The sequence below is a fragment of the Gouania willdenowi genome, chromosome 9, assembly GCF_900634775.1.
Source record: "Gouania willdenowi chromosome 9, fGouWil2.1, whole genome shotgun sequence".
In the NCBI taxonomy this organism is placed as follows: Eukaryota; Metazoa; Chordata; class Actinopteri; order Blenniiformes; family Gobiesocidae; genus Gouania; species Gouania willdenowi.
Window position 1 is genome coordinate 34,823,129 of NC_041052.1, and position 119,712 is coordinate 34,942,840.

Here is a 119,712-nt window from a genome sequence, read left to right on the forward strand (position 1 = left end):
CCCAACAAAATACATCACAATGTTTACAAACAATCAAAGGGTCTATTGAACATGGGTAATTTAAAAAGTAATTGTAACTGAAAAATGTAATTGACCCCAACCCTGAATGTCACTGAGAAAGATTCCACCACTACTACTGAGATATTTTAAATAGAAAAGGTGGATGAAATATCCAGTGTTTTGTTTGTATACGTGTGTCTTTGATACTGATCTCACTGTGTCTCTCTCTGAATGATGTGATGACAGTAGCTAGTGCTGATATTAAAATAATTGTGTTGCACTGTTGGTGTTTGACCTCTGATGCACCACCTTTAATGGGGCTGTCGACGTAGGACAGTGTGTATACTGTCGTAGCTGTAGTGTAAATTCTGTGTGTCTAACAGGTATTCCAGTGTGTGTGTGTGTGTGTGTTGTGTGTGCTGAAGAGATGGATGTGTGTTTGGGGCGTGGCTGTGTTTGCATAGTTAAATGATTTAGCACTGGACGTACTTTACATTCCGGTAAATTGGGTTTTTCTGTGCCGTAAAGTGCTGTTTTTGACTACTCTTTGTCATCACTGTAGCTGTGAACAATGACTAGATTACACGTGGTAATTTAGGACTATATTAAAAAAAACTATGACTCAGTGTTAGATGAAGACATGCAATTGTGTAATTAAATACCGGTATTAATCAGAAATCTTGGTTGAGTCATTTCATGGTAAATTTGAGTGTTTTCTTAGTTTCAAAGAGAGAACTGGACCTTTGCGTATAAAAAAGAACAATAGTAGATGATTTAGACGTGTGCGTTCACTACTGGTGTCATGAACAGTGACGTGTGAATATGTAATGTCTACAGAATGTTAATGTTTTGTAATTATTGTGTGGCTTAAAAGAAAAAGAAAATATGTATGTAAAGAAAATATATGAAGTATCATCTAATAGGAGACAATCTATGCCACAAAGATTATTTTGATTAAATTGTGTATTTATTTTCTTATTTAACTGTTGATGAGCCTGAATTCTGCTGGCCAGTGAGGGAGCATTATTTCAAAGGGAATGTAAAAAACAACAACATATATATATACAGTATATATATACATATCACAAAATATTTTCATGTTTCCAACAGGAAATGTGACTTGGTTTTCAGTTTCTATCTTGGTACATTCAGGTGAAATGCTGTTGATCTTATTCAAGGTGAAGATTATTCAGTCTACGAGTGTTTGTATTGTTATCGTGGTCACGTTTAAAAAGAAATGTTACCGTATGAGAATAATCTCTGTGAAATCATCATCTGAGGTTTAGCAGTCTGTCTCCAGGGTTGTGTTTTCTTCTTCAACCTGAAAATCAGAGCCGCACTGTCCAAATAAATAAATAAATAAATAAATTAGTCCTCAGAAATTGTTGTCTTGATTTTTTTTTTAGGTGCCTTTATTAATAATGTCATATTTGTGTTTTGGTCGGTTACAAGTCGAACAAAGTGAAAGAAGTGATGGGAAAACAAAGGTATATTGAAGATACACCTCTTACTCATTGTGTTAAACTCATTTTAGTTCAGGGGCCAAATGTGGAGCAGTTTGATCTCAAGAGGGCCACAGATTTTATGCAGGAAAATTAGTAATTTCAACATTTTCGTCCCCTGGTTTACACTTCTATGTATACACAAAATACAAAATAAGTTAGAAACTGTCAATATTGAAGCAATAAGTGACAGACATCAGTCCCAACAGGATCTTCACTTTAAATTTCTTAGATTTTGTGACCAATTTCTATTTCATTATGGGAAATGTTATGTCATAATTTGAGGAAAATTGAAGGATTTTGTCAGAATGTTGAGTTTTTTTCAACAGTTAACATTAAAATGACTGCAATAATGCAATATAAGCACCAGGAGTGTTGAGTTTTTATTTACACAATGATTCATGTTTTCTCTGTCATTTTTACGTTCTCCTGCGGCCCACATTGGATGCTCCAAAGGGCCGGATTGGCCCCTGGGCCATGAGTTTGACATGTGGTTGTAAGATGATAAAACTTTCTCCTATGTCTTCTGTCATGTACATACCTTTCTTTAATGTTCCCTGCAATCTGGCTAATGACCAATAGATTAATAATCGACCTTGTGCAGTTTCTCTGTATTTTAGCTCCTTTGACATGGTTGATTACAGTTATAAAACCAGGGATTCTCAAACCGAGGTCCGAGGACTCCCAGGGGTCCTTGAGCTGTAGCTTAAAGGCAGGGTTGGGGCCAAATATACCAGTAATTGTCTAATTGTTGATAATTACAATTATGCCTGAAGTATAACTAGTCGAAATTGGAATGATATGCTGCTGTTGTAATCGTAACTGAATTGTAATTGAATTCAGAGAAATAACTTTGTAATTGTAATTGGCAAAGAAATTCTATAATGTCATTTACAATGTAAATAATTGCAAAGCTGGGGAACCATGTTACAGTTTTATGGCTTACACATATGTAGCTAATAATTATTAAAATATGTTTCATATCAAGTTTACCTGTTATGTACCTTTATATGTATAGCACAATTTACCAACAATGTCATCTCAATGCGCTTATCAAAATATAAAATTCATAATAAGAAGAAAGAGAAAACCCAACAAGATCCACATGAACAAACATTTAGCGACCCAGTGGGACGAAACAACTCCCTTTTAACAGGAAGAAATCTGTTAGAACCAGGTTCAGAGGTGGGCCAGCCATCTGCGTCGACTGGTTGGGGTTAGTGGACAGAAGGACCAACATAACAGGATAGAGAGAGAGAACATCAGAGTGTCTCAGACTAATTGAGCCATGAACCACTGATCAGGAACTGCCATCATCAGCTTCACAACACCTGAAACAGAGCAGAGAGAGAAGGACGAGGAGAAGGCACTGACTGCAGAAAAACATGATACAGTATTATCAGTCAGCCTGCTTGGCCTTGGCCCTCACTCCCAGTGGCCTAGTCAATACTTATTATAAAGGTGACGAATCTCTAACTGTTTGTTGGTAAGCTAACAGCGACTCCAATATTTGTAAATGCAACCGTTCACAGACGAGCCCATGTCCGCTCTAGTGGTTAGGTTATGATTCAGTCCTGTTTATTGATTAGGAAACCAAGGGATGAGAAACAAATTAGATGATAGATAATATTTTTTTGTGTATTTTACAGCTGATTTAATACATGGGTCAAACTGAGCCATTATAAGAGAAGGAAGGTTATGTTTTATGGGCTTATTTATTAAAGGCTCAGTAATTGCTATTAATTGTAATTCAACTTTAGTAATTGTAAATTGCTTTCAGGGGAAAATAGTTTTAATTGTAATTGGGAAAAAAATGCTGGTCAATGTAGTCACAATTGAATTGTAATTGAACATGGATAATTGAAGATGTAATTGTAATTTTAAAATGTAATTGACCCCAACCCTCCCTGGGATGTAGTAAACATCTCATGTATGAACATAAAAAGGAAGAGACCAAATCTAGCACGATTAAAACAGAATTTATTTTCCACAAAGGCATCTGTATAAAATAAAATGTTGATCAAAATGTTCAATTATTTTTCTAAATAAAATAACACCAATGAATTCAATTAAAAATAATACAATTCACAGGCTCTAAGTATAGATACATTTATTAACTCTGAAACTGAGAAACTAACCAGCATTCAGTACTGTTTCTGCGCTATGTATTACGTTTAATCTGATTGGTTGGCTATGATGTGACGCATCTGATTGTTGTCTGGTTTCACTGTGTCCTTTGATCATTTTAGAACAAAAAAAAAAAGAATTTACTCTAACGGTTGGGTGTAGAAATCTCTTCTAAAACGTACTTAAGTACAAGTAAAATGATTGATTTAGAAATATACTTAAAAAAAAAAAAGTACACGTAAGCATAAAAGCAACATACTGTAATTACAGTAATGTGAGTATTTGTAATTCATGACTTTCACATCCTGCTGAGGGCAACAGCAGGTGCATCTTGCATCAGGCTTTGACTTGGTGAATAAAAAGTGGCCACTGTGCAAGTTCATTCTGACTCTGCAAAACTGATGCAACACTGCAACAGGATTGAGTTTCTAGCTTTAATGACACTAAACACAAAAGGCATAAATGTTGATGATTTACAGTGATTACACTAATGATTCTAAGGTTGGAGGCTTTAAATAAAAAAGGGTTTTATGTTCAAAAGCTGCTATTCAATAGCTCTTCTCATTATTACGACTAATAAAGTCAACTGCACTGTAAAATTATAACAAAAAACATCACAAGCTTCTACTTTAGTCACAGTGACACATGACACTTTAAGGGAAACCAGAAATTTACCAGTTATTCAGTCAAAGATGTGGGAATAGTTTGTGATTGAAAGGAAGTAAAAGGGGTTTTTCATCTGCTTTTAATTGTCAGATTCAGTATATTTTCACAGGTGTTTTGACTCCGCGGGCACGTTTTCTGACAAAATAAAAGACTGCTGACAGGACACACATACAGCATTGCACTCCCTTTAGTTACTGACCAGCTTTCAAACAAATAAAATTGCTTCTGCTTTGAAGTACAACCAGCCCTTGTAGATACGTACAATAAAAAGCCATTTGCAGCCAACAACAGTACTGTGTTCACAAATATAGCTTTTGATTATATTAAACGACAAAGCTAGTCACATGAAAGGGAGATATGAGCTTTCTAAGTGTACAATAATCAAGTTATATTGAGATATATCTCCAGCTTATGCCTTTGTTCCAGATGTACGTACGACCAAGTCAATAATTGTCTTATAAAAGGCACATGTGCAGATGTTCCAGTAGATAAGTTTCAGGTTTATATCAGACGGATTATATAAGCTCTAGTTTATAGCAAATCTTCAATTTGGTTTTCTAAAAACACTGTGTATGAATCTTAAAACTTATTAAAGGTAGTTGATGAATGACTGGTGTACAATGGACACTTGATGTGGTGAATGGCATCAATTATTTACAACTAAGACACGCGTGTCAAACTTATGGTACGGGGGCCAAATCTGGCCCTTCAGAGCATCTGATTCGGCCCTCAGGAGAAAGTGAAAATACAGAGAAAACATGAATCATTGAGTAAATTACCAAATAATTCAGTTGTAAATTAGTGCTGAAAGAACTCTTAAATTATTCAAAAGTCCTGCAATTTTATCTCCCCATATTAAATGAAAATTGGTATAAAATATATATATATATAAATATATATATATATATATATATATATATACATAAATATATATATATATATCAAAGTATCTGTCACTTATTGCAACAATATTGTTATTGCCTTTCATACTTTATGTCTGATTTATAACTAGAAGTGCAAACTTAATGTTGAAATTGTTCATTTTCCCGCCTAAAACCTGCAGCTTCGCTGGTGGTGAGTGCACGCCTTCAACCCAACCCCACCCCTTTGATGAATGGTAACGTCCTCCTCCTATGACGTCATCACGCTTAACTCCACAGAATAAATAGAAGAGCGTCACAGCGTGAAGCTCAGTCTAACCTTAGCGATAACGTCAGGCTTCACTACGACCTGAAAATAAATATTAATAATAAAAATAATACGGCAGCGTGTACTGTGGCAGTTGAAGATGATGAACGGACAGGTCAACGGCTTCCATAACGGTCTCATTGAGGAGGACTGCTTTCTGTTCACCTCCGAGTCGGTAGGAGAAGGACATCCCGGTAAGAGCTCACCACACACCGGCCTCACATCCCGTCTGATGCAACCTCTCCCCGCGTCTCTCCTGTGACCACTCTAGCGCCACTTTTAAACAAATAGCGGCTTAAACGTCACACATTGTTTTGTATTTGACAGAAGTGTAAAGGTTAAAGCCTGTTTTTGTGAAGTGAACACGGCGTTTTGTGTCAGAAATCCGCATGTTTAGCTAATGTTCGTAGGGCTAATCTGTGAGTTGCACGCGGTGTTATTAACGAACAGTAAACGATCCACCGTGTTAGTGACACAATCGCTCTCTCTTTCTCATATTAATGTGTTATATCACCATATAATGCATTGGTACTTTCTAGTAACCGGTTCTGGGTTTTACCGGTCCCTGTAGAACCGGGTTCAGGGGTAACTATAGCTAACACGTGCTGCAGTGTGTAGTGGCCATGAGGAGCGGGAAGTCAGTGTGGGTTAATGGGAGCAAGTCGCACCGACTTTCAGGGTTGGGGTTATCTATTACTGCCGATGGTTTTGCTGAGATACGCGGGCTTAATCCTCACCGCCACACGTGCACTGGGATCATAATGGTACCATAATGGCGCCTGCTGACCTTAACCAGAGCCACTCCCACCGCGCGAGCTCGTGCTGGGCTGAGCCACATTCAGGGTTTTAGAGCTGGAGGGATCTGAAGTTTCCACTGCATGTCAACAATGTAGTGTTGTGTATGTTCTTTTAATATTTGTCTAGTGCAGGGTGACCAATTTTAATAAAATAAAGAAACTCAAAACAGGGACAGTAATTTTACCAAAGAAGACGACAGATTTTCAAAATAAACCGTTTTATTTGTAATTAAAAAAGGTCAGAAATTACATTATTTTTTTCTTCCTTTTGGATAAAATGTATTATTGCAACGGCTGAACCAATTTTAAAGTGGCAATCAACATTTTAACAAACTTGTTTTTATTGTCATGTTGAAGGAGAAAGCAAACTAGTAATAGTGTCAATGTCATCGACCAATCAGCATCGAGTTACAAACCCGGAAGAGTTTTGAGCTTTTTAATTGGTTTATATTGCAAGCACAACTATGGCAACAAGGGATGCACCAAATAATTGGTACCCGAATATATTCGGCCGAATATTGCACACAAAAAAACCGCACACATTTGGCCTTGGGTGGAGTAAAAGCAAGGCCCTATAGTTAGTATGATGCAATCAAACAACGTGCAGTGATTTATGAATCAGAAAAGTGTTCGCGTTGCTGCAGAACCAGACCAGCAGCGGCTCCCCCTTCTGTCGTTTATCACCGCGTAAAAGTCGAGTCTGTTGTTAGCGCTGTGATCCGCTAATCCGTAAACATCCCCATCGTTTCCTCCTCAATTCACAAGCGATGTCGGGTATTTACTTGTATGGCAATAAAGTATAATGTATATTCTACATTAAACCGCAGTGTTTGTTTTAACTGCTTCGGCAACAAATTTTCATTTTGAAGTGAGGAAATAAATCAATTTCGTACCATAACATTAATAGAGTGATCCGCATGTACTGCTTTTTAATGTGTTGATGTATTCAAATGTATTTGTGTTTGTAAGGAACCTGTTTACACTAAGTTGATATTTTATTTTATTGATAGTTTTTTTTACTTATCGTGATGTTTGTCGTTATCGTGATAAACACCAGAAATTATCGGGATAATTTTTTTAGTCCATATCGCCCATCCCTAAAAGATGTACCATTTTTATTTTTTTATTCAAGAAAAAAAAATGCAATTTGAAAATTAGCAATGGTTATTATTTTACTTGCTCTGGGTATAACCTTCTTAACTTAAGTAAATTAAACAATAACATAAATTAGACCAATTTTTCCCATTTAAAGCAATGCAAGGTAAACAAAGTGGTCCGTAAGATTGTGAGCACTCACAATCATTCCTCACTGACACATTTATCTTAGCATTGACGTGTTTAAGTCAAGTTTTAGGAATCCTGCTGAGCCAATAAAGGGAGGTTCAAGATAAGTGGAGTAGAGCTGAAACATTGCATAAATGTTCCAACTAAATCAATCCAATTTTCATAATGATTCACCTTATAAAAACCAGCAGGACAAAAGTGCACTAACACTTTAAAAGCCCAATTAACAACAATAAAATGGTAAACAGGAAGTCACTGCTTTAAATGCGGTACGAGTCATTGCATTTAGTCTTCCTTATAGTTTGTATTGTTTTGATTATACTGCATTGAATTTATCAGTTTAAAGAATGCATGATTATCTTTTTCTCCTTCAGATAAGATCTGTGATCAGATCAGTGATGCCGTCCTGGATGCTCATCTGAAGCAGGACCCTGATGCCAAAGTTGCATGTGGTACGTTTCATGTCTTAATCATTTAACTTTTTATTAGTGAAGAAGTGCAATGAGGTAATATTATGACTTGTTTTGCAGAGACTGTTGCAAAGACGGGGATGATTCTGTTAGCTGGTGAAGTGACATCCAGGGCAACCGTCGATTACCAGAGGATTGTTCGGGACACCATCCGTCAGATCGGATACGATGACTCATCCAAAGGTGTGTTGTGTGGTTTTTCTATAATCTGCAGTAAGGGAGTAAGAAAAAATCGATTTGATGATCTATCAAGAAATTTCACTGCACGATTGTCGCATTGATTAAAAAAGATCTCCAAATTGATTTTACATTTAATTGTACTAGTAAAGGTGAAATTTATAATTATTAATATTGTGGTGTATTATATAGTATTAGGTAAGGCTGTGCAATTAATCAAAATTTGATTACAAAATAAAAAAAATTACATTATACATGCGTTTTATTTGCTAAATAAAACAAAGTTCCATGATTTAGGATATCAACAAAGAATAAAGCTTGGCACACATGAGAAAATGATTATTAATACTAACTTTGAGTTGTTTAATGCACATGCATGCCAGCTCCTAAGCCCCGCCCCTCGTAAAGCTAGCTTAGCCTGCAGGTCAACACCAGGAAAGTTGTTGTTAATGGTCTTGAAACATAACAGAAGAGACGCACTAGAAAGGCTTGGTAAACAAGCATTGGTTTGTTTGTTGTGTGCAAAAGTGAACATACTTGTTTTTAGTGTTTGAAGGATTTTATTAATGTTTAAAGAATATATTTTACATTTTGTGCAAAAAAAAATAACTTTTTGGTTGACGAATAGTCATGATTTCAATTATGACTATAATAATCGTGATTATGCATTTTTTCCTAGTTTTTGGATGTATCGTCAGATTCATGGCGATGCACACCCCTGCTCTGCAGTGATTCTTGTTTTTAATCTGCTGTTCCTTTCGCACAGGTTTTGACTTTAAGACATGCAATGTTCTCGTGGCCTTGGAACAGCAGTCACCTGACATCGCTCAGGGAGTTCATGTTGATCGCAATGAGGAGGACATCGGGGCTGGTGACCAGGTTGGAGAAATAAATCACACTGATGATTACCAAAGCAGAGATTTAGAGATGAAAATATTTGTTCAAATGTTGATTGACTGTGTCTTTACTCTACAGGGCTTAATGTTTGGCTATGCTACTGATGAAACTGAGGAGTGCATGCCTCTCACTATTGTTCTGGCCCATAAGTTGAACGCTAAGATGGCTGAACTTCGTCGTAATGGCACCCTTCCATGGCTGCGACCCGACTCTAAGACACAGGTACTATTTTAAAATGGGGCTTTTTTTCTCCTGTAGCTGTTCTTTAAGACACTTGTCCTTTGGATGTGAGCAGTGTAGCTTCTCTTTAGGTTTTAGTCAATTATAATTATCGCATAATTGATCATTACTGTTATGACATCATTGAAAATATCTGTTACTGTTGTAATCGTAATTAAGTTTAGATTATTGACTTTGTAAATAATTGGCATGGAAATTCTATAAAAACAATTAGACTTTAATTAAAAGTAAACCTGTGGAACCATGTTACAGTTTTATGGCTTAGACACATGCAGTTAATAATTATTTAAACATGTTTTGTTGAGGATCATTTTATCATTTAAAGAAAACGGCTCATACACCCACACCAAAAATATTAGAATCAATATTGTCATTGATAAGGAAGCTTAATAAGGTAACCAAGAGATGAGAAACAAATTGTGATAGATAATATTTTTTAATGTATTTACAGCTGATTAAAGACATGGGTCAAACTGACCTGTCATCATAAGAGATACTAACACAAGTGGGGTTATGTTTTATGGGCTTTTTTTTATTAAAGGCTCAGTGATTGTCATTAATTGTAATTGAAATTTAGTAACTTGAATTTCAGGGATAAAATATTTAAAATTTTAATTGTAATTGGGAAAAAATGCCGGTCACCCTATCCATAGTTGTGTTGTAATTGAACACATAATTGTAATTTTCTCAACCCGACTTCTGTTCCAGGTGACTGTTCAGTACCGTCAGGACCACGGTGCTATGCTCCCTGTGCGAGTGCACACCATCGTCATCTCTGTGCAGCACGATGAGGACGTCTGCCTGCATGAGATGAGAGACGCCCTGAAGGAGAAGGTGATTAAGGCAGTTGTTCCCTGCATGTACCTGGACGATGACACCATTTACCACCTGCAGCCCAGCGGGCGCTTCGTCATCGGAGGCCCCCAGGTACCCATCCGCTATCCACCGTCATTCACAGGAGCCCATTAAATGTGCAGGGTAATTACCATGCTGTTCTGTTCCTCTGGTTTACAGGGCGACGCTGGCCTCACTGGACGCAAAATAATTGTGGACACCTACGGAGGCTGGGGGGCCCATGGAGGGGGGGCCTTTTCAGGGAAAGATTACACCAAGGTGGACCGATCTGCTGCTTACGCTGCACGCTGGGTGGCTAAGTCTCTAGTGAAGGCAGAACTCTGCAGGAGAGTGTTGGTGCAGGTGAGCATTAGTTTTAGCCCGCTACAGACACGTTTTAGCCCGCTACAGCTGCTCATTAGCTTTAGCCCGCTACAGCTGCTCATTAGCTTTAGTTGGCTACAGGCGCACATTAGCTCACTACAGAAGGATGTCTAGTGCAGGGTTTTTCAATCATTGTGCGTGCAGCAGCACACTTGTGTGCCATGAGTCAGGTATGCCAATGAAAATTATTACATTTCACCTAATTGGTCAAAAACATTTTCATAATGGCAACATTTACATGAGAGCTTTAATTCAGAATAAAAGTTAAATCCTCTTTAAATTGACCTTGTTAACACTTTATTTGGAATTAAACTTAAATTCGAATTAAGTAATAAATGCTGATCCTAGTGGCTTGTGTAATGATTTTTCCTTGTGTACCTTATCAGGTGGCCTATGCCATTGGCGTTTCCCATCCACTATCCATTTCCATCTTCCACTACGGGACGTCTAACAAGAGTGAGCGAGAGCTGCTCGCCATCGTGAAGAAGAACTTTGACCTCCGCCCTGGAGTCATTGTCAGGTAAAGTATAAACTTAGATTTCCCCTGTGCATTGGTATCGGGTGTTTCCATTTTATAATATTTTTTTTCATTTATTAGGGCTGGGCAATATGAATAAAAGTTATATCTGTATTTTTGCCACACAGGCACATTTTTAACAAACAGCTGCACAATATGTGCTACTTAAGGGACAGCATGTGCGAGTGAGTTCTGTAGTGTGGCTTGTTTAGGGAAAGTTCTGGGTTAGGACGCACTCAGAAATCCATCTAACAATGCTTTTAATGCTGTCCCGAGAAGTAGTGAAAGGAGAAACTTCTAAAATGAGTAATTTAATACAAAATGAGCTATGAAAAAAATAAATAGGCAATATTGTAATTTTTTATATCGCCAAAATGGAAAAACTCAATTAGAATCAAAAGTTTTATTAGCCAAGTACATTTTAAAAACAGTACAATGAATTTAACTTGGTGTGAAGAACAACAAACCAGAAACAATAATAATAAATACAAAGCATATCTTGATATTTTGCCCAGGCCTGCTGTTTATTTAATTATTCTAGAATCTGTTGCCAAACCTGTAATGAAGCATAAGCAAAAAAGCCAAGCTAGCTTCAGCTTGTTTTTTTTTTTTTTTTTAGTTAATTTATTATTTTTGGGGGGATAAGTGGTTTTTATTGTTAAGCTGCTGCATCCTGTGCTTTTTTTGGGGCGAGTATATGGATCTCTATGAAAAAGTGTGAAGAAGACAGATTTCCTTCCTGGTTTCTCTCCATTGGCCAATGGGAACTTTATCTGTGAGAGTAAGCATGTGTTTATCTGGAAGTGGGCGTGGCTGCTGCTAAACATGTTGATTATGTATTCCAGGGAGCTGGATCTGAAGAAACCCATTTATCAGAGGACCGCGGCCTACGGCCACTTTGGGCGGGACTCCTTCCCATGGGAGGTGCCCAAAAAGCTGAAATACTAAAATGTGTAAAGCTTTTCCCCCCCCAGGCCTGCTGGTGTATACTACAGAGAAGCCTCCAGGTTTCCGGGGGTGAAATGCCTCTCTCTCTCTCTCTTTCCTTTCCTCTCTCAAATTTTGACACATGGCTCCTTTCTTCACTACTCCCTACACATGTTGTCTGGTTGTAGTATCTTGCTGGGCCTTAGGGGGCGTGTCTGTTTGATGTCCCCTCCCCTCATGGATGATATACGAATGCACTCCTTAGAATCCAGTCTCCTATGAGGTGCTCCTGCTTCTTTGTGTTTCATAACAGTTTCGTTGTCTCGTGCTGTTGCATCAAGTCAGTACAGCTCTGCTCTTCATGGCTATAGTATGTAATACTGTTATTTACACTCCTCTTCAATCACTGGTGCTAAACATAAGGGATCCATGTGAGACATAAACAGGTTAGGTCCATCGCTGAGGGCATGGCTTTTCCTAATTTGTACCCAGTGCTCTTCGTCAGCAGCTTCTTCCCCGCACCTCTATGGAGGATGTTAGGATGGCACAGTTGAAATGAAAGGCATGTTGCCATTTCTGCTAGAATGTTATGCATTTCAGGCTCTATGGCGAGGAAAACCAATTAGTCGAAGCTGTCACATGAGCGCACCGCTTCGGATGTTCCTGCAGACCTTTGCTGTTTTCTGACGTAATACAGAAAAGTCAGAAGCTGCTACACGTGCTCAGGTCTGCAGAGAAACTAGTTAAACATAATGATGATGTTGGAAATATTTATGAATTGAAACTTGAGATATAAATTAAATATGGAGCCATCACTGTTTTTCATTTTAATAAATGGTTTGAAGTGAAGGCTCTTAAACGTCAGAGTATTGATGTCAGGTGTCGTTACAGAGAAGCCTGGCTGTATTTACTCTACAGGAGTGTTTACTTTACCACAGAGTCAAACCTTTTACATTATTTATTTTGTTCTCTGAAACTCAGTGTAGCTACAGAGAAGCTGAGCTTTCAGACGGCAGCTTTTAAAGGTGACCTGGTTATGAACTTTGAGTTCTTTTTGGGCTCGATCACTTTAAATGTTTGGCTCGAGGTTCTTAAGTGTTGTACAGAAAAACTTTGGCCTTCCTCGAGTCTAACCGGCGACTGTAAATGATGATTTTACAATCCTTATTTTTTTATTTTTTTAGGTGGGTTAATTTTGACTAAATCCTGACTTAAAAAGTGAGTCCACTACCTTTGGCTCCAAGCGTCACACACGAGGGCCACATTTGGTTGGTGTGGTACAGAGAAACCAGCCGCGTTTACATGGCCGTCGTGTGTGGGGGGGTTTGGGTGTCAAAGTCGTGGTTCAGTTCCCCTTCACCTAGAGGGGTCGTCCCATTGGCTACAGGAAGTGTACGAGTGCCTTTTCCAATTTAGCATTTCCCTCCCCCCTCCCCCTCCCCCACCCCCCCAGACAATGTATTTTAAACTTCAAAGAATCACGTAGCTCATTCTGTCCTGTTTGCTTCACATCCACTGAGTAGTGTTATGCTCTGTAATAAACCACTACTCCTTATAACCGTGTCTGCATTTATTTTACATATTTAATACATTTAATGGACATTTAACTGAACTGGCTGATAAATGTCCCTAGAAAAATGCTTTGGACCGAGGCAAAATAACATCTGTATGATGTTACTTTTTCATAGTTGACATATTTTGAACATTTAACTCAAATTTTTTTGTTAAAAAATGCATGTTTCATGTAACTGTGAAATGTTAACATAAAAAGTCTGTGTAAAGCTAAATGTTGAGAAATTATGCAGAGTGAGCAAAGCTTTGCTATAATTTCTAAACGTTTAGTTTTGCACTTGGTGACCAATTTAACATTTAGATTTATTTTTCAGATTTATCTTTAACAGTGAGCCAAATTGAATTATGTTTTCTGTGTGGAGTTTGCATGTTCTCCCCGTGCTGCGTGTTTGGGTACTCCGGCTTCCTCCCACAATCCAAAAACAAGACTGTAAGGTTGATTGGAGTCTCTAAATTGCCCATAGGAGTGAATGGTTGTCTGTGTTGCCCTGTGATAAACTGGCGCCCTGTTCAGGGTGTACCCCCGCCCAGCGCCCTATGAGAGCCGGAGATTGGCACCGGCAGACCCCCGCGACCCTGTTAAATGGGAATAAGCGGGTATGAAGATGGATGGGTGGATGGATAAAAGTTAGTGACTTTAATTTCAAAAATAAACTGTCATCATATTTTACAGTTATATCAAGCAGCAGAAATGTTTGTTCTTCAATGTTTTATGTATATATTTTTTGCATTATTTGGAAAAAAGCAACTCAAATGTACTTGTTGAAAGCTTGCATTTATTATGTGTGAATCACCGAAAAAGGTAACTTAAATGTTATGGTAGACCTATAGCATTTTTGCTTCGGACTGGTTCAGTCTTGTTATATATTTTTAATTTGATTTAGGTTAAAATATTTTTTTGTTAGACTGAAACTAAATGTTCAAATTTTGTCGGCCATAAAACAGTGACATTGTTTAGTGTACAGCAGGGAACAGAAACAAACTAGAATGTGGTATTATTGAATTATTAATGATGGCGATTAAAAAAATATAGCATTCACCAACTTCAGACTTAACCATATATCCAGTGCTGGTCATATAATTAGAATATCATGAAAAAGTTGATTATTTCAGTAATTCTGTTCAAAAAGTGAAACTCGTATATTATATTCATTACATGCAGTCTTATTAAATTCAAATGTTTATTTCTTTTAACTTTGATGATTAAAACTGACAACTAATGAAAATCCCAAATTCAGTATCTAAGAAACCTAGAACATTACTTAAGACCGATACAAAAAAAGATTTCTAGAAATTCTTATATAAAATAAGTGAGAATTGTGTCTTACACAAACCTGTTGTTCTTTAAGAAGCTCTTCTATCTTCCACTCGTTAGCTGTGTTATTTTCACCTGTTTGAACTAGTTATCTGTATAAAAGACACCTGTGCACACCTTCAAACCTCCAACCTACACCATTAAGACCAGAGAGCTGTCTAAGGACACGACTGGGAGGAGCCAATTTACAATAGACAGCTTTAATTATAGAGGGATTTCATAGTGCGTCATCAAACCTGAAGTCGCCATATTGGAGATACTCAGAAGGTAAACAAAGCGCACACACGCAAGGAAATGGTGAACTATTGCCGTGTTTTTGGCTGAATGAATCGGTCAGACCATGAAAAACATTTGGAGTTTTATAAACTGCCAAAAGTTAGAACTAATCGGGGAGAAAAAAAAGTCAGAAGTTATCAGAGGAAAAGAGGCGCTTGTGGTTAGCGAGGCTAAACCAGTATCTACGAGGCAAAAATCTGGACAACATACAAATTTGTTCCGCCCATTGTCAGGAAGCTGAATTGTTTATAGCAGCGGCTCTTTACTAATTCTCTAGTGAGATGATAAGAATATAATTCATATCAAGCTACTGCATGTGGCATTATTGACTTAATATAATCACATTTAATAGCCTGCTACTCACCATCAATAAACTGTCACTTTTCCAAATATCATGCCCTTTCCTGTGGACCAGTTCCTTCCCCGTTTGCCTTTGCATCTATCAATGACATTACATTATAATGTACATTGTAAAGCTGATATCTGGAGTTTCTGAGAAATCTATGTTTATGTATGATTCTTTTGAAATGCAAAAAAAAAATACCCAACTAGTCTTTTACTGTGGTCTACTGCTGGTGGTCATTCATATACATTAATGTATATAAGTCCCGCCTTCGTCCTATAGACCCCTATACAAATGGAAACAAGCGCCGTGATCGCCCAGCCAATAGGCTTTGACTTCCTGTTTTTGAGACTGTCAATCAAAGTGAATGCGGATCTATGCACAGAAACAATTTATAATAATAGCATAATTTATAACTGGAAGTGCAAAGTTGTGCACATTAATGTTGAAATTCTTGATTTTCCCGCCTAAAACCAGTGGCCCACTTGTGATTGAACTGCTCTGTATTTGGCCCTTGAACTAAAATTAGTTTGACACCCCTGTGATGGAGGGTCAGAGTTGTCTATTAAAAAGGTACAGGGAACAAATCTATAAATGATCAGTGAGGATTAAACATAGATCTATGAAAGGGCTTAATTCTGAAGTGTAGAATGGATTTGGAGAATGTTTTCTAACCTGCACTACTTTTATACAAAGAAACCTTTGTTTCTCTGTTCCACTGAAAAAAGGGAGAAAACGACACCAGTGAACCTGCTCTTTACTGAAACTACCATGTCCCGTCCTCTAAAACATTATTTGACTGGATATTTGGTGTTTCATTTCATCAGTGAAACCTTTAACCTCGGAGCATCTTTGTGACTAAAAGTGACATTTTAGGTGTTTTCATTTGTTTGCCTCTTAATATTCCGGTCATTTTTAAGGCTAGTTGTATGAAATTTTGCCATTATTGTTTTTACATTTTTATTTGTCCTGTGTATAGAAAATGAGATATATTATGCATCATACTGACACTTTGTAACCTCGTGACCAAATTTGCCCCATTGGCTCCCATTATAATATATATACATATATTTTTCATATACTGTAACCATGACATATCATAATACTTTATCAATTATACCTAATAGATCAAAGTCTCTACTTTCAAAATAAAGGGGAAATATGTTTCAGGTGTAATGACCCACTACTAACCAGAGACCATTGCATTGGGAAATGTCAGTGAAGGCCTGAATTTCTTATCTTGCAAATTATGCTTTATTTTCTTTTTTAAAACTGTCCTTGTGCCAAAAAAAAAAAAATGCATTAAATTAAATTCTGCTATCAATTAATGGCACGGTTTAGTCTGTAATATTTTCATGAAAATGATTCCACTTTGGACCTAATTTATGGAAATACTGCATATTTTGTGTTTTTCCTGTTGAAAGAAATAGAAGTTCTCATGATAAAACAAACATAGAAAGGGTTTGAAAATTATAATACATTTTATATCTATGGATAGGTCTGAAGTAGTTGAAAAAATTAAGGTGGAAGTAAAAAAAAATTAAAAATGAATGGAGTACATTTTATTTCACTTTTGAGTCTGACCGTTTGTGTACACAAGGTGAAGACGTGTATGTAAATTTAAAGGAGTGCACAAGAATTAAGAAGCTGCAGAGGCATTTTCCTGAAAGTTCACATTATTTGATCAAAAATAATTTTAAACCAAGCTGCCATTTATGGACTAAAAAGTGTACCAGAAAAGTAATATTGTTAACACTCACAGGAATTTCTTAAAACTTTGCAACAATAGATGAGATTATGAGAAAATATACAAAAAACAGTAAAGTTTTGTACTACTAATACTGTGTTTGGGGTCAATCCCATATTAGTGGAAAGAATCTGACGTACAACATTCCAGTTTATTGTGGGACCAACACATTTGTATTCCTCTGGTCTGGTTTAGAAATGATCATACATATTTCATATTATACAAATAGCTAAGAGAGATAATGCAGTGATTAACATTTTACATGTGACACAATAAGACAGAAATACAACCAGGCACAAAGTACCGTATACATACAAATACAGTACTTAGACCAGAGTTGAGCCTAAACACAAGTAGACCTGGATGAATAAACACAATATACACAATACTAACAATGAGGTTATTAACATCATGGTAGAATATCCAAAATTTATGCAGCGATATTTTACATATAACCTTTTGGCCCTTTTACAGCGCCTGGAAACAAAAACTTCACCTGTTGTTTTAGCTAATTTATTTTTAAATATTTGGTGGATTTTTAGTTTTGTCTTTCATAAGCTCTTACTCTGTGACTGTACTTTTTATTGGTTTCCATGTTACTTGTCAAATATTCTGTGCTATTTGTTTTGTTTAAAGAACAATTTTTTTAGTATTATTTTGACACTGTATACTTGTGCTGCTGCCAGGACACACTTGTAAAATAAATTATTAATCTCAATGTGGTTCTCCTGACTAAATAAAGGCTAATGAAAATAACATCACTATTCATTTTCTATTGGATAAAGATGATTATGTAAATATTGCATTAAAGTTGTGTTCTTAACATGTAATGCATCTATAAAACAGACTGTCCAACAACAAAGGGGTTTTCTTTTAAGTTTTATACAGTATAGAAACATACAAGAATCTTGGTTGTAAAAAAAAAAAACTTAATGGGTAAAGTAGGATTATGATTATCTCACAGAATGACTTTCTAAGTCAGGGATGTCCAGCTCATTTTAGTTCAGGGGCCAAATACGGAGCAGTTTGATCTGAAGTGGGCCACAGATTTCATACGAGAAAACAAGTGAATTCAACATTATTATGCCCTAGTTTGCACTACTACGTATACATGAAATACAAAATATATAGGAACTTGACAATATCCAAGCAATAAGTGATAAATATCAGTCCCAACAAGATATTGACTTTAAAATATTAAATTTACTAGATTTTGTGACCAATTTCTCTTTTATCAAGAAAAATCAATATATATTTTCTTATACCTTTTCTGACTCTGGGCCATAGAAACCATACAAACATACAAAGAAACAGAAATTATGTAATAATTTGAGGAAATTTGACTTATTCTGTAATAATTTTGAATTTTTCAACTGTTCATTATTAAAAATATCTACAATCATGCTACTGTATATAAGCACTGAGAAAACACAGCACCTGCAAATATTGTTGAGTTTCATTTAAAAAAGAGTTCATGTTTTCCCTGTCATTTTTACGTTCTCCTGCGGGCCGAACTGGATTCTCCAAAGGGCCAGATTTGGCCCCCGGGCCATGAGTTTGACATGTCTTGTAAGTGGTGATGGAAGAGCAGGAAGTTTCACAAGCCTGTCTTTCAACAGAACAATAAAATCCACACACACACACACACACCTACAAAGTAATCACAGTTAAAAGTGTGCAATTGCTATGTTTGGACGAGTTGGTACCACAGTGGGAGGACAACATGTTATAAAAAGGGAATATAAAGATGAGTTCTCAGTGACTTCATGAACTTTATAATTAAGAGTAAATAATTCTGTAATGATGCCTTTGAATTCACACACAGACAGATTTAATTCCTGGTCCAGAAGCCCCTCCTCCTTCCTGTGAGACCAATGTATTAGGCATAATTTTTTTTCATTATTCTTTTTTTGTTTGGGAATGTACAGTGGCTGAGTAACAGTAAGACAGTGTCTCTGACAGTAAAAATAATCAATGTTATTTTATCAATATTAATGTTAATATTGACCATAGATGGTCAATATTAACATTAGGGAAAAAAAGAGTAAATATAAAAATTATATATATATACATACACATAAGATATATATATATATATGTGTATATACAGTATATAAAAACTCAAACCTTTCTTATTTATATTCAAACTTATCTTCTTTGATATACAGTATATATTCAGACTTTTCTTATAGATATTCACTTTTCATTCATTCCAAATATTCCCAGAGTCAATAAATATGTATTTAATTTCCTAAATGGCTTGCCACAATATATATGTATTATAAATTAATTATCAAGTACATGTGAGTAACTGTGGTGTAGTACATTGGGTTACATGAATGTGGTAAAGGGACAACAGTGCACATTTGGAATGATAACTTGAAGGAATGAATAATACTAATAAATAACTAATTAAATAAAGAGGGGTCCAGTGGGTACTGACAGCATGCAGGAGAGTCCAGATCATGGGCAATGGCTTTAATTTAATACACACACACTTGTATGAATATAGGCACCAGCAGACGCCTGCAACCCTGAAAAAAGGAGGAAGGGGGTCAGAAAGTGAAGAAATATGTAATAAGACAAGTTGAGACACTTCACACCAGTTAAGCTTCTTTAAGGGTTACTGCAGTGCACACTGTCACAATAGGCCAACGAAAAGGCCTGCAGGCAGTGCAGGCACATGTTTCTCTGTCAAAGTAAATAAGGTTGTGCAACACTAATATTTAAAGTACGTGAGTAAAATGTGTTTAGGATAAAAACTGGTTGAGAAAAAGGATTTTTTTTTTTTTTTTTTTTTTTTTAGTGTATGACAACTTGCTTTTTCTACCATTAAAATAAATAAATAAAAAATGTTTTGTGAAAGTTAGGTAATATTTCAGCCTTTAATGACAGTTATAAATCACTGTTGTTCCTGTTTAAAGTTCAGAATTTATTGTGAAAATTTCCCTGAAGCTGCATGATCTTTAGATTGTCCTGTATGGGGTGTGGAATGTAAAAACTTTTTCATAGCCGACATATTTTGAACATTTTGGTCACTTTCCTCACATTTAGCTAATTTTTCTTTCATTTGAGACAGAAATTCATGTAAAACAGCATGTTCTATATCATTGTTAAAGATGTGTACAGATGAAAAATAAATCTAAATGTAGATATTAAATGTAAATGTTAAATTTAAATGGAAACGTGAACAGTGAATCTAAATGTTAGATGGAAATCTAAATGTTAGATTTATATCTAAAAGTTAAATCTAAATGTTAAATCGGTCGCCAAGTGTAAAGCTAAATGTTAAAAAATTACGCAAAGTGGGCAGGTCAGCGCCTGTTGATCACGAGACCCCGCCCACACTCCATACACCCCACCACTCACTGAACTATACTTGGTGACCGATTTAACATTTCGATTTAGATATGACATTTCAATTTAGATTTAACGTTTAGATTTACCATATAGATTTAGATTTAACATTTGGATTTAACATTTACATTTAGATTGAACATTTTGATTTATGTTTAACATTTAGATTTAACTTACAATTAGATTTAACATTTACATTTAGATATATTTATCATGTTTAAACATTTTTAACAATGAAATAGAACATGCTGTTTTACATGAATTTCTTTTTCAAATGAAATAAAAATGAGCTACAAGTTCAAAATATGTGGGCTATGAAAAAGTGACACTATAGTCCTACACATACACAATTGTTATTGATGGCGGCATCAATAACAATTGATCTAGGGAGCTCTGGGGGGCTCAGCTGGTGCGCCTGGGGGCCGGCGGGGCGACTTGCAGCATCCCCGCTGGCTCTGGGCCTGTCGGCGGGCAAACGCTGGCTGCCCGTTTGGCGCGATTTTGGCTGTCTGCTGGGCGTGGGCCTTGTCTCCTCTGCTTTGGTCTCAGGCGGGGGGCTCTCTAGGCCCTCCCCTTGGTGGGTTGGTTGCAGGGTGTTGGTGGGGGTGGGGGGGTATAGGTTGGTGAGGGGCCTTGGGGTTGGGGGTTGGTCGGTGACGGGCTGAGCTGGGTCCTCGGCTTCTTGGGGCTTTCTCGGGTGTGTATGTGGGGGGTGGTGGCTGCCTTTTGGCTTGGAATCTTGGGGGCATCTAGGGGGGCTGCTCGGTCGTAGGGGGTGTCCTGGGGCTTCTTGGCCCCTGCTGTTTCTGCTGGCGTGGCTGCATCTTCAGGCCCGGGTCGGCGCTTGGGTTTGCAGTAGCGGTTCTTGCACATACATTGGTCTACGATGCACTGACATGCCTTGGGCCAAATACAGTACCTGTTTTAGGTATTACCACTCACTCCTTCCCTCTGTCCACAGCCACCACCATTACAGCTAAGCTTCACACTTCTCACCAGACTGGCTTGATTACACAACACAATAAACACAATATGCACAACAACAACTTCACATCTCGCTTTCAAATAAACAACTCTTCCCCACCATTTCCATTTCCTACCTTGAGTCTCTCCTCCCTGTTCCCTTCCCCCTCACCTAGGTGTACCACTCTTTTTATATACTCCCTATAATAAAGTGTTTCTTGCACTTCCTTAAGGAGGGCTGGTGACGGTCACAGTTATGCAATAAAATACATTTATTTAATTAATCAACATGCATTGCTGTCTTAAAAAGATGGCACTTCTTGTAGTGTTGACCTTTGAAAGCATGTGCAGCCAAAAAAAGAACTTGTTTTGGTCATATTTTATACTTGGCTGCTTTGCTGAACTTTAAAAACAGACTTTTGCCACAAACTAATGACTAATGAACTCATTCATATACTATCCATCATTAACTAATTATTAATGACCACGTGTTGATGGGGAAGCTGAATTACATGTTGTCACTGCTGTTGTTTCATAGAGTAGAATTGATTTCAATGGACACCATCAAAGTTCACAACTATAAATACAGCAGCGATGCATTTCCACTACCACACTGGCTTGGTCCAAGTGGTCATATAGCTATATTTAACTAGATGTGTGTGTCACACTTACACAGCCTTGAATGGACTCGACCACCTGCCACTGTGGTCGTGGCTAGCAGCTCTCACAGCAGCTGAAGGGGTTAATGGACAGATCAGATCAGAGCATGTGCTGAAGAAGCATTCAATGAATGACGTCCTCACTGCTGCTGTAGATCATCTGCACAACGTCTTAGTCCACAGGTGTCAAACTCATTTTAGTTCAGGGGCCAAATATGGAGCAGTTTAATCTAAAAGATTTCATGCGGAAAAACGAGTAATTTCAACATTATTGTGCCCTAGTTTACGCACCTACGTAGACATAAAATACAAAATATGTAAGAATCGGACAATATCCAATCAATAAGTATATATTGTGTGTGTAATAAATTAAAATATCCTAGATTTTGTGACCAATTTCTATTTAATTAAGGGAAATGTTTCACTGTTTCTCCTACATTGTTCTTTTCTCTTTTGTATTATTCTGTTTTATATTGCATTGCACTGTTTTATCATTCTGTTCTTTTATTAAGTGTCCTTGGGTGGCCTGACAGGTGCTTTTAAATCAAATGATATATTATTATTATTATTGTTATTATTAATAGTAATAATAATAATAATAAAAATTATGTTACAATTTGAGGAAAATTGATTGATTTTGTAAGAATTTAGAGTTTTTCAATAATTCATCATTAAAAAGGACTGCAATCATGTGATATAAGCACGAGAAAAACTGTGAGCTTTTGCAAATATTGTTGAGTTTCATTTACACAATGATTTTTGTTTTTTCTGTCATTTTTACTTTCTACTTCTGCGGGATGAATTGGATGCTCCAAAGGGCCGGATTTGGCCCCCGGGCCATGAGTTGGATTGTGGATTGTTTTTTTTTAAATGACAAGAGGACATTTTTCTCAACAAAGATCTCAGCACACGCGAGACCAAACATAGCGAGATATTGACAGACAGTGTTTGATTGTCAGACCAAACATTAAGGCAGAGTTGATTTGATGTTCTCCTGCTCTCAGCAACATGGGGTAGAAACAGAAACAGCTGCTGATCAGAGGTCACATCGGAGAGGCTGATGCAATACCACATGAAATAATACCCATGCAAAACACACGCTATGATGAAAGTTGGTCTCTTTCTTGGAAGCGTGCGATCACTTTGAACTGACTTGGTTTCAGCACAGACTTTACTGTGAGATATGTGATGAGGTCATCAGCACTTTTCTATTTGTATAGTGCATTTCATTGCAGTACTTTTCCATTTAGTCCAACCCACGTTTGCAATATGGGCAACAAAATGTTCTGATCCACAGTGTCAAATGCAGCACTTAGATCCACTAGAATGAGAACAGATACTATTCTTTGATCAGTGTTCAATCAATGTAATTGATCACTTTAATCAGAGCTGTTTCTGTGCTGTGATGCCGAACGAAAGCCTGACTGAAATTGATCAAATATTCTCTTGAAGGTTAAGAATTGACTCAGCTGGTTGAAGACCACCTTCTCAATGATCTTGGCCATGAATGGAAAGTTGCTGATTGGTCTATAGTTAGCGAGTATAGAGGCATCCAGTGTTCTCTTTTTTAACAGCGGTTTTACAGCAGCTACTTTCGGGGATTTTGGTACAGTTACTGACTGGAATGAGCAGTTAATTATCTGACACAAATCAGTGACAATTGACTTTACAAGAGTTTTAAAGAAGTTTGAGGGTATCGTGTCAAGGAAACACATTGATGGATTCAGCTGCTGAACAGTTTCCTCTATTGGTTTTGGGTTCACTGTAATAAACTAACATTGTAGTTGACTCATTCCTCAGTGGTTGAAGCTGTTCAAGCGTTTTGTTAATTTTCCAGTTTGTGCTAATGTTTGACTTTATTGATCGTCTTTTTCATTGAAATATACACCAAATGTATTGCATTTTCTAGTTGACAGTAATTCAAGTACAGAAAAGAAATGTCTGAGAGTTGTTGATGTTTTTAGCAATAATTTCAGAAAAGTATTGCTGCCTCACCTTGAACAAGCCATCACTGAATTTACGCAGGCTCATTTTTACAGTTCTAGATGAATTTGGAGTTTTGTTGTTCTCCATTGATGCTCAGCCCTTCCAGAATTGTAGCTAACTCATCCCTCAGTAGTTAAGGCTGTTCAAGCTTTTTTTTTTTTTTTTTTAATATTTTTCCAGTTTGTGCTGATGTTTGACCTTATTGATTGTATTTTTTTCATTGAAATATACACCAAATGTTTTGCATTCACCCATTGACAGTAATTCAGAGGCTATCTGACATCGGAGGGATGAGATTTTCAATTACAGAAAAAAATGTGTGTGTTGTTGAAAGCCATCATTGATTTTACATAGACTCATTTTGTACAGTTCTAGATGAATTTGGAGTTTTGTTGTTCTCCATTTATGCTCAGCTCTTCTACAATTGTAGTTGACTCATCCCTCAGTAGTTAAGGCTGTTCAAGGTTTTTTATTCCAGTTTGTGCTGATGTTTAACCTTATTGATTGTATTTTTTAATTGAAATATACAGCAAATGTATTGCATTTACCGGTTGACAGTAATTCAGGTGCTATCTGATATCGGGAAGATGAGATTTTCAATTACAGAAAAAAATGTGAATTGTTGATGTTTTTAGCAATAATTTCAGAAAAGTATTGCTGCCTCGATATGAAAAAGCCATCACTGAATTTACATAGACTCATTTTGTACAGTTGTAGATTAATTTGGAGTTTTGTTGTTCTCCATTTATGCTCAGCTCTTCGACAATTGTAGTTGACTCATCCTTCAGTGGTTAAGGCTTATCAAGCTTTTTGTTCATTTTCAGGTTTGTACTAATGTTTCACCTCATTGATGTATTTTTTAAATTGAAATATATACAGTAAATTTGTTGCATTTACCAGTTGAAAGTAATTCAGAGGCTATCTGATCTGGGCTTTTTTAAAATATATTTTCAAACACAGAAAACAATGTGTAAGAGTTGTTGTTTTTAGCATTAATTTCAGAAAAGTATTGCTATCTCGCTTTGAAGCCATCATTGAATTTATGCAGATTCATTTTGTACAGGTCTATATTAATTTAGAGTTTTGTTGTTCTCCACAACTGGATTCTGCGTTATCCACATTATCTCAGTCTTCCTCCATGGTATTTTCTGTCTACTTCATTTTTATCTCAGTTATGATTGGAGCCACAGGATCTATGACACTACAGAATTTTGTATCAAACTCATTGAAGAGTTTATCAACTTGTCCTAACACCCAAGGTTGGTGTCATTGGTATAACTTAAATAAACTGTGTACAAGGGCGGCCATTTATGCACCTTTTCTTTAAACACACAAGTCACCATGAAACTGGTTCATAAATGTTGGTGTTTGTGCTCAGCAACAAAACCGTATTTTCATTTGTGGATTACAGCTTTTGAAATTGGGAGTAATGTTTAAACAGGATGACTCATCAATTTGGCTGGTGTGGAACAACTTTCCAAAACAAGGTTTTGTATTGACTGTGACAAAGGTGCTGCTGATTAGACGCCCACACACCCACCCGGAGATTAGCCTGGAGATGTTGTTAGCTTGATTTCACAACAGTCTTTTCACTGCTTCCAAATAACAAGGTTTGGTTTTTATAAAAGATACTTTAAACACAGTAAATCATTTAGCCCAACCCAGTGTAATAAATGTGTTACTACGGTAACTACTCATTGTTTAGCTCTCTTCAGACAGCTGGCTACAACGGCAAATAAAAAAAACTAAGTCCAATACATGGAAATGTGTTAATGGTTTATGTCAGTCATGGGCAACTTTTATTACAGGGAGGGCCCAAAAATGTGATTGTCTGATCTGAGACCCACAATATCAACATTCATGTCAGCATTTAGAATAATTACCAATCTGAGCATTAATACAGGGACAAACAGCAAAGGTTTTAACACTCATTTTGTCTGTTGTTGTTATTTTGTATGTTTATTTCTTTTAATTTTTTTAGATCGAGCACTGTAGACATTGTTCCTACTTCCCCGCTCTTAAGTGTTTTTCGTTATGTAGTGAATCCCATTCTTAAAAAACCCAATCTTGATCCGGGGGAGCCTATAAACTACCGGCCCATATCTAAGCTTCCCTTCATGTCTAAAATCATGGAGAAAGTGGTTGCTAAGCAGCTGACCTCATACATGGAACAACATGATTCTTATGATAAATATCAATCTGGCTTTAGGTCAATCCGCTCCACTGAAACTGCTCTTCTGAAAGTTTCCAGTGATGTGATGATGGCCGCTGACTCTGGTCGCAACACAGTTTTGGTTTTATTTGATCTGACATCTGCCTTTGATGCTGTAGATCACAGTATACTAGTTGATTGACTTAAATCTGAGATGGGGTTTTCTGGTGATGTTCTCCAGTGGTTTACCTCTTAAATAAATAGAAGAATTTTTAATGTTGCTATTAACGATGTTATGTCCAATATGTCCAACCTGTCATGTGGAGTAGTCCAGGGCTCTGTTCTGGTGCCTGTTTTGTTTTTATTGTAACTGATGCCTCTTGGTCGGTTGATCCGTGGTTTTAAAAATGTGTCTTATCATTTTTATGCTGATGATATCCAGTTGTACTGCTCCTTTAATGACTCAGAGTTTCACTTTTTATCAGAGTTCTTAGATTGTATATCCTGTATCAAAAACTGGCTGTCATCAAATTATCTCCAGATGAATTCAAACAAAACGGAAACTCTGATCATCGCTCCTGATAAAAAGATCCCTGTGATTAAAAACTCCCTTAGTGATCTGGGTTCATCTGTTAAAACCAGCCTCAGAAACCTTGGGGTTGTGTTTGATCAATGTCTTTGGAGGGACACTGTTGTCAATTGACTAAAAAGTGTTTTACCACTTTAAAAATATCTCTAAAGTGAGGCATTTATTATCAAAATCAGATCTCAAACTGGTCATACACGCATTTATATCATTCCCCATTGACTATTGTAATTCTGTTTGCACTTGTTTTAATAAATCAAACCTAAACAGACTCCAGATTATACAGAACGCTGCTGCCAGACTTTTGACTGGTGCTTCCAGAACATCCCACATCACCCCCATTCTTTCTACTCTGCACTGGTTTCCAGTCACGTTTTGAATAGACTATAAAATCTTAGTTCTTACTTTCCGAGCATTACATGGTCAGGCCCCTCAATATATCTCGGACTTGTTGTGCCCCTACACAGTCTTCAGTCTTCAGGTCAGGGTCTCCTAAAGATCCCAAGAACCAAATTTAAAACATGAGGGGACCTGGCGTTCCAGGCTGGGATAAGACTCTGGAATAACCTGCACCAGTCTCTCTGGGAGCTCAACTGTGTGGACACTTGTAAGAAACTGTTGATGACTTTGCTTTTCAGAAAAGCTTTTAGTTAACTGGATTTAATTTTTTTATTATCCTTTTATGATGTTGCTCCTAAGATGTGAATGCACCCAAGTTTTATTATTCTATTATGATGTTGCCCTTGTATTTTCACCACAGCTCTGTACAACACTTTGTGATTTTATCTGCGAAAAGCACTTTATAAATAAATTACTTACTTACTTATGTTGATTTTTGTTGTAATTGTGTATAGTTTTCTCTCATTTTGCATGTTTTGTTTTATTGTGTATTTTGGGAGTCTTTTTTTTTTTTTGTTCTTTTGTATATTTTTGTTTTTGTTCTTTTGTATATTTTTGTTTTGATTTTGAATATTTTTCTCTAATTTTGCTTGTTTTTGTTGCAAGTTGTGTTTTTGTTTTGTTTTTTTGTCATTTTGTGCAAAGGGTTTTGTGTGTTTTGGTCATTTTGTATATTTTACACATCATTTGGTTATTGTTATTTTAGAAATGTATTTCTTTTTTTTTTTTGATGGTTTTTTTACTTAGTTTTGTGTTTTGTTACTGATCTTTTGTTTATTTGTTCGCTCATTTTGCTTGTTTGGGTTTTTGGAGTCTTTTTTGTCCTATATTTTTCTTCTTTTGTATATTTTTGTTTTCATTTTTTATATTCTCTCATTTTGCTAGTTTTATGTTGCAGTTTTTGTTCATTTTTTAAAATAAATTTGTACAAAGGGTTATGTGTGTTTTGGTCATTCTGTATATCTTACAGTCGTTTTGTTTGTTGTTCTTTTGTATAGTTATTTCTTCTTTTTTCAGACGTTTTCTTTTGTGTTTTTGTTGTCGTTTTGTATAGTTTTCTCTCATTTTGCATGTTTTTTTTGTCCTATATTTGTGTTCTTTTGTAAATGTTTGGTTTTGTTTATTTTTCTCTCATTTTGCTTGTTTTTGTTGCAGTTTGTGTTCTTTTGAGTTTTTTGTGCCGAAGTTTATGCATGTTTTGGTCATTTTGTATATTTTACACTCATTTTGTCAATTGTTATTTTGTGTAGTTATTTCTTATTTTGCATGTTTTTGCCCTATATTTTTGTTCTTTTGTATACTTTTCTCTCATTTTGCCTGTTTTTGTTGTAGTTTGTTTTTTGTTTGTTTATTAGTCATTTTGTGACTCAAAAAGTTTGAGGACCTCACAGAATTAGCTTTATAAACCATGTTTGGTTTATAAATCTATTCTCATCGGATTTGCATGCTGGTCAGGGATTTATTTGATAGGCTGCAGCAGACTGCTTTGTGCCTGACAACAATAGGGAGATTACCAAATATTATATTTAGATCCCCAACAAACAGAAAACAATGAATTAGTAAACAGTGAAGGAAATACAATGCAAACTGCACACATAATATTCCCAGCCAGGAAGTTTTAGCATCTAAAATGTAGCTTTGATGCCTCAGTAATGGATAAAGATATACGTGATTAAAATGTTAGTGAAACTGTATGGGGTGCCGAATGTAAAAACTCCGTTACTTTTTTATACCTTTACACTTGGTGATCAATTTAACATTTAGATTTATTTTTCACAATAAACATATTTTCAACAGTGATATAGAACATGCTGTTTTACATGCATGTCTGTCTCAATTGAAAGAAAAATTAGCTTTAATTTAACATTTATATTTAAAATTTATATTTGGATTTAACATTTATATTTAACAATCATATTCAAGTTTTACATTTAGATTTATTTTTCATGTTTACACATTTTTAACAATGATACATAAAATGCTGTTTTATATGAATGTCCATCTCAAGATAAAAAAAATTAGCTTTTTAGATTTAACATTTATATTTAACTTTTACACTTTAATAAACATTTATGTTGAGTTATTTTTTTTTCCTGTTTACACATGTTTAACAATGATGTATAACATGCTGTTTAGCATGAATGTCTGTCTCAAATAAAAGAAAATGCACTTTAAATCAACATTTAGATTTCACTTTTATATTTATATTTAACATTTACATTTAGATTTATTTTTCATGTGTACACATTTTTATAGCAATAATATAGAACATGCTGTTTTACATACTTGTCTCAAATGAAAGAAAAATTAGCTAAATGTAAGGAAAGTGAGCTAAATGTACCGAACATTTGGCACCCCATAAGTTTGCATTATATATATATATATATATATATATGTGTATGTGTGTGTATACACAAGCTCTCACAAATGGAGCCTCAAATCCCTGCGGTCAGAGCAGTGTTTGTGATTCCCAGAAAAACACCCAGAGCTGAAGCTCTGTGTTACATAACCTGATGGAGGTGTAGCTTGTGATTGGCTCGTTTTCAGTAAACTGGAGGCAATGGGAATGTTTCTCCCCCCATGACAGGCCTTTTCATAACACCATGTGGTTGGTGGAAGAAGTTCCCATGCTTTTAGCATTAACAAAAACAATGAGTTAATCTCCAACTAGTCAAACTTAAGGCCCAGGGGCCAAATCCAGCCCTTTTTGGTTCTCAAATCTTTTGGAGCCAAGGTACATATTTTCATTCAAAAAAATCCCAGCTGGTCTGGCTCGCTCACTTTGTGCACCACACCCCTTTCCAATCCTTGGGGGGCGTCGCTGTGTGGCTTGTGCTGCCCGGTGGGCGGCGGGGCCTGGGCTGTTGTCCTGCTGTCCTTGCTCTGCCGCCTTGGGGCTGTGCGCGCCGCATACTGGTATGACGGTCTGGCTGGGGCCTGACTTTGACGATAACCAAGGCTCATTGTGCTGGCGGCATCAATGAAGGGTGATCTGGGGTGCTCTGGGGGCCTGGTGGCCGGTGGGGTGACTTGCAGCGTCCCCTTGGTGCCCCGGTTGGTGGTGGATGTGGCCGTTGTCCTTGGGTGGGCTGTTGCCGGTGTTGCTTCTGTACCCGTTCCTCCTGGCTGGGGTCCAATCCCTGCTGGCTCTGGGCCCAGTGGCTGCCCGTTCGGCACGGCTCTCGTCGGCTGCTGGGCGTGGGCCTTTGCTCCTCTGCTGTGATCTTGGGTGGGGGCCCTCTGGGTTTTCCCCTCAGGGGTTTGAACTGGCTGAACTGACAACACAATAAGCACAACTATAACATCACATCTCACTCTCACCATAAAGCAGTTAACTCTTTCCATTTCCTACCCTGACTCCCTCTTCCTTGTTCCCTTTCCTCTCACCTAAGTGTCACACTGCCCTCTCTTTTTATATCCTCTCTATAATAAAGTGTTCCTTACACTTCCTCAGGGAGGGCTGGTGATGGTCACAATTATGCAGTAAAATAAATTCATTTTATTTAACTGCAATAACAAAACATGCATTGCTGTTTTTAAAAGATTGCACTTCTTGTAGTGTTGACCTTTGACTGCATGTGCAGACAAAGTGAGAAAAAAAGAAAAAAGTCCCAAGCCACACCACCAACCGAAAATGTTAGAAAATAAAACTTAGTAGTATGAGTATTAGAACTCAACTTAACATATTGTAGCCTATAATAACAATATACAGTTGTTCTCATCAAGTGTCTTGAATAGGAATCAAATAAACACAAAGAAAAATGTTTTATATATATTTTATATTCATATTTCTTGTTTCAAACAAAATTGCATTCTTATAAGTGTTTTTTATTAGGAATCAAATTAACAACAACTATCTAAATCTATTATGATTATATATATGTATATATTTTTTTTTTTTCATTTGTTCTGTATTGTTAATCGTTTACAGTGTCAGATTTGATCCAAAGGCTGTTATGGAGAGATGTGATGTTTAAGAATGAACTGAATCTAGTTTATGAACAATGAGAACTAAGTGGCAGTTGTGTGCCGTTCTTTTTCATAATTTTATTATTTTTTTTTATCACACAGAGGCAAACACAAGCTCCTCATCTGTTCCTCCTCAGAGCGACAGTACACAAAAATCACATTTTATTGTGTATTTTGATGAGATTTTTATGAATACCACAAGGTGGAATGGCTTTATTTGCACACACCCACAGTGGTGGGGGTCTCCTCTCTGCTCTGACCTGCAGCTGAGGTGGTCTGTGAGCTTTGGGGACGGAGAAGTTGTGAAACACTGCTTTAGAGAATCCAAATTATTCCACAGGAGAAAGTAAAAATGACAGGAAAAACATGAATCATTTGTAAATGACCAAATAATTCAGTTGTACATATCTCAGTCCCTCCAAATATATAAATTCAATGTAACTCAACAATATTTACAGGTATGGCAGTTTTGCCATTGCTTATATCACATGATTGCAGTCATTTTTAAACAGAAATTGGTCAAAACTCTCAATTTTCCCAAAATCTTGCAATTTTTACTGAATTTATTCCACAAAACTTCATCAAATAAAGGAAAAAACTGGTCACAAAATCAAGTAAATTTAGGTAAAGACACAGCAGAGACTTAAACCTTTATTGCTTAGATATTGATTACATGCTTTATATATTATTTATATAAGGAAGTGGAAACTAGAGAACAATAATGTTGAAATGACTTGTTTTCCTATAATCTGTGGCCCTCTGAAGATCAAACTGCTCCATATTTGGCCCCTGAAGTAAAATAGGACAAATCAACTGCTTCTCTGTTTAAATGTCAGCTTTATTTCATCTTTTCCAGCACATCCACGCTTCTCTTCAAAATGACCTTTTGTTGGAGTCAGTTTTATTGAATTTCAGAAATCTTTAGAATTTGACTGGAGGGCTTTAACGCCAACAACTACTGGTTTAAACTTGCTCAGTATGTGTCAAGTTAAAAGTGCCTTAGGTTGAAAAAACGGTGAAATATGATCCATCGGAATTTGTTACGCAAAAAAAACCCACGTGGTGTTAAATAAGTGATGAATAAATGCTGATATAATCGCTTACGTCAGATTAATGTTATATTGCGTCACAGTTTGGCTTTGTCATCCCATTGAAAAGAACCTGCAAACCTGGACTGTGATTATTTACATCTACACATAGTTTCAAATCTGGAAAATGTCATAAAATATTTACTGTTTTAAATTGTGATCAACAATATTCCTGTAGTTTACTTTAAATATTATGAAACTAATTGTGTTTGCATTTATATATGTATTATACAAAAAATGGAAATATCAGTGACTGTATATAAACAATTTCTCCCAGTAATAGTTGCAATTACAAATGTTTTTGGGATACATGTGTTTATTTCCTTTACGTGCATTGAAAAAACACAAAAAAGCAGAAGAAAAAGCTAAAATGTACAGAATTTTACACAAAATTAAAAAAAAGGACTAAAACTCTGAATAAACAATTTTATTTCAAGCTTGTGATGCTCGTTTAAACTCATGTGGCAAAGCAACTTTTATACATTGTAACTGGCTTCAGGTGTGATTTCTATATTATCAGCACCTGTTACTTACCACAGTTGAGTTTAAACAAGCATCACATGCTTGAAATAAAATAAATTATTTACAGTTTAATGGGTGCCAACAATTATTTCCGCTCCATTTTTAGTGTAAAATTATATAAGAAAACAGGAGATGATATAAATGTGATTGTATCTGTTCTAAGGGCCACATTCTCTACATTTGTCAGTATTTAGAATAATGACCAATCAGAACACGAATAGGAGGAAGAACAAAGAGTTTGTTATTGTGGTTTCATGCATTATGTGTTTGATTTGTTGACTTTTCTCTCATTTTGTAGATATCTTTGTTGTTTTGCGTATCTTTGTAGTCGTTTTAAAGTCATTTTGTACATTTTTTTCTGTCATGTTTGCTTTTGATTTGTTTTTTTGGAGTCATTTCTGTGTATATTTGTTGTTTTGTGTTTTTTTATCGTCTTTAAGCTTCTGTCATTTTTGTTTTGTGTGCTTCTCAAAAACCGGGGCATGTGGCCCCATGTTACCTACATCTGAAATACTTAAAGAGCTTTGTTTAATGTTCTGTAGAAATCAACATATCAAAGTTTAAAATACACAAAGAACCAATTTGTCTGGGAAAAAGGTGCAACTATACGCTCTGTAATGTTGATGAATTGCGCCCCCTGCTGAAAAATTGCTGTAAAAGTTTGTTTTTTTAATTTCAACAAAAGAAAAAAAATCTTTCATTTGTCCTTTCTTAATCATTTAAAAAAATCCCTACATTCTTTTTTACGTTTTCAGTGGTAGTTTTTTCCCTCATTGTACAAAAGACAAACAAAAAAAACATGTTTTATATCCACATTTTATGGCTTTTCAGTTTCGTACAGAGATTGTTCAGCAATGACATCATGAACGCAACATTTCACTTCATAGATTTTGTGCTAAAAAAATAATACAGTATAAAAAATAAGTCTTTTAACATCTTAAATAAATTATAATTATTAAAAAAATACGAAATGTACACCAAAATGGCTACACCGTCCAAACTCTGACTTTGTAAACATAAATATCTTCACATTCATATATATATATAAAAAAAAAACAGAAAAATGTTCAGTTACAAAAAAAACAATAATTCCATATATTTCTTCTTTTATTTATTCTATATTAATGTTCTGGATGGAGGAGATGAGTTAGGCTTTGTGTGAGTTAGCTGCTCAATGACTAAAGTCAATAAATCCTAAACCGTCGAGTGCGTGGATTAAAAAATACAGTAAATAAATGTATGTAATGTATATTTAGCTGATACCGGAACTTCGTGCTGTGCTGAGATAATAATAAAACCCAGAAACATCTCGGAGACAGGGCGCAAATATTTATTCCTGGTTATTGTTTTACTGAGTCTTTTTCAGCTATACCGGCATTCCGATCATGTGAATGAGTAGATGTGTCTGTAATTATGATGTTTCTATTATCATACTTTACTTTGTTATGAATGTCCTCCCCTTGTACTATGATTTCAACAATAATAAAAACAAAAACTGGTTTCAAGTGTAAATAAAGCTGAATAAAACTCCAAAAAACAATAACCAGGATTAATATTTGCTCCGTGGTAAAGACAGTAGCTCTAACAACTGGTATATGAATTAACTTGGTGATATTACAGCCTGTGTATACAGTACGCCACATTTACTCTCTCTGAAATGTTTCCACCCTACTTTAATACACCTCCTTTGAATCTGGCTTCAAACTAATAGCATTGCACGTCTACAACATGAATCTCCAACTGAATCTGTAAACTCGAGTGACCTCAGACTGGATGTAGACGTAACAATCAGACCCGTTTATCCACAGGTTGAACCAGCAGTTGGAGACAGTGGCCGATACATCCACATCTGCACCGTCTGAAACGCAGGAGGAGCAAACTGCTCCTCTGTCCCTGTACGCTCGCTGTCACATGGACACGTCGATCATCGCTTGTCTCGTCGTTTGTCCATCTCTTTTTCAATCCGGACCTTTAGAGCCGCCCTCATCCCTGGATCCAGATTGTTCTTCTCTGCAACGTGTTCCACCACCTTCTCAGGTCTGTCCTCCTTCACAAACCACACGACATTAAGGATATTAAAGAGGCAAAGGCAAACGTAATTGTATAGTGCAGAAGCAGGCAACTTTTAACACAGCAGGGGCCACAAAAATGTGTTTGTTTGATCGTAGGGTCACATGATCAACATTCATGTCATACTTTCGAATAATGAGTGATCTGATCGTTAACACAGGAAAGAATAGAGTTTTTATAGTAATTGTGTGTATTTTTCTCTCATTCTGTGTATGTTTGTTGTCTTGCTCGTTGTGAGGCATTTTGTGCATTTCCTTTTGTGTACAATATGTTTTTTGGAGTCATATTGTGTATTTGTGCTGTCATTTTGCATGTTTTTGGAGTAATTTGTGTATTTCTGTTGTCGTTTTGCTTGTTTGTGAGTACTATGGGTGTGCACAGTCAATTTTTATGTTTTTCTTGCCTTTAGTTGTCATTTTCTGTAATTTTGTATATTTTTCTAAGTTATTGTGTATTACTGTTGTTGTTTAGTTCATTTTTGTTATAGTTTTGTGTGTTTTTGGAGTATTTTCTGTTGTTTTTTCTTGTCTTTTACTGTATTTTCCTGCCATGTTGTAATTCATTGTGTATGTAAGTATTCTTGCTCTTGTTTTGTGTATTTTTCTGTCTTTTTGTACATTTATTTTGGGGGCCGCATGAAAATAGGCCGAGGGCTGAATGTGGCCCCCGGGCCGCCAGTAGCCTATGTCTGGTATAGTACATTCTATTCACGAGGCAATTCATTGGGCTTTTACGGGCCTGTACTACGAAGCTAGATAAGAATATCCAGAATTTATCTCAGTTCGCGGGCTTCATCTAACCGAACCGCTGTACTATGAAGCTGGATATAAATACGTTCACTTAAGCAAAGCGATTTCAGACAGAATGTAGACCAGGGGTCACCAACGTTTCAGGAAGAAAGGAACACAGGCAGGAGGCTGCTGCCCATGGTTAATATGTAAAAGTTTGAGATTATTTATTATATTAATCCATGGGATGATAAACGGACAGCGCTCTGCAGTTAAACTTTATTACAGCACACACGTGTTTCTATTCAGGTAGTCCTCCTCTATTTAGCACACACACACACACTGGGATGAGAGCACATTGTTTCACTGTAGTATGTTCCTGCTGATGCTGTCAGCGTCATTATAGCGTATGAATGAATTAATGAATAAATTAATTCATCCATCCACAATACAGAGGGTGTCTCCCCTCAGGCTTCATCAGCTGTATGTAGATCTGTCCATCAGACAGGGTTCCCACAATTTTTTCACAATGATTTTTCATAACTTTTCCAAAATATGATTAAATTTCCATGACTTAGGTCAGAAGTGCTAAGATCTTTTTTTGCGTATGCATTTCCTGGTTTTTAGAGTACGCCAGCTGAAGTGATCTTACCTACGCACAGTTTTATAAATGAGGCGGAGACTCAAAGTAATGGCTGACAGGAGTAGGTAAAGCAAGTAAATGAACCCAACAACAACAACAAAAACCTCAGACGACGGAACATGTTTTACCTTGTATACGATAAAGGATGTAATGGAACCAGAGTCCGCCTGATAGTCAAGCCAGAAGAGTTCAGTTCCCTGAGTCTCAGTGTCTGTGCTTGAGCCGCTCTCGTTCCACTCCTCAGTGTCAGCGCCGGCTTCAGAACCATCTGGAAATCAAATACAAGCAATCCTTGTTTTGGATCTAAATCAGCATCAGCTGGAAGAACAGGACAAAGATCTTACGCGGTCTCCTCTGAGGATGATAAACCTGGATGTCAGGTCTGCGAGGTCGTCTGGGGGTGGTGGTGTGTCTCTTCTTCTTCTGCTCTTTAGCCTGCTTCACTTCTCTGTCATAGTCATCTCTAGATGCGACAGGAAGTCAGCATGTGGTCAACAAATGGATGAACTTTTAGAAAAAAACCCAGCCTTTGCTCTGGAATAGTTTACTTCACCCAATAACATCCATATCCTCCTACTCACTCTTTGAAAGGCAGTTAAAAAACATCTTATCCATTTTTAAGTCCCATGACAATTTATCTAGGTTTATCACCTTCAATATTTTTTATTCATTAATGTGTGCTAAATGAATGAATGAAAAATCTAACAAAGTTTTCAATTTTAAGCCTGAAAATTAAATAACTAATCACACAGATCTGTGCGAGTTGTAGTAAGGAAAGTCAAAAAAAGTACATTTAAGACATTTTGAGCTATTTCTGTATAAATTATATTTCTACACATAAAGAGCAATACAATGATTGTAATAACGAAGTATCTATTGATACAGAAACGTATGGATGGCCGAGTGGTCTAAGGCGCGTGACTCAATAATTCTTCCTTCCGCTGCCGTGGTTTGAATCCCGCTTTTGTCATTTATAATTTTTCGTTTTACCATATTTAACACGGCAAATTCCACCTTTAAAAATACATACAAAAAAAATAAACATTTTAGGGTATTTCCTGGGTTAGGGCTAAAATAAAATGGTTAGGGGGAGCTAAAAATAAATATAAGTTGAAAATAAAACTGACGGAACTTTAAGTTACGTGGTGTTCCTATCACGTCACCTAAACTGGCCAATGAGGGGCGCTGCGTATGAATAGACTTGCAGTATATTTATAGGTTTCCGTATCAATAGCCGCAGCCTTATAATTTGTCATTTTTATATGAATGAATTAGAAATTATATTTAAATTAACTTTGACCAATCAAAATATATGAAGTGAATATCTGTATCAAGAATATATAATTTCTACTTTGCCAAAATGACTGACGCTTATCTTAAAAAAATTCAAAAATGAAGTACAATTTCTCTAACTAAGCTAAAGCGCTAAGATGAGCTGTTTACGTTCTGTTGGGGTCAAAAATCTTTCGAAACTTTGCTCTAAGTGACCGTTCTACTGTGACATGTAATGAAAAGCCGTGTGCTCGCTACCTGACACAACAAAGACTTACTTAGCGGCAGTAATCAGTGTTAATTATGTCAAATGTCAGCGGCCTTAGCCTCGGCTAACGGCTAACAAGCTAACGGACCTCGGGCTGCTCACCTCGCTTTCTGGTTCCTCCGGATGTGGTGCACAAAGCCGTGGCTCATATCCAACCGACCACCGGGCTTATATTTCAGGTCCTGCACTCCTTCGTCCCTTAAAATGTCCATTTCAGACACAGCTCGACTCTGCTGCTGTGATTAGGAGCTAAATAGAAGCACAGATGTGAATCAGAGCTAACAAAGAGCTACATGGTTAGCCTAGCCACCAGCAAACGAGCGGTCCGAATATAACGTTCCCGGAGTTCATGCGGGGGCGTCAAGCACAGATTTTATTAATTAATTAGCAATTTCCCGATTCTGATTATGAAGGTTTGATTAGATTTCAAGATTGGACTTCTCGATTATGAACTATTATCGATTCGAATTATAGTCTGAAAATATTTACATGTATATTTTCTATAGCCTATATTGTTGTATTGTTTATTTTATCTCCTTCATTGTTCGGGGGTCTTGTGAGTATTGTCAGGTCAATCTTAATTTTGTGCTGTTCCTGACTTGAAAAGAACAGTTCTTTACTGGATGGTGTTTCCTGACTTCACTCAAAGAACCAGACCTTAAATTACTTTATTTATTTATTTAAAGTATTGTCTGTAGGTTGGTACATCAGCTTAGGTGAAAAACCTCAAAAGAAAAATACATAGTATAACAACACTTAGACAATCATTCATTAATTGAAATCAAATTTAGCTTTTCAACTTTGTAACCTTTTCCTAGTATTTCATTTAGTTGTTAGATTTTTAAAATCAATACCATTTTTTTTCTAAACAAGGTTTTCCACTTTAATCTTAATCAGTTATATGAAATTATTGGTATTTTAACAACCACATTTTAAAAGTATTTAACATCTATGTCTGGTATTTATTTTCCCAGTTTTAACAAAAAAACCAAATCAAATATTTATTATCATCATTTTTTTTATTTTTTTTTTTAACAAAATCAGATTGTTAAAGTCAGTTAACTTAATACTTTAACTCAGGTATTTTTAAACAGTGTAAATCATTTTTAAACTACTTTTAACCATTTTATCTTGGCTTATTTGTGTTTCACATTAACCACTAATCTAGTTTTAACTATGCAGTTAACATGGCACTGGAAATAAGCATAATAAACCTTTAAATTAAACAAGTATCAACCTCAATAATCATTCCTTGCATTGGCTGTTGAACAATAAACAATTCCCCAAACAAATGAATGAACAAGAAATTCATTCAACTTAATTTTTAATGGTAAACAATGTGTAAGTCCAAGTTTCCTGATTGATTTTGAATGAATTGTCTTAGTAACAGAAGTTTTTTATGAGCCTGTGTTAGAGATGAGTATTGGTAAGGATGTTGCAATACGATATGTATCACGATACATGGGTCATGATATGATAATTTCGCGATATATAGCAATATTTCGATACATTGCGGTATTCTACCCAGTTAATATCAAAATCAAACATAGAGATGAAATATCAAGTTGCTGTATATGTTCATCAGAAGATATTGATTATTCAGAGTACAAATTGAGTCAAAACTATTTGCTTCAAAACATCCTATTTATTATTTATTATTAGTGTTTTTGCACATTTTCACTGCAAAAAAAAAAGAAAATGCAGAGTTACACACTGCCATCTTAAAATAAAGTGCAACAAGTTTCTTTTCACTGAAACTACTGGGTAGACGTCTCAAAGTAACCATGACAACATAATGACAACATTGTAACAACTACAAGTGAGAACATTAAGGATAAAGCACCCTGAGTTACTGACAATGTACAAAAATAAGAAAAAAATTATCCTATTGTATCAGAATCAACTTTATTGGCCATGTAATGTATGTTATACACACGAGGAATTTGACTTGATGAACTGCGCTCTCTCTAATAATGTAAACATTAAATAATAACAATCAACTAGAAAATATATAAACATAAATATAAACAGTAGTTAGACTAATATGTGCAAAACTAAATAAAATAAGATAAGATAATAATAATAATAATAATAATAATAATTATTATTATAATTATTATAATATAGTGCAGTAGTGCAGTGATTAGTGGAGGTGAACATTTAAATTAAATAGTATGTACATGAACATTCACAGTGTTCCATGGTTATTTCACAGTAACAGAAACAGGTCTGACACTCTATGACTGTTTAGTGTTGATCAGAGTGACAGCCTGGGGGAAGAAACTGTTTTTATGGTGGGAGTTTTGGCGTACAGTGATCTGTAGCATCTGCCGGAGGGGAGGAGTTTAAACAGGTTGTGTGCAGGGTGTGAGGGGTCTGCAGTGATGATACCTGTCCGTTTCCTGACCCTGGACAGGTATAAGTCTTGGATGGAGGGCAGATTGACAACAATAATCTTTTCTGCAGTCCTGATTATCCTTTGTAGTCTGTGTCTGTCTAGTTTGGTTGTAGATCCAAACCAGACAGTGATGGAGGTGCACAGAACAAACTGAATGATGGAGAGGTAGAACATTATCAGCAGCTCTTGGGGCAGGTTGAACTTCCTCAGCTGACGCAGGAAGTACATCCTCTGCTGTGCCTTTTTTCTGGCTGTGTCTATGTGGGAGGTCCACTTCAGGTCCTGTGAGATTGTGGATCCCAGGAACCTGAAGGAGTCCACGGTAGCCACTTTGCTGTTCAGAATGGTAAGGGGGGGAGTGGGGGAGGATTTCTCCTGAAGTCCACTGTCATCTCCACAGTCTTGAGCGGGTTCAGTTCCACCTCCCGTCCAGACTCGTCCCCATCCCGGATGAGACCGATGACGGTGGTGTCGTCTGCAAACTTCATGAGTTTCACAGAGGGGTCCCCTGAGGTGCAGTCATTAGTGTGTAGACTTTTATTGTATCAGTTTAAACACTGATCTGAACAGATTATATGAAAATAAAATGCCTGTGCATACATAAATACTGCAGGTATTACACACTGCCATCATAAAATCAAGTGCATCAAATAACCAATGCAACACGTTGAAGCATTGTAACCACCACTGAAATATTGCACACACACAAAAATATTAAGTATTAAAAAAAATAAAAAATAATCGATTTTCTAAATTAAAAAATCGATTTAAAGTCGGCTCCCAAAAAATCGCGATATATCGTGAAATCGATTTTTTTTCTTCTCGCACCTCTAGCCTGTGGTTACTTAGAGGTGCTACCAGCTGTCCATCCAATCATGAAAAGAGTCTTTGCACACAAAATTTAGTCCCAGCTGAGGGTACAGAACTCTTTCTGTAGCTGCGAAGCATGCACTGCCATTGCCTCAGTTCCCCCACAGGGAGCTAAAAAAAAATCAGGTGTGCACACTCACAAGTGGGAGGGGCTTCCACCCTGCCCCTCCCCTGCTTAGCAGGAGGGTGAGAGGCAGCTCACAGGCAGTTTGACAGTACAGGTATTCTGTGTGTTGCCTTCTGTTTTTTTTTCTTGCACTTTATCTGAGCTGTAATGACAGAACATTTCCCGACTGCGGGATCAATAAAGCTAATCTACTGACCAAGGTACTTTTTGTTAGTTGACAACTTCCACCGATACGGAGTTTTATTTAAAAATGACATGCATGTTTGCATGGTTTGCACTAAATTCATATTTAAAGAAGATCGGATTTGAACGAGAATTGTGTTTGGTTACATTAGCCATTGTATCATAAAACAATATATATATTTTTAATCCAAGTTTTAAAAGGTAAAAACTGATGGAAATATTGATGTGTGCGTTTCCCTTTAAATGATGTCGCCGTAAGGAATTGTGGGTCAGCATTATCTCGTCTCATTTGGTAAAGGATGCGTCAGTGTTTGTTAGGCTAAAGGAGGTAAAAAAGCAAGCACTGAGCCTATTTTCCTGAGCTTAAAGGGAACTCGGACTCTCTTTATCATGGCCACCAGTTAAACACTTCCGGGGGTGAAGGAACAGTGGATAGGAAAGGAGATAGGAGATATTCGGACGCAGCCGCAGAGTACACTGGGTGCATCAACGTTATCACGTAACTCCGGAATAGGTTTTGGTGGGCCATTCTTAGTGGTTCTGAGACTAGCGGTAGTTTGCTAGGTCTAGCTCTCCGTGTTGTATCTTTTTTTATCTGTTAAAAGTCTGCACTTTCACCACTTTTGACCTGAATTTTCCGGTGGACATGATTTCACTAAAACGAGAACGGGATGTTGACTTGGATGATGACGACGACGACGATAACGAAGCCAATGGTGAGTGTTTCTCTTTTCGTTGCTTGTACGTTTTGCTAGCAGGACTAGCCTCGTGTGTGTGTTTGATTTGTCGAGCAGTGTAGCCCGGCACACGGGCGGAGCGGACCTAATAATTATTGTTATTTACGTTCCGCCCCTCTGAAAATTATGTCAAACAAAACAAGTAGCCCGGTCCTCCATTGGAACTTATCAGCATGGTTAGCCACACTGCTAGCTAGCATTATATGATTAAATAAACGGATGTTTTTGTTTATGTATGATTTTTTTTTTTGTGTTTGTCTGTCAGTGCCAGTTAAAATGGTTCGAGGACGTGCAGTAGAAGACCGGAGAAGCCGTCACTGCCCTTATCTAGACACTATAAACAGGTAAAAGACCAGCAAAGCTAATATCACCGAGTCCTAAACACTGACTTTTTTTTTACCCACAGATGTGTTTTTTATTTTTTCCACCTTCCAGGAGTGTTCTGGACTTTGACTTTGAGAAGCTCTGCTCCATCTCTCTGTCCCACATCAACGTGTACGCATGTCTTATATGTGGGAAATACTTTCAAGGTAATAATCTTTCAGATAGTAAACAACGTATTAATTCATATTTTGACCAACCCACAATATTTCTTCCATTTGGATCGATGGCTCCTAGCTAACTAGGCTAAAACAGTGTAGCATTAGAAATATGTCACAGTTGATACAGATTATTAAATATTCCAGACATGGGCAACTATAACATTTTTGTGCAGCTTAAACCCCCCAAAATGACTACAATAACACAGAAAAGAACAGCAATACACACATTGAAAGAAAAACACCAAAAGGATAACAAAAATACACAAAATGACACACAAGATACAAATTTGAAGAAAAGTACACAAATGGACAGAAACAATACACAAAATGACAACAATAAATAAAATAACTACAATAACATATAAATGGACCACAGAAATACACAAACTAGAAGAAAAATACAAATAATACACTAAATGACACAAAAATACAAATTGGAAGAAAAGTACACAAATTGACCACAAAAGTACACAAAATGACAACTAAAATGAACAAAATAACAAAAATACACAATAAAAGAAAAACAACAAAATTACGCAAAACACAATCAAATTGGAAGAAAAGTATACAAATTGACAACAAAAATATGCAAACAAAGAAATCTACAAACAAACAAAATGACTATAACACAGAAGTGGACAACACAAATTTACATTTAAAAGGACAACAAAATTACAGAAAAAAATAATACAAATTGGAAGAAAAGTACACAAATTGACAACAAAAATTGACAACATTCACAACTGTTTGTTTTTTCCTGTATTTATCCTCTTATTGTTCATTAATAAACTCTGACATGAATGTTGATAATGTGGCCCTCAGAGAAGATACAATCACGTTGTTGTGGCCCTGCTGTGATAAAAGTTAACCATTTGCACTTGGGAGTTATCATAGACAACAGGCGTGTGAGAGTTACCACGGCTAAAATAAAAAACAAGTTCACATGTTTTAGATGTGTTCAGCAGGAGGTTGTTTTCTTTACTCCACTGAACAACATTTTTGATTTCTGCTCCGTAAGATGAATCAGCGTTCTCACTGATGACACCAATAATGGTGGTATCATCAGCATATTTGATGATCAGTTTGGAGTCAGAAGAAGCCGCACAATCATGAGTGTTCAAGGTAAAAAGCAAAAGAACTCAAAATGCATCCCTGAGGAGATCCAGTACTCACAAACACTTAGATGGAAAGACAGTCATAGATTTTCACACTCTATGATCTGCTCGTTTGAAAGCTAAAAATCCACTTACACATAGCACCACTCAGACCAAGAGACGTGAGTTTTTTAACCAGTTTACCTGGGACAAGAGAATTAAATGCAGAGCTGTAATCGATGAACAACATTCTCGCGAGGGATTTAGCATTGTCCAAACGTTGGTATACAGAGTTCAAAGCAAACCAGATTGCGTCCTCATCGCTCCTGTTTTCTCTGTACGCAAACTGCAGCGGAACGACGTGCGCAGGGATAATAAATGAGTTAAGCTGTTTGTTTTCATAAAAAAATCCAGTGTATCTATTTGTTAACCACATGGAAACTTACCTTGCTATACTTTGGTAATACAGTAGATTTAAATTGATGACCAATGATTATTAAGTTTTAATGTTTGTACGTTGACTTGCAGGTCGAGGTCTGAAGTCCCACGCCTACACCCACAGTGTCCAGTTCACCCATCACGTGTTCCTCAATCTGCACACGCTCAAGTTCTACTGTCTGCCTGATAACTATGAGATTATCGACTCATCCCTAGAAGACATAACGGTGAGTACAGTTACAATGTTATTGATCTGCTTCAACTGAGATCGCCACATGCAGCGCATTGCATTTTTAGTTGTTATAATCCAGTGGTTCTCAAACTTTGTTGGATAATTCCCACTTTGAACAAAAGTGACCTTTCAAGGCCCACCATAGCCTGCCAATTAATCCTGAAAAAAAAAACAACCACATTTGAAATTTATTGAACTGAAATCACTTTAGTTCCACGTAATTTTTTTCCTTTGTCTTTATTTATTTGATTTGGACAGTGCATGTTAATAGACATACATGAATGTAAACACGCCAGATTGTTGCCAGTGGCTAATTTCTATCTGTTGGCCCAAATGGGGCCGGGGTCACAAAGTCCACATCTAATGCTGTCTAATAATGTAATACTCTTAATTTCTGCTACATTTTCAGGCTGTTTGGTTTAGTGTTAATGTTATTTATTGTCAATGAAGAAAGGTTTTTAAGATTGGCATGAAATTGAAAGTCGTCCTGTTTGTCTGCTTCACCTGTCATACCTCCATTCCCCACTGGGGGGTGCACATGTACCTTTATAATCCACGGACAGATTTCTTTTGCTGTTGAATGTTCATTCATGTTTGCTTAATAATGTTGATTATTAACCTTTGTTGATGTTTGAAGATGGTATAAAGTGACTTGTTATGTTTATGTATTGTAACCCTAACCTGCAGTAGGCCTTTGTAGGCCCTTTGATTTTCTGTTTCAAAATTTCCCAAATTCCCTATCATGGTATGTCAATGGTTTTCTTTCACATCCGTGTAACATTTACACTTTTCCATTTTGTTTCCGTTTCATCTCCTTTTCCTGTTTATATGACTTCACTGGCTATAAAACTTCCAGAAATCATAGCACGTTTAATTCCAGCAATATTCTTTTTGTCTTTTTATAAAAATAATATGTTAAGGTTTCATTTATTCAGAAAACTGTTTCCCAGGGAATCCACTTTAATCTCATGACATGTTTCGACTGTCAACTGGCAGTCTTTGTCAGAGGCGTCTGCTGGTCACTTTGATGTTTTCTGTGAAGTTTCCTTGACTTCTGCATAATTGTTTCAGCAAGATTTTTTTTGTCTTCTAAAAAGAATCTACAAAAAGAAACTTGCTATAATTATTACACGTTTATGTGCTATGCATATGTTAGCGCCATTAAATGGGTTGTTTTTTGTTAAACATTATTTAAAAAAATTGATTTGGACGATTTTTTTGGATAGACATGACAAGCATTAAGCAAGTGGTGAAATATCGCAATATATTGCCAAATCGACTTTTTTTCACAACCTTGATACCTCAACATTGGTTTCCTACTATAAAACTACGAAAACAACACTGAGACTTTTGATGACAGAATTATTATTCTTTTGCTATCTAGGTCAGAGTTAAATGGATTTCTTACTGCATTTTGGCATTCCTCCAAGTCTCTCCCCCGTCAGTTTTCACACACGCAACTTCCTCTCCTCCCGGACATGCCGAGTCTCAATGCTTGTTCTGTTTTTTTGATCATTTTCTCTCACCATCGCGACACTCTCAATAGTCCACTTAGTTCCACACATGCTCTGGACGAGTGTGCGCTGCTGTGAGCTGGTGGAAACTTCAGCATCAACTCTGTAGCGCCATTTTCTGTCTCGTAAACTATTTTAATCTTCCTCTGAGCTCTGCACATCACTGGTGATCTCTCATCCAAAGCTGCACTGCTGCCACCTACATGTCATCAGTTGGTCATTACATCATGGTACAAGTTTGATATTCACGGGAGACCTTCGTCACACTGTCTCCTAGCAACCCCAGCCGAAAAACACGATTGACGTCTTTAGACGTCTTTGGAAGTTAAATAATGAGAGAAGGGGAGAGAGGAAAAACTGGGTCAAATTGGTTTTTCTGTCAGTACATAAATTCCGTATTTTTTTTTTTTTTGATCTGATCAGAGGCCCTAGCTGTGGTAAACATGCAGACAGAAGCCCTCCAGGACCTCGTTTAGCTCAATGCATTGAAGGAATAAGGAACATTTACTCCAGTCTTGTCGTAATTTGACTTGTTGGGTTTTCATGCCTCACTTTCTCTCCCACAGTATGTGTTGAAGCCAACTTTCACAAAGCAGCACATTTCTGGGCTGGACAAGCAGGGCAAACTGTACAGAGCCTATGATGGTACCACCTACCTGCCTGGCATCGTGGGGCTCAACAACATCAAAGCCAATGACTATGCAAATGTGGTGTTGCAGGTAGAAATGGGTAGAAATGCATCGTCCTCCGGCCACTGTTACCTGGACTCGCCTCTTTATACCAAAAACTACTTTTCAGGCTTTCTCCAACGTTCCACCTTTGAGGAACTACTTCCTGGAAGAGGAAAACTACAAGGGAATCCGCCGACCTCCAGGAGACATCATGTTTCTGCTGGTGCAGAGGTTTGGGGAGCTCATGAGGAAACTTTGGAATCCCAGAAACTTCAAAGCCCACGTGTCTCCTCATGAGATGCTGCAGGCGGTCGTGCTGTGCAGCAAGAAGAACTTTCAAATTACTAAACAAGGTAACGCTTATGAAAACATGCATCCTCTAAGACAGGGGTTCTCAACCTTGGGGTCAGCACCCCATTTGGGTCACGAGACACTGGGAGGGGGTCATCAGATGCCTTCAAAAAACTAGGAATATATTACAATTTGAGCTAATTTTTGTTTATTTTTACCCTTTTTCTGCAACTACACCAAACGTGACTTATTTTCATCACTTTTTCTTTCCATATTTTTGCTCCATTTAATGCATTTTTGCTACATTACTCCCATTTCTGCCACTTCTCCATCAAATTTCAATGCCTTTTTTGCAATTTTTTTTTTTTTTTCACTTTCAATACCTTTTTGGCACTTGTAAATCATTTCCATTACTTTTCCACCTAATGTTACATGTTGACCCATTATTGTCACTTTATACCTCTTTTCACCATATTTCTTCCTTATTTTTGTTAATTTTACTACATTCATGATTCGTCATGCCCATTATTTTCCAGTTTAAACTAATAGTTCCTACTTTTTAAATTACATTGTGAAGCACTTTGTGACTATATGTCTGTAAACAGCTTTATCGAAATAAAATGTACTTACTTACTCCATAACAGCCTTTGGATCAAATCTGACACTCTTAATGTTTAACAATACATTTATTTATGTATTTAATAATAATATGAATATGAATAATAATATATCTATATATGATATAAATATAAGATAAAGATTAATTACATTTTTTATTTGAAAAAAGAAACGTGAAAAATCATGATATAATTTGTTGTTGATTCCTATTAAAAATACTTAGAATCTGCAGATTGTTAATTGCAATTTTTATACGAAGGAAGAAATATAAAAGATCAACTTTTTTCTGTGTCCATTTTATTCCTAAGACACTTTAATGAGAATTAATGTATATTATAAATATAGGCTAAAAAGTTTAGTTTTTTTCATTTTTGGTTGGTGGTGTGTCTTGGGATTTTTTTCAATAAAAATATGTACCTTGGCTCAAAAAAAGGGTTGAAAACAGTGCTCTAAGGAGAACTTTTTGGCTGTTAATCTGCGGCTTTTTGTCCTGCAGGTGATGCTGTTGACTTCATGTCGTGGTTCCTTAACGCTCTGCATGGGGCTCTGGGAGGCAACAAGAAAAAATCCTGTGAGTGAGACTTTCAGTTGTTGGCTCATAATAAATGTTACACTTGCTATGAACCATAGATAGTGTCAGTAAACTTTAAAGGAAATTGAAATAACACTTTGGTTTTGGATTTCCTGAACACATTAAAGGACTTTTCATGCATAAGATCAAACTTAACTTGTGTCCACTCTGTTTAATCTTTATTCTATTTTTACAGCAATCGTCACTAAAGCCTTTCAGGGATCGATGCGTATCTTCTCCAAGAAGCTTCCACCTCCAGATTTAGTGAGTTGTGTTAGAATATCAGTTTTTTACACGTGGGTTAAAAAAGCAAGCTCTGTTATACTTAAAAACTGTATTTTTAGATCATTCAAAGCACATGTGTGAAATTCAAGGCTCTTCAAAACATTAAATTTGGTCTCTAAAAGAATTTAAAAATGACAGAGAAAACATGAATATTTGTATAAATTATCAAATAATTCACTTATAGATATCCGAGTCATTCCAAATACACATATTCAATGAAACTCCATAATATTTGCAGGGGCTCACAGTTTCCCCATGGCTATAGCACATGACTACAGTCATTTTTTATTTCAAATTGTTAAAAAAACTTGAAATTTTTTGTAAAACCCTTCAATTTTTTAATAAGAACCCCCAAAAATTCCTCCAAATTACACTAAAATATGTCACAAAATCAGGGAATCTTGAAGTGGAGATCCTTCGGGTACTGACGTCTGTCGGTTTTTTACATACAGTATACCGTGTATATCACGTATACGTACAGGTGAAAACTAGGGCACAATATTGTTGTAATTGCTCTTTTTTTCAACTCAATCTTTTGTCTATTTGAGATAAAACGGCTCCGTTTTTGGCCAATGAACGAAAAGGAGTTTAACATCCCTGACCTAAAGAGTAACGTATGTATTTTGGTATTAAGTAGTGCTGTTGATTGATCCGCGTCCAACTTTTAACATTTTAGTAAAAGTATTTTAATTTTGTGTTTTTAGTTGTAAAATGTCAGTTACTGGCCTCGAAGGGTTGAACCGCAGTGTTCTGAGGCTCATGGCGAGAGTAGAGCAGGGACTGTTTGTGAGTAATATAGCATTTGTGGGGCTGTGTTAGGGCTGGGCAGTACATTGAGTTTTTAATAAATATTGATATATTTATTTAAGAGATTTAGCATAGACTATATCGTAATATTGATATAATTCATGTAACATTAACAGTTTCTTCCGTAGAGCCGCCAGTATGCCTTTTTTCTCCTCTTATTGTCTATTTTAACCTCGCCTCTCTCCGTCTCTGTCCCTCTGAGTGAAACTCAACGCACACACGCTTACAAAACACCTCCTCCTCTCACTCACCTCTCCAGCTGCAGAGATAACATGAGAGACAGAGTCGGACGAAGAGTTAGTCTGTAAAAAAAAAAAAAAAAGAATAATGGTTAAATAAATTGGAAATGGCTTGACTTTAGAATGTCACTGTGAATGAGTGCGTGCGGGTGTGCATGTGTGTGTGCGCACGCGGGTATGCTGTAGATATCCAGAGGTGTCCACGGGTTGATAACGTTATAAATAGGATTCAAAAGAACTCGTTACCGTCACACTGCATGTTTATTGTAAGCCGAGGAAGCTCAAACACTGCTTATATGTCGTTTCAGACGACACGGTAACAGATTAAAGATTAAATCGGGGCTTTCGCCTTTAATTGGCCATGTAATGTTATTACATTAATGGAATTTGTCCTCTGCATTTAACCCATCCCTGAGGAGCAGTGGGCAGCCATTTTGCGGCGCCTAAGGGGAGCTGTTCGGGGTTAAAGGACTTGCTCAACATCCCACAGTGATGGCCAAGGTGAGGCTTGAACTGGCAACCCTCCGATTACAAGCCCTGCATCCTTAACCACTAGGCCACCACAAGTAACATAAAGCTCCGTCCATGCGCTCAGTACAAATCAGGAAGTATACAGATCTGACTCAACTCTGACCCTATGTTACCATGGGGCCCTTAAAGGGACAGTCCTCAGAAGGCCATCATTACAGCGCATGTGAGTGTGTTAATGGTAACTGTTATATTACAGTAAAATACTTTTGATAATATTGTCTGATAAATTCACAATTGTCAGTAATAATAAACTACTACGAGAGCAAGAGGCCCTTTGCCAGCTCGTGGTGCTCGGGCCTAAATAATTGATAGTTTATTGTAATAATAAAAAAGAAAATGTACAGCACTTTGGTCAGTTGAAGTTGTTTTTAAAATGTGCACAAATGCACATAATTTGTTTCATACATTTTGATATTGTTCTCTACACCTCTGTTAATAAAGGTCCCTGTGTGACATTTGGCTTTAACTGACTTACCTTATTTTAAGGGTTTGCCTCTGAAAAAAGAAACTAACAGGTATGCTGTGCTATAATAGTTACGGGAAACCCCAATTACATCACAGAGAAAACATCAATATATATTGAGTATTGCCATTCTGGGTCGATTATATGCATCAAAGCATCATCTCAAGGAATTGCAAATTATCGAGATAAATATTGTATATCGTGATATAGCTTGAAAATATTGAGATATTAAAAAAAGACCATATTGCCCAGCCCTAGGCTGTGTGTGCTCTGTGTTTATGGTTGTGAGATGTGTATTATATATAGTCGTTAAGCAGACAGCGCTCTCACTGCCAGCGCAGCGCTTCCTGAGTGGGCGTGTCTTACTGTGTCAGTGGTAGGATTTTTTTCAATTTCCCTCCTAGTAACAAGTCAGCAGAAAGCAGGGGTTGAGTTGCTCTTTAAAGGTTTGAGTGGAGAGTGAAAATAACCATGTATCACGAGTAGTTTTGTGTGTGTGTGCGCGCGTGTCCTGCCAAAGTAGAACTGATATTTCCGGTTCTGTGGAGGGCGGGGTATTCCTGTAAGGACATAGGTACTTCATGGAAATTAAGGGTGGAGCAAACGTATAAAAGCTTGCATGGCAGCTAAAATAACTCCTCTTTGTGCTCTGTGTGTACTACAATCTGCACACATACTCTGTCTTTAAAAAGACCTTTAGGAAAATGTTTACCATCAATGGAACAGCTCTTTCACAGTGACGTAGAGGAGGATGAATCCACAACCAATAGGGTTCATACTCTAGTGGTCATTAATGTTGTCAGTAAATCTGAGAAGATTTGGATGAAAACTATTCAAGATAAATTAATACTAATTGAAAAGTCTGTCCTGATGGTGGCGCTAGAGAACAGCTCAAGGTTTCATTATCAAAGGGTTTTTTATGTATTCAACAAATAGACAAAGTGTCTGACACAAAGACTTGATCAGCATTTTTCTGAAGGCAAATATCCCTAAGATCAGATTGACCCCAATAGTAAAATGTGTTAGTAATATTTGAGGCTAATAGGACGGTTTAGAAATGAATGATTTCTTACCTAAACCTCCTAAATGATTATTAACTTGTAATATAGTATCACTTAAATGATTAACGCATTTAAAAACATCTATTTATATCTACTTTTCAGCCTCCAGAAGAGAAAGAGGCGTTGCTCGTGACCCAGGAATACCAGGAGCAGATGTCCGAGTCCACCTTCCTGTTCCTGACACTTGACCTCCCAACGGCTCCGCTGTACAAGGACGAGAAGGAGCAGCTGATCATCCCACAGGTTCCTCTCTTCAACATCCTGTCCAAGTTCAACGGCAGCACAGAGAAGGTATTGTTACACTGGCGAATGCATGCAGAACAATAGAAGAAAACATTATCACTGCACCCAGGGTATGAAATTAGGACAGTAATATCGGGACAATGTTGGCCCCTGTAGTCTAAAAAATGGGGGCATTTTTATACTTCGAGCCTGAGATTATAAGTTTCAATTGCACAAGATTTGGTCTCTTCCTTCTTAAGTTTCTATATGAGATGTTTCCTGTATGCAAGGGAACTGTGGCAAGATTTATTACCAAAAATTAACGTGGGGGGTGAAAGTAACTAGTAACTTTTACTTTGAGTACTATTTAATTGAGCTACTTTTTATTTGTACTTCAGTATTTTACGTATGGCTTTCTTGTACTTGGGTATAATCTCAAACAAGTAACAGTACTTCTACTTGAGTAGGAAATATCAGTACTCTTTGATGGCCAAAAACTTGGGGGCAATTTTGACCTGTGGAACAACAAATTGAGGGCCAAATGGCCCGTGGCCCTCGTTATTTTCCGACTGTCACTGACTGCACCTTCCTTCATCCTTTTCACACCCAGGAATACAAAACCTACAAGGAGAACTTCCTGAAAAGGTTCCAGCTGACCAAACTACCGCCCTACCTCATCTTTTGCATCAAAAGATTCACCAAGAACAACTTCTTTATAGAGAAAAATCCCACAATTGTCAACTTTCCCATCACGTATGTACATGCTGATCAATGTCACAGCTAAAAACGCTTCTAACGGAGCTAACGATTTGAACCGCTTTCACATTGAACAGGAACGTAGATCTGCGTGAGTATCTGACAGAAGAAGCTCAAATCACAGAGAAGAACACGACTTACAACCTGGTTGCAAACGTAGTGCATGATGGGAAACCGACTGAGGGAGCGTACAGGATCCATGTTCTGCATCATGTAAGTCACAGAAACAGTTGATGAGGGGTTTCCAATGAGCACAGCTGTTGATTAATGATTAATAATGTTTCTCCTGTTGTGATCAGGGAACTGGGAAGTGGTACGAGATGCAGGACCTGCAGGTGATCGACATCCTTCCTCAGATGATCACGTTGTCAGAGGCTTATATTCAGGTACGTGTTCCCATGGGAGAGGAACCTGTTAGAGCAGGGGTTTTCAACCTTAGGGCCATGACCCCATGTGGGGTCGCGTGAAATGTCTAGTAATAAAAAAATATATAATTTCAGTCAGTAATTTTTTTGTTTGTTTTTAATTAATTAATTAGTTAATGCTAATTTGACCCCCTGAGAATGCCCGAAGTCTCAACAAAATATGCCCGCGCCTCAGACCTGCTGAAAAATTGATAATTTGGTACAGTAAAAAAATTGTTAAAAAAATGCGCAGAGCGAGCATTATAGATGCCAAAAATGTGATGGAATCGCACGACCGGCAGGTTTGTCTGATTCATATGAAATTCGCCACATGCATTCTTAACACCAAGATGAGCAAAAAGTGATGCTATGACCCTGCCCAAAACCAAACAGGAAGTCAGCCATCTTGGGTTCATTGTCAAAAATGGCATTTCACCCTGGAAACCCATTTGCGCGAACTAGTCTGAGGGGCTTCATCCGATTCGCTTCAAACTCGGCCAGAACACTTAGGACCTACTGAGGTTTAAAAATCCTCAAAGGAATTTACATAACTCTAACGGTTTGGTTGTGGCGCCGTCGCAAAGTTGCTGGTGCAATTTATGGTCATGTTCACTGTTAGCAACTATGGCACGCCATAATACAAAAATGCACATAACTCTCATATACAAAGTTCAAACAACCTCATATTTGATACATATGACTGTCTAGCCCTAAACAAGACTCAATGTGAAAATTACCCATCATGTCTTGCGTTCTCGACTGGCGCCATTTAACACGCCAGGGTAGGTGAATGCTAATGCTAGGTATATGTTAATGCTAGGCTAATTTTAATGTTAGGCTGGTGCTAGATTAATGGGATATGCGACATTGGGTTACCGACCCCGGCCACTCCTTCGGACCCTACGAGCCCGCTCGTGGCTTTAATTGTATTTATTATGTATTATGCATTATTTATTTATTTTGCACTATAAAAAAAACAAAACATTATCACAAGAATATGATCAGTTAAACCATCAGCCTTTAATATTTTTCCAGCAAATCAAAACTTTTTTTCTCTCAATAAAATAAAACCAAAAAATAACAACTGAAAAACAAAATAAAAAGTACATATTAACTTCTGTAGCAATGGAACTGGAGTGTTCCTTTTTTATTCCCTTTATTTTTCTTTTATAATAATTCCTGTGATCAGACCTAATCGGTCGTACAAATTTTAACCAGTTTTTCGCAAATCTCTTCAAATTTTCCCAAATCCAGTCTCACAGAGTAAGTTCACTTTTCCATCACACACACATGTATATTTATATATGCGTTTTGGTAATTGCCTTCTTAAAATAGATTTTAAAGAAATTTTTACAATCAGCATTTAAGAAAAAAACCCTCTCGTTCACATTTTTAGACTGTACAAGATGCACCTTTAATTGTATTAGTCTGTTATTGTTGTTATTCATGCCTTAGGACTTAGACCTTAGATCTAAATGTTACACTGTATGATCTACAGTGTACAGTGATTTTTATTTACATGTATCATCGTAATTACACATGATGGTTTAATCTGATCCATCTATTATTTGTTCTCACAGATTTGGAAGAGACAAGAGTCTGGAAACACCAACAACCACACGGAGGTGTAAGTGAGGCGGACGGTCGGTCATGTGTTTCCAGTGATTGGACACATTCTGGTGTCTAATGGGATTTAAAGAAACAACTGGACCCTAAAAGTCACGAGGAAGCAAAAAGACCTTTTGTGTAGTAAGAAAGTATGTAGACACACGTCTGAATCCCATTCTGTTTCTATCTGTGCTTTTTATATAAAAAATACAGTTTTGTCTTTTTCCTAAGTGTATGTTTCTAAATAAAGCAGCACTAGAACATGTGGGTCAGTTTGTTACATTCAAGCAAAACAAGTTTCACTTCATTTAGGAGTTTTATTTAGTTTGTTGGAAAGGTTTAAGAAGTAGAAGTAATTAATATTTCTGATGGCTTGATTTATTGTTTACACTCACATAAAGACTACATAAAATACACACACAGTGATGATACCTAAAGAAAGTTTTAACTATTCATGCAAAGTGGAGAATCAATACTTATTGACATGTGATTTAAAGTTAAAGTGGATGCTATTGAATTTGATTAATCAGTGAATTATTTAGGGCAGGAAACGGATCATGGTGCATCGCTTCATTCCTCCTGCTGAGCTTCACTTGTTCTTCTTCCACACATGCTTTTCACAGAAGGCCTGATTCTGCAGAGAAAGAAGGAAGTGAAACTCAAATCAGTGTTGAAATTATGGTATGGTACTAATAAAGAGCTTGTTGTATAGACATCGCCAAAAGATGTTTATCTGCAGCCTAACATCCAGCATTCAGTTTAGTTATACTGTATGTGTGTCCAGTGTTACTCAGTGAGCCTCTAATCAACTTATTAATACAAATCTAAGGATTCAACTTTATTGTCGTTACAGAACAGAATACATTTAGGAAATGTTAAAACAGACAAGGGCAACCCACAAAGTAAACACAAAATGATTCCAAAAATTAAACAAACAACAAAAATACACAAAATGAGAACAGAAATACACAAAATGGCAATACGTTAAGCAAAAGGGCATCAAAAAACGACAAAGTGAGTCCAAAAACACACAAAACAACAAACGCAAAATTAGAAATGACATCCTAAACAAATACTAGGGTTGGGCAATATATCGAGATTCAAGATATATCAGATTTGCTTCTTTTATTGCTTATTTTGAATTAAAATACTCGTGTTAGGGGTTGCTGTTTTCACTACTACTCAGAACGGCTTAAAAAGTACAGTTTGATGGATTTCTGAGTGCGCCCTAAGACCCAGCACTTTGTTAATTTATTTAATGTATTATTTATTGCCTAAAGCGTGTCTAAAAGGTCGATATAAACGTAATATTTCCGTGTGTCTCCAGGATCTCAGCTGTGAAGTTGTTCTCAGTGCACACAGGGGGGCAGACGTCACCTGCTCAGTAGCTGATTCTTTTCCACAGAGTTTTTAAATTAGCATCTTTTCAGCTCCGTTTCACACGTCAAAAAAACTACATTTTTGTTTTTCTCCACCTCTGATGTGAGGATGCTGATTTTCACCTTGGAAAAGTTTCTTTCCTTGTTTGACCTCAGTGGGCGGGGCCTCCGAAACAGGAGGACGTAACATGTTAATGACGATTGAATTCAGCCGTTGGATTTATCAACACCCGATCATTTGTACGCTGGGATTGGTCAGATATTAATGTTTCCCCATCTGGTCTTTCCTGTGTTAAAATCTCAGATTGGTGATTATTTTAAATACTGACATGAATGTTGATAATGTGACCACGGGATCAGACAATTGCATTTCTGCGACCTTGCTCTGATAAAAAGCTGTCCCCATCTCCAGGTTTAGAACAACTTACGCCACATTCCTGAGCAGTTTCTCTGTCCTTGCACCAGTAGCTCGGTCCCCAGCTGCAGTGGTTCTGTCCCAGTGGCTGGAGATGCTTGGAGGCAACGCAAAGATCTGCTTTCTGCAGGGTGCACGGAACAAAGTAAGGAATGTTACCAAACATACCTCCATGTGTCAAGTAGTTGCACTGTTTACACTTTAAATTCTTACATGTCTATTGTGTAGGTATGACACCACAATGTTTGAAACAGTAGGCTATTCATAATTTTAAGTCTTGGTCTTGGATTTTGTAAAATTAATGTCTAAAAATATGTGACTTATAGTCCAATGCGACTTATATATGTTTGTCCCCCATCTTCATGATGCATGTTTTTTTGACTGATGCAACTTTTTTCTACGGTGTCGATGAAAATACAGTAATGTTGACAGGATTCCAACAGCAAAAGTTTTACCTCACAAACAAGTGGATCATCCATGTGATTTGTCAAAAGCTTCTGCAGTGGTGAGCTGTAGATTCTGGTGAAAGCCTCACACTTAAAAACAGAAAACAGTTAAGTTAACTTAAGTAAGTAAACTTTGTTTGTATAGCGCTGTTCACAGACACAGAGTGACTAAGTGCTTCACAGTAATAAAACAAATGGGAAAACAAAATAAAAATGATGAAACAGAACAAATACAGTCAATGGCAGCGTGAGTCAGTTGGACTACAATGCTTTTACAAACAAATGTGATTTTAAGCGTTAATTATTCTATTCAGTGAGGCAGATCAAAACATTTAGCTTAAAAAGTGTAATGTTTAAGCCTGGAGTTTTATTTGATTGCATTAGACCAGTGGTTCTCAACCTTTTCAGCCTGCGACCCCCAAAATAAAGGTGCCAGAAACTGTTTCAGCGTTTTCATATTTCCCTTAAATCTTCATTCCTCATTCATTCCTCATTTATCATAATCTGTGATAACCACATTTATTTATTTATCTGAATAATATCCACTGTTATCCAAGAAGTTATTTGGGCCATAGTATGTAGTCATCTTATAGATGTAAATCCTTGTTTTATCAGGAATAAAATGGGTTAAAAGTGACCGTAATTGGTGGAAATTCTGTGGATTTTTAAAACCACAGAAACTGGTTAAAAGTTGCAAATTACAGTGGCTAAAAAGGGTTCAAAGTGTCAAGATTGGAACAATAATATTAATTAGTTTAAACTGGCAAATAATGCAAATGACAAATCGTGAATGTGGTTAAAAAAAAAAGAGCATGAAATATGGTGAAAAGAGGTTAAAAGTGACATTAATAGGTCAGCATATGTGACATTAGGTATGAAAAGTGGTGGAAAGGGTTTAAAAGTGCTGAAAATGTCTTGAAAGTGGGAAAAAATGTGCAGAAAAGACATTGTAAATTAATGGAGAAGTGGCAGAAATGGGAGTAATGTAGCAAAATGCATTAAAAGGAGAAAAAATATGGCAAGAAAAAGTGATAAAAATAGGTTAAAATATGGCGAGTTTGGTGGTGTTGCAGAAAATTTGTAAAAATAAACAAAAATTCCCTCAAATTGTTCAGAAAAAAATCTTTACTTTCTTGAAGACATCTAGCGAGCCCAAGGTTGAGAACCCCTGTATTAAAATACTTGTGACAATGAATTAAAACAGTTGGGTCTCTGTCAGGGTTTGGTTGGTGCTCGTTCCACTGATCATTAAGGAGTTATTAGCTGCATGTGACCGAGCTGAGTGTTAATACCTTAGGGATTGCATGTGGGTGGAGCTCACACACAGACTGCAGGAATGCAGAAGTGTGTGACTCAGAGACGTTAAAACCCAAGTGCAGTCGGCTCAGGACGGCGAGCGTGCGGCAGGATTCACAGTCTGAAGGCGTCCTATCAGCAGAACCTGGTAATTCTGTGGAGTCACCGTTCAGATCAGACCATGACAGTATTAATACAGGTTTTGTATTAAAGTGGAGCATGCGGCTTAACCTGGAGAAGGCTGTTCTTTAAACAAACAGAGGTGTAGAAGGGTGCAAATAGTATGAGGAGCAGCAGAGGAAAGGAGAAACTCAATGATTGCGGCCCCGTATTTGTCCACAAAGTCTTTGCACTCGTCTTTGTAGATTTTAGGTATAAGGTGGCAAATCTGTCCCATGAGCTTCTCTAAAGTCTCCTGCAAGGCAAGGAAAAAGAAAGAAAGAGTTGAAATGTAGAAATAGGGATGCTCCATTATAGAAAAATTCATAATTAACATTATTTTAGTCGTAATTGAAATCACAGTTATCCAAATGATTATATGCAGGGTCCCCACGGTCATTAATTCCTGGTAAAGTAAAAAAAAAATATTTTCCAGTCATGAAATAATTTAACTGTTTTGGAAATATAGCCTATTTTATTTAATGTTTAAAATCCAACCTTCGCTATTACTATGGGACGTTAAGCAAGTCCCTTAACCCGAACACTTTGTGCTGTACATTGTTTTTAATAAATGTGTCTACAAATTTAAATTGTAATCTTATAATATTAAAATTAAACATGGTGGCACTTAGTTGTTGTTTAATGTTACATTCAATAGCTGATGCATCGTTATTTAAAAAATAGAGCAATATGGGTGTCAAAGGCAATTGCGCTATTGTATGATGAAATACGACACACACGCAGACCTCTGTTACACTAGTACACCGGAAAGGGCCGCTCATTTTTGCGCTCTAATGGCTTTTGAATAGATCTTAGTGGTTCAGAACTAAGTCGTGGAAATTTGGAAAAATTTGGGAAATTTTTTTTGGGAAAAAAGTCTGGGAACCATGTATATGTCAGCACAAAAAGTGATTTATTTTTTGTACAAAACAATGTAAAGTATATTCTTTAAACATGAATAAATTCAAGTATGTTCACTTTTGCACAAAACGAAACACTTTTCTTGTACGTGATGTCTTTGCTCTAAGTCACACTGTGTCACACTCAAAGCCCGGGGGCCAAATCTGGCCCTTCAGAGCATCCGATTCGGTCCACAGGAGAAAGTGAAATTGACAGAGAAAACCTGAATCATTCTGTAAATTACAAAACAATTCAGTTTTTCCAAAAACCTGCAATTTTTCCTCACATTACTCAAAAAAATCTTCCCAAATTAAATAAAAATTGGTCAAAAAATAAATAAATCAAAGGACATTAAAGTATTTGTCACTTACTGCTTATATATCACTGATGCCTTCGATATTTTGTCTAATTTATACCTGGATGTGCAAACTATGACACATTATTTTTTAAATTGATTGCGGCCCGCTTGAGATCAAACTTCTCCGTTATTTGGCCCCTGAACTAAAATAAGTTTGACACCCCTGCTGTACGTCTTCATCATCAAACCCAAAGTGTTCCCACATAAGAGAATTTGACTTGCCTTGCTTGTTTTTGCTGCGTTTCTCCTGCCATGTTTCAAGACCGCTATCAAAAACTTTCCTCATGTTAGCCTGCAGATTAGCTTTAGCTATAGCTCTGAGAGCGGCGGGGCGGAGGACCTTGCATGCGCGTTTGGGTGGTTCACAAGATTCATTTTCATAATTGACATAGTTAGCATCCGTTACCAAAAATGGAGTCAATCCCTGCACATGTAAGGGTGGCACACTTTTTCCACAATGTTGATGTTTTTTATATTTTCAGGAATAGTATGAGCTGTTCCAATGCTCTTACTCATTTAGTATAAACACAAGGAGAAACTATTAATGACCATAATAACATTTATATCATTCAAGTTTCTGATATCTGCTATGGGGCAGTTAACCTTGCCTGCAAGATGGATTCTCCTGGTGTTCACAAACACCAGAATCCATCTTGTGCTGTTCCCACCTTTGCCTTTCCAAACCGAACCGATGCGGTTCGAAACCAATCATGAGGCAGTGTTGTGGTTTAGGACGGGATATCTGGGTGTGACGAAGGCAGAAGCGCCAAAGCAAAACTGGCGCATCAGTTGCGGGGAGAGGAACTAGCTGGGCTACTGCTATTAGCATAGCTCTGAATCAAAACAGAAAGATGTCGACGCAGGAGGATGGTTAACGTGCCATTAACTCACATACTCGTGTTGCAAAAAATGGCAAAAGTCACTCAACGACATAATAACCGCAGCATTACAATCCCTAAAGAAAGTTTTCACCAGCGGAGCCTTGTTGTTGTTGTAGCAGCGTCTCTGCGGTACATGCCGATGATGATCATTATATGTTACCGTGTGATTGCCTAAAACCAATCATGGTGGAAAGGCGCTTTGCCCAATCAGCTTCAAGCATTCTGTTCATGTCCCTCCCTGGTTCTGAAAGAATTTGCCAGACACAGACACAGATTGATGTGGAGAACTCGAGTTAGAGGGAGGGGCTACACATCAATCTGGCTCTTGCCAGTGGTGGCCTAGTAATCGGTGGGTCGCCGGTTCGAATCTCACCTGGGCCATCACCGTGGGATGTTGAGCAAGTTCCTTAACCCTAACAGCTTCCCGGGCGCTACACTGTGGCAGCCCACTGCTACCCCTCAGGAAAAATGGGTAAATGCAGAGAAAGAATTTCACTATGGTGATTAATTAAGGATACATTATTATTATTATTATTATTATTGTTATTATTATTATTATTATTTGTAAAAGTTACAAATTCTTTAGTTGAGCAATGAAAATTGTAAAAAAGTGGGCCACCCTTTACGGACGTCATATTGGCTCAGTTTTTGATACAGATGTTCAAAATATCAAAAGGAACCAGGCAAAATGTGATCTGGAAAATTTTGGAAAACTTCTTTTTACACCTTTAAATTGTGAACAACCCTAATTCAACAACTCAAAGTTAGTATTAATAATTGTTTTTCTCGTGTGTGCCAAGCTTTATTCTTTGTAGATATCCTAAATTGTGGAAGTGTTTTATTTGCTAAATGAAACATGTATAATTGTAAAAATATATATAATATTATAAATATTCAAATAATAGTTATTTTATTGTTACTTTTGTAATCGTTGAGTGTATTAATCAAAATCGTAATAAAATATCAATTATTGCATAGCCTTATATTAAATATTTTAGTAATGCATTAGGAGGTAAAGATTTACCTCTGTCATATTCTTGGGTAACAGAGTCTCCAACTTCTTTATGATCATCACACAGAGACTGCATGTTGGGCCGAGTTGCACCTAAAAAAAAAAAAGGAAGAGAAGTCTAGTTTTATTTTAACTTCTATTTAACAAATGACTTCTGCTTTTCACTGCACACAAACCATTGCTTTGCTTTGTTCACCCAGTGCAGAGACGTGGTGAAGGAGTTTCTGCAGTTCTATCTTGTGGGCATCACAAAGTCCTAAAACCCCACAGGTCTTTCCTGGTTCCTGCGTTAAACATGTCAGTTTTAGTACAAGTTCCTTATAACTGTAGTATTTGTTCTCCATGAAAGCAGAAGAAAGCTAACAGAGAGGTGATTCTCACCATGTGGCCTGGGGTACGCTGCAGGATCTTAGACAGAAGAGTCTTCAGCTGTGCGCTGCATTCTGGTACCTGATCCTCTGGTAGACGTAGGCACAGAGCGTGCAGGGCTTCGTACACTGTCTCCTACAAACATACTGCCATTAGCTCTCCATCGAGTACAAAGTGGAGGAATGTGTGAGGAGCATCCATTTATCATCCCATCTCTGTTTAATGTGAGCAGAGAGGAGGTCCTCCCCCAAGGGCCTGTACTACAAAGCTGGATAAGTATATCCTGATATTTATTTATTAGCAAACCAAATATTTTCCATCAAACGAAACTCACGACTGAAAAAAAACGCAGATCACGCCAGTTACCAATGCAAGAATGTGCCTTAAACGACTTTAAATGATCTAAAATTAGGGGTGTGACAAGATCTCGTGCCACGAGAAAAATCTGTCTCGCGAGCTATTCTTTTTTGTGACCTGTGGGGGCAGTAATGCCTCCCAGAACCTAAAGCAGGGGAAGGAAAAGAAGAAGAAGAGGAGGAGTAAATTTTAGTTCTCGTTTCAATTTGTGGAAGAAGTTTATTAAAGGTAGGGATTTTTGAAAGCCAGCATGATTTTGAATGTAGCTTCCCCGACGGCTCCGCCTTCACCCCCTCTGTGCTCCATCTCACTCACATGCATGCGCACAGCTGCTGCAGAAGAGGATCTCAGCTCATCGCTTGTATTGTGTAGAAATGTCGTTTCATTCAGCAGTAAATAAACAATAAGCTTTATTATTATATATGTTAAAAAACGTGACCAAAGACTTTGTTTTAACTCTGTCAGCGGTGACGTGCTTTCAGTTTCAGTTTTTTTTTTCCATTGGTTGAAGTTATTACAGATTTACAGCTGCTACAGATGATTGATTTTCAGAGCACATAAGATCTTAATTTCTGTCAGGATAAAAAGACAATTTCAACCAAAAGCCTAAAAAGTGTATCTGAAGATAATCACCTACCCTAGCTTTAACAGTTAAAATAACATGATTGTGTAGTTGCAGCATGTTGTTCATGACATACTTTCTCAGGCTCTGTTTGCACTACTTACACTCTGTAACTTTGATTTGGTTTTGCACATAATATTGTTTGCACTTAAGAAAAAGGAAGAAATATATTGTTTTATTTCAACTTTTATACATTTTAGTTTTAGTTTCAATTTATGGAAGAATAAGTTTATTAAAAGCTCAAACTTACTGTACATGCATGTAAAAAGTGATAATAAAACATGTCAAAATGCATGTTCCACTCAGGTAAATAAGTCTATTTAGTCATTGTAGTTTTCTTAAAATCTCGTCTCATCTTGTTCTCGTGAACCCAATATCGTGTCTCGTCTCGTCTCGTGAGCTGAGTGTATCGTCACACCCCTATCTAAAACCCATATTTTATGATATGCAGCCATATTATTAGATTATAACTGACATAAAACAGAGCACTCTGTCGTTCAAGAAAAAAGGATCAGAGACATTTTAAGCCACATTGTTTTATTCAACATATTTCATTCACCTAGGAAGGCTTTGAGCAGTTGTACATGTGTATTTCTACAACGTTATGTAGGCCTATACCTTTCATTAATGTAACAATTTCATAAAATCATATTTATTTTGAATTAATGTTGATTTGTGAGTGGAAGGAAAGTGTGAGCAACCATTCTCAATGTGACATTCTTTTAGTTTCACTTTTGTTCCTCATAGCCAACACATAGGGAAGAGTTACAAATGTGCTTTTATTCGTCCATTTTTGGAAATTTGTAGTTTTTTTCACCACGGCAGACGTCACTGACCTTCACCGTTGTCAGAGTATTACGTCACCAAGTGGAAATGCGTCTGATTGTCAAAAACAATGTGATGGCCTTTCCCTAACTCCTGAAGGAAGTCTCCTAACACCTTTCCTTAACCCTGTGACGTCATCCATGGGGTTAAGGAAAAGGAGATAGGAAAGGAGATAGAAGGGACTATTTGGACAAAGCCCTTGTACCGACCAGGTTAGTCGTTCAGCCTAAGTTACCATGGTGATTTAGCCCGGTAAAAAGTAAACCAGTGTCGTAGTACAGGCCATAAACATCCTATAACAACAATAATCAAAGTAAACAAACCAATATACATGTGTTGAGAATAAACAAAGAGGGAGAAATGAGTGTCTTACTTTACTATCCCTGCTGGAAATCATGTTAGCAGACAGCTGGATGATCTGCTTGCATTGGGAACATGTATCCAGTGTCTAACAAACAGAGAAAAAGAGGATGTGGTATTTACTGTGAGTATAAAGACAGATTGTTCCGTAATTAAAAAACAGACACTTCTGTCCAACCTGAAGTTCCACATATTAATGATGTGGGCCACATTGGATACAATAAAAGGCCGGAAACCCCCAAAATTCAATCCTGCTTAGGGACTCTTTCCATGGATAAAATAAATAAATAATATTAACAATAGAGAAATTGCAACATTGTTGTGTATTTTAATGATTTTGAATAGTATATATAGGGACTTACCGGAGATTTCTGACTGATGAACGATCCAGAGCTGATAAACCTGGATTCTCCTCCTATGATAAATAAAAACAGAATAAAATACAACTATGAACACACATTATTGTTATTGATGATGAACTGTAAACTTCAGTACTGTTGTAAAAACATTCTCCATTAAAACAATAATGCTTTTCTATTAGTGTCACAGTAAAGCTGTGTATGGGGCGCCAATCATAAACATGTGCATGCTATAATAATCAACAAATTTTCTCAACATTTAGCAACAAGCCACGTTTAAAAAACGGATGTGAATTTTTTTCTTACTTTTGATGAGATTTACAGCAATTATTGAGAAATTTGTGATATTTACTTTTATTGTAAAAATATGTTGATGTTAAATATAAATGTGGAACGCAATCGCTCACCCTGAATATACCATGGATAGTGCTCATTCACGTCAATGAGATTTTATTTTGGTACCTCTGATGGATTTGCACATTAGCTAAATATTTAGTTTCACCCATGACATTTCGATTTCACAATTAACATTTAGATTCAACATTTAGCTTTTAGATTTAACATTGCCATTATACACACACACATATATATATATATATATATATATATATATATATATATATATATATATATATATATACACAAAAGAAAAGTAAACATCACAAATTTCTCAATCATTGCTGTAAATCTGGTCAAAAGTAACATCAAAGCAAATTCACATACGTTTTTTGAAGGTTTCTGTTTACTTAAGCATGCACACCTTAACAATCGGCGCCCATAGTGTACATTGGATGGTGATGGTGATAATAAAGAGGCCTGGAGCAGACATTAGAGGGGCTTCTTCTTCATCATCTTACCGGAGAACAGAGCAGTGGTCACCAGCAGCAGTAGCAGCGGTTGGTAGTCGGAGGATGTCGACATGTTGACCGGTGCAGAGCAGGGCATAGAGCGGACTGAGGAGCGGATTAAAGAGGATCCAGTGTTACTACATACCGTGGGTGTTTGGGCTGCTCCGGAAACAACATTTATTCATCGATCTCACATCATCACAGCGACAGGCTCACCGCGCATGCGCAGTAGGGATGCTGGAAAGCCCGGTGCAGGAAAACATTTGTTTATCTCATACTTTCTTGTACTTTGCTCCCGTTTAGTGTTGTAATTGTACGCACATTTTTTTCCCACACACAAAAAAATATTTTACTGCTTCAAAACATAATATCTTTATATATATATTCATTGACTCTGGGAATATATGGAATAAATAAAGTCTGAATACACGCACACACACAAAGCGGGGCAAAAAAGTAGTCCCACTTAAAGGTCCGGTATTATGCTATTTTTCACCCATTTCCATTTGTTCTAAGAACCCCAACAACATAGTATTTGAGGTTTATTTTCCCAAACTCGCCTGTTTTCCAAAATTTTAGCCCAAAATTGACTTTCTGCGCAGTTCTAAAAACGGGCTGTTTTGGGGCCTACTTATGCATATGCATGAGTGGGCGTGTCTATAGATGGTGACTCCACACAACAGCTGATCACTAGCTATTTTCTTTCGCTATCCATAGTGTTGTGTTCAAGACCACACTATCTGAGACCAAGACTTGCCCGAGACCAGAATGAACCGAGGACAAGACAAGACCAAGACTTTCGGGCACCGAGACCGAGTCAAGACCAAGACCAAGACAAGCCGAGACCGAGACCCACCATAAACATTTGTTTTCAATTTAAAAAAATATATAACTAAATAAAATTATGACAAGGTTCGACTTTTAAATAACATTCTCTCTTTAATTTTAGTTTATTTTAAATACATTTGACGGACAAAATACCTGCTTTAGGTACTACCACTCACTCAGTCCCCCTATCCACAGCCACCACCATTATAGCTAAGCTTCACACTTGTCACTATACTGGCTTGAGTACACAACATAATAAGCACAATATATTCTACAACCTCACATCTCACCCTCACTGTAAAACAATCTATTCTTCCCACCCTTTCTATTTCCTACCTCAAGTCTCTCTTCCCTGCTCCCTGCTCCCTGCTCCCTTTCCCCTCCCCCTCCCTCTCCCTCTCCACTTAGGTGTAACACTGCTCTCCCTTTTTATATCCTCCCTCTAATAAAAGATTTCTTGGGAGGGCTGGTGATGGTCACAATTAAGCAATAAAATAAATCAATGTATTTTATTGCAATAACAAAACATGCATTGCTGTCTCATAATGATTGCACTTTTTGTAGTGTTGATCTTTGACAGCATGTGGACACAAGAAAGAAAAAAAAAATGTAACTCAATGTAAATATGTCGTTTAATAATTTAGGGGATGTAAATAAGATTAATTATATTAATACAGGATTATTGTTTGTGTCTGTTAGGAATTGTTTGTGTAAATATCTATGTGGTACTTTTAATATGCAAATTAAATGTCACCCCATGCTTGGTACAGGCTAATTAGTGGTGCACCTGTATATAGGGACTTTCATTCTGTTCAGTAGAGAGTTGAGTGGAGATTGAAGTACACTGTGCTTGTGGTGTACATTAAAAATAAACTGATGCATCAAAACCTGGAGCCTGGTTTCCTCATTGACTGCCTCCACTGCTACGGTTGCTCTTTGACACGGTGTAACAAAAAATAAAAATGGAGCTGGGTTAAATGCAGAGAACACATTTTCTGTATTACATATATGACAAAGTATAATCTATAATAAACCACAGGAGAAGGAGTTTCCGCTAGGTGACGTCAAGTAGTGAGCAAAATCCAACTCGCCCGTTTGGAGCTGACTTTTTATATACTATGGAATAACAAGGGAGGGAGGAAACTGAACTTTGTCAACTTTGGCCTTCTGAGTGAGGCTTGAGGAATGTTTATCACTGTAGCAAAACCATTATAAAGTGATTTTTTCATAATACCGCCCCTTTAAAAAGATGAGAGGTCTGTAATTTTCATCATAGGTACACTTTAACTGTGAGAGACAGAATGTGAAAAAAAATCCAGGAAATGACATTGTATGTTTTTTCAATAATTTATTTGCAAATTCTTGCATAAAAAGTATTTTTCACCGACAAACAAACAAAAATCGTGTGTCTGTCACAGACCTGTTACTATTTCTATTCCTTTTTCTGTCCTCCACTCGTTAGCTGTATTAATGGCACCTGTGCACACCTTCACACAGTCAGACTCCAACTTCCACCATTATGACTAAGACCAGAGAGCTGTCTAAGGACACCAGGGACATGACTGGGATCTACAATAGACAAACAGCAGCTTGGTGAGAATAGATCAACTACTGGAGATATTATTAAAAAATGGAAGAAATACATGATCACTGAGAATCTCCATCAACCTGGGGCTCCATGAAAGATCTCTTCTTGTGGAGTACAAATGATCACGAGTATGGTGAGGAATCAGCCCAGAACTACACGATGGAGGGAACTGGGCAATGACCTAAAGAGTTGGGACCACAATAACAAAAGTTACAACTTAACCATGATGACGCAGTGTGTTAAAATTATAATATTAGTAACAAACTGCGTTGTCATGGATTAAACTCCTGCAGCATCCGAAAGGTCCCCCATATATATATATATATATATATATATATATATATTACATTATTTAAAACTTTTTATTAATGCCATTATTTATGTATACTCCGCACATTTTCCACGTATTAGTGGAACTAATACAATATTATCTTATCCTATCTTTTTTTTTTTTTATTTTTTTTTTTTAAAAAGAGTAATTTTGTCATTCAATTTACATTCTAATGTGTAACTGATTTCTAATGAAATGAAAAATTTAAGTCTACTTTCAAAAACTATCAAGTTTGGATTTGGGACAAATTTTTATATATCATATATAGATATATATATTGGTGGGAAAGAGTGTGTATTCAGTTCTTTCTAATAACAATTAACTTAGTAGTTTTATAATGAAGAAATCCAAAAATGCATCTAAAAAATCATACAGACATTAAAACAGTTCAGCACAGGTTTTTCAGCTTTACCCCTGAAAATACTGTACATTAATGTTATGTTGTCATAACATATTTTGAAATGATTTTTTTCTATCATTAAAATTAAAGAAGAATCGTTATAGTGATTTTGAAACAACAACAAAACGCATAAATATTTGATGTATAGCGCTTCTCCTCAATAGTGCAGTAGCGGTTAATGACCAATAGATGTCAGCAGAAACTTTAACATGTTGTGTTTGAAAAAAGCTGCAAATGAGCCTCAATACAGTCTGGATTAAAACACATGGAGGATTGTTATGGAGGTAGATTTGCGTCTTTATTATTCAATTAAAAAAACCCAAAAAACTTTTCAATTAAAGTGTTTAAAATTATAATATTATTATTAAAATATTTGTGTCTTAAATATTTATTTTGCATTTGAACACTTTTTGCTTTGATTGAAACTTGAACTTTTTTTTTTTTTTTTAAAGCTCCAAGAATAATCAAAACACCACTTGGTTTTCTGGTTCATTTTTTAAAAGTGTGTGTGTGTGTGTGGTACGACAAGATAAGGAGTGGCTGTAATCGCAGAGAGGAACCTACCTACACACACACACACACACACACACACACACACACACACACACACACACACACACACACACACACACACACACACACACACACACACACACACACACACACACACACACACACACAGATAATTCTATGCAGGAAAATAAATACAAAATTTTGGTAGACATAAACAGAGGGCCACATTAACACATTCATGTCAATATTTAGATGTATGGCAAATTTGAGTTGTCAGTGTGTTTTTGGAGTGATTTGCATATTTCGGTCGACAATTGTAATTTTTTTTTCTGTCATTCTGTGTCTTTTTGTTGTCTTTTTGTGTTTCTGGAGTACATTTTTGTGTAATCTTGTTTTCCTTTTGCCTATTCTATTATTTATGAGTATATTTGTAGTGGTTTTGTGTGCTTTTGGTGCAAGTTTATGTATTTTTCTTTTCTTTTATTTCTTGTTTTTGGTTTATATTGTGTATTTTTGCTGTTGTTTTGTATATTTTTCTATACATCTATATTTTTAGTCATTTTTGTGTGTACTTTAGGGGCTCCCCAAGAGGTAGCAATTGTTGGCCTATGTCATATACAGAAATGGGAAAATTTGGTAGTAAATTTGGTAATTCAAGTCTGCTTTTCAGTGTTTGCCTTGTTTTTGAAAAATATAAATATTTAACTTGTTTGTAAAATGTATATATTTATGTTTTGGGTAAAAGATGTAATAAAAACATGAAAGCGGTTCACTCAGGGCCAGATTCACTAAGATCTGAAATAAAGGTGTGTTAGGAGAGAGGAGGAAGGGCAGGCTGAGAGGCCATGAGGCCTAGATAAACTACTGACCATCATCCAGCGCAGGTCTGAGCAGCGCTGTGTCACGCACACACTCATATGTCACCGTTGTGTCATCAGTGATCATGTGTAAATTACGCATCTGATCTCCAGATTCTGGCCTGACATCAACATGACACGAGACTTTGATGATCTAAACATGGAGAGAAAGGAGATCAGTGGTCCAGAGTCCAAAGCGATATCGATCCATGGTCATATCTATCTCTGCGCACAGCAACCCTCTTTTTCTCTCTCTCTCACACACACTCACAACTGGAGCCTTTTTTCCAATCTCCACTGTGTTTTCTGTCAACTATGTGTGTGTTTGCACCTCCTTTTCTCTGGGAGATCTGCCTTCATACATATTCATCAGAGGGAAACATGCTAAATAGAATGAGGGCACATTTGGAAGCGCACAGTCCTGATTCCCTGGGCTTTATACTCCTTATTAGCGCGTGGAGTGACATTTGCACACGTTTTAACACCACTAAACCTTTTGTGAATCCGCCCTTATGTTTTCCTACTGGAAAGGAAAATTAAAAAAAAAATGTATCCTCACTTAAACATTTGGGTTCCTCACAATCACTTTTTACTTTATAATTTAAATTAAAGAAAACACGACACACACTTTGAGAAGCACTGCTTTAACTTTAGTAGGTAGGTAGGTAGGTAGAAATATGAATAATAGTACCTATAAGTAAGTTGCTGTCTGTCTCCATGCACGTGCTGTTCTGAAAGGTACATAGTGATTGCTCTGCAGGTATATATTCACTTCTAACGTCCACGTTTGTGTTTTTCTGATTGCTACATTTGAAAAAAAAAAAAAAAAACTTCAATGAGGAAATATTTAATAATTTCAGAAACATGTGTCCTCTATGTCAATGCCATTTTACATAAAGGACACTTTTTGGTATATTTGGTAAATGTTGCACTTGTTTTAGTCACAGTGAACTTTCTGGTCAGTCATACCAATTATATGTAATGGATCCATTTTGTTTCTGTCTTATTTTTGTGTAAAATCAAAATTTAGAAAATATTTTAGCTGGCCAACGTCCTTTACCCTTAGTTTTGTTCAAACATTCCTTTCCCTTTCTGAATGACTTTGAGTTTTTTATCAGATCATCAACCCGCATCTTTTCCTCCTCATTAGCTCTGTGATGAACACAATGATCTCCTGGATTTTCACACAAATATTCATGTCTGTTTCATTTATTTATTTTCATACAGTGTTTTGTTTAACTTGCAAACAGCTTTTCTTCTGTCTCAGAAATGACTTAAAATAATGAAAGGAGCTTGTAAATAGTCAGTCTTTCCATCCATTTGCTGTAATACACACACAATAGTCAAGTTAGATGTTGGTGAAAATGTCTCTCCAGTCATTTTATATCATGTATGATTCAGCTTGACCCTCATTGTGCACTCCTTTAAATTTACTTTTTTTTTTTTTTAACTTGTCTGCACATGCTGTCAAAGGTCAACACCACAGGAAGTGCAATCATTATGAGACAGCAATGCATATTTTGTCATTGCAATAAAATACATTGATTTATTTTATTGCTTAATTGTGACCATCACCAGCCCTCCCTAAGGAAGGGTAAGAAATATTTTATTATAGGGAAAGGGAAAGGGAGCAGGGAGGAGAGACTCAAGGCAGGAAATAGAAAAGGTGGGGAAGAATAGACTGTTTTACAGTGAGGGTGAGATGTGAGGTTGTAGAATATATTGTGCTTATTATGTTGTGTAATCCAGCCAGTATGGTGACAAGTGTGAAGCTTAGCTATAATGGTGGTGGCTGTGAACAGGGGGAATGAGTGAATGGTAGTACCTAAAGCAGGTATTTGGGATTTTTTGGGACTCCTTTAAATTTACATACACATCTACACCTCGTGTACACAAATGGCCCGTCTCATAAAAGTGCAATAAAATGTACTCCATTATTTTTGTTTTTACTTCCACGACATCAGATCTTTTTATCTACTTCAGACCTATCCAGAGATATAAATTTGTTTATTTCAAACCCTTTCTATGGACTTTTTATCACGTGAACCTCAATTTTTTCCAGCAGGAAAAACACTAAATATGTAGTATTTCTAAAAATTAGGGCCAAAGTGAAATATTTGTGATGGAAATATTACAGCCTTGACAGTGTCATTAATTGATAACAGAATTTAATACGTTATTATTTTTGGCACAAGGACAGTTTAAAAAAAATACACCTGTACACCTTGTATATTTTACAAATTAATAAATCCAGGCCATCTCTGAAATTTCCCTAAAACTTTATGCGATGGTCTCTGGTTGGTAGGGGGTCAGACATATTTTCCCTTTATTTTGAAGGTAGAGGCTTTGATCTATTTTAGGTATTATTGAAAAAGCATTATGGTATGTCATGGTTACAGTATATGAAAAATATGTGGTTACAATGGGAGTCAATGAGGCAATTTTGGTCACGAGGTTACTGAATGTCAGTATGATGAATTTCTCCTTTTCTATACACTTCCAATACACATGACTTTGTAATTAAGCAAATGTAAAAACAATAGTGGCAAAATTTCATATAGCTAGCCTTTAAAGTCACCAGAATATTAAGAGCAAAACAAATAAAAACACCAAAAATGTCACTTTTGGTCACAAAGATGCTCCGAGGTTTAGCGGTTAGAAACATTTGTCAATGTATTGTTTTCTACAAAAGAAAACAGTTTCTTCACTTACACAATTTATCTACTTGCACGTAATTTTTTCACTTGCGAAACAGTATATCTACAATATTATCCAATATTTCATGCTAAATATATTACTTGTACTCATACTTGCATATCTTGTACTCCATAGTTGTATTGTATACAGTTAGGTCCATATATATATATATATATATATATATATATATATATTATTATTTTTTCTCTCTACTTTGTCTGCACATGCTTTCAAAGGTCAACACTGCAAGAAGTGCAATCTTTTAAAGACAGCAATGCATGTTTTGTTATTGCAATTAAATAAGTGAAACCTTGAAGACGGAGTCAGGGTAGGAAATGGAATGGGTGGGAAAGAGTTAACTGCTTTATATTGAGAGTGAGATGTGATCGTATAGTTGTGCTTATTGTGTTGTCAGATCAGTCAGTCTGGTGGCAAGTTCAGAGCTTAGTTATAATGGTGGTGGCTGTGAACAGAGAGAAGGAGTGATTTGTTATACCTAAAACTGGTATTTGGGGTCAACGTGTCTAAGGTTAAGCCCAGTACGAGTTGATCCCATATTAGTGCTAATTAGTGGAAGAACATCTTTAAATAGTAGATTTGGGATTGGATCTAAAAGACAGGTTGTTGGTTTAGAAGCACTAACTATGGAGGGCAGTTCAGATACACCAATTGGAATAAAACTGTGTAAATAAAAGCTGGTTGTTGGGGATTTTTCAGGAGCTGCTTTGTTTAATAAATGATTGAGCACTCATGCAGGAGGAACATTAGCTTTAAAATTTTATCAGTAAAGAAGTTGATGAAGTCATCACTGCTCAGGTTGACAGGAATAGAGGGTTCAACAGAGCTGTGGCTTTTGGTGAGCCTGGTGTTTCTATTCAAAACCAAGACATGTTCTTGTTTTCCTCTATTGAAGTTGAATAATAAGAGGTTCTAGTTTTGCAGAGAGCTTTTTTATAAGCTAGCAAAACTCTCTCCAGGCAGTATGAACTTCTACCATGTTTGTGGAGAGCCACTTCCTTTCTAATATTTGCAATGCCTGTTTTAGAAGACGCAATTCAGATTTATACCAGGGGGAAACCTTTTTATGAAATATCTTCTTCTTTTTAACAACAGCATCAGCATCCAGAGCTGTGTGCAGTGACAACATTGCACTGTTGATAAAATCATTTATTTCCTCTCTCGTAGGACATTGATAGCTACTCTCCGTTGAGATTTCATATGGATCAGAGGTAAGCAATGATGGAGCTAAATCTTTAAATCCAGCTACAGCTTTTTCAGATAGTGATCTACTATTGTGTACTCTTCTCTCAGAATTTAAGCAAGCTGATATTCTAAATTCAAAGGATAACAGGAAGGGATCTGAAAGAATAGGATTTTTAGGCTAAATTGTCAGATGGTCAATATCTAAACCATATGTTAGTACAAGGTCCAGGGCACAACTAAGATAATGAGTTGGTTTGTTTACATGTTGTGTAAAGCTGATTGAATCTAATAGTGACGTAAATCATTTATTTAAGCTGTTGTTTACATCATCAACATGAATGTTAAAGTCACCTACTATGATAGCTTTATCAGTACTCAGCACTAGATCAGTGAGAAAGTCAGAGAATTCAGAGAGATACTCCGAATATGGACCAGGAGGACGGTAAACTATAACCAATAAAGTGGGTTTTTCTATTTTTTTGGGGAGATTACAAATTTCAAGGGAGAAACTTTCGAATTAATTGTGACTTAATTTGTTTTTTGGGATAACTGATAAGCTTGAGTGAAAAACTGCTGCCACTCCTCCTCCCCGACCACTCTCACGGGGAATATTGTGATTACCATAATTGGTCGAGCTGGCTTTGTTAAGAGCAATAAAGTCATCATTTTTTGTGCCAAGTCTCAGTGAGGCATAATAAACCTAATTCATTCACTAAAAGAGATTCAGATGAAAGCAATCTGATATTTAATAGTCAACATTTAATAGTTTTTTCATTGTTTTGTGTTCTGTTTGTAGTTTTAATTTCATTTTTATAGTGAACTCCTCTATTTTGGTAGTTTGTATTGCATGTTGATTTCTACTGCTCAGCACAGTGCTTATGGGGTAGAGGTGCTCTGTACTTTGAGTAAAGAGCTTATTTTTGGAAGTGTTTGTTGAGTTTGAGCTCCAGTCAATGTTCATGTCACCCAATAAATATACTTCAAAATTTGTAATTGTGACTAAATCCATCATTTTACAGACATATTCAAGGTAATCATTGCAAGCTTTTGATGGCCTATAACAGCACCCAATGAGTTTACGCTTTAATCCTTTTAAATGCACTTGAATCCAGATAGATTCAATAGAATGCAGCATCAGATCCTGCTTTATGTTCACGGATAGATTGCAACTCCACCTCCATATACATTTCTATCTTTGCGAAATATGTTGTAACCTCCTGTTGTTACTGCACTGTCTTCAAAAGATGAGTCCAAGTGAGTTTCAGATACTGCTAGCACTTGCAAATTGTGTCGTAACAATGTTCACAACTTCACACAGCTTATTTCTTATACTACAAATGTTTATGTGAGCTATGTTTAGCATTGTCATTGAAAAGCTCGATGTACCTTTGTAAGAATTGCTTTCATTTTCATATTAATACATTAGGATCTATTCAGTGTCTCTGGGTGGCTTTGGTGTACTTGACCATGGATAGGTGATCAGTTTGTCATACCGCAAGTAAGCGACGTCTCCTCTCTGCCTCGCGGCTTTGAGTTCAGGCATCAACTCCTTTCTTTTCCTTTGTCAGGGCCAAAATTGTTAGTTAATGTTTATTAACATATTTACTCATAGACCTTATTCTTTTTAAGGCTTTAAGTTGAGACTTTTCATTTCTGCTGTCTCATGTTTTCTGCTCTCTTCTCAAGGTCAGCCTCCCAAAACACATTTTATCCCTCAGACACAGAGGCATCACACAGTCACATGCCTACACACACTCACATAGTCACACATACACACCCCATACACATCCATTCACACACACAAACACATAAACGCACACACCTCCACTCCCATGACAATCAGCAGATACCAGGGAACTGGTTGTTTTGACCCAAAGAAGAAACTGTCTCTTTTCTCCCTCCTCTATCACTTCCACCCTGTCCTCTTTATCTCCTGGGGGGATGAGGGAGGGGGACTGAGGGGGAATATACGTGTTGAGTTAGAACTGTGTGTCACTTGATCATCGAACGTCCGCCCGGGCGGTCACTAATTTTGTCCATCTTTGTACTCTTTTTACTTAGTTTTATAATAAACCTTTTTTATAAAATCATCAATGCCTCGCCTGGACTCCATCACTCAACCAGAGCAATAAATCATGTCTCCAAATGAGGTCGACCGCAAATTTGCCGTGACACCTTCTCACAGTATTTGTATAGTCCTCGTTGATGTAGATGTTGTATCTCTGCAGTTTTGCAACAATCAGCCTTGGCCTGTCGCCTCCAGGTTTCCCTGTGCAATGCACCCATTCCAGCTCGATTTGCTGCAATTCAAACTTTTCCTCCAGCATTTTTGTCGCCTTCTCCTCTGTGTCAGACCAAGTTTCCATTGGTGATTCCTTTATTCCATCAATGACAATGTTATTTCTTATTGACTGTCCTTCTAGATCAGGGTTGTCAAACTCCAGTCCACGAGGGCCAGATTCCTGAGACTTTAAGATGTGTGTTGGAGCAGGGACACATCTAAAAGTCTCTGGAATTTGGCCCTCGAGGACTGGAGTTCAACACCCCTGTTCTAGATACTCCATCTTATCAGTGACAGTCAGCAGGCTGTCGCACACTTTGCATACATTGGACTACAGAGCATCATTTTTTTTTGTGTGCTTAGCTATGTTAGCCTTGATATTGTCAACTTCCTTTTGTGTGTATTCCAAGCTTATTTTATTGCTCAGCAAGTCCTTTGTAAGCTCATCCATTCTTGTGTTTGAAGAATCAACTAGCATCTTTACAAAGCCTGAAATATGCCTTGTTGTTGCTGTAACAACGCAGTGAAAGTTTCCCGTTGCTGGCTCAGCAGCTCGTTTACTTGACTTAGCAGCACGTACTCCTCCTCCAGCATCTGATGGGTCCTCCTTTGTTGCATTTCCACTGTCTATTCACCTGTAGCGATAAGTTAGAAGCCTCCTTCTCAATCGCCCGCCGATGTTGTCTGCCCGTTGGCAGTTGCCCGGCAACAGTTGTTAGCCGCGGCATACTTCACGCGTCAATTCTGATTAATCCTCAGTGGTCTTGACCAGAAACGCCTCGATCAACGTTGGCCTTGTATTTAACTACCAGATCACTGGTTCACTGGTCGGTGTTATCTCCAATTTGTCCAGAAATAGCGTTAAAAACACAACAGCAGAGCGACGCCATGAGCTACTTCCGTGTTCAACGATGACAGTGGAGCATTCACGGGACCATGATGGTGTACACCTCTTTGTACATCCAACCTTCAAACACATATTTGACCATAATTTACAACTCTACTTAAGCTCCCACTATATGAATACGTACTACCAACGGGCACCGTACTAGTAAGTAACAAAGAGTACAACAACTTAATAAGAAATTTTCACCCAATTGGATTTCAAAATGAATACTGATCACCTTTAGGTTGAGTTCAATGACCTGAATAAACAAACATTTGGTTACCGAAAATGTTTTTATACTGTATATGCATACCAATATTAATAACCAGGTGCCTGAGCTTTATTGCAGCACATTTTAACCCTCTAACCGTAAAGAAGCTTGGTTGTGCAAACTTTGCTGGAGGCGAAACGTTTAACGTGCACGTCCCACATGCATTGTTCAAATCTGCGTGTCTTGTCTTTATTGTAAAGTAGATCACTTCAAAGCCACAAAATCTGTGATGTATTTTTTTCTTCTGTCTTTTACATTATTCATACCAATTAACAATAATTGGCATGAATAATGAAAAAAGGCAAATAAACTATCTTTCTATAATTCCAACCGATTTCAAGTTCATAATTGCATTAAAAAATTCAGTTTATTTAATGTAGGTTTGAAAGTCTTCGTTCATGCAGTACGGGGATCAATTATTGGAGACCGCTAAACAACTGGCTTTCATCTGTTTCATCACATTGTCTCTTACATGCAGCACCTGCAGCAACATGTAATACACTGTTACTGTATCTGATACTCAGGTAACAAACAAGAAAAAGAGAGGAATCGTGTCACTACTTGGCAGCTTGAGCATTTTTTATACATGCTCTAACAGTCAAATTCATTTCTATGATTTATTAATAAACTAGTAATTCCTAGCATGCATCCTTAAATACTCAACTATATATTTATCTATTTATTACTGACCCCCCTGGTAAGAATCTCAAACTCCGCCTATGACTTCATCATAAATAGGAAGGTTTGACTTACGTGACGAACTCCGGCATTCCTTTAGTGGGTGTAGATGGAAAATTAAGTTTATTTCCTTTCAACACATTGTTTCCATTGTCATGTGATCTGCTGTGGCCTCATTATGTAGCAAGGCAGATCACACATTAAAGAAATGAACATTTAAACCCATGTCATTTACTGCATCACAAAATAAATTGAAAATCAACCCAAACCTTTGCCTAATTTCCCATATTTTTTGTAATCTATCCTCACATTTTATAATAGCCTCAACTTTCCTTCATAAAACATCAGATCTACTAAAATCTAAGCACAGACCACGCAGGGTTGGGTCAAATATAATTGTATTTGCGCAATTTATAATTAATTACATTTGGTGTAATTGTAATTTAAAAAATCTGTTGCTATTGTAATCATGATTAAATTGTAATTGAGTTCAGATAATTGACTTTGTGATTGTAATTGGCATGAAAATTTTATAAATTGTAAATTATACATTATACAACGCAAAACTGGGGATGGGGAACCATGTTACAGTTCTATGTACAGTTCTACACATACAGTATGTAGTTAACGGTTATTAAAATATGTTTCATATCAAGCTTTCCTACATTTTATCATTTAAAAATATTGAAATCTAGGGGTATACTGACACAAAAAAGGCTCAGACATCTACACAAAAAATATTAAAACCTATTTTTTATTTTCATTGATTAGGAAGCCTAATAAGGTCAATAGGAAAGAAATTAGATGATAGATATTTGTTTTTTGTGTATTTTACAGCTGATTTATCACTCAGTATCATAAGAAATGCTAACACGAGAGGAAGGTTAACTTACATTAGGTTATTTATTTCAGGCTCAGTAATTGTGATTAATTGTAATTCAACTTTAGAAATTTAGAATGTAATTGTAGTTCACTTTCTGAGGATAGAAAAATTTTTTAATTTCAATTTTAATTGGAAAAAATGCTGCACACTGTAATTGTAACCAACAATTGTAATTGAATCCAACCCTGGCCAAGACCAGTTACGACTATACAGCCTTATAGTCACTCAAAATAAATCCTCTAAAGAAAACAATGTTTGTTCACGTTCACTGGTTATCACTTATGTCATGCTTCTCTGTCACGAAAAGTATCTTCTGAAGCGCAAATAAACAGAGCAAAATATGAGGAAGCACTGAAATTTATCAGATCTTCCTGTAACACAAATGTGAAACGGAAAGATTAACATAAGGAACGAGATGAGACCATGATACTGTCAGCTTACAAAAACAAACACAGAAAGGATCTCACAAAATATACAAATCAATTTATATATGGTGTAGACCAGAGTTATCTATGACCAGGGGTGGACTGGGACAAAAATTCAGCTCTGGCATTTTCTGTCTGGACCAGCCTACTATATTATCAGACACAACGTAAAATCTGTTATTAAGTCAGTGATGCTCAACATGTGGCTCTTTATGTCTTCATTTTAATTTCTATTCCCACTGGAAAACCTTAAAATGGGGAAACTTTTGAATCCCTTTTTACTATTTCATTTAGCCATTTTGCAACTACCTTTGTCAGACTTTAGCTTCCTTTTGCCGATAAAAATCCTTTTTTCCTATTTTTTTTGTCCTTTTTGACACTTTTATCACATTTCTGTCCTTTCTTCATTTTTTTGGGTCACTTTTCATTCAAATAAGCTAACTTTTGTTCAATATCTATCAGTTTTTTCCTTTTCCCCCTACATTTTCGCTTTTAATTGTTTGCCACATTTTACCCATTTAGACTACCGTTTGCCATTACATACCACCTGGTTCCTCTTTATTTGCCCATTCTTTGGCCACTTGTGACTGCTTATGGCCCATTTTCGTCACTTTTCACTCTTTTCTGCATGTTTTTGCCACTTTAAATAAATATCAATTTTTTCCTATTTTTGTCCATTTTTGCAAGTACTTTTTAAAGTATACTTTATTAATCACTGTAGTGAAATTCTTCTCTGCATTTTTTCCCATTTTCCCTGAGGGGCAGCAGTTGGCTGCCAATTGCAGGTGCCCGGGGAGCAGTTGGAGTGGGGTTAAGGGACTTGCTCAACATCCCACAGTGATGGGTGAGATTCGAACCGGTGACCCTGAGATTACAAGCACGCTAACTTAACCACGAGGCCACCAATCCCCTTTTTAACACTTTTACCCAATTTTTATCCTTTCTTTAATTTTTTTCTGGCCACTTTACATCCAAATAAGCTAATTTTTACCCAATAAAAATCACTTGTTTAATTTTCCCCATACATTTTTACCTTTTTCACTATTGTTTGCCACATTTTGTTCTTTTAAGCTACATATAGCATGTTTCCACTTTATTTGCCCACTGTTGACTGCTTTTGGCTCATTTTAGTCACTTTTCACTCTTTTCTTGCCACGTTCTGAACTAAACATACATGTGTTCTGTCATATATTTAGTCAATGAAATGTACACACAACACTACATATTTGACCACTGATTTTAGGGGAAGCTGAGGTTCCCTTGTAGTCTTAAAGCATCCGCCACTGCCAGTGTACAGCTCTCCATTAATCTTTTGAAACAATTTTGCTTTATAGGCCCTGATAAACATTTCTGTGATGTTTGCCATATTTATTGGCATAAGTCCCTTAATGTTCTTGTCAAAGTAATGTCTGAGTTGAAGGTAACTAAAAAAATCCTGTCAGGCAAGATCTTAAATTTCTGACCTAGATTTAAAGTCTGGGAATTCCAAATCATTGAGCTGAAGACATAATGCAGTGACTTACTGTTTTGAAAAGGGGATGTTTGACTTTTAGCTTGAAGCCGGTTCCAGGACAATTTTACATTCCGCTCTCAATGCATCATGGGGTGGTTGAGTATGACGAGTGTTCCCACCTTGCATACCTCAAAAATGTCCCCATTTGTAAGACATCTGGGTATTTTTTGCATACTCAATCTTTTCATGCTATCTAATGTGAATGCACGACACACTCGTTTGTATGTCTAACTTAGTAGTACGTTAGTATGACATTTACAACACAGCCTGAATCGAGACAAAAAGCATAAAAACGTATTTCAAAAACCATAACAAGGTTGAAAAGTTAGAGCATTCTCTCTTTAATGTTAGTTTTCTTTTAAATACATGTGACAGACAAAAGCAAGTCGTCTATGACTCCTTCAAAGCACAACATGCATATCTAAATTCTTTCAGAAAATAAATCTCTGTTTGTATTTAAATGTCAATGATGAGTCCAGAATTATTTTAAACAAACTAAAAATCAGATGTTTATTTGTCAGATTAATAGGGCCTAAAGTAAGATTTATTTTTTCAGGTTTCGGACACATAAGGCACTGGAAAAAATTTCCAATCAGTGAGCTAACGCTAAATGTTTTATGAATGTTTATAACATGAATTAATCAGGAACCGTTCCAAGTGCTTCTCCTTATTATTACATTAATGAAGTTAAACTACAGCAGATCAGAGACAGAGACAAGACGTGGTAGAAATGTGGTTTGGAGACCGAGACTCAAATACTGGTATTAATTTTACCTTGGAAACCAATGTGTCAGACTGTCAGACCAATGTTTGGGCTTCATAGTCATAAAAAATGGCTTTAACGCCACAGTCTAAGCATATCATTGCTGACTGTGTACATTACATCCCCTTTAAACAACTGCATACCCATCTTTTACTGAGTATATCAGGCAGAATAACACAGAATGTCACTAAGATCATTGTTCCATTACGCACAATTGTTTTCACTGTACTGCACTGGAATTTACAGTAACCTGGGGTGTAATTCATCACAGTGCTCTTAAAAGAACAAGACCTACTGGTTCAACCTGCATGGTTTACCCAAGCAGTCTGTGCCCCTGCTGGCTTTTAACATCTCATCAAACTCTTCTCAGCTTGAATTTTCCCGTCATGGGATAAATAAAGTATAAACGAATCTAATCTAATAGCTTCACCTGCCTTTTTTGACTTTGAGGGACTTTTTGCAACTTTAAGAGGTCTATTGAACATTACCCATCATTTTGAAGCAATAGCTTTAATATCTACATCAGACATGAGCAACTGGTGGCCCCCGAAGTAAACATCAAATGACAGAATAACAACAACAGGAAAATAAGGTTAAAGTTGGTGTTATTTAGCCAACTTTTCATTTATATCCTATTGTCATTTGTATCCATTTAAAAATCACAATTAAACATTTACAAATATATATTCTCTTTCATTTCCTTTTTAAGATATTGCATTAAAGCATAGAACATAATTCTTTTTGGCTTTTTTTCCATTCGCAGATCTTTGAGTGTTTTAAAGCACCACAAAATGACTTTGCAGCACCGACTGTGTTTCCACGGCAACTAAGGTGTTTTCTCTTTGACGCAACGGCCATTCTAGACTCAGGTTAAACGTCGAATAACCCTGAGCTGGGTTTGATGAAATACCCCCAATGTCTAAGGTCAACAGACCACGAGGTTGGAAATTTACACTTTTGAGAAACTCCAGAAACTTTGCAGAACACCAGAGATCACTTTTTTTTTCACCTTTTCTGCACATGCTGTCAGAGGTCAACACTACAAGAAGTGCAATCATTTGAAGACAGCAATGCATGTTTTGTTATTACAAATAAATAAATGAATTTTATTTTATTGCATGATTGTGACCATCACCAGCCCTCCTTAAGGAAGTGCAAGAAACATTTTATTATAGGGAGGATATAAAAAGAGAGGGCGCCTGCTCAAGGCATGCCAGTGCATCCATGACCAATATATGTGCAAAAACCACTACTGCAAACCCAGGTGCCGCCCCACGCCCGAAAATGCAGCCAGGCCAGCAGAAAAAGCGGGAGCTGTCAGGGACGAGCACACAGCAGCTGGTAAATCTCCGCCAGCCAGTGCATGGCTGGCCAAAGTGGAGTCACCAGAATCAGCGTGTGGCCGCATTCCCTCACCCAGGACAGGGTGAGGGAATGCATGACTTGATAACAGGTCTTTGCCCACGTTCATGATCCCCGGGGCGTGCGTCACCCAACACTCCACAGAATCACTTTGATTCCAGGATTCCAGCCATTTGGGGACATGGGCGTGCTACCACGCCTCCATGTAGCACGGATGTGGGGGGGGGGGGGGGGGTGGGAAGGTGGCTGACGAAGGCATTTACTGTATATATTGTGTGTAAAATTTGCATTTAGTTTAGAAAACTATGTTATTTATTTTATATGTTAATTATTTGATAAAGTATTTCTTTACTGATCCGTCATTCTGGACTTCATCATCATTCTGGGGCCGGGAGGCCCCATAGTCCTTCATGCCTAGGGCCCCCAGGGGTTCTAGATACGCCCCTGGTGCCAGCACACGCCACACACACACACACAACCACTACAGATTTGATGAAGCAGCAGAGATGGCGAGCGTGGAGCAGTCCGATGAAAAGTTGTCATTTTTAAGCTGGCGATTCAAACACTACTTTAAATTAATTGTGGTCAAAGGCGAGAATGTGCAGAAGTGTACATTATATCCATGAGTGAAGACTTTGTCGACATCCGTTGTAAGCAACTCAAATTTAATGAAGCACCTCACAACGACACACGCATCTAAAAAATCTGAATTCTTTGACATAGAGCAACTTTTTTTTTTTTAACAGTATCGCAAATAGTTACTTTCCTTGGTAATGAGTTACTTTTATTATACAGTAATTCAATTACTAACTCAGTTACTTTTTGGAACAAGTAGCGAGTAACTATAACTAATAATTACTTTTTTAAAGTAACGTTCCCAACACTGGTAGGCAATGAGGAGCGAGAGGACATTCAGCGCCCTGACTGTGAGAGCAGCAGTCGCATATGTCCTACTGGACAGGTCTGACTGGAGACAGTTCACTCTGGACTGCAACACGGGACACTGGGGGCTGTCGTGGGAGCAGGTGAGCCGCAATGAGGGGCTCCACCGGCGGCATACGAAGCAGTCCGAGGCTCTCCACTGCCTCACAGTCAATTACTAAAGTTCATTAACAATTAATCACAATTATTGAGCCTGAAATAAATAACCTAATAAAAGTTAACCTTCCTCTTGTGTTAGCTTTCTGTTAGCATCTCTGATGATAACAGGTCCTAAATCACCTGTTAAATACACTAAAGACAAATATCCATCATTTATTTTATTTCATATCTATTGGTTACCTTATAGGTTTCCTAATCAATGAAAATATAGGTTTTAATATTTTTGTTCTGGGCATCTGAGCCTTTTTTGTGTTGGTATATCCCTAGATTTCAATTTATTAAAATGGTAAAAGGTGGGAAAGCTTGATATGAAACATATTTTAACAACTGTTAACTACATACCTGTATGTGTAGAACTGTAATGGTTCCCCAGTTTTTTGTTATATTATAAATGACAATTTTTATAGAATTTATATGACAATTACATTTACATAGTCAATACAATTTAACTACAATTACAAAAGCAACAGATTTTTGAAAATACAATTTTCAATTATAATTCCGCCAAATTTATATAAATAATCAATTAAAATTACAATTGACCCCAACCCTGGCCTCATCTGAGGAGGAAGAAATGTACCTTTCTTTATCACTAATGTCCAAAAAAGAAAAAAAAAAGTAGGATATAAGAAAAAAAATAAATAAATGCTATCTTTAACTGTCAATAATATTTTTGATTGGATTCCAAAATTGTTGTTGGGATTTTAAGAATATTTGAACAAACCTGCACAGTCCACATTTACTTCCACTTTTCTTTTTACTCTAAAATATTGACTTTTCTTGAATTTTCTTAAAGTGTCCTTGAGTTTCATTAAAAGGTACGTTATTACGAGTGTATTATCTAACAAGTCGTTTGTGGAATCTCTTCATTGTTTTGCAAAACTGACCGAACCCAGAACGCATCTTGCCTGAGGTGGCAACAAAAATAGAAATGGCTCTAATTGTGTTGGCACTAGATGTGAAGCTTGAAACTCAATAACCTAAAAATAAACCAGCAAAACTCAAATTAGAATTTTAAAAAATCAGCCTTTTTCATCTTTAGATTGTCAATACACAAATATATATGTTTATGGTATAGTTATTTTCCCTTCAGTGTGTAAATATAGTACATTTATACAAACATTCATCACAGCTATTGTAATTACATAATTGCTAATTGGTATAATTAGAACTGGAAGCAGAAATTTATCATTATCGTGTAAATGTTTGCTACTGTACTTGTGTTGAAAGCAGTTCTCTGATATTTTACACGTCTTCAGTCATGGTTGGGGTCACTTATAATTGTAATCGTGTAATTGATAATTAATTACATTTATGGCAAAATTGTAATTTTAAGAATCTGTTGCTGTTGTAATTGAATTGGAACTGAGTTCAGATAATTGACTTTGAAATTGTAATTAACATAGAAGTCCAATAAACAATAACAATTACAAATTAATTAAACAGGTTTACACATAAGTAGTCAACAAATATTAAAATATGTCTCATGTTAGGTTTTCTCACTACCCGTCAGTTATTTTTTTAATTACATTTTCAATTTCCATTTTACAATAGTAATAGTAACAATGGTATGACTGTAATGGATGTTTTGTACAAAGACTTTATTGCTAAGTTCCAACTATTGTCCCTTGTTGGGCTTTTACATAAGATATTATAATAAATTAATTGCACTAAAATTTAAATGTAAAGAACAACATTGTAAACACACAAAAAAAAAAAGTAATTGAAAAATATAATTGACCCCAACCCTGCCTTCAGTTCTGATGTATCCGTGCTGTAAACTCAGATACCCAAACTTTATATTAAACGCTACTGAAACTATTCTGGAATCTCTGAGTCTTTGGTATGGATCGCAGTTTAAATGTTTTTTTTTTAAATGTATTCTAAATTTTTTTTGTCGTTATAGTGAAATGTTGTGGTAAATCAGCATTGTATATCCCTCAGGTTTCACGATTGTTTGATAATTGTTGATAAGTTCACATGAATATAACCTGCTGGGGACGATAACTAACATATTTAATGTGGCGTCACCTGAAATGTATATCGTAATTGATAAAAATGATCAATTAATTAAATATTGTTCATTCTCAAATTATAACATACAAATTAAACAACTATTATATACTTTATCTTTCTCAAATATAAAAGCTCAACTAAAATGCAGTATAAATATATCCGAGCTGGTGCATCATAATCCTGATGAATATGTTTAACACAGTATAACAAAACATGATCAAAAACAAATTATAGGAAAAAATATCTTTGGAGTGGCCAGACTTCTGTGATAATAAAATAAAATGTCACGATCAAAAAAGTTTGTGAACCACTGCATTACCCCGACCCCCATTTCGGCCTCTTTTAAGCCAATATTGACACTTTGAACTTTTTTTTTTACCACTTTTTCTGTACAGAAATTGGTAAGAAGTTGAAATTGTAACTTTTAACCAATTTCTATGGTTTTTAAAACCCCATTTCACCACATTTTCCACCATTTTTGGTTCCTTTAACCTATTTTATTTCTGATTAAAACAAGAATTTACATCTAAGATGACTATTTACTACGGGCCAAATAATAATAAACTTCCTGGATAACAGTGAATATTATTCTCATAAATAAATAAATGTGGTTATCACAGATTCATAGAACAATGGACCATCATTTTGCTGACTTTATGGATGGACCCCAAAAATCTCTCCACTTTATTCCCCCTTTTAGATGGCCCTGTCTCTACATGACATGTTTATGTCGGTGTACAGTGGGGGTCCCCTGTCTCTGGAACCTTTATTTTGGGCGTTACAGTCTGAAAAGTTTGAGAACCACTGACTTAAACATTGTTATATGTATCAATTCCAAATGAACAACATTTAGAGTTAAAAAACCCCCATGGGGGATGCGACATCCACACTTTCATAATAGAGGTAAACAAAGAGTAAACAACGATGATAAAGTGTAAGTGAAGTGACAAAAATGAGTAACAGGTGGGAAAAAATGTCCAAAAGCAGTCAAGAGTGGAAATCCAAAAAAAGAAAAGGACAAAAAAGAGTAAACAGGTGGTATGTAATGGCAAAAGGTAGCTTTAATGAGCAAAATGTGGCAAACAATAGTGAAAAAGGGCAGAAATAAAAGAAAACAAGTGTTATTTCATGGGCAAAAGTTAGCCTGGGTGAAAAGTGGCAAAAAGGGTTAAAGAATCAACAAAAATTGAATACAAGTGTCAAAAATAGTTATTGGAAGCTAAAATCTGAAAAAACTAAAAAAGTGTCAAATGTTTTGAAAAATGGCACAAAGGAAGTGTAGAAAGGGATTAAGACATAAAGAGCCACATGTTGAGTGTCACTGACTTAATAACAGCTTTAATCATAGTTTTAGTAAATTAATTTAATTAACTAAGTTGTGAGTCAGTGGTTGCCCCACCCTTAGAACACCCTCACTTTAAAAAAGGCGGCTCCACCCTTGAACACTGGTATATTTAATAAGCAGGTGCCTGAGGTAAAAACATGCAAAACAAAATGCCGGTAAGCCTTGTTATGGAATGTTCGATTCACATTAGCTCAAACAATGAAACCATTGTTTGAGCTAATCCAGATGAAGAGCTAATCAAACAAACTATTATTTACTCCATACCAATAAACACATCATTTGTTAATTCATTCCCAGTGTATAGGCACACCTCAACGGAGAACTTACTGACGACACAAGTTAGAATTTATGCTGCATTGACCTGTTTTCCCAGGTCCACCCATAGCTGCCAGTCCTTCACTGCTCCCAGCAGGCCTGTTTCTCTTTGTCTCTCATCGAAAACTGGAATTATGAAATTGATCTGTTGGTCTCTCAATGCAATTGACCAAATTTTTTTGACAAAAAGATCGGGCAGTGGTGAGCCCGCCTGTCCATGCGGTACTTTCGTGGCTGGATATGCGCTGGACCCTTGGAACAAGTGGCGAGCTGTGTGTCTGTCGATACTTTCCGTGGACGACATCTGATCATTGGAATTATGTTTAGCAGGCATGCTGCTGATTGGAGCTGGCAGCTTTTTGACCTATCGCAAAGTCTGTATTACGTTGGCAACTGTTTTGGGAAGGCTGCCAGTCATTTCTGATGGATGGAGTAGGAATGCTCGGCTTGCTGGTTAAAAAGGCCACCTCACTAGATTACTGCTTGAAGACCAGGGACTCAAAGCTATCGGAATCGAACTCGTCTGAATCTAAAAAAAAATTGCTTATTTTCTTTGGCTCCCAAAGCCAGCTTTCCTTTTTTGATGTTTTCTTGGACGGGATGAAACTGAAATAAAATTTTGTTGCTCTGTTGCTCTGTAACATGTGCAATGACAAATAAAGCTGATTCTTCTTTGATTTTCTCAGTTTTAGAGTTTATATATGTAGCTATACTTAAAGCGTGATTTTTTTTTAAAAAAATTTAATTGAATTCATTGGTGTTATTCATTTTTTAAAGAATTGTACATTGTGACAAACCTTTTATTTTATACAGATGCCTTTGTGGAAAATAAGATTGCATGCACTACCAGGTCATCAGCGTCCATTAGGTGGTTGACGACAAGACAGCCAGGAGACAGAATTCTGCCCTGTCGCACTCTATTTTTGACATTAAAGGGGTTGATAAGACATTGCCCCATTTCACTTGCATTGTTTGATTTGCATACCAGAAAATTATTATTGGAATAATGTGTTTAGGAACACCTCTACAGAGCAATTTCATAAATAGTTTTCTGTGATTAATTCAATCAAACGCGTTTAAAGCGTCAATACAGCAAAAAAAGAGGAATTCCTGCTCACATAATTTGCAATAATTTCTTTGACTGATTATCGGTTGTTGATACGAATACTTCCAACCTGTTAAACAAAACCCTCTCAAAGACTTAAGAGAGAATGCTTGCAAGAGCGATACGAAGAGAGTATACAGTCAGGTACAGTTCCTCACAAAAGTGAGTGCATCCCTCCCATTTCTGCAAATATTTAATCATATTTTTTCCTGTGACAACACTGAATAAATTACACTATGATACAATGTAAAGTAGTCAGTGTACAGCTTGTATAACAGTTTAATTTACTGTCCCCTCACAATAACTCAACCCACAGTCATTAATGTCTAAACAGTTTGCTGAGACAAGCAGACTAAGGACATGGATTACTGGAACCATGTCCTGTGGCCTGAAGAGTCCAAGATAAACTTATTTGGTTCAGATGGTGTCAAACGTGTGTGGCGGCAACCAGGTGAGTACAAAGACAAGTGTCTCTTGCCTACAGTCAAACATGGTGATGGGAGTGTCATGGCCCCGGGGGCTGTATGAGTTTATTGAGGGAACCATGAATACCAACATGTACTGTGACTTACCGAAGCAGGGCATGATCCCGTACCTTCTAAAACTGGGTCATAGGGCAATATCCAACATGATAACGACCCCTAACACACCTCCAAAGTGACCACTGCCTTGCTAAAGAAGTTGAGGGTAAAGGTGATGGACTGGCCAAGCATGTCGCCAGACCTAAACCCTATTGAGCATCTGTGGGGAATCCTCAAACGGAAGGTGGAGGAGCGCAAGGTCTCTAACATCCACCAGCTCCGTGATGTCGTAATGGAGGAGTGGAAGAGGATTCCAGTGGCAACCTGTGAAGGTCTGGTTAGTTGCCAGTGGCAAGCCCAAAAGGGTTAAGGCAGTGTTGGAAAGTAATGGTGGCCACACAAAATATTGACACTTTGGGCCCAATGTGGACATTTTCACTTGGGGGTGTACTCACAATAGTTGCCAGCGGTTTAGACATTAATGGCTGTGGTTTGAGTTATTGTGAGGGGACAGTAAATTTACACTGTTATACCAGCTGTACACTGACTACTTTATAGTATCAAAGTGTAACTTCTTCAGTGTTGTCTCATGGAAGCATATACAGTAATTAAATATTTGCAGAAATAGGGAGGGGTGTACTCACTTTTGTGAGATACTGTAACCTACTATTGGCATATTTAGGATGCTCAGCAGTGATATTATCGAATCCATAAGCCTTGTTACTGTTTTTTGATGGCTTTGCCTATTTCAAATGCACTTATTTGTGTAATTTCAGTTGGTTCAATATGACATATTAAATCTATCACTCTTGACACAGTTGAATAAAATAAAATAATGCTCACGCCACAACTCAGCTATTTTGTCTGGACCACATACACCCTCTATGTTGGATGATAGAGGAAATTGGAAGTTATTCATTGCTATAATCTCTCTCAGAATTCATCATTATTGCAGCTTCTTAGCCAGATAGTCAGCCTGCATTGTGTTTTCATTATGCTTAACATAACATGAAGCGTATTTAAACCTAGCATTGGCAAGCCTGTCTAGGCTTTCTAGCTGCTACCCAGTTTAAGAAAGCCTGTCTGGCTTCAGCATGTTGTTCAGCCACAAATGTTCTCCACCCAGGTATAGTATTATGTTCTCTATATCTCCATTTCTGGAGTGGGATGCTAGATTTCTTCAGGGCCTTTACAATGCTCTCATATAAGTCACACATCTCTGTGCAATGCTCAGTATTCTTACAATTTATATCTTTACACAACAAAGAGCTCATTGGGAGATTAATCTCTCTTAAGAAGGCAAAAAAAGAAGTAATCACTAACACAATGGTACTTATCTATTTCCTCAGGGGATCATTTGGACCAAACCAACTTGCCTATATTTGGTAAAATATTATCAACAGTGATTGAGGGAATATCATCAACATTTACAGAAATCACAATCGGAATGTGATCAGAAGTAGCTAGTCCATAACATATCTCTATATCATTTAATGAAGCATGAGCATCTGCAAGGGAACCATGATTTATTACCAACAATAAACATGGGGGGGTGGGGGGTGGTTAACATATCTAGTAACTTTTACTTTGAGCACTAATTAATTTAGCTACTTTGTACTTGTACTTGCATATTTTGTGTATGACTTACTTGTACTTATTTCAATCAAGTAACAGTGCTTTTACTTAGGAATAGGAAATATCAGTACTCATTACACCTCTGCTATAAATAACTAGTTGTAAACAAAAGTAACCATAACATACAGTAAGTAACATAAGTTACATAGACAAAAAATAGCAATGATTTAATCACAATTTACAACAACTTAAGAGTTTTTCACCTGATTAGATTTCATAGCTGAAGACATGGGTCTCCTTATGAGGTTAAGTTCCTGCAATAAACAAACATTTAAGTGGGCCACAGCTTTTTTGGGGAAAGTTTACGCTTCTATGTATATGTAAAATACAAAATATCCAAGAAACGGACAACATCCAAGCTATAAGTGACAGATATCAATCCCAACAGGATCTTCACTTTAAATTTTCTCGATTTTGTGACCTATTTCTATCTAATTAGGGGAAATATTATGTAATAATTTGAGGAAAATTGAAAGATTTTGTAAGAATTTTGAGATTTTTTTCAACAGTTGAACATTAAAAATGATTGCAATCATGTGATATACGTAAGCACAAATAAAAATGTGTACCTCTGCAAATATTGTTGTTTACACAATCATTTTTACTTTCTCCTGCGGGCCGAATTGGATGCTCCAAAGGGCTGGATTTGGACCCCGGGCCTTGAGTTTGACAGATCTGATGTAGGTTTTAAAGTCTTGTTCCTACTGTTAAAGTATGGGGATCAATTATTGGAGATCGCTAAACAACTGCCTTTTATCTGTTTCATCACATCGTCTTTTACATGTAGCACCTGCAGCAACATGTAATACACTGTACTGTTACTGGTAATGATACTCAGGTAACAAAAGAGAAAAAGAAAGGTTTAAATGTCACTCCTTGGCAGCTTGAGCATTTTTTATACACACATGCTAACAGTCTGCTTTCTCAACAAGATGATTAAAGGTATCTGCTTCTAAGCTGGAGGCCTGAGGGCAATGAACCCATGACTGTAACGTCTTATTAATACTCGTACAGTGCCCGTCGGAAGTATACATTCATGTGGGAGCATAAGGAGTATATTTGCCGGTGCAAAATGTGGGTGCAATTTTCCTGGTTTAATTTTATGGGACATGCGCATGACTTCATCATCACTTTTATATTTTTTTTGTTGGGTGTATTTTTCTGTAACATATGTTTTTTTGAGTCATGTGTATTTGTCTATCTTTTTGTTGTGTTTTTGTACATAAATGTTTGCTCTTTTTTCATTTTACATTTTTTTTGTAATGTATGTTTTTTGGAGTCGTGTATTTTTGTATAATTATTGTTTTTGTTGCTATTGAAGTGTAATTCAGGAGTCATTTTTTGTTTAAATATTCAGTTTTGTGTATTTTGAGCCATTTTCATTATGTAATGTATGTTTTTTTAAGTCTAGTACAGTGCCCATCGGAAGTATGTATTCATATAGTGGGCGCTTAAGTAGAGTTGTCAATTATGGGCATAATAATAACAACACACTCTGTAGCATTATAAAGGGGTATATTTGCAGGTGCAAAGTAAAATAGCGTGGGCAATTTCCTTGGGTATTTTTAACTCGTCGACCGAGTTTCAAGTCGAACTGGCACCGCGTCGGGGAGATATTTGCTCCACACACACACTCACACACTCACTCACACACATCCACACACACACACAGACCTCCCTTGAATTATAGTATAGATACTTGTAATTCCTAGCATGCATCCTTAAACACTTAAATCAGAGACCGCTTCGATCACGGTTGGGGCCTTAAAAATGCTATTGTCTGATCTGAGGGACAGATTATCAACATTTATCAGTATTTAGAATAGCTGGACAAAACACAGAAAACAATAAATCCTTTTATGTGTTTTTGTTGTTGTTTTGTGTCATGAATAATTTTGTGTAATTCTGTTGTCGTTTTGTGTGTTTTATTTTTACTAAAGCAAATTTAATTCTGAAATAAACACACACACACACACACGGACAGCGCTCACTGGCTGCCTCAACCCGGCCAACTCAATCCACAGCGATGATGTCATCTGACTCGCTGATGGGGTCTGTTCCCGGGTCCTCTTGTGGTGTTGGAGGTACTTGATTGTTTTCTGTGTGGGTATAAAACAGATGGAATGTGTGTTTGTGATGATGTCATCAGTTCTAAAAGTTCATAAAATTGTCCGTTCCCGGTGGACAATTTTATGAAATAATTTATTAACGGTATCATTGCAGTCCAAACAATTCTGGCGTTCCACACCATTAAACCAAGCAGCGGCCATGTTTCCACAGTGACGATGTCATCAGTTCTAAAATTTCATAAAATTGTCCGCTTTTGGTGGACAAAGTGCAGAAAACAATAAAGGGTTATTTTACTTTGTTTTTTGTGTATATTTTTTATTGTCCTTTGTGTATTTTTCTGTAAGTTTCTATGTCTTTTGAAGACATTGGTGTTTACTTCAGGGGGCGAGGGCCACAGGTGGCCCCCAGGCTGCCAGTTGCCCATGCCTGACCCAAATGGATATTTAGTTTAGCTCTGACAAACATTTTTGTCGTCATCAGGTGACACTAGAGTCAGTGATACTCAGGAAAAGTCCAACCTGCACTTCCTCATTGAAAGTCTTGGTCACAGATGATTGGTTATCAGCACTCTCCAATCAGTCAGTGGAAAGGTCAAGTGGAAATAAGATTTGACTAAACTTAATACTGTATCATGGACAATAAGTAGAAAGAATGTTGAACAGGTGTAATTTATGAGCTCGATGCACCTCAGGCTAATTCAGTACGTGTCAGCTGACAATTCTTGGCATGTAAAGTATATGTGACTCGTCTTTAGAAATCTGTCACGGAAACCACTTAGCAAAACAAAACACACACACGCACACTCAAAGCAATTCCTGGAACACTATAATGTGGGAAATACCAACACAGTTTCAAGCAAGACTGTGTTGGAATCTATTGGTGCATTTAAACATAGTTACTGTAAAACACTTTTTAAGCAAAACGAAAGCTTGTCTGACACAAAGATTATTTATTTTTGACAAATGCATTAATTAAAAATATTTTTTTCCCCCTAAGATGTTTTACCTTTACTTTCAGTTGCTGATTACTTCGTGCAAAGTCAACATTCGTCATCAAACTTGCAAACTTGGCATTAAATTGAACTCAAGTACAAATAAAAAGCAGCTTAATTAATTATTACTCAAAGTAAATGTTACTATACTTTCACAACCTAAGTTTGTTTTCGGTAATAAATCTGTTCACGGTTCCCTTACATACAGTAAACACCTCATGTAGAAACTTGAAAAGGCAGAGACCAAATCTAGCACAATTGGAGCTTAATTTATTTTACACAAAGGCATCTGTATAAAATAAAATATTTGTGAAAAAATGAACATTTATTTTTAAAATAAAATAACACCAATGAATTCAATTCAAAATTTAAAAAAAAGATCTCAGGTTCTAAGTATAGATACATTTATAAACTCTAAAACTGAGAAAATAACCTCCATTCAATGCTGTTTTGTTGCCGTCATTGTTGGGAAAGTTACTTTAAACGTGTAATGTTTTTATATTATTAGTTACTGGGATAGAAATGTAATATATTTGTATTACAATATTGCTGTTTTTTAAAATGTAACTGAGTTTCACTACTTTGAGTTATTTTAGGTCCAGGACACTAATCATATCACACTGATAGTGTTTGAATAACATCGGTCTAAGTTTTGTTTCAAATACTTCTGCTGTTTCAGGAGCAGAAAAGCTCTTTTTTGTTCCCCATGAGTTATATTTAACTATAATGATCATCTTTTTTCCTCCAATAATTGTAAACAGTGAGAAAACAAAACAAATGTGCACTTAAATTAAATATACATGTATCTTGAGTTACTTTAATTGTAACTATAGTGATATATTACCAATTTTCACTGTTGTAATGAGTTACACTACTGAGTTACTTCAAAAAGGAATATATTACTGTAATATAATACAAAAATAACTAGTTACTCCCAACACTGGTCGCTGTGCATTACGTTTAATCTGATTGGTCGGCTATGATGTGATGCATTTGAGTGTTGTCTGGTCATTTTGTTTTTTGTAGTTTCACAGTGTCCGTTGATTATTTTAAAAGAAAGATAACAATTTACTAAGTAACAGTTTGGTGTGGCAATGTCACAAATTACTTCTTTTAAAACGTACTTAAGTACAAGTAAAATGACTGATTTAGAAATATACTTTAAAAAGTACACGTACCTATAAAAGCAACAGTAACGTGAGTACTTGTAATCCATTACTTTCACCTCTGCAAACTGGTTCGTCATTAAAAAATACATAAATGAAAAAAAATTGGCCTTTTTACAGTCAGAGGTGTGTTTAAATTTTCTATTAACACATTTGTTTAAACCGCTGCAGCAGGAAGTTCTCATTTTTCCTCTTACAAAGACAAGACTATTGTTTTTCTTGTCAGGCAATCTAAAGGTATCTTTTCCTTCTCTGACTTTTCCTTATGACTTCCCGCTTATTATATACAGAAAGGATTAGAATAACAACTAAAGGTTGGGGTCAGTTATTGTAATCGTGTATTTAGGAATTAATTACAATTATAATTGTAACCATATTTGAAAGAAAACATGTTGCTGTTGTAATTGTAGTTGAGTTTAGATAATTGACATTTGTAATTGGAAGGGAAATTCTATCATTTCTGTCAGTATACAATGTAATTAAACACATTTCATAAGAATCCATCATGTTCCAATTTTACTAGCCACAAATTTTAACTAATCGTAAAACATGCCAATGTTTGTACAATTTCACAATAACAATCAAAACACCAAATCTGCAACATCTTTTACAAAATCCTATCTGTAACACAATGTTTCAGTGAAAATACACATTTATTCTTGTAATTTAGTCCAAAAACTTGTCATGTGCAGCAGTATTTTATTCTACTAAGCAGTGACTTTAAAATCTGTCATTTTAATTTATTTTTGTAAGTTTGTGAGCGTTTCATTTTTAACTGAGGGTACTTTGGGAAAGCATACACTGTGACATAGCCTGTGTTAACACACTATACACTCAATGAGTATATTCATACTATACACAATAAGTATGTTTAGGATTATGAGCATTCCCACTGAAGTATACTTCCAAGTTTCCCATGATGCATTTTGAACCTACGACAACATAAACCTCGTTCACACTGAGGCTAAATATCTCTGTTGATTCTCCACCTTTACTTTGAAAGTTCTGAAAACATTTTAAATGAGAAAGTGACCAATTAGAATATCAACATGTACTCCATTAATCCAAAAAACTCGCAAAAAACACATTTCATGTCGACATTTCGGAGAATTTTCAGAGACCCTTCATTGTGCTACTGACAAAACTTCCAGTTAACTTCAAAACAAGAGTCCTATTTACAAAAGCATTAAAAAACTAATGGAAGATGAGATTCTTTTATTTTGAAAAGGGTATGTATTTTTTTTAGCTTGAAGCCAGTGTACTGAGTTTGCGTTGTACTGAGATTATTTAAGCGCATATATGCGCATACATGCACACCCATGCACATTACCGGAAAATGAATTTTTGCGAAAAGAATAATAATTAATTTTTGTTTATTTTTGTTTTCAAAGTGAACGGACACGTGTTTTATTCATGCAGCAATCACAATACAATTAGGAATAGTTTATTCTCCTAAAAAAACATGATCATAATAAAACTAAATACGAAAAGGAATAATTTAATAATATACATTGCCAAAAATAACAGTTAAGCTAATTTATCTTTACAATAATAAGCTGTCGTATTCATATAAATTAGCAATCTGATCATGGCAATCATATTTTTTAATCTTTGGTTAATTTTTTTATTGATGGTCGACTGATGTGATGTTTTAAGCATTTTTTAAAATCAGTACAACAATCTCTGTATGACACTGCGCATGGCAATTCCATCATGGGGACATCTCAGTACGTAGCAGTCACGTACTGAGATTGTAAAATAATCTCAGTACGGAGGTACACTCAGTCCGTGTCACCGGTGTCACGTACCGAGATTAGATCTTACTGAGATTGTGTCTGAGCATGCGCACTACCGGATAATGATTTTTTGCTACTTCCGCTATGCTGAGATTGTTCATTCAATTCCAAAATAAATGTTCAAAGTACATTTTTGGCATAAAATGCCCTTCACTGACAAATAACTTGCTCAGATATTTCAAATACATTATTACACTTCTTAATACACAATATTGATGTGAATTACAACTAAGATGTCATTGCTATCTCAGTATGACAATTTGTGCATGGCAATTCCAGCACGGGTACAATCGCAGTACGTGACTGCTGCGTACTGAGTTTGTCTCAGTACAATTACAAGTTCAGTACGTGACACCGGTCCCAGGACGATTTTAAGTTTTGCTCACAATGCATCATGGGGCGGTTGAGTATGACTAGTGTGCCCACCGTGCATACTTAGGAAATATGTCCCCATATAATATACATCCCATTATTTCTTGCGTACTCAATATTTTCATATTATCTAATGTGAATGCACTACATACTCAATTTGACGTCAGACTTAGTATGAGTAGTACATTAGTATGACATTTACAACACAGCCTATAATGGTTGTGTCCCTCCTGTGAACACACACTCACCCCCTCTGTTCACTTCTACCTCTGACATTCACCACAGGTCACTACACAGGAAGTTTTCACGTTACTTACAGTGAAACCAAATATGCTTCTGCTCTTCTGCTCTTATTCTATTTTTTTTTTTTTGCTACCCTCCCAATCTCCCTTGCCCTTGTATCCTCCCTCACCCCCCTCATTCAGGTGTAACAATGCCATCCCCTTTTCTGTTTTTCTTCCTATTAAAATCTGGTTTATCCTTCTCCATGAGGGCTGTTGATGGTCACAATTAAGCAAAAATAATAAAAGTATTACTAGCTCTTTTCTTTTGCATGAACAAAAAAAAAGAAATATTTTTTTAAAGAACGTCATTAGGATGACACGATTTGGCTTTAATTTTAGACTTGCTGATATTATCAGTCTGTTTTTTGCTCTATTTGCAGAATTTCAGTTTTTGAACGGAAAAATTGGTCTGCATTTACACTTTTGTTTTTTTTTTCATTTTTTTTTTTTTTTTATATTCAGCTGAAAAGGTCCTACCAGGAGTAAATGTTTATAAAGTCAAGTTAAAGTTAAATGAAATAATTATTTGATTGTTTGAATGGTTTTGTATATTTTCAGTAGAGTTGTTCTCAGAGGTTTTTGTGTGACTGCTGAGAAAAAGTAAACTGCTGGATGAGTGAAAAGTTCCTTCAACTAAACCATGACAGAATGGAGGTGATTGTCTTTGGTAACAAGGAAAGGAGGACTGCTATCAGCATGTATGTTGAGTCTCAATCCTTAAAAATCTAAAGAACAAGGCAAAAACCTTGGTGTTCTGATTGACTCAGATCTTACATTCAGCAGTCAGATCAAATCTATCACAAAAACATCTTCTACCACCTAAAGAACATCTCCAGAGTTAAAGGTTTAATGACTCACAAAGATCAGGAGAAACTGGTCCATGCTTTTATCTCCAGCAGACTGGACTATTGTAATGGTCTTCTGACAGGAATCCCCCAAAAGAGCATCAAACAGCTACAGCTGGTTCAGAACGCTACAGCTCAGGTCTTAATCAGAACAAAGAGGTCAGAACACATTAGTCCAGTTTTAAAGTCTTTACACTGGCTCCCAGTCAGCCTCAGAATAGACTTTAAAGTTCTGCTGCTGGTGTATAAATGTGTGAATGGGTTTGGTCCAGAATACATCAGTGAGATGTTAGTCAGGTATGAACCCAGCAGGTCTCTCTGGACACAGGTCAGATAGTGGAGCCCAGAGCTCACAGTAAACATGGTGATGCTGCTTTTAGTTGTTATGCTGCAAAGAAGTGGAACAAACCGCCAGCAGAGCTGAAGTCAGCATCTAATGTGAACATTTTTAAATCAAAGTCAAAGGCACTTTATTTTTCTACTGCGTATGATTGAGAGAGAGATTTTTGGTCATGTTGTTGATGTCATGTGTTTGTTGATGATTTTAATTGATTTCACTGATGATTTTAAATGTTATTGATTTTAAGCTGTTGAATGTTTTCTGTTGCACTTTTTGATCATGTAAAGCACAGTGAGTTGCCTTGAAATGCGCTATACAAAAAAATTTGCCTTGCCTTGCCTAGTGCATTTACACATTATAAATACACAAATTATTATTATTATTATTATTATTATTATTATTATTATTATTATTATTATTATTATTATTATTATTATTATTATTAATCAGTAAATAATTAATGTCGGGATTTCATATAATTTTAAGGTATTGGGATTTTTAGGACAATAATAATAATAATAATAATAATAATAATAATAATAATAATAATAATAATAATAATAATAATAATAATAATAATAATAATACATTTATGTTAATTGTTTATTTTTCTCCTTTATGCATACAGGTCATCTCATTATTTCTCTAGAGGACAAGGATAATCAAGGGTAATTGATCACCTTTATTGTCACAAATGTAGAGCCATACATGAAATTCTCTGCATTTAACCGCTCCCGGGGCAGCAGTCATTGGTGTAGTGCATGGGGTATAGTGACCTTATGGTGACCTAAAAAAAAAAAAAAAAAAAACCCTGTTCCTAACCACAGTTACAGAGCTCTTTTCGTTGTTTTTTTTACAGCTATATTTTTATCAGTAGACGTAGAGCAGGAGCAGGAGGAGGAGGAGGAGGAAAGGGAGGGTAAGCACCTGTGGATTGTTTTACTGGTAAATTCCTGTGTGATGATGATGTGCGTCAAACGTCGTCCGACCATATAAAAGCAGTGATTATCTTCATGTAACACAGAAGCTGAGCCTCAGGGTGCAAGAACACACTCAGGTTATTTTACTCTACAACTAACCGCCTCTTATTATTTTATTTTAATTGATTCATTTTATTAAAAACAAACAAACAAGACAAATTTCATTGTGTTTGTGTTTGCAGAGATGAAGCGCTTCCTGTGCCTCGTAGCGACTCTTTACGTGTGCTTTGAAGTCCACGTGAACGCGGGTGAGTTTATTATATTTTATTGTTAAACTATAAAGGGACTAAAAACATGCAACTTTGAATGTTTTTGTTAATAAATAGAATGGGTTATCTGTGTAAATAATAGCGTGTTTCATTTAGGCCGATCTAAAAAATGCTGTTCGGCTTTCCAGTATCAGCTTATTGTCTGAGGTTTGCACAAGTAAAATATTTAATAAAATAAATGATTTTATAATAATAATAATAATTTTGTTTTTGAAACTGCATAAAGATCTTCTGCAACCTACAGGGAAAAAGCAGATATAGAATTTGAGACGAGATATTGACAAATGATTTTGTTTTAAATGCTGAAGACGCTGCAAATGGAATCACGTGATTATTGTAACAAAAAATTAACAGAAAAAAGAAACGTTACTATGTTTTATTATGTATCTATTTGCTGAAGCAGCTCTTGTACAATTAGCAGCTAACATGACAATCATGTCAAAATTATGAGAGAGGGGTCGTTATAATTTTAATAATAATAATATTAATAACAATATTAATTTTAAATGTATAACGCACCTGCATTTTTTATGCTCCTAGATTCCTAATTGAGCAGATTTAGATTTGTCTGAATTTTTCAAAAGTAAAATAATAAAATAAATTAAATAATAATAATAATAATAATAATAATAATAATAATAATAATTTTGTGTTTTAAACTGCATAAAGGAAAAAGTAGGTATAAAAGTTCAGACGAGAAATTGACAAATAAGGCTTTTTTATTTGTAGATGACACTGGGATTACGTGGTTATTGAGAAATGTCACAAGCAGCTATTGTACATGTAATAATAATAATAATAATAATAATAATAATAATCATAATAATAATAATAATAATAATAATAATAATAATAATAATAATGAAACGTCTTTCATTTTGGATATTGAACTTACATGTATTTTTTCTGCACTTAGATTCGGGCAGAAATAGAAATGTGATTGAACATGCTGTAAAGGCCGCTAAAGCCACGGTGGACTCTGCCTATGAGTATTCCCGCAGAGTGTAAGTGTGCACACGTCACACCACTTCATATTAATAATTCATCATAAATACTATGACTGACAGTGCTGTGAGTTCATTGATAAATTGCGCGTGCTTGTGCACACATGCAGGAGCGTGGATCGCGTGCGCAGGAACGTGGCGAGCTCCGCGGACGTCCTGCGCATGCTCAAACAGCCAGTGGGGATGTCCCGCTCTCTGACCAGATCAGCGGATTACATGGAAAACGCGATCCGAATAATAAGGTCTTCGAAGACGCGGCACAAGCGCTCCATCAATGCAACAGGTGGGTGTGATGTGCACATGGAGACGTCCTGACTCATCCAGGGTTTGGTCAATTATCAGTAGGATTGTATCATTGGTAATTGAAAAAATATGTTACTGTTGTAATCATACTGTTTCATAGCCGACTATTTTAAATATCTCTAGTTTTTCTTTTATTTGAGACAGCAATTTATATAAAACAGCATGTTCTATATCACTGTGTACACATGAAAAATATATGTAAATGTAAATTTTAAATAAAAATCCAAAATTTAAATAGTAAATCTAAATGTTAAATCTAAATCTGAATGTTAAATCGGTCACCAAGTGTAAAGCTAAATGTTTAGAAATTACGCAAAGTGGGCTGGTCAGCGCCTGTCGCTCATGAGGCCCCGCCCACACCGCAGACTGCAGCTCAGTGGGTGAGGAAAAGGAAAGAGCGAGACATAGCGGAATCGCTCCAAACTGCCGAACTCTAAAGAGCGGTAACGACTGGTGTGCGGGCTGCACACCAGCGGAGCACAGCTGCCCTCAGACGCTTTAACAGACATAGATTCACTGAGAGTACCGGCATGCTGTATGTTAACTTACGTCTGCCAGTGATGAAGACACGAGGATGCAGAAGACCTTGGAGGGTGCGGTGTGTGGAGTGTGGGCGGGGCCAAGGGATCGACAAGCCTACTTTGTATAATTAGATTTACACTTGGCGACCGATTTAACATTTAGATTTAGATTTAGATTTAACATTTAGATTTAGATTTAACATTTAGATTTAGATTTAACATTTAGATTTACATATAACATATATTCAACATTTACATTTAAAATTGAGCTAAATGTTCAAAATATGTCAGCTATGAAACAGTGACCAAGTTTTTACATTCGGCACCACATAATGTACAGTTCTAAGGCTTAGACATACGTAATTAGCAATTATTAATAAATGTTTCACATCAAGTCTGTTCTCTTGAGGATCATATTACCATTTTTAATTGAAATCGATACACTGACACAAAAATGTTTACAACTAAAATTTTTTCAAGATAAGAAAACCTAATAAGGTAACCAAGAAATGAGAAACTAATTAGATGATAAATGATATTAAATAGTGTATTTTACAGCTGATTTAATACATGGGTCAAAACTGACTCATTATCTCAGAAGATGCTAACAGAAAGCTAACACAACAGAAAGGTTATGTTTTATTTTTATTTTTTTAAATTAAAAGTTCATTAATTGTGATTAATTGAATTATAACTTTAGTAATTGAGAACCTAATTGAAATTGACTTTCATTAGATAAATGATCTTCTTCATTTTAATTGTAATTGGAAAAAATGCTGGTCACCGTAATAATCATAATTGAGCTGTAATTGAAGACGTAATTGTAATTGAAAAATGTAATTGACCCCAACCCCTGCTCTCATCCATGCGTGTCGTGATCAGATATGATCTCAGTGGAGGACCTTCAGTTGATCTCAGACCTGACAGGATGTTCTCCACGTCACAGGATGCCTTCCTGCAGAACGACTCCCAATTTAAACCAGTATCGCACTCTGAGCAGCGTGTGCAACAACAGGTGAGCCGCACACTAACAGTAGCTGCTGCAGCAGCTGCACATAGAGCTTTTTTTTGTGTCCAGAGAACACACACGTGGATTATTCTGAAAAAAAAAAAAAAATGTAATTTAAAACTCCCAGATCTCATCCAACTCACAACGGTCCAAATGATTTATAAAACAAGTAAAGATTCACTTCGAAAAGAGTCGCACAAAATATATTTGGAGAGAATTCAGGGAGTATAATTTTAGATACACTATGCCAGAATAAGAATGAAAAGGACGAATATTACAATAGCGGAGATTAAATTATAGAACGTCTAAAGGATGAAATAAAACAAAGCTTCAACACAAACCAGTTTTAAATCATATAATGTTGTATACGAAAGAAAATCAACAATTTGACCTCAGACAGCAATAATATATATATAATGATATATACAAAATATTAATACATATTAAGTCATCATAATAAAAGATCTATTTTAGGATACAGTATATAATAACTTGAAATATTGCCACATTAAATTCTGTATTTAAAATATAACTGATTACATTTGTGTAGTAAATATTACATAGTGAAATATTAATATTATGTGCATGTCATGTATATGTATGTATGTTTGATGTGCATGTATAAACTGTATATATAAAACTATGTGTAGTATATGTATTGAATGTGTATTGTAAAAATATTAATATTAGTTTCCTAAGTTTCCTCTAGCGAGCCTTGTTTTTTTTTTTTGTAATGGGGTCGGTGTGGATAAGCTTTTGCTTCAACCTACCAGTGTTTCTCAAATGAGGGTACGTGTACCCTTAGGGCTACGCGATGGCGCTACTTGAAAGACAGAGAGAGAGAGAGAGAGAGAGTGGAAAATTAACAAATAAAGTGTCAGCCTTGGTCCCAAACCAGGCGTGAGGTGACTGGAAATGGTAAAAACTATAGAAATAAATCTATTCAGCAGCCACTAAATCAGGTTTTTCAACTTTTGGGTTGGGACCCCATGTGAGGTCGCCTCGAGATAAATGGGGTTACCTTTTTTTTTTTTTTTTTAAATTAAAACAACACAATCTTAAACAACTGTATACTGTATACTTTGATTTTGTAAAATATAAATCTAGGTAAACTGAAATACAGTACAATATATATATATATATATATCTCTTAAACATGATTGAAAAATAATTCTAGAAAAAAAATGTCTTCATTCTTCATATCAAACTGGGGTCACGATCCAAAAAAGGTTGGGTACCACTGCACTAAATACTGTTTCTTTCCACTTATTTACAAAATGAGATTCTTTAAAATGTGTGTTATCACTCATTCATTCTATCAATATGATCTATAGTTCACTAAGCAAAATGTTGTAGTCGGACAAAGGCCAAAACAGTTTGAGAACCACTGAAATGGAGTGTTGTTTGTTCTGTTTTTTGTTTTTCTAAAAACTGCCAAAATTCAAATTCAAATTCAAATAAAACATGCATTATTTAAGTTCATAATCTCTGCATCAGGGATAACACTCGCTGGGGGGCTTCAAACATACCCCTAACCCGCTGGTTGCCTGCTGAATACCTGGATGACGTATCAGTGCCTAAAGGTTGGAGGGACGAGGAGAACAATGGTCACGTCCTTCCAAATGTAAGAAATCTTATCATTTTTTTAACCAGTTTAATTTCTCCTGAAAAAGGCAAATATGCCTTGTTAGAACCCGATATGAAACACGACCCAAATTGTTATACTTTTGTTTTTTAATAAAACCCGAAATATAATAACTGCTCAATAATGTATAGTTATTGCACAGTTTTTTTTTATTTTAATACAAAAACATCATTTTTAGAAAGTTTACAAAATCTCCTAAAAAAGCATGACATTACTTAAATTGAAGTTGCTTTGTGAACAATGCGTTCATAATGTTCTTTATTTATATTGCACATTATGTTAGCACTAGGGTTGGAGTCAATTACATTTTTCAGTTACAGTTAGATTTTCAATTACTCATGTTCAATTACGAGCATTTTTCCGATTACAATTATTTTTTATCCTCATAAAATTACGTTCTCACTTACTGAAGTTCAATTACAATTGATCACAATTACTCAGCCTGAAATAAAAAAAACCTAATAAAAGTTAACCTTCCTCTTGTGGTAGCTTTCTGTTAGCATCTCTAATGATAACGGGTCCTAAATCAGCTGTAAAATACACTAAAAACACATATCTATCATCTAGTTTCTTTCTATCTATTGGTTACCTTGTTAGGCTTCATAATAAAAAAATATATAGGTAGTATGTATTAATATACCTCTTGATTTATATTTTTTTAAATGGTAAAATGTGGAAAAGCTTGATATGACACATATTTTAATAATTGTTAACTGCATATGTGTAGAACTGTACATAGAACTTTAACAATTCATCACTTATAATTGATTTTTTTTTATAGAATTGTCATGGCAATTACATTTACAAAGTAAATTATCTAAACTCAATTAGAATTTAATTACGATTACGACAGCAACAGATTTTTTAAATTGCATATGATTCCATAATTTTAAAGAATTATCAATTACATGATTACTATTATGGTTGACCCCAACACTAGTTAGAACAATAATAAACACTATGTTCAGTCATATGCCAAAATTCATTTACATTAAAAAACGTTGCTTCTCGTGTCAAATATGGTTATGCAATCAATTTATTTATATATATATATATATATATACATATGAATTAAAAAGCTTAAATATATTTATATAAATAAAGCAAAAGGTTTTTAAGTTTTAGGTTTACCATCTTGTTACATTATTGACCAATTATTACATTTCAGGTTTTGTTACATTTTTAAAAAATAACAATTGGGGTTGTTGTTATCTATCGGCCTCTAAATGCATGTTTAAATTCTTCTTAAATCTTCTCTTTGTCTACTTTCTTCAGTCAAGGGATGTGTCTAATCATATACTGGCATTCCCGATGTCTGAGCTGGAGAATGATCTGGAGTTCTCATATATGGAGACTATCTTTGGACAGTTTCTGGACCACGACCTCACCTTCACCCCTCACTCTCCTGTTATCCGCTCATTCAGTGATGGAATCGACTGTGAACACAGCTGTGCACGCACGGAACCCTGCTATCCCATTCCGGTTAGTACCCAATTATGAAAGAAGAAATTACGTTTAAATTGGCTGTTTGTTGGTCTGCGATAAAGTTGGAACGATATCGTGCACATCGTGATATTAATGACATTCATAAGATGTATTGTTGTTTTTTTTATATTTGTATTGAGCTGAAACGATAAGTATATATATATATATATATATATATATATATATATGTAAGTGTGTCCAGTCAATGACAGCATGGTTTTTTTTCCAAATAATTTCTTGCTCTTTTTTCCTTTCCAAAAATATTGTACCCAATCATTATTGCAAGCCCATTATTGTCTATTGCACATATGTCAAACTCATGGCTCAGGTGCCAAATCTGGCCCTTTGTGGAATCCTATTTGGCCCGCAGGAGAAAGAAAAAAATTAATCATTGTGTAAATTAAACACAACAATATTTGCAGGGGCTTGATTGCAGTCATTTTTAATGTTAAACTGTTGAAAAAACCCAAAATTACTACAAAAACTAAAATTTTCCTCAATTTATTACATAATATTTCCCTTAATTGAATAGAAATTGGTGGGGTGGACTGGCCATCTGGCATACCAGGCATCATCACGGTGGTCCGTCGACCAGAATTGGGCCGGTCCGGCCAGCTAGGTTTTTCTGTTTGTTTTTTTGACCAGCAAGTGTAGGCGGACATGGTAAAAGGTGGCCAAAAATGGTCCAAAAGTGTCAAAAAAGGGGAAAAGTTACTAAAATGACCAAAATCTGTCAAGTGTGGCCAAAAAATAGGCAAATAAAAGGAACCAGGTGGAATGTATTGGAAAAGGGCTTTAATGTGCAAAATGTGGCAAACAATAGTGAAAAGGGCAAAATGTGGAACTAAAAAAGGCAAAATCTTGTAGAAAAAAAAAAAAAGGAAACAACTGGTATTTATTGTTTTTTTGCGAGCATCACTTACAAATGTTGGTTGAAATGTATTAACAAAGTGTTAATTCTTCACCACCTTCACAGATACCAAATATGGACCCTCGCTTTGGCGAAAACTCAGAGAAATGTATTCCCTTCTCTCGCTCGGCACCAACTTGTGGTTCTGGAAAAACGGGCGCGGGCTTTGGTGCTCTCAACACCCGCCAACAGCTGAACACTCTGACTTCCTTCATCGATGGAAGTAACGTTTACGGTTCAGACGATTCCAAAGCCAAATTTCTCAGAGACCTTACGACCGATGAAGGCAAATTAAAAGTGAATACAAAGTTTTCGGACAATGGCTTTGACTTTCTGCCCTTTAAGCCCTCCAGTGTGAACATGTGTGCCACCCGAGCCCGAATCACCAACACCAGCGATGCAGAAGAGGTGCCTTGCTTTGTAGCCGGTGAGTAGGAATGAAAATGATGCAAACCTTTTAGAACTTAAATATACTCTTGATATTACTTCCCATCAGGGTGGGGGTCAATTACATTTTCCAATTACAATTATGTCTTCAATTATCCATGTTAAATATAACTCAATTTTGATTACGGTGACCAGTATTTTTTTCCATTTACAATTACATTACAACAGTTTTTTATCTTCAGTAAGTCAATTACATTTATTTTCTCAATTACTAAAGTTCAATTACAATTAATCACAGTGACTAAGCTTGAAATTAATAACCTAATAAAAGTTAACCTTCCTCTTGTGTTAGCTTTCTGTTAGCATTTCTTATGATAACGGGTCCTTAATCAGCTGTAAAATACACTAAAAACAAATATTTACCATCTAATTTGTTTCCTATTTATTTATTACCTTGTTAGGCTTCCTAATCAATGAAAATATAGGTATTAATATTTTTGGTGTGGACGTCTGAGCCTTTTTTGTGTCAGTATACCCCTAATTTTGTTTTTTTTTTAAATGGGAAAATGTGAGAAAGCTTGATATGGAACATATTTTAATAATTATTAACTACATACATGTGTAGAACTGTACATAGAACTGCAACATGGTTCCCCAGTTTAGCGTTAGATTATAAATGACAATTTTTATTGAATTTTCACGGCAATTTTAATTTTTAAAATTACTATTACAATTACGCCATAATTGTAATTAATTATCAATTATGTGATTACAATTATAATTGACCCCATCCCTGCTTCTCATATTGAACTGTAATTCTTCTTCTAAGGTGACGACCGCTCCAATGAGAACATTCTTCTCACTGCCGTACACACACTCTTCATGCGAGAGCACAACCGGATTGTAAGCATACTTAAACAAAAGAACCCAATGTGGGATGGAGAGAAACTCTACCAGGAGGGACGCAAAATTGTGGGAGCAATTCTGCAGGTGAGATTAAAAAAATCCATAATAATGTCTCGTAGGTTCATGTCCTGCTAGCCTGGAATCCATCCAAATCTCCTTGTCTTATTCAATGTTTAAAACAGGTGCTTACAAGGCGTTTGAGTTCTTGGGGTGGGGGGACACAAACATGCGCGGCATGCGTAGATATTTTTTCCTAAACAGAGCTGGTGTCAGAGTCTGAATATACAGTATCTGTACTGTACTGAGAACAAATATTATTATTTTCAAAGTGAATGAACACGTGTTTTATTGGTTTATTGAATTAGATTAGGGTTAAGGTTAGGGTTAGGGTTGCATGTGCATAGTAGGTAAACTCAGACCGTGACACAGGCAGAGGAAAATGTCGTGTAGTCGTGTAGACTTATGGTTTTAAAGACGCTTCTTGACGTGGTTTCAACGATATAGTCCCTCCTATCCACTTTTCCTTAAGGAAAGGTGGTAGGAGACTTCCTAAAGGAGTTAAGGAAAGGCCATCACATTGTTTTGACAATCAGACGCACTTCCACTAGGTGACGTAATAATCCAACTACGGTGAAGGTTAGTGATGTCTGCCGTGGTGAAAAAACTACAAATTTCCAAAAATGGACTACTAAAAGCACACTTATAACACTTTCCTCTGTGCCTCTAAGTCTAACCACTGATATAATCTCAAATGTCACTAGGATTGAATGTAAATCAAAATAAAAAAGGCTACCAGGCTACAGGGAACAATGAGCCTCCTTTCCTTAGCTTTTAGAGAATTGGAACACTTGTTATCATGGCCGCCACTTAAACACTTTCAGGGGTTAAGGAAAAGTGAATAGGAAAGAAGAAAGGAGGAACTATTGGGACGCAGCCCAGGTCTTGTAAAAAAGAGCAGCAGCTCCGGGCGCCATGTTGGTTTTGTTTAGTGCAGGAGATATGACGTTCTTTCTGTACTGCTCTGATTGGCTGTTTCTGTAGAACCGAGGAAATGAGCAGAAACGGCGGCATTACCTCACTCACTTTCTTACAAAAAGTAAAAAAGTGGGTGTGGTTTATCACCAGGTTTGTGTCCTGCCCCACAGTTTAACAAACACGGGTTATTGTTCTTTCAGATTTTCACCTACAGAGACTTCTTGCGTCATATTCTCGGCCCTGACGTCATGGCGGAGAAGCTGTCCACCTACCCTGGTTACGACGAAACCATCGATCCCAGCATTTCCAATTCATTCGCCACAGCTTCATTTCGATTCGCTCATGGGATGTTGCAGCCTTTCGCATTCCGTCTGGATGAAAACTACCAGAATCACCCAGAGTTCCCCACACAGTTGCTGCACAAAACTTTTGTCTCACCGTGGAGGGTTATCTATGAAGGTACGAGCATGGCTTTCTTCAAACATCATTGTATCAAAAGGTCAAACTTTTGATGTTTCCAGGTGGTGTGGATCCAATCCTGAGGGGTTTGATTGGAAAACCGTCCAAATTGAACACCCAGGATTCAATTTTGACTGATGAGGTGAGGGACAGACTGTTCAAGTTGACATCGGACGTCGCCCTGGATCTGGGCGCCCTGAACATACAGCGAGGAAGAGACCATGCACTACCAGGTAGAAGCAGAGGTTCAATAAGTACTGATATATCCTACTCAAGTAGAACTACTGAATGTGAATTTGTTTTTTTTTTTATTTCGGTAGTCTTCAGAAAAAACTAAATAGAACAAACAACACTCAGTTGTGTAATCGTTCAGCCGAAAGTGTGTAGGTTGAAGCAAAGCTTATACACACCTACCCCGTCACAACAAAACAAAACAAGGTTCTCTACTTAATATCGCACTCAACTTTTATTAACTATTTTCACAATATGCATTCAATATGTATTCTGCACAAGTTTTATATGAATGTATTCAATTATGATGTTGCACTTGTATTTTTACCACAACTGTGTACAGCACTTTGTGATTTTATCTGCAAAAAGCGCTTTATAAATTAATTACTTGCTTACTTACTTACATGACATGTACATTATATCATACTATTTCATATTTATGAAACAAATTTCATTAATAAAATTTAGAGTGGCAATTTATACATTGACAAAAACCTTTTATTGTTATTATTATTAAACATTAAAATATTAACACCGTAAAATTGTTTCTCTTCTATCTTATACTTACTAATAATATCTCTTAAAAAACTTATTAAACTGGTTCATGTTGCTGCTTTGTTTTATTTCATCCTTCAGGCAGTGCCATAATTTAACCCCTGCTATTGTTATACTCATCCTTTTCAGTGTTGTTCTAGCATATTGGATCATGAAATGTACCGGTCGTTTTCTTCTTAAATTATATTTCCCTTCTCTCTCTAAAAATCCTTTCTGCAACCCTTTTAGAAGTGAACCTTTGCTTGCTTTATAAATCTTTTGGACAGTTTAGAGTTGGATGAGATTTGGGGGTTTTAAATTTGGCATTTTTACGAGTAATCCATTTGTGTGTTCTATGTATGCTTGATTATGTATCAGTCTGATGGCTCGTATTTGCATTATGAATAACGGTTGGATGTTTGTCATGTATGTATTTCCCCAAACTTCTAGAAAGTAACTCAAATTCGGTAAAACAAGTGTACAATGGTGTGCAATGCAATAATGCTACGTGATTGAAATTGTTCACAAGTATAGTATAAGTAAGTCATATTTAAATACTAAAGTACAAGTAAAAAGTAGCTCAATTAAATAGTACTCAAAGTAAAAGTTACTAGTTGCTTTCACCCCCCACGTAATTGTATCTGAAAAATGTAATAGAACCCAACCCTGATGCTAACCCACATTTTATAACAAATGTTCTAGGCTACAACAAATGGCGTCAGTTCTGTGGACTATCACAACCACAGAATGAAAAACAACTAGCCAAAGTTCTTAAAAACAAGGATCTGGCCAAAAGGCTGATGACTATGTACGGCACCGCTGACAACATCGACCTATGGCTGGGAGGAATGACCGAACCGTTTGTTCGTGGAGGAAGAGTCGGTCCTCTGTTCGCCTGCCTGATCTCCACTCAGTTCCAAAATCTGCGCCAGGGAGATCGGTAAGCAGAGGGTTAGCTTACCCTAATATATATATGTCAGAAATATGGAAAAATTGTAAAACTGGATACTGTTTAACTCTATAAATAATATGAAATACTTGTATAATGTGATTTGTGCTGTGTGATTGTATAAATAAAGTTAGAAAAATATATAGATGTATCTCGATATAGACGATATTGCCATTTTTTATATCGCCAAAATAGAAAACTCGATATTTCTTAAATCACGATATATTGCCCAGCCCTAGCGCCAACGTTTAAAATTTAAATGCAAAGTGGTGGAAATGTAACTGAGTATGTGTGCAGGCATTGGTGGGAAAACAAAGGCGTGTTCACTGAGGCTCAGAAAAGGGCTCTGAGGGACGTTTCTTTATCCCGAGTCATCTGCGACAACACTGGCATCAAAGAAGTGCCTCGTGACGCCTTCCTGTTCCGACCCCGTGGTAACGGTTACACTCGGTGTGAGGACATCCCTGAGTTTGATCTCAGTCCATGGGAAGAGCGTGGTACGTTGGTATTAAAAAATAATCATAGAACAAACAAATCAGTATTTGACTAACTAATGTTTCCTTCTTTCTTTCTCTACTCAAACATGTCAGATGAAGCACAAGGTAAATCAATCCCTTCAGCTGCTCATTTATTATTTAATAGGACACTATGGAGGTAGAATTGTGTGTGTTATTTATTATTCAATAATAATAAAAAACATTTAAATCAAAAACAAATATTTTCAATCAAAGACAAAAGTGTTTGAATGCAAAAAATTATATTTGAGACCCAAATAATTGCTTTTGAACACTTTTTTTCATTGACTGAAAATAGTTTTTTTTTCATTATTTTTTTTTTTTCCTTGATTGAAATGTTCCAATAATAAAGAGACCGTATTATCCATAATATGGCCCACATACTGTACAAAAAGGACTTCAATATAAAAAAACCTTTGCAATCAAAAAAAAAAAAAGTTGACTTCAATCAAAAATATATATTTTTAGTCAAAGAAAAAATTTCAAATGCAAAAAAAGAATATTTGAGACCCAAATAATTGCATTTGAACACTTTTTTTTCCTTTGATTGAAAATTGTTTTCTTATTCCATTTTTTTTTCTTTGATTTAAATGTTTTAATTTTAATTGAATAAAAAGACACAAATGTAGCATAATATGGCCCAAATACAAAAAAGGACTTCAATCAAAAAAAAACAACAAAAAAAAACTTTTGCATTTGAACACTTTTTTCTTTGATTGACAATATTTATTTTGGATTGAAGTTCACTTTTTTGATTGAAAATGTTTTTTTTTTTTTTTTTTTTTTTTTAATACATTTTTTTTTTCTTCTGATTGAGTAATAAAGACAAATCTACCTCCATAGGATAGCCTACTAACTACCTATAATTTTTTTTGGAAGTAAAACATCTCTTTTATGCTCAAATGCTAAAGTAATGAGGAATGACATAATGGAGTTTTTTTTTTTTGGAATTATTTTATTAACTTTTTCTTATTTCTTACAAATTCCAACCTCTCAGGACCTCCAGGACCCCAGGGACCACCAGGTAAATCTAATCATGAAATTAAAACTCATTGATGTATGGTAATTGTTAAGGGTGTTTTGATCCGATATTGGTATCGTATATCGATCGATATCAGCAAAATAGAAAAAGACTAAAATTATATTGGCCTGCATCTAAAATGTATTGTTTTTACTGACGTACTTCTATTTTATTAATTATTTTGTTCAATTGTAGAATATTCTTATGTTTAGGGTTAGAGCGGCAAAAAGACGGCAGAAGAGGCACAGTTGAAAAAGTTACTAATAGATATTACATCAAAGAAAATGAGAATAAACTTAAAAATTTGAGAACAAAAGTGATGGAGAGATCAATGAGGTTTACGCAAGAAACAAGAAAATTACAAATGTGGACGCAAATCCTTCAAAATGTTGGCCTATAAACTCAAAAGACAAATCAAGAATGGGTGTATTATGAGACTAACTGAGGTGAATCGCAAACAATCCTGGATAAAGAGGAAATTGCAGAAGACTTTGCCAGATATATGAAATATTATGCAGTCATGATGCTAAAGCCAATCAAATGAAAACATATTTGGATAAACTTCAGTTATCAAAAGTATCATCAGAAAAGAATTTTACATTTATAAAGGCAATAATGCTAAATGAAATGAAAGAACAACATCAGGGACTGAAAACAGGAAAATCTCCAGGAGATGTTGGATTTACAAATGAATTTTATCAAAAGAATTCAAGTACAGATCAAGCTTTTTAACATTCCACATCACAAAATAAGTATGTATGACATATAGCACTAAATACTGTTTCATTTTTCTTATTTACAAAATGAGATTAGCTTATTACTCATTTATTCCATCATTATGCTCTATAGTTCTGAGCAAAATGTTGTATTAGGACATAATAGGGGACTTGGATTCAAAAGTAAGAAACAGGAGGAACTTGGGCCAAAAAAAGTTTGAGAAATACTGAGATATAGTATCGCATCGATAGTGGTATCGTATCGGCCAACATTCAAGGATGCAACATCGATGTTGTATTAGAAGTTATATTAAAAGTCGTAACGGGACACCTCTAGAAATTGCTGAATTATTATTTTTAATAAACTGGTTTCTCTGTAATAAATAGTAATAAAGTCTTTCTCTACATTTAACCCAAAGGGCCTCCTGGACCTCCTGGACCTGCTGGTTTTGGACCTCATGTTGCCTTCTCTGCACGCCTGGGCAAGAACAAAGCACCATCTAGCACTCCCATTCCCTTCCTAGAGGAGCTCACTAACATCGGATCCTCCTACAACCCCAAAAAAGGCATTTTTAACTGTAAGATTCCTGGTCTGTACGAGTTCCAGTTCAACTGTGCTATCTATCAACAGTCGACCAGTCTGGATCTGATGCACAACGGAAAGCGACTTCTTCACTCCTTCACCACCAGACACGACGGCTACGTGACGGCCAGTGGAAACACCTACGTCAACCTGAAAAAGGGAGACAAGGTGTGGCTGGTGGCTCTGGAGGGCAGCAACGCCATCAGTGAAGACAGTTTCTTCTCTGGACATCTTCTGTGGGCAGCTGAACCTCACCACTAAAATGAGAAGCCTACTCCAATATGTGTCAAACTCAAGGTCCGGTGGCCAAATTCGGCCCTTCAGAGCATCTTGATTTGGCCAGAGACCAAAAAAAATGAATCATTGTTTAAATAATCAAATAATTCAGTTGTAAATTGTTGTTAAATTTTTTTTTCTCAAATTACTCCACAAAATCTCCCCAAATTAAATAAAATTTGGTCAAAAAAAATTGATGAATCAAAGGGCATTTAAGTATTTGTCACTTATTGCTTGGATATTGTTGATGCCTTCCATAACTTATGTCTAATTTATAACTGGAAGTGAAAACTTGGGCACAATAATGTTGAAATTTGTTCGTTTTCGCTCCTAAAACCTCCAACTGGTCCGTATTTGGCCCTCGACTTAAAATGAGTTTGACAGCCCTGTCCTGCCTCAATCACAACTCAGCAAATGAATCATTTATTTATTACAAGTTGCTCTTTGCAAATGCATTCACCATAATAAATTATCTTGATTTCAATGCTTTAAACTGATTGAAGGGGAAATTAAATACATCCACTGAATATAATGTGAACACTTTTTGCATTGTCTGATTATAGATGCATTAATTTACCATAGTAATAATAATAGTAATAATAATGAATAATACTGAACTTGAATGTCCTGTTTAAATTACTGTATGTCAGACCTGAATGGCCTTGTATGAGGAGAATATTTTCTTTTACGTTGTTTAAATTGAAAATGTCCAGTGTGAAACTTGAAGTAAATGGCGACGTATATGATCATAAATGAATATTGCTGTTGTTGACTTGTGTTTTTGAACGAAATTAATAAATGAGCAATGAAAGAAGTCACTTCTGTTCTGCTCTCAATGTTTTTAAAAAGGCCAGCAGATGGCAGTGAGATACAAGTTTTTAGTAGAAACACACACACACACACACACACACACTAAATTATATCTGGTTCTGACGAGCAGAGAGTTAAAAAAACAAACCTTATCATTACATTAGTGACATTTATCTCTTTTCTATAATACATTCAGGGTCACATGGGAGAATAAGGTTGAAAGACACACTGAGACAATAAATCACAGTCTCACACATTTAGGATTTCCACAATAAAAGTGGAAACTCAAAATAATCTAACAAACATGCTTTTTTTTTTTTTTTTTTGTTGTGCAGAGAAACCACCAGAATGTGTTTGTGTACTCAAGGAGAACATGCAAACTCCATGAAAATCGCAAGAGATTCAATTTAAATACCAAAACTTTTAAAGATGTGAGATATAGTAAACTTCCTACCTTCCTATGATTATAGATGCAACTAACTACTTTGTTACTTTTTAACACGTCACTCAAATACAGTGTTTTTCAGCCTTGGGGTCACGACCCCAAGGCTGAAAAACACTGTAAACTACTAGTAATAGTAAAATTTTTAAAATACTGATAATTTTTTAAAACTGTATTTTAATTCATTTTCTGACTCGCTTGCTCCTTCTCAGGGTCTGCCGGTAACTATCTCCAGCTTTCGATTGGCATTAGGTGGGGGTACACCCTGGACAGGGCACCAGTCCATCGCACTGCAACACACGGACAACCACTCACTCTCATATTCACTATAAGGGCCATTTAGAGACTCTATATGTTAAGGTTTCATTTATTCAGACAAGGTTTTTCAGGAAATGTTCATCATGTTTTGACTGTCAACTGCCAGTCTTCCTTAGAGGTAATTGCTTTGAGTTATCCCTACAAGTTCTCTCATAAGAAAAGCATCAAAGTATCTTCTGATATTGTATTTTGAGTTTATGTTCGAAACTTTGACTTTAATCTCGTCTTTTCCACTTTAATCTCGATATTATATTTCAAGTTCATTGTCAAAATTTCAACTTTGTTTTCAAAATTTCAACTTTAATCTCAACATTTCGACATTATTCTCAAAATTTCAACTTTAATCTCAACATTTCGACATTATTCTTGATTTGTCCAAACTGATTTTCTCTATCAAAAATGGCCCTAACCAGCAACCATAGAGCTGAATGGAAGCGTTACCAAGATCAACTTTAAATCTTGTCCTTTTTTCACCATCATTTCTGTTTGTAAACATAAATCTAAAACTTCACCAAATGTTTGGAGGCTGCTTTGCTATATTTAGTATAGGCCCAGATCATGCGATATGCGATAAAACTAAATATCTGAAATATTATTTTACATTTTCCGATCACAATAATCTGACCATATCCTTAAAAAAAAGGCTGTAAAACTACCTTTTTTTTTTTTTTACCATGACATCAATAGACAACATTTCAGAACAACAGCTCTCATTTATTTTTCAAATGCTTGAAAAATCTGCTGCAAAACATTGCCCAACAATATTCCAATTTTTATTGATGAACAACTTCAAGTTTTGTCTAGGCTGTATATAAATCACAAGAGAAATTCAAGTTGCCAAAATACCCAAATCAGGTTCACTTTTCTAAAAAATGTAAACAAATATGACATCAAAATAGGGCTGGGCGATATGGACCAAAACTCACATCTCTTAATTTTTTCTCAAAATAGCGATATACGATATAAATCTTGGTATTTTTAACTCAATAATGTCTTACCAGAAAAAGTGGATTAAATTTGCTGATGACAAATGCCACACAGGCACATTTACTATCCAACAGCTGCACAATATGTGCCACTTTTGGCTTTTTTTCCTCTAAGGGACAGCACGTGTGAGTGAGTTCTGTAGTGTGCCTTAGAAATTCATCTAACTGTGCTTTTCATGCTGTTCTGAGAAGTAAAACAAGTAATACAAAATGAGCTATAAAATATACCGATATAAGCGATTTGTAATTTTCTATATTGCTAAAATAGAAAACTCGATATATCTTGAATCTCGATATATTGCCCTGCCCTGGTGCGATGGCGACACTACAATAGGAGCATATCTGCATCCTTTTCATTTCATTCCCAACAATATTCCATAAGAACGAAGATTAGAAATGTAGAGGCGCAGCAGCAGCTCCAAGAAAGGACGGAAACCAGCTGCTCCATCACCCCCACACAAACACACACGCACGCACGCACGCACACATCACGCCACGCCCCCTCTGACCTCCGTGGACACAGTGCCATCCACACAGAGTGGCTGAGGGGGTCCCATGGGAGCGGGGGAATGCCGGAGAGGACGAGTGGCACACGATACCCCATTGTTTGGTTTAGCAGTCACTGATCCCCTCCAATCCCCCCACCACACACACACACACACACACACACGCACACACACACACACACACACACACACACACACACACACACACACACACACACACACACACACACACACACACACACACACACACACCGTCTCAGCGGGTTAAACTGATTAGAAAGACGTTTGTGGTTTTTTGACTTATCCCTAAACTCTGCGCCACCATAAGAAAAAAAAAACGAGGCTCACATTAGGACTGAAAAACATGCAGCTTGTGATAATCAGGACCGAATCTTTATCACCTGTGGGACCTGCACGTGTCATGATCATTTTAGTGATTTGTTTGGCGCTTTACGCACAACAGTAGAAATGATTAACACATATATAAATTATATATATATATATGTGTGTGTGTGTGTGTGTGCCTTCTCTCCATACAATAACTTTCCTTTACTAACAAGTAAGTTTTTACAAAGTGTTGAGATGAAGTTTTGAAACAATATTTAATGTGATAATTAATTTTGCTGCAACGAGACTATTTACGAAAGAGATTAGGGTACTTTGATGGCGAAAGTAATTTTGTTGAAATGTTGATAATAAATTTGAATTGTGATTAAAGTTGAAATTTGACGAAAAAATTTGAAATACAATGATGAGATTAAAGTCGAAATTTTGAAAATAAACTCAAAATACAGTACTTTGATAAAGGTTTAAAGTTTGCTAATAAAGACAAATCTACGGAAGTTGACAAGGGCCAATTCATACAACAGCCTCCATCCAAACTGACCCTAATCGGTTTCCGTACAGCTCGTACAAACACTTTTTTTTTACTTCCGAACACATGAAGTTTTTGGTAATATCTCTTCAAAGTCCGTAAAGAAATCATAACACCGTGTTTAGCTTAGAAAAAAGAGAATCTCTGTTATTAAACCCTTTAAAGTAGTTGAACGCATTCATTGATACACAACATTTTGTAGATGGCCACAAACTGTTTGTTGTCAAATATGGTGAATTGGACAGCGTCAGCTTCCGTAGATTTGAGTTCATTACCACACCTTTAAGTTTTATCACGATATTGTATTTTGAGTTTATTTTCAAAATTTCGACTTTAATCTTGACATTTTAACTTCGTTCGCGACATTTCGACTTTATTCTCAATGATTTGCCCAAAATGATTTTCTCCATCAAAATTGACATATTTCAGCTTTTATCTCGACATTTTGACTTTATTCTCAAAATTTCAACTTTAATTTGGACTTTATTCTCAATGATTTGCCCAAAATCATTGTCTCCATCAAAATTGGTCCAAATCCGCTTCCGTAGCTATTGAAACATTTATGGTGCAGCTTTAGTCTTTTTTAATTAGTATTTGGGAAAACTGTGCCAAATCATCAATCTTGTTGAGTTTTTGTGCAAATGCCAACTTCCTGCACGCATTTAACAGTGATTGCAAACTGAATCAAAGAGCTGACTAATTAATACTGTTATTTCTCAAAGGGTTAATATTTCTGTTCATATCTCACAATGCTCTCAGCAAATGTGGACATTTTCAAATCTAAACAAAAGGCAACAAGTTTTTTTTTTTTTTTTTTTTTTGACTGTCAGTGACAAACAGAGCTTATGGAACACCTGATCAGAGCATCATACATTTCTGCAGATATGGGAATGTTTGAAAAGTAGAAGTTTTATTCTGATTTTAGAGGTTATAGGTGAGACTGTCAGTCACGTTTGGAGAGGACTGTGACTGTGTGAGGGACTCGGTGGCAGCAGGATTCCCCGAGTCTGCGCTCCTCATAATTGGGGGAACATCTGACTTTGTCCCGCACTGGCAGATGGTGAGTTGAGGCGGGATCCAAAGGGGGGAGATTTACATTCATTGTCCAAGCGCACCAGCTCCACACAGAGACAATGGTCTCGGTAAGGGGCAAGGAACCGAGATTGTAAAAAAAAAAAAAAAAACACACACACACAAACCTTTCCTTTTCAAAGGCAGACCAATGAAAACGGAAATTAATTTCTGCATGAGAAAGTTCGTATATATAGAAATATGGTATAAACGTTTTATTGAAATGCGTATTAGAGCTGATGCCTATTTATTTTTGTTAAATTGTAAATCCAAAATAAAATGTCATTTCTGTGTCTTATCTCGATTTGCCAACATCGGTGCCTTTATGAATCCACTCATTCAGTGCATGTGCAGCTCTACCTGGAGCTGATGGATGATAAAGACTGTAGAATAATTGTAGAACTCATTTGGGGACTCAGATCTCCAATCAGAGCTGCGACTCATGCCTCAGATTGATGGAGCAGACGCGCATT

General features: G+C 36.2%; 6 protein-coding genes across 9 annotated transcripts; 3 read left to right on the top strand and 3 right to left on the bottom strand.

Moving 5' to 3' along the window:
- The first annotated feature begins 5,583 nt into the window (after positions 1 to 5,583).
- mat2ab (methionine adenosyltransferase 2Ab) lies at positions 5,584 to 13,568 on the top strand. Of its 2 annotated transcripts, none has more exons than XR_003674840.1 (9): positions 5,584 to 5,677; positions 7,939 to 8,016; positions 8,095 to 8,217; positions 8,978 to 9,090; positions 9,187 to 9,330; positions 10,057 to 10,275; positions 10,363 to 10,545; positions 10,953 to 11,858; positions 11,929 to 13,568. XR_003674840.1 is itself a non-coding variant. In XM_028458211.1 (9 exons), the coding sequence occupies exons 1-9, from the start codon at positions 5,584 to 5,586 to the stop codon at positions 12,029 to 12,031; spliced, it is 1,191 nt and encodes a 396-aa protein (XP_028314012.1). In that variant the 3' UTR covers positions 12,032 to 13,568. The 2 variants fall into 2 exon arrangements, 1 of the variants encoding a protein (XP_028314012.1); XM_028458211.1 differs by having other exon boundaries at positions 10,953 to 11,086.
- A 7,380-nt stretch (positions 13,569 to 20,948) lies between these two features.
- On the bottom strand, positions 20,949 to 30,710 carry LOC114470109 (basic salivary proline-rich protein 1-like). The gene is made up of 3 exons (XM_028458122.1): positions 30,161 to 30,710; positions 22,256 to 22,316; positions 20,949 to 21,444 (listed from the first exon to the last, which is right to left on the bottom strand). The coding sequence occupies exons 1-3, from the start codon at positions 30,708 to 30,710 to the stop codon at positions 20,949 to 20,951; spliced, it is 1,107 nt and encodes a 368-aa protein (XP_028313923.1).
- A 3,036-nt stretch (positions 30,711 to 33,746) lies between these two features.
- c9h2orf68 (chromosome 9 C2orf68 homolog) lies at positions 33,747 to 38,252 on the bottom strand. Its single transcript, XM_028457611.1, has 4 exons — positions 38,028 to 38,252; positions 36,730 to 36,848; positions 36,514 to 36,653; positions 33,747 to 34,991 (listed from the first exon to the last, which is right to left on the bottom strand). The coding sequence occupies exons 1-4, from the start codon at positions 38,135 to 38,137 to the stop codon at positions 34,869 to 34,871; spliced, it is 492 nt and encodes a 163-aa protein (XP_028313412.1). The 5' UTR covers positions 38,138 to 38,252; the 3' UTR covers positions 33,747 to 34,868.
- Positions 38,253 to 41,594: 3,342 nt separating this feature from the next.
- Positions 41,595 to 54,852, top strand: usp39 (ubiquitin specific peptidase 39). Of its 2 annotated transcripts, none has more exons than XM_028457937.1 (13): positions 41,595 to 42,219; positions 42,506 to 42,584; positions 42,676 to 42,770; positions 44,405 to 44,541; positions 46,627 to 46,779; positions 46,859 to 47,084; positions 48,137 to 48,211; positions 48,408 to 48,475; positions 51,700 to 51,888; positions 52,430 to 52,572; positions 52,653 to 52,788; positions 52,875 to 52,961; positions 54,560 to 54,852. In XM_028457937.1, the coding sequence occupies exons 1-13, from the start codon at positions 42,150 to 42,152 to the stop codon at positions 54,608 to 54,610; spliced, it is 1,509 nt and encodes a 502-aa protein (XP_028313738.1). In that variant the 5' UTR covers positions 41,595 to 42,149; the 3' UTR covers positions 54,611 to 54,852. The 2 variants fall into 2 exon arrangements, with proteins under 2 accessions (XP_028313738.1, XP_028313739.1); XM_028457938.1 differs by having other exon boundaries at positions 42,181 to 42,219; positions 42,647 to 42,770.
- A 38-nt stretch (positions 54,853 to 54,890) lies between these two features.
- On the bottom strand, positions 54,891 to 65,379 carry sftpbb (surfactant protein Bb). Its single transcript, XM_028457939.1, has 11 exons — positions 65,183 to 65,379; positions 64,329 to 64,381; positions 63,980 to 64,054; positions 61,815 to 61,937; positions 61,610 to 61,717; positions 61,446 to 61,526; positions 58,355 to 58,538; positions 58,120 to 58,277; positions 56,837 to 56,917; positions 56,395 to 56,505; positions 54,891 to 55,221 (listed from the first exon to the last, which is right to left on the bottom strand). The coding sequence occupies exons 1-11, from the start codon at positions 65,268 to 65,270 to the stop codon at positions 55,177 to 55,179; spliced, it is 1,107 nt and encodes a 368-aa protein (XP_028313740.1). The 5' UTR covers positions 65,271 to 65,379; the 3' UTR covers positions 54,891 to 55,176.
- Positions 65,380 to 99,531: 34,152 nt separating this feature from the next.
- Positions 99,532 to 114,361, top strand: LOC114469312 (eosinophil peroxidase-like). Of its 2 annotated transcripts, XM_028456687.1 has the most exons (17): positions 99,532 to 99,611; positions 99,717 to 99,782; positions 100,720 to 100,807; positions 100,918 to 101,090; positions 102,514 to 102,646; positions 104,138 to 104,264; positions 105,561 to 105,767; positions 106,747 to 107,107; positions 107,897 to 108,057; positions 109,149 to 109,407; positions 109,470 to 109,640; positions 110,875 to 111,112; positions 111,419 to 111,618; positions 111,712 to 111,723; positions 112,634 to 112,660; positions 113,793 to 113,939; positions 114,005 to 114,326. In XM_028456687.1, exons 2-17 carry the CDS (start codon positions 99,719 to 99,721, stop codon positions 114,163 to 114,165), a joined length of 2,529 nt encoding a protein of 842 aa, XP_028312488.1. In that variant the 5' UTR covers positions 99,532 to 99,611; positions 99,717 to 99,718; the 3' UTR covers positions 114,166 to 114,326. The 2 variants fall into 2 exon arrangements, with proteins under 2 accessions (XP_028312488.1, XP_028312487.1); XM_028456686.1 differs by having other exon boundaries at positions 113,793 to 114,361.
- Positions 114,362 to 119,712: the final 5,351 nt, after the last annotated feature.

Excerpts from the sequence above, each read along its gene's own strand:
- LOC114470109 (XM_028458122.1), bottom strand. The coding sequence starts at position 30,710 with ATGGAAAGAGTTAACTGCTTTATGGTGAGAGTGAGATGTGATGTTATA. Across the intron at positions 22,317-30,160 it reads CCCCCAAGGATTGGAAAGGG|CTGCTGTGAGAGCTGCTAGC; the intron begins GTGTGGTGCACA and ends TAACCCCTTCAG. Across the intron at positions 21,445-22,255 it reads TCGAGTCCATTCAAGGCTGT|ATGCAGCCACGCCAGCAGAA; the intron begins GTAAGTGTGACA and ends CCGGGCCTGAAG.
- sftpbb (XM_028457939.1), bottom strand. The coding sequence starts at position 65,270 with ATGCCCTGCTCTGCACCGGTCAACATGTCGACATCCTCCGACTACCAA. Across the intron at positions 64,382-65,182 it reads GACCACTGCTCTGTTCTCCG|GAGGAGAATCCAGGTTTATC; the intron begins GTAAGATGATGA and ends TATTTATCATAG. Across the intron at positions 56,918-58,119 it reads ACCCACATGCAATCCCTAAG|TGTGAGGCTTTCACCAGAAT; the intron begins GTATTAACACTC and ends TCTGTTTTTAAG.
- usp39 (XM_028457937.1), top strand. The coding sequence starts at position 42,150 with ATGATTTCACTAAAACGAGAACGGGATGTTGACTTGGATGATGACGAC. Across the intron at positions 42,220-42,505 it reads CGACGATAACGAAGCCAATG|TGCCAGTTAAAATGGTTCGA; the intron begins GTGAGTGTTTCT and ends TTTGTCTGTCAG. Across the intron at positions 48,212-48,407 it reads AGGCAACAAGAAAAAATCCT|CAATCGTCACTAAAGCCTTT; the intron begins GTGAGTGAGACT and ends CTATTTTTACAG.
- LOC114469312 (XM_028456686.1), top strand. The coding sequence starts at position 99,719 with ATGAAGCGCTTCCTGTGCCTCGTAGCGACTCTTTACGTGTGCTTTGAA. Across the intron at positions 108,058-109,148 it reads TTGTGGGAGCAATTCTGCAG|ATTTTCACCTACAGAGACTT; the intron begins GTGAGATTAAAA and ends TTGTTCTTTCAG. Across the intron at positions 109,408-109,469 it reads GTGGAGGGTTATCTATGAAG|GTGGTGTGGATCCAATCCTG; the intron begins GTACGAGCATGG and ends TGATGTTTCCAG.
- c9h2orf68 (XM_028457611.1), bottom strand. The coding sequence starts at position 38,137 with ATGGACATTTTAAGGGACGAAGGAGTGCAGGACCTGAAATATAAGCCC. Across the intron at positions 36,849-38,027 it reads CGGAGGAACCAGAAAGCGAG|AGATGACTATGACAGAGAAG; the intron begins GTGAGCAGCCCG and ends TGTCGCATCTAG. Across the intron at positions 34,992-36,513 it reads CATCCTTTATCGTATACAAG|GAGGACAGACCTGAGAAGGT; the intron begins GTAAAACATGTT and ends TGGTTTGTGAAG.
- mat2ab (XM_028458211.1), top strand. The coding sequence starts at position 5,584 with ATGATGAACGGACAGGTCAACGGCTTCCATAACGGTCTCATTGAGGAG. Across the intron at positions 5,678-7,938 it reads GGTAGGAGAAGGACATCCCG|ATAAGATCTGTGATCAGATC; the intron begins GTAAGAGCTCAC and ends TTTCTCCTTCAG. Across the intron at positions 8,017-8,094 it reads TGATGCCAAAGTTGCATGTG|AGACTGTTGCAAAGACGGGG; the intron begins GTACGTTTCATG and ends CTTGTTTTGCAG.